Source organism: Erinaceus europaeus, chromosome 14, assembly GCF_950295315.1.
Source record: "Erinaceus europaeus chromosome 14, mEriEur2.1, whole genome shotgun sequence".
Lineage (NCBI taxonomy): Eukaryota > Metazoa > Chordata > Mammalia > Eulipotyphla > Erinaceidae > Erinaceus > Erinaceus europaeus.
Genome location: NC_080175.1, coordinates 6,978,496 through 7,122,674, shown reverse-complemented (window position 1 = coordinate 7,122,674; position 144,179 = coordinate 6,978,496).

Here is a 144,179-nt window from a genome sequence, read left to right as displayed (position 1 = left end):
CCCTTCTGTGTTTTCCCCTCCTCTCTCCATTTCTCTCTGTCCTATCTAACAACAATGACATCAATAACAACAATAATAACTACAACAATAGTAAAAAGACAACAAGGGCAACAAAAGGGAAAATAAATAAATAAAATAAAATAAATTAAATAAAAAAGGCTAAACACACACACACATATATGTATGTATACACCTGCATAATGACTCAGAGGTGAGTCCTGTTGGCATGAGGGCTGTAGGTTTAATCCCCTGCCCCACATGAAGGTGAAGAGACTTAAAACCTCCATGGAAGCTCACTTTAGAGCATTGCTCTGGATTCTCACAGCCTATCATGCACCCCATAGGAAAATAAAACACAGTTGGGCCAGGACAGGGAAGCACTAGTCAACAGTAGAGGCCATACATGTCTCAGTTGCATGAAGATCTGTGTTCAGTCCCTGGTGCCTCATTAAAAAAAAAAAGTTACACATTCATAATTTACCAGCTTACAACATCTATCTGAAACCCCACAGCTTCCGCGGGAAGACTCCAGGGCCAAGGAATCCATTCTTTCTCTGTATCATTCAGTGTTAATATTCTCAACCACAAGCAAGCCATGACACCAAGGGAACTCCAGGAGACGGAACTGTGTGAGGAGTGAGACACCAAGCCCCAGGAGGAGGCTTCTAGAATCATCCATCACTCCAGCTCTCCCAGTCCTAGAGAGGAGTGCTAGCATGACAGCCTGATAATGTCACATTCATCTCCCATGTTCTACTGTCACCTCATTAGACATCAAAAAGAGACTGTCTTAGGACACTGGAAAATCTTTTTAGTAAAAAGAAAATCATTTCCCCCCCTTTTAGGGAGCAACTGAAAGTGTCTCCTAATTGCAGGGCAGGCCACACAGCCCGGGGGGGGTCAGGACCAGTGCCCTGGTTGTGTAAACTGTCCTCCAGCCTGAGCACATTCTTTCCCTGAGAGAAATGGTCATGAAAGTCTTAATTGAAGGGTCAGCCTTCTTGGAACTGGCAGGAGATAAGTCTCTTGGCCTGTGGAGGCCCACAGACTTTCATCTGCCAGACCTCCTGTCACAGAGAGAAAGGCAGCAAGGGGGATCCTGGAGTTCCATAATCTCTGAGAGATAAGCAGACACTGTTTAACAGAGGTTGGGGGTGGGAGGAATCCCTTGCTGGCCTGGGGCTTCTTCTACAGGGAGGCCAGACCCAAGAGTGGGTTCCCTGCCTCAGAGCCACATTCCCTATAGGGAAGTGAATGATCTTAGGGATGCTTGCACCCAACATGAGTCAGGAGGATTGCTCTCACCTTCTAGGGCTTCTCTGGAAAATGTCCAGTGGGGTGGGTGACTTTGCCTAAAGAAGCCAGGACTAGCCACAGCTAGCCAGATGCCACAGGAGAGGAAGTGAAAGAAGGAGGGAGAGAGGAAGGGCTAGATGAGAGAAGGCATGGGATCTCCATGTGACAATGTCACATAGACAAGAAAACAAGGCATAAACATTGAAAGGTCAAGCTTGGGTTTTGTTTGTCTTGTGGGCTTTTGTGTGTGTTTGTTTTGTTCTGTTTTGCTTTGGGTCCCAAAACATCCAAACATTTCCAAGGAGTTTAAAAAATATATTAAAAATATGAGTCAAAGCTCAGGTTCCACTCCACAGCAAAAGACAGATTTCATCAAAACACGTGGTGAGAGAGCCAAGCCAGTGAAGGTCTCTTCTAGGCCAGACAGATAAACAAACATCCAAGATGCTGATGGATGGCCTACCATTGACTGACAGGAGAATGGCCCAAAGACTTGATTTCCTGAAATGGCATCCTCACAGGTGTGAAACTCTGGGACCACTGGATGGGAGGGTGTGGTGGGGGTGTCTGGAGCACCCTCATATGGAGAAAGGACCTGTTTCCTCTTAGGACCATTTGCGTAACACCACTGGAATCACAATGTTTCCTTAGGTGTCATTTTATGAGGTACCAACCCAAGGGGAGAGATGTTTAGGTTGCTTTGCCTATGGAAGAGCCAAGATGCAGAACTCGTATCTGGGGTGGGGGAAGCCCCTGCTCCAATGCAAGAGGTGCCAGGGATTGAACCTTAGCCCCCACGTACTCAGGTCTATGTGTTTTAACCGTGAGACCACCTCTCAGGCTATATGCAAAGTCTCTGATGATGAATTATGCCCAGGACCTTTGGCATATGTGCTATCACCAAGTCTTCTTCCTTATCCAACATTCTTCCTTTAAAAAAATAAATAAATAAAATTAGGGTGGATTAATGTTTTACAGTAAATACAGATCTTGGTCCACATGTAAAATTTCTCAGTTTTCAGCAAAACACTCTCACTCCCCAGCCTAGAGCCTCCTCCGGGAAATGAGAAGTCCCCCCCCACCCCAGGTCCTTTACTTTGGTGCAATATACCAAACTCAGTCCAAGTTCTGCTTTGAGTTTCCATTTCTGTTCTTATTACTCAACTTCTGTCCATGAGTGGGATCATCCCATATTCATCCTTCTGTTTCTGACTAATCTCATCTCACATGATTTCTTCAATCTCCATCCAAGATGAGGTGAAGGAGGTAAATTCACCATTCTTCATAGCTGAGTAGTATGCCAATGTGTATATACACCACAACTTTCTCAGTCATTCATTCATCTGTTGATGGTTACCTGGGTCATTTCCGGGTTTTGGCTATAGCAAATTGTGCTGTTATGAATATAAATGTACTCAGATCTTTTTGGATGAGTGTGTTTTGTTCCTTAGAATATATTCCCAGGAAAGGGATTCCTGGATTATAAGGCAAGTGCATTTCTAGCCTTCTGAGAGTTCTCTAGACTGCTATCCACAGGGATTCTTGGTCCAACATTCTTATCCTATATACCTAGAGAGGGAAGAGGAGTAGGAGTAGGAATAAGAGGAAAAGGGTTAAACTGACGATCCTTCCTAGCCGACTGAATCCACATGGATCCCAGTCACTTTCAAAGCCAGCAACAAGCAGCTCCTGAAAGCTTTCAACCGGACCTGTTGACTGGCTACGGAAGAAGGGCAAACGCTAGAAGAAGAAGAAGAGGAAAAGGAGGAGGGGGGGGGAGGAAGAAGAGAGAGAACTGATGTACTATTTATGGAGCTTTCCCTGGTGATGTCCATTGGTGCCTCCATGTGGTACTGGGACTCAAACCCAGGGTCTCACTCATGGTAAAGTGTGTGCTGTACTGGGTGAGATCCTCAGGAAAAGCTTAGTCCATCCTGGGAGCCATCATAGCTCCAGCCCAGCCAGAATTCACTCCTTAGCTGTCCCCGGCATCCCAGCAAGAGGAGCTGGCAGACAATCCTCTGTCACAGGTAACAATGAGACAGAAATGATGCTGTTCCCTAACCCCAGAGGCTGAAACAGCAAGCCCACACCACCACCTGACCTTGCTTTTAAGCTCCCCAAAGTGTTATAAAAGAGAACAAGCCTTTTCCCACCCCACTTCGAGATTCTCCAAACTGAGGTTCAGAAAGAGTCAATGATTTGGCCTGTCAAGGTTGCAGAGTTCAGAGGGTGCAGACACCAGATTTGCAGTTGGGTCTTTTGAACTGAAATCAGAAAACACACTATGGGGTGGTTTGTGAGGGGAGCATCACCAAAGGCAGCCAGAGACCCAAGTTAATTCCCAGCTTAAAATGCCCTAGTTGTGCCTCACTCTTTAAAGGGAGGTTGGGTCAGCCTACTCTGCCACTCAGAGAAGACTAGTTCCCAAATGAGAGTAAACTAGAACGTTCCCAGCTGTGACCATGAACTGTGAGTTCAGTCTGACAGGGACTCAGAGATTACACAGACTTCTGTGCTGAATACGAATGTACCGGATCCCAGAGTCAGATTGATGTGGTAAACAGTTAATCGTATGTATATTTTTCTTCAAGTTTGAGAGCTACTCTATGCCCTTATTTGGCTTTCTAATTCTATTCTCAACTCTAACAACATCTTACCAGATATTTCTAGTCCACCTCCATGCTGTCAATCTCAAGAAAGATTACCAAAGTCACAGGCCCTTGGGAACCTATCTAAAATAGACTTCCTAGCTCCTTAACACCCTAAAATCCCTATCCTTATCTGCTCTATTCCTACTCTCTGTTTCCTGTTTATTAAACTTTTTGTTCTGATTTCTATCTTACTGCCTTTCAGATGTCAAGTTTCAGATGCTACTATAGTCTATCCTGACTTCCCTGGGTAGATGACCTCACCAATGTGTCCTGGAAACTCGCCTCTCCAGAGATTCATTCCCACTAGGGAAAGACAGAAACAGGCTGGGGGTATGGATTGAACTGCCAATGCCCATGTTCAGTAGAGAAACAATTACAGAAGCCAGAACTCATACCTTCTGTACCCCCAAAAGAACTTTGGTCCATACTCTCAGAGGGATATAAACTAGGAAACTTTCCAATAGAGGAGATGGGATATAGAACTCTGGTGGTGGGAACTGTATGGAATTATACCCCTATTAGGTTACAATTTTGTAAATAAATATTAAATGACTAATAATAATAATAAAGTCCTAGTCATCAGGAATTTAGAATAGGCAGAGACCTCAGCACTCTGTGCCCACCAGACAAGGATGGTCCAGGGCCCTGTCTCCCCACCTGCCTGTGGAGTACTGGCCCCACATTGCACACAACAGCAGAGGCAGCTCCACCTTACCAACCAGAGCTGCTTGTCAGGTTAGGAGCAGAGAGACGGGTCATACCACTGTTCCTGGATCTGCCACTCACTTTAGGCCACAAGTCACACGGGCATGCTTAACTTCAAAGTGGATGGAGACATGTATTGAGAATAATGGATGCAGTTGGTAAGCAAAGAGGAGGATGGGGCCACACGGCTGTCAGTAATGTATGGCACAGGACACATAGGATGCAACCTTGCAAGGACTTTGGAGAACTGAAGAGACCTAAGGGAAGATCTGGAAGAAATAGCTCTCTTGGCCTCTTGACATGCTGCCTTGTTAGTGGTCTCAGTCTCCTGCTCTCCTGGCTTGCCCCTGCACCCCCTACATCTGTGTGTCTTGGAAGATGATGGCGGGAGAATGGACTTTGGGCAGAAAGTAACTCGCACTGTGAGTCAGTTGCTTCAGTTTTTAAGTCTTTCCTTCCTTTACCTAGTCCATTACTGTGGTTTTTAAGAATCTAATAAATCTGCTGATTTTAAATCCCCTAAAAACTTCATCCAAAAAAAAGAGCTATTTTATTTTATTTTTACTATGGATGTGCAAGCTACTGTGCTCTAGGGGAAAATAAGAGGGCGGGGGGAAGGACTCAGTGGCCATTCTAAAGGGAACTTTCTTTTTTTTAAAAAAATATTTATTTATCCCCTTTTGTTGCCCTTGTTTTATTGTTGTAGTTACTGTCACTGTTGATATTGATGTCGACATTGTTGGATAGGACAGAGAGAAATGGAGAGAGGAGGGGAAGACAGAGAGGGGGAGAGAAAGATAGACACCTGCAGACCTGCTTCACCGACTGTGAAGCAACTCCCCTGCAGGTGGGGAGCCGGGGGCTCGAACTGGGATCCTCATGCCAGTCCTTGCACTTTGCACCACGTGCGCTTAACCCGCTGAGCTACCTACTGCCCAGCTCCCTAGGGGGAATTTTCAATCTCTCCTTGAAGCCAGTGTTTTCAAAACTGATGATCTGTCCACATGGGAGCTGGCGTGGAGGCAGAGCACAGGACTTCCCTGTGTGAGAGTCCATGTCGGATCCTCAGCACCATTATGCTGGAATGATGGTGCTCTGACTACTCTTTCTCTTACAAGTCAATCAACAGGTAATTTTGCCAAAAGAAAAAAAATAGAGAAAGAAAAAGAAAAGGATATATATATATTTCTGGTCTTCAGATCACAGATTGCTTCCATGATTTGTATGTTTCTTGAAACCTTAGTCAAAAATGTTGTTTGGTGCTCTTCTGGAAGAATGAAGTCACCTTAATCAAGACATTATTGTAGATGTCAAAGAGAGAGTTAAAAGGTTGGTTGGAAGAGTCTCTTCTCTCTTTTGGAAACACCAAGTTCCTAAACCAGTACACTTGGGAATTTCTTTCTCTCCACCACCCCTCCAGTTCTAATCACACCCCCACCCACCATTCCCACCCAGACTGAGGAGAGAAGTGAAAACAAACAGAAATGTCAAGGGCAGAATCCACAAGTGGCCCTGGAGAGGTTCTTAGAAACGCAGCACAGAGAAGCTCTGGAAAATAAAAAAAAAGTTTCAGTTCTCAGAAGACACAGAATTTCTAAATAAATCCCCAAACCTCATAACCAGGGGCTGAAGGAAGGGGGCCTCTTCCATCCTGAATTCTTGAGCACACTCTACCGGAACACAATTCTAAAGTACTCCACATTCCTACCAGTGACCAAAGCTGCTCATTTCTAAGCCGTTTATCTCCCAACTATGCATCGCTGCCCCTCATTACTATCAACACTCAGATATCTCCCCAACAGAAAATAAAATGAAATTAATTACCCACCAGAAACGTTTTGCAATGTTTACATGGGTGTCTTTGTATACGTGCAAGAAGTGAGTGTGTGGGAGCCTGTTTATAAGTTAGCAAAGTGTTAGTAAACTCTGGTTTGACACTGAGAAGGTTCATCTGAGAGTCCTTGCTGAAACTGTTGCCTAAGTAATAAACAGGATCTCTGGGCTGGCCTTCTGTCCGGCACGCCTCACTAGATCTTTAGAACTATATATTGCAACAGGCGGCGGGGGTGAGGGGCGCACAAGATGTTCAAGGGATAAAAGGAGCTGTATTACTTACTACAGGGGTGGACATCTTGGGCTGAGGGCTTGGCAGGGGTCGGGGTGAGCAGGCCTCATATAGACAAGCTCTGAGCCTTGGTCACTCTTTCCCAAAGTGGAGATAAGGATGCTGTTTCACCTGGAGACTTCCATCAGGATTCCATCAGGTGAGATGAGATAGGCATCCAGGACTGGCCTGTCTGAGAGAAATCTCTCAACAGACTGGTCAGTGATTACTCACTGGAAGCTTGAGGGCCATAGAGATAGCTCAGCAGGTAGGACACATGCCTGACCATGATCACAGGCCAGGTTCAAGCTCTAACATGATATGGGGATACTGTGGTATGACCTGGGGAGATCTCTCTTTCTGTCTCTGTGTCTTTATCTGAATGAAGAAGTATCCTGGAATGGTGAGTCTGAGCATGTGTGAAACCCTGGCTCAAAAAGAAGGGAAAAGAAACTTGTGACTGATCAATGACCATGAGGTCCCAGGAGTGTCCTTCTTCAAGCAAGCCTTATGTGTGTGTGTGTGTGTGTGTGTGTGTGTGTGTGTTGGGGTGGGGGGCTTGAAGTTCTGAGCTCAGAAGGGAAGACTGGAATGCAGGCACTTCCCCCAGATAGAAGAGGGGCTCTGAATCTGCCAGGAAACACCCCCCCATAGCTGATTTGGACACTGAGAATCACTGAGAGCGCCGGTGGCACATCCCCCCTAACCCAGAGGACTGGTGATAATTACTTGTCCCCCAAATGACACTTTTTCCAGAGCTGAGACATAGAAGACTGATACATGTAGCACTGGACAGAGACTGAGGCCTGTGGGTTAGAACCCTCTCTCCTCACCTCCCCACCATGTAACTGCCTTTCAGACACAAGGTGCCCCCTTGGCTCGTGCAATGTAATTTCCTTCCCCATCCACGCATCAGCCCAGCTTGCCCCTTGATCTACCTGGCATCTCAATAATTAAGCAGAAGACTTTTCCATGTGGGTGTTCTGGTGCTGCAGTGTCTCTCCCCATCTCTGTATCTGTCTCTCAGCCTGAATGACAAAGTGGGCCTAGGAGCTATGAAATCATACATATGTGAGTCACTGACTACACACACACACACACACACACACACACACACACGTACGTTAGAAATTTAATTTGTGTCAGGCAGTGACACATCCAGCTGAGAACATATGTCACCATGTGCAAGGAACCCAGTTCGAGCCCCCTGTCCCTGCCTGCAGGGGAGTCGCTTCACAGTCGGTGAAGCAGGTCTGCAGGCATCTATCCTTCTCTCCCCCTCTCTGTCTTCCCCTCCTCTCTCCATTTCTCTCTGTCCTATCCAACAACAACAGCTATGGCAACAGTAACAATAACAACTACAACAAGGGCAACAGCATGGGAAAAATGGCTTCCAGAAGCAGTGGATTCATAGTGCAGGCACTGAGCCCCAGCGATAATCTGGAGGGAAAAACAAGTGACTTCCATGAATTATGGATTCATTGTGCAGGTGCTAAGTCTAAGCAATAATGCTGACATGACTGTCATCTTGGGCATCATCATCAAATAGGCAGATTGGCCCCAGCAGAGCTCAGCCCCCGCCCCCATGAAATAAATCATATATATATTAATTGGTAGTAAAGGAGATGGCCCTCCCTGCAGTATGTAGTCTCATCCAATCCATAGAAAGCCTGAATAAGAAGTCAAAGAAGTCCCCTCTCACGACTCAGGGGAACTCCTTCTATCCGCCTCTCTTTCGAGCTGGGCTGCTGATCTTGACACTGGACTTTCCATTCTCAGAATGGAGCAGTGACTTCTTATAGCTGCCAGCATGCTGGTTCTAAAACCAAGGCTCACACCATCGCTTCTCTGGAGTCTCAGACATTCAGACTAGAAGTAGAACTAGAGGGTTTCCAGCTTGCCGACGACAAGTGGTGTTGGGAGTTCTTAGCCTCTGTAATCACACCAACCAGTTTTTCTATACCATTAAGAAGGGTCAGGCGTCCATTCCTGGATCAGCCACTGGAGCTGATTATGTTGATTAGCTGACTGAGTTAGGGGAAACTCCCCTCCTTGCTGTGGCCAGCTGGGAGTTTGTTGAATTTCTCACCATGTGAACTGAAGATGAGAAAGAAATCACCCCAGGGGCCAGGCAGTGGTGTACCTGGTTAAGCCCATATATTACCAAGCTCAGGGACCTGGGTTCAAGCCCTTGTTCCCCACCTGCAGAAGGTATGTTTCGTGAGTGGTGAAGCACATCTACAGATGTCTTTATCTCTCTCTATCTCCCCATCCTCTCTCAATTTATTTCAATCCTATCTAATGAAAATTAGAAAGACAGGAAAGAAAAAAAAAGGGAAAAAATGGCCACTGGAAGTAGTGGATTCTTAGTGCCAGCACTGAGCCCCCACCATAACCCTGGCATCAGTGAAAGAAAAGAAAGACAGAAAGAAAGAAAGAAAGGAGAAAAAAGAAAGAAAGAGAAAGAAGAAAGAAAGAGAGAAAGAAAGAAAGGAAAGAAAGAAAGAAAGAAAGAAAGAAAGAAAGAAAGAAAGAAAGGAAGAAAGGATCCCTAAAGGAGGGTCAGAATGTGTTGTTATCTAGACAGGAAGAGAGGGTGACAGACAAAAATCAGATGCCTGTAACTGTTGTATGCTTTACATTGGGTTGTTCTAGCTCTCCCCCGCCAAGAAAACTGGATCAATCCTGCTAGTTTCGCGGGCCCGCTTGGCCCCGCCCCTAGGAACCCCGAGAGGGTTCCAGAGTTCCAGAGTTGGAGAGTTGGAGAGTTTCAGAGTTAGAGAGTGCTTGGCACCGCGGGGGAAAGAGGCAGCAGAGTTCTATTTGGTGATTAGTTTGTCTTAGTTTATAAATCGTTGTTCCTGAATAAAGAAATACAGCTTTCCTGCCCAGCCGTATGTCTCTGGTCGTCTCTGTTACCCACCCGTGAAGCTAGCCCGGCTAGCTCAGTTGGTAGAGCATCCGAATTTTAACAACAAATGGCGCCCACGTGGACCTGACCTGCGCATCTCTCAGATAAGTGAAGACAATTTGGCTACCTATGTACTATGGCCTTCTCTTCTGCTTGTGAAGAGATCTCCAAAGGCCTCTGCTCTTTCTTCATGAGACTGTTTTGCTGTTTATGGAACATTTATCTATTGACCACCCTGGTTTCCACGCTCTTGGGCACACTCAAAACAGCCAGAGGAGTTGGGAAGAGCCAGCGGGCAAGAGGCAAAGCGCGGAGCTGCTGTTTCCACCTGGTTAAACAGCCAGCCAGCCGGCTGCACCCATTCAACCTCGCACACCGCAGATGCAGCCCCGCAGCGCTACAGCCTGCAGGAGGCCGACACCAGCACGCAGGAGCCTGACGCCAGCACACAGGATCCCGATGCCACCACACAGGAGCCCAATGCCAGCACGCAGGCCAGCCCACAAGAGCCTGCTCTCCACCGCGTGGCGTAAGGCACTGGACATGTGATCCCTCCACACTGCTTGGCCACTGCAAACAGGGCAGCAGACATGGCAGGGCCATGGGGCAGGGCCGCAGTGGCCTATCATGGCCGCCACCCCTGGGCACCTTGGCCCACGCCTTCTACAAGGCTGGCCTTTCCGCCCTCATGCTATGAATTCTGGAACGATCCTGGACCTCCCGGACCCCCAGGCTCCCTGCCGAAACTGGGCACACGAGATCTCCAGGTGCCAGTCCGGTCTGAAGGCAGACAAGCTGGAGTACGCAGAGATTTGTACAGAGATCGCAACCTGCAATTCCTAGAAGTGAAGCTGCCCAAGAGACCAGCACTGGACAATGCACCCCCCCCAACAACTAAGACAGTACATATCTAAATTCGTGTTTAAAATGACATGTCTTCGTAACAAATTCTCTCTCTCCTTGTGTATTAATGACCATGTTTATGTGTATGTTTAAAGTTTGGTAAACAGTAACTTTAAGGCTAAATTCTTACTAGTCAAAGTTAAATGAAAAAGGTTTTCAACGTAATTCTCATAAAGATAAAATTAACTTACATTTAAAGTCTGAGGTAAAAATTAGTTAACAATCTATATATTTTAACTAAGTTGGTCTAAAGACCTGCACACACCTAGGGTGTGCCTCCATCTTGAATGGGTATAACAAAAGGCTAAATAGACTTGTTGATATATAAAACTCTCCATTACCTTCTCTATTAGAAATGGTAGATCGCACAGTGGCTATGCTAATTATTCTCATGCCTGAGGTTTCCTTTCCTGCACACACCTAGGTTACATCTCCATCTTAAATGGGTGTAACAAAAGTTAAAAAGACGTTGATATGTAAAAGTCTCAAATTCCTTCTCTATTAGAAACGTTAGATTGCGCTATGGTTATGCTAATAAATTTTGTTTCATAGTAAGTAAATTGCAGCCAGCTGCCTTTGGGACTCTAGGCCGTTCCCCACCCCCATGCAAATGCCTGTCGAGGAAAGTACGCCACCCAGAGGCAAGAAATGTTTTTTTTTAAGCTGATAAAGTTTTGCCCACAGAGGCAAAACATGGCCCCCTCAGGCCTTCCCTTGGCAGCACACTGGTTCCTGTTACTTGCTTACATGTTTCTCCATGTTTGTGCCAGTTTCTTTTTTTAAAAAATGCCTGTACGATATAGGTTTCTGTTCACCCCATACCCTTGATACTGTAGTCATTTAGTTAAAAAGAAAAGGGGGAATTGTTGTATGCTTTACATTGGGTTGTTCTAGCTCTCCCCTGTCAAGAAAATTGGATCAGTCCTACTAGTTTCGTGGGCCCGCTTGGCCCTGCCCCTAGGAACCCCAAGAGGGTTCCAGAGTTCCAGAGTTGGAGAGTTGGAGAGTTGGAGAGTTGCAGAGTTAGAAAGTGCTTGGCGCCACGGGGGAAAGAGGCAGCAGAATTCTATTTGGTGATTAGTTTGTCTTAGTTTATAAATCGTTGTTCCTGAATAAAGAAATACAGCTTCCCTGCCCAGCCGTATGTCTCTGGTCATCTCTGTTACCCGCCCGTGAAGCTAGCCCAGCCAGCTGGAGCCTCCAAATTTTAACAACATGTAACAAGGTGGTTAATTGGCCTTGTTGGAAAACCTGGATGCAAATGACTGCAATGCCACTTGGCAAATAGTCTTCAACAACACACTCTTCTAAGGTTCTATTTCCTCCACTCTGTGGAGAGAGAAATATTTAGGCTACTCACTCTGTAAGCACCCCCTACATGTAAACACCTGGTAAAGTGCCTATCCCACAGTGAACAGGCAATCATCATCAGCTAGTCTTGGGAGATGGAGACTCTGGAGTTAAATCACAATGGCCTAGCTTTTTCAGTTCAAGCATTCATTCCAGCTAGCAGTTCGCAACCCTTCTACATCCCCCCAAGATAGATGGAGAATATTAAAAAGCGTAGGGATAGAAGTGGTTTGTGCTGGCAAGAGGCATGGTTCCCCTGAAGCTGTGCATCAGAACCTTCAAAGGAAACAGCATCGAAAATGTCCTCCTGCTGGTTCTGATCTCCCACCCACCTGGAGAAACGATTACCCAGGCTTATTAAAGCAGGTGGAAGCAATAGTATCTTTAAATCACGGCTCCCACTGAAGATCATTTACAAAACAAAAAAAAGATAAAAGAAGAAAGAAGGAAAGAAAGAAAGAAAGAAAGAAAGAAAGAAAGAAAGAAAGAAAGGAAACTATCAGTCCCTGTATCAATATGTCTTCTCTCCCTTGCCCCTCCAAAAAGCAAACCGAAGATAATTCCTGGTTACGTTTCAGACTCTCATCATAGTCCCTCTCCATTATAGTCATGGCAGTGAAGCCTGGGCCTGCTATTTTAAGTCCATAATTATTTTTTAATAGTACTATCATTTCTTTTCATTAAGGCTGTGTCAGTGAGCTACAGGGTAGCCAAAACTGAGTAAAGATGCATGTAGTCAAAAGTTGACTGATAATAGAAATATTCCTTTTCTTGTTGATCTGTGTTGTCAGAGTGAAAGGGCTAAGAGAAACCAGGAAACACAACACATGACAACTATTAATTTAGTGGCAGGCGTGATTTGCATAGCAATGCAGGAAGTGCATGGCCAGGGTAGCATTTGCTCTATGATTAGAACCCTGAGAAGTATGCCTGACTTGACTGCACCCTCCACAGCTCACGCTTCTCTGAGGACTCAACCATCGTTCAAGTCAGGAATTGTTCCATAAGCTCAAATCGACAACTTTCAAGCAAAAGATTTCCCTTTTTTAAAAACAGATGTTTTTCTCTCTGTAAATATACACCAGAAAGAATACAGAGAAGCCACACTCAATTATGTCACAGTCACTTTGATTTTGTTTCATATGTTTTGAAGCAGTTTCTCTCCCTCTCCCTCTCCCTCTCCCTCTCCCTCTCCCTCTCCCTCTCCCTCTCCCTCTCCCTCTCCCTCTCCCTCTCCCTCTCCCTCTCCCTCTCCCTCTCCCTCTCTCTCTGTCTTATTTGTTTATATTTCATGAAGGTAGTGAACTCAGCCCACCTCAGCCATCAAGAACCCTCATTTTGGGAATTACACTGCTTTAATCTTTCATCAGATCCTATCCACATCCATTAAATTTCTGGAAAATCTGGCAAGAGAAACACTGCTGATAACTGAGAAGTCAGAAAGGGTGCTTGGTGGGGGAGAAAAGAGAAACAGAACAGTCAAAGAAAGAGGTCACACATTTTGGAAATATAATTATAAGATTCAGTCTAACTTTCTGATTGACTGCATACTTTGTCTACTTTTGCTCTACTAACTGTCTTAGCTAATGGCTCTTGTAACTAATACAACTACTTCTACCAATTTTAGCTGATGGATCCCCTCTATCAGTTCCTCAACCAGTCTTATTCACTTAGTACCTCTCAGAATGTCTATTAATATTATTTTTCATCTCTCTTGTCACCACTTCCTAAAAATTCCATCTCACTTTTTAAACAGTTACAGAAGACAGCAGAAGTCATAGATACCGGTGATACTGGAATGAAGGAAGCAGAAAGGTTCCCTGCTCTTATGGAGTCCCCTGGTTGGTGGGTTGTGGAGTGGTATGACCCATATTCAATTATCTATCAGCAAAAAAGGATGGGGGGGTGAAGCTGACTGAGTCTGGGGGAGAAGCAGTAGGAATACCCATTGAAATAGTGCTGTCAGGTAGCTTGAGGGGTTCTTGAGTTGCCTTGTGAACAAGGCCACACATCATCACAGAGCCTGGCAAATAGTCCCAATTTATTTATAGATCTTGAAGAAAGCACACACTGAAATATGAGGCGCAGACTGGATTTTGAGGAATGAGAAAAAGCCTGACTTCAAAGCACCATGTGCAGCAGGAAATGCATTTAATTAAAGGTATAGTGAGAGGAAGAGCAGGAAGTGGGTCTGCACTGAGGTACAGGGCTCCCAGGTTTGTCAAGTTTCTTAGTCCCATTGTTCATGATTAGTCAGTCATATTCACACAGGCTGACACAGCTCTAGCAGTTCACAATGGTCAGTCATTTAAGCCATGGATCTTAGGTTAGTAGTTTGCATCAGTTAGGTAGGTATCTGCCATCTTGTGTCCTTGCTGAGTCATTGTTTGGGGCTTCTGTCACCTGGTCGACACCACCTTGGTTTCCGTCTCCATGGTTACCTGTCTTCTTACTGTAGCAGTAACACAGATTATGTGCCTTCACTGATCAAGGACCTGAATGGTTGTGATCTAGATGAAAATCACTTATCTGGTCTTTCTCTGTGATGTCTCTTTCTTTCCCTTCTTACCTTCCACTTGCAAATTTCACAGTACACACATCTTTCAAATGTCATATGTATTCTTTCTATCACAGTCTTCAGATGCAAGTCAAACAAATTGTTTAGTGCTTGATGAAAAGCAGAGTTCAAGGAATCAGTAGCAGCACTGGAGAGAGTATAGTGTTAGACACATTGATAGATGAATGTCCTTGAACCTGAGTCTGCAGTAAGTTCTATCCCTTAGATAACTTCAAGGGTAGTTTTGAACTCAGGAGACTTGTGTCTCTGTTCCTAAACCTTTTTTCTCCCCTAAGGATATTGTTCCTCTTAGGAGAAGGACCCTGAAGGCACTGTTTGATTCTTTTGGAACTGAACACAGGTCCTCTTCCCAGTGCCATAGAAAGATAAGCACTATGACGACTGCTTTTGGATAAAGAAAAAAATATGTATTGCTATTCAAAATTACAATCAGAGAGCAGAATATTTTACTAAAATTAACCTTGCTACCCTCCAGGGGAATCAGTCTTTATAGAAACAGAACTAAGGAGGGCTGGAAAATCAGGAGATAGGAAAAACAAGGGAGGTGCCCAAGACATTCAGATCTTCCTGAATCTGAGATCCCATGTCTTGGGTTGACTCTTATAACAAAGCGTATGAGTGGCCTTAACTATTCTTTATCATATTGAAGGGACAAGATAAGCAGGAAATGGGGGAGGGCAGAGGGGCACTTGAGTCTCTAGTATTTGCACCACTCCCCTCTTTTTTTTTCTTCCAAAATTGGTATTAGCATAATAATTATTCCTTTGCAAACAAGATCCTGTAAACAGAGCATCCAGAGTTATTATTGACTTCTGGTCACTTCTGTCCTCACCTTAAGGCTGTATCAGATTAACCTGTCCTTTGGGCAAACTGGTTTTGCCTTCTTCCTGTAAGACTTCAGAGCACCCAGCAGTAGGCATGGTCTAGTAATCTCACAATAGCTTGAAATCCAGATCAACAGTTACAACAAACCTGGACACTCCAGAGAATCAATGAGCTGAGGCTCACCCTGCTCTCTGGAGTTGGAGCCTGAATAGCTTGTTTAACCAGAGAAGGGCAAGAGAGTTGTTGGGCATTCAGCCATGGCCCAAGCTCCAAACTCCCTCCTCCTCCCCTCCACCCTGCCTCCAATTTACAATGAGCTTCTTTCAATAAGAGGAATTCCCACCATCTCAATTTGCTGGAATACTTTCTCCACTTGATGCAAATCCAGGGCATTTTTCCCCCAAGGACCCCTGGTCATGTCAGAGGTGGCTGAGTGTTGGTGAAAAGAGATCTGGGTTGAGTGGTAAGATACTCATTTTATTACATGTTTTCCATTCAGCTAGCCAGGGTCTTATCTGTTTGAAAATTGCATTTTGCTCCAAGATTGGCAAAGAGAGAGCAGAAAGTGTGAGCTGAATGCAAATTTCACTAAAAGCTTGAGATTCTGCCCCAGTTCCCCCAAGACTAGTGTGTATGTGTGCGTGCGTGTGTGTGTGTGTGTGTGTGTGTGTGTGTGTTTGGAGTAAATATCATGCCATGTAGCCATTACCATATCAAAGAGTCATGTGAGTTCATGACCTTTACCCAGGTGGTCCTGCAGAAGCAGTGGGGGAGCCAGTCAAGTGGGAGAAGGAGAACTAGAGAACATATCTTGAAGATGCAGTCAACTCAAAGAATCTTCTTATCAGCACTCATTTTAGCACTCTGTACAAAAAAAGAAAGAAAGAAAGAAATTGGAAACTGCTAGGAACAGCCCTGCTACTTATAGAAATAAAACTCAAAATGGATCTCTCCTTACACTGTAAAAAATATGTTTTTTAAATAAGATTCCAGAGACTAAACTCAGTCTTGAACAGAGACCAAGACTTAAACACGAGCTCAGCAAAACTGCCTAGAAATCAATCAATTCTCTCTGCTTTATTTCAATAAATATGCCAACAATAACAAAATGCTAGGTGTGGTCTTCACAAAACCACGTTCCTTATATTGAATTCCCTGGAGCATTCTTGAGTTGAGTCAAATTACAAAATAAAGCAGTTTGTAGATTAATGGGATTCCGTTCTTCAGAAACTTTCAGCTCGAGACAAATGTATCCCATATGTGTGATAGTCAGGCAACGTTTCCACTGGGCATCTGTCTTCCTTGTATACCATTTTTCAGTGAATGACAACTTCAAGGGAGAGTTTTATAAGCCCCCCCCCACCTCCAATTACTTCTTCCCCTAGACTGTATGTTCTAAGGGGAGGGAGATGAGTGGGAAATATTCCATCATTATGTATAAACCAGTTTAGTCCAACAAAGTGCGAAATCCATTCATTGACTTTCATGCCTTCAAGACAGAGTGGACCATTTCCCAGGCTTTTGGGCTTTGTTGTTGTTGTTGTTATCCTATGACCCAGTTGTGGTGGAGGTGAGAGAGAGGGTGACACTTTGGAGAAGCTTAAAGAAAAGAAGGGGTGTGAAAAGGAGGGAGGCAAGAGTGCCAGAACCTAGGAAAGAGAGCACCTCACTGCCACACCAGCAACCCCAAGTGGCAGGGGGTTCAGCCAAGAGGAGGCTGGAACACCTTGCAAGGCATAAACAAGCACTGGGGACTCCCCCTGGAGGGACTGGAGGTTCCCCTGGAGAGTGATAACCACACACTGACCAAGTGAAATCTGGGTCTTCATGGAAAGAGCTGCTGGAAATACATCAGCCATAAGGAAAGGAATTATGGGCTATGTATGTAATTAGTATATGGTTGACATCATGACCTATACTCTCTAAGGTACAAAATAAAAATGTCCAATTCATCTAGGTCAGAAGGGAGTAGCCCAGAGATGAGAGGTGTCCTTACCAGTGCAGTCCTGATGGGGGGTCAGTGCCTGCTTTCTCATACATGGCATCACCCCCTTTCCAGGCAGTGTGCAAGTCACATGACAAAACCCCAGCCCCACCGCCAAGTGTCACAGTCCTCAGGTAGGAACCATAAGAAAGGGGCAGGGCGGTGGCGCACCTGGTTGAGTTCACATGTGCAAGGCTCTGGATTTGAGTCCCCTCGCTCCCTCTTCAGAGAGGAAGTTTCCTGAGCAGTGAAGCAGGTCTGCAGGTTTATCCCTCTGTCTCTCCCTCTCTATCTTCTCCTTCCCCTCTCAATATCTCTCTGTCCTATCTAATAAAAAAACAAGGTGGGGGAGAAAAAAATGCCCTCTGGGAGCTGGCACCAAGTCCAGCAATAATGCTGGTGAGAGAGAGAGAGAGAGAGAGAGAGAGAGAGAGAGAGAGAGAGAGAAAGAGAGAGAGAGGAAGGAAGAAATGAAGGAAGGAAGGAGTAAGGAAGGAAGGAAGAAAGAAAGAAAGAAAGAAAGAAAGAAAGAAAGAAAGAAAGGACAAAGGAGAAAGAAAGGAAGGATAGAAGAAAGGAAGGAAGGGAAGGAGGGAAGGAAGGAAGGAAGAAAGAAAGAAAAAGAAAGAAAGAAAGGAAAGAGAAAGGAAAAAAGGATAGAAGAAAGGAAGGGAAGGAGGGAAGGTTCAAGGTACCCTTAATACATTGCAAAGTTTTTGTTGTTGTTGTTTGTTTTGTTTGTTTGTTTTACCAGAAAACTGCTCAGCTCTGGCTTACGTTGGTGCTGGGGTACTGAACATCGGACACTTGGTGCCTCAGACATCAAAGTCTTTTTGCATAGCCACTATGCTATCTCCCTAGCCAGGACACTCCTTCAAGCCCAGAATCCACCCAGAGAAACCTGTCCATCTTGGAAGGAGTGAGATTCATGCTTGGGCAACTTGCTATTGATTAGCTTTGAAATGCTTGGCCTCTCCCATTTGTCATTCACGTAAAGCTAAGGACAAACAATGTGGAAGTCTGAAAGTTTCCCAGCATGGAGTGAGACTCCCTGTTCTATGCCTCCCTCTATCTTAACTTACTCCACCCCCAACTGCATCTTTCCCTTGAAATCTGGTGAAAATGCTAATGGTTTTAGCTAGTCCGCCACTTGAGAATGTCAAGAAAATATCCCAGAAACATGGATTAGACACTTCAGAAGAAAAGAAACATCTCTGGAGACCCCAAACCTGCTCTTAATCCTGAAAGTATCCCATGAAACACTACCCCATCCATCAAAATGAGACAAGAGCCCTGTGAAAGTCTTCAGATGAGGCCTTCTGCTTTCTTCTCAGCTTGTAGAGGTGAGACGTGGGAACGGCAGACAGATAACCTCTGCATCTCTCAGGAGGGCATGATCCAGACCAAGGGGGAGGCGACACATGCTCAGATAGAAACTAACCAGCCTGCACATTGGTCTTCAGAGTTCCCAGATAACCCAATAAGTGATGAGAAACAGAGACCATTAAGTGTCCCCAAAGAGAACTGTCTTGCTCTGCCCTGCAGAATCATTCTTGTCCACACTGTCTTGCAGAGGAGAGCTGCCTGTGTTTTCTGATTTTGTCTGGTTTACCGAAAACAAAAGCTAGATGGCATTCTCTCCTCTCTCTCTCTCTCTCCATATATATATATTTGTCTAAAGATTGAAAGCTTTGAATCATACACACAGAATGAGCCATACTAGAGATGTTTTTATTTTTTTTAATTCAGGGACTTATTAAAACAGAATGAACTCAACTAAGTAGATGTCTTTGTAGCCCTTATAATTTAACACTGCATCCTTTACTTAGAATATTAAATGTTGGGAGTCAGACAGTAGCGCAGAGGGTTAAGCGCATGTGGCGTAAAGCACAAGGACTGGTTAGGATCCCGGTTCAAGCCCCCGGCTCCCCACCTGTAGGGGAGTCACTTCACAGGTGGTGAAGCAGGTCTGCAGGTGTCTCTCTGTCTCTCTTCCTCTCTATCTCCTCCTTCTCTCTCAATTTCTCTCTGTCTCTATCCAATGACAAAAAAAGAATATTAAATGTTTAGGTCATATTTTTTGTGTCACATAGCATTTCTTTCTTTTGGGGGATGGTGAGGGGACACCAGGGATTGGGTTTTGGGTTATAGACATGAGAGGTAGGTACATGCTCTCCCATTGAGCTACATCCCCAGTCCAAGATCAAATGCTTCATACTGAATGTTTGATCTTCGTGCCCTGAGGAAATGTACTCCTAATTATTTTATTATTATTATTTTTCCAACAGAGTTATCATTGGGGCGCAATATGGACACTAAGAATATTCCACTACTGGAGACCTTTCCCCTGCTCCTTTTTTTTCCCTTTCTATTTCATTATTTAATAGAACACAAAGAAACTGAAAGAGGAGGGGGAGACAGAGGGAGTAAGAAAAATAGACACCTGCAGACCTGCTTCACCGCTCATGAAGTACCCCCCCCCTTGCAGGTGGGGAGCAAGAGTTTGAACCTTGGTTCTTGCGCATGGTACAATATTTTCTTAATTTGGTCCACTTAACTATTTTTTATAAAGTTCGAATAGCTATTTTGTTTTAAATTAAGCTGGAGTGTTTCCTCTTTGTAGCCAATAATGGGAGTCAGGACACAGAAGCAGGTTTTGACTGGCTGACTTATGTGGAATCTCTTAACACCTGCCCTAAAGGTTCAATACAACCCTGGAAATCACAGGAGAAGTAGACAAGTGAATCCACTTGAAGTCTTCAGTTTTGAAAAAGAACTCCTGAATTAACCAACCAATCAACCAACCAATGAATACACCACTGTGTCATCGAGAATGAGTCATTGTCCCATGTCCTTACAGAGCCTTATGATTTCTCTTGACAGTTGACCTTTGGGAAGTGACTTCTTCCTGCATCATCAACCTATGTGACTCATCTGAGCCAACTCTATGCCTGCATCTGGAGGTCACTGACTTGGGCCTGCCCGTGAGAAATTCATACTCTCCTGGCATGGTGACAGGGACAGGAAACATTAGCATCAGAGCCTGCTAGAGCCATAGGCACTTGTTGAGAAATACCCCAGCCCTGATAGTCCTTGTGCACTCAAACCAAGACCACAGTGAAGCTTGGGTGGCCATCTTTCTGCCATGTGACGAAACTCTGGTAATAGGGGAGTTTATGCTCCACGGAAGGTGTGACTTTGGGAGAGTGGCCTTGGGTTCTGGGGACATCCCTGGAGCTCCTCCTGGGTCATGTAGTTTGTGAAGTGGCCTATCCCAGGGCTACTGAGTTCTGCACATCATTGAGTTCTTCCTATGATTATGCTGATCTGAGGCAGGCTTGTGCCATTTGTAAAAATGAGTCCTAGTTGACACAACTGTACAAAGAAGGCAGAACTGATGCTACTAAAACTTAGGTTGACCCAACCCTGACAAGGGTTTATCTGCATCAATAAGCAGAGTTTAGTGTCCGTCCATAATGTGACAGACACAACTCAACCTTCAATATGATGCTTATGGATAAACAAATTATCTAAAATGCTAAAACAGAAAACAACACCAAATATCCTCATAACCCTTTGTCTCACACAGTGAGACAGGCATGAGAACCCTGGTCTAAGGAAGCAGAATAGAATGGAATCGGTTCACTGTGGGACTAGTGGTTCAAAATCAAATCTCGGTAGGGTTTCAATTTCAGTGATGGAGGACTAGCTTGTATTGAACTAATCTTGGACACAATATAACACTAAGAAAAACACTTACGGATGCTAGAGAACAGCCTAAATCAGTCAGAACTGAAAGAAATTTTACCCTTGAAGGACAGGAGAAGCCTTGAAAAAACCCTTGTTTATGAGACATTTTCCTTGGCACACCCCGGCCCATAGTGTGCTGGGTGACTTAACGTCAAGTAGAAAACCACAAACAAATTGGCTTGACATGATAGGGGGTGGAATTTAGGGCTGCTAAGAAATCTGAACATTGAGAGAGAAAATCACAGAGGGACTGAATGGAGAACCCCCAAATACACACCCACTTCTTCCAGGCCTTAGCTGATCCCTTAATTGTACATGCAGAGGAGAACTCCACTGAGGCAGAAAGAAAGAAACATTTTCTAGAAGTCTAGAACAACAAGCAGAGATTTCATCTGCTGGCCAGACCAGAGATCTGAGACTCATAGAAGAAGCCTGTCTGGAAACATGAAGACCAAAGAAAACAGACACACTTCAGAGAGCCCCCTGACCACAAAAATCCAACTGGCAAGTGTTCAAATCAAAGTAGAGACTTGACCCTAGTCTCACCTGCTCTATTCTTACCTTTTGGTTCCTGATTATAAAGCAGACAATTTGTTTTGCTTTATAACTTAATGCTTTTCAGCCACCAAATTGCAGATATTACCATAACGCCAACGTAACTTCCCTGGGCAGACGACCTCACCAGTGTTTCCTGGAGCCCCACTTTCCCAGAACCCTGCCCCACTAGGGAAAGAGAGAAACAGGCTGAGAGTATGGATCCACTTGCCAACTTCCATGTTCAGTGGAGAAACAATTACAGAAGCCAGACTTTCTATCTTCTGCACCCCATAAATATCTTTGATCCATACTCACAGAGGGATAAAGAATAGGGAACCTTCCAATGAAGGGGATGGGACATGGAAATCTGGTGGTGGGAACTGTGTGGAATTTTATCCCTTTTATCCTACAATCTTACCAATCATTATTAAATCACTTAAAAAAAATAGTGATTGAGACATGAAAAAACAGACTCCGAGATGAGAACACTGACTTCCTTGTCCATGGTAAACCAACCCTGAAAACTATGGGAACTATAAGAAGTGTGAGAATTATAAACCTGAATGCCACAAAGTAGAGAGATTGCTCAGTGGCAGAGCAAGGACTGCGTGCTTAAAGTTCACCTGCATGCTTAAAGTTCCAAGTTCAGGCTGGTGGCAGCATATGCCAGAGTAATGCTCTGTTTCTCTCTCTTATAAACAAACAAACAAACAAACAATCTGGGATGAACAAACATTGCAGAAGCTGTCCCTTATAGACTCTTAAAAACAACACATCTCCTAGAAAGTAGTTCTTTAAAAAAAATATTTATTTATTTATTTTCCCTTTTGTTGCCCTTGTTGTTTAACATTGTTGGGGTTATTAATGTCATTGATGTTGGGTAGGACAGAGAGAAATGGAGAGAGGAGGGAAAGACAGAGAGGGGGAGAGAAAAATAGACACCTGCAGACCTGCTTCACAGCCTGGGAAGCAACTCCCCCTGCAGGTGGAGAGCCGGGGGCTTGAACCCGGTTCCCTACGCCGGTCCTTGTGCTTTGTGCCACGTGGCTAGAAAATAGTTCTACTGGCATAAAGAGAATGGCTACTGAGAAGAGATGAACAGACACACACACACACACACACACACACACACACACACACACACTTAAACTTTGAACACTGAAAGTCCAGAACTAGGGTGAAACACTCATGCACCCAAGAGGAACTTCATGACTCTCTAGATGACATCAGCCAAATTATAATATGAGAAAAGCAAATGAGATTGTCTCCAAAGATGTTTTCAGCTCTGTGTTCCTAACATCTATGAGAAAGCAAGACTGTCTTTTAAAGTCCTGAGGTCAGGGGGCCAGGCGGTGGCGCACCTGGTTAAGCGTAGACATCACAGTGCGCAAGGACCCAGGTTCAGCCCCTGGTCCCCACCTGCAGGGGGAAAGCTTCACAAGTAGTGAAGCAGGGCTACAGGTGTCTCTTTGTCTCTTTCTCTCTCACTATCTCCCCCCTCCTCTCTCAATTTCTCTCTGTCCCTAACCAATAAATAAATAAATAATAAAAGCTAAAAAAAAAAAGTCCTGAGGACTAAGCTATGGTGTTAAATGTTTGGGGGGGGGGCACAGAGCTTTGTTGGTAGTTGCAGTATGGAACTGTCCCTCTGTAATCTTATAGTCTTATAAGTCACTATCAAATTACTATTAAATATAGAAAAGGTGAATAAAAGTCTTCAAGACTAATGTAACATTTTTCTTTGGTCTGATTAGTAAACTCATGGAGCTGACCAGGGGAACAGCAAACTTGGTCAAATGGGAACTAAACTGACACCTCCCCTTCAGATATCTATGAAAAAATATAACTGCAGTGAGAGGGTAATAACAAATGGCTAAGCACAAATGAACCCATATCCACAAGACCCTTTGGAGATCTGTTTGCCCACAGGAGATAACAGCCCTGCCATTGGTTGTGACAGAAATCAGGTGTGTCATTTGGTGAGAGCTGGTGGATTAAACTGTGCTGTGTTCGATTTTGTAGTCACTGAAGAGAACAAGGTAGATGAATATATGTGGTTAGAAAAGGGTCTCCTGAAACAAATCAGAGAAAACCTTGTGTGTGTGTGTGTGTGTGTGTGTGTGTGTGTGTTTGTAGAGGGATTTAATTTAAAAAATAATGGGTGCACCTGGTTAAGAGCACATATCACCATGCACAAGGACCGAGGTTCGAGCCACTTGCTCCCCACCAGCAGGGAGAATGCCTCATGAGTAGTGAAGTAGGTCTGCAAGTGTCTTTCATCGTCTCTCCCTCTCTATCAACCATTCCCTCTCAATTTCTCTTTGTCATGTCAAATAAAATAGAAAGAAAAAAAAAGGAAAAAAGCAGGGGTGGTGGATTTGTAGTGCAGGCACCAAGCCTTAGAGATAACCCTCATGGAAAAAAAAAATTCAACAGTGAACTTTGATTGGTTGTTGTTACACACACATACACACACACACACACACACACACACACACACGACTGTATTTTTTTATTTAAAAAAAAAAAGCTCAAAAATGTTTTGTGCTGAAAGAAAACTCACAATGTTTAGCACAATCTTTGCCATGCTGTGAGCCCACGTCTGAGACCTGGTTTCACATGGGAAGTGCTATAACACAGGGGAAACTGGTGCTGTGGTCTCTCTCTCTCTTTCTCTCCCTCTGTATGTCCAGCATAGAGGCAACTGCAGAAGCCAGAACTCCCACCTCTTACTCCCCATAAAGAATTGTGATCAAATTCTTTTACTCCCCAGAGGATTAAAATATAGGGAAGTTGCCAGTGGAGGGGATGGGACACAGAACTCTGGTGGTGAAAACTGTATGGAATTACATCTATATTATCTTACTTTTTTTTTTTGTAAATCAATATTAAATCACTAGTAAAAATTTAAAAGAAAAAAAAAAACTTAGCCAAGGAGTGGTGAAATTGTGCATGCACTGAGTTCTGGTGTCATCACAAATAGTTTTTCTGTACCATAAGCCATGATAAAAACATAAAACCCTAACAGAGAAACTATGTCAACTGTGCCAAGTGATATAAATATGACCTATGTACTTGACAGGTGCTCTCAACAACACAGATGTTGTATTACACCTCAATATCTCTCTCTCCCTCTCTCTCTCTCTCTCTCTCTCTCTCTCTCGTTGTTCACAGAATGTGTCAACCTTGCTGATCAGAGCAGCAAACTCATGAACTTCCTGCTGTGAGCCCTCTCCCAGTTTAGAGTTGCAACTTTTCTCTCCTAAACCAAACACCCACTGTCTGAAGCCTCCATCAGTCATCCCATATACAGTATCTGAGACGTGAAAGGCCACATCCAGTTCCCCGCCCATTTATCACCCAGATTCTTTCCCACACCCCCAAGAACACAACCAGCTTCCTTCCCTGCCCGTGGTCCTGAGGGCCTGGGCACAGAGAGGCCCCACCATCAGCCACACTGCACACAAGTGTGCTGGCCCTTGTCAGCCAGATCTCCCCGCCTCTGAGGAATACACAAAATAGTCAGCCATCTTTGATTGACCTAGGTTGCATGCTTTCAAGCTGAGAGAGAGTGAGAGAGAGAGAGAGAGAGAGAGAGAGTAAAAATTAGCCAAGCATTTTGAAAGCGTGTAGGAAAAGGCACTCTCTGGCATACTTGTTTTTCCAGCATTCAATGAACAAAAAGGCTTACTGTTCCGACCACTGAGAGAACAGCCAACTTTTCAGCAGTGCAGTCACACTTTTGGCCGGCACGGGGAGTTTTTCCAACTGGGTTTTTATATGCGCACTTATGGGTGGTCTCATCTACCTACCACAGGCTTCCCGGGGCCAGCAGCTCTGTTTGTAAATTGCAGAGAAATAACAGAGTTTGTACACTCATTGGGAGCTAGATGGGCCAGACTTTTTGTGAAAGGAGTGAGGGTGAGGGTGAAGGTGGGGAGCGGGGGAATACAAAGGTGCATTTAGATCACCTCCATCCCTGAGACCTAACTCTTTTCAAAAAGAGACGTCGAAAGAAGTCTCTGCAAACAGCTTTCTTGCTCTTTCTGGAGCGAGTCTAGCTGACTGGCAACTGCTCTGACAGAGTCTGATTTATTTCCACTGGGCAGATTAAAATACACAATGTTTTCATGTGGATGACGGGACTTCATAAATGTGTCCTGCCCGGCTGTGTGAGGTCTTTGATGCTCAGAGGGGCGCCCGGTGTGAGCGGAGCGGGGAGCAGTTAGCTGCCTGGGTGTACCAAGGGTTTCTGTAAGCCATTCCTGCCTGCCTGTTGAACTTGGCCTTCCTCACCAACAAGGGGGAGAGGGAGACAGCTCTGAAGTGAGGGTTGTCTTGCAGGGGAAAGTCTTCCCACCTAGAAACTCCCAGCCCAAAGCAGCCTCCTTTGGAAAGGTGAAAGCAGTCATGTGACCTCTTTCTCTTGTTCAGTCACTGGGGCAGATTTTAGCAGCTGGCTGGGTGGAGGACGCCAACTATCCCTTTTCTCCAATCTCAGTTCTTTAGAATCTTACTCAAAGAGGACTCCCAAGTACTGGGGACATAGCAGAGTTGTTGTGTACCAGAACTCTTGTGCCTAAGATTTAGAGGCTCCAAGTTCAATCCCCATCACCACCTTAAGTCAGAGCTGAGCAGTGCTCTTTTTCTGGGATCCTCCTCCCTCTTTTATTTTATTTTTTTTTTAATTTAAAAAAGGATTAATTAACAAAACCATAAGGTAGGAGGGGTACAACTCCACACAATTCCCACCACCCATTCTCCATCTCCCACCCCCTCCCCTGATAGCTTTCCCATTCTCTATCCCTCTGGGAGCATGGACCCAGGGTCATTGTGGGATGCAGAAGGTGGAAGGTCTGGCTTCTGTAATTGCTTCCCCACTGAACATGGGCGTTGACTGGTCGGTCCATACTCCCAGTCTGCCTCTCTCTTTCCCTAGTAGGGTGGGGTTCTGGGGAAGCTGAGCTCCAGGACACATTGGTGGGGTCTTCAATCCAGGGAAGCCTGGCCGGCATCCTGGTGGCTCCTCCCTCTTTTTATACACCACTTATTAAAGTAAATGGGAGGGGAAAAAAATCTCTGGGCCAGCAAAATAGCTCACTTGGACAGTGTGCTGCTTTGTCATGTGTCATGTTCCAAACATGAGGACAATATATAAATATCACTAACCGTTGACCCCATCCATCTAAACCAGAGCCCAAGTATATTCATATTTAGCACAGGAGCCTGTGTAACCTTGGAGTCTTTGGCATTCTGAGCTCACAGTCCATGGTCACAGCTGGGAACATTCTAGAATGCACTCATTTCAGGACCAGTCTTCCTTGAGTGGCACAATAAGCTGACCCAGGTTCCTGTCAGAGAGTGGGGCAGTCCCGATCTTCGCTGCTCTATAGGAAGGACAAGGTCCTGGAGAGGCCCACAGGAGGGCTTACGATGATGTTTCTGATGGAAGTGACCAGTGAAGGCAAAATTTACTAAGGTCATGGGCCCCTTAGAACATGCCTAAAATAGACTTCTTAGCTTCCTCCCACCTGAGATCCCTAATTTCATCTGCTCTAGTCCTACCTCTGGATTTCTGTTTATGAAACAATTTTTCGTACTTTTTATCTCACCACCTTTCAACCACCAAGTTACAGGAGCTACTATGATACCATCCTGAATGCGCTAGCCAGATGATCTCACCAATGTGTCCTGGAACCTCACCTCTCCAGAGCTCTACCCCACCAGGGAAAAATAGAAAAGGCTGTGGGTGTGGATCGGTCTGTCAATGTCTATATCCAGCAGAGAAGCAATTGCAGAAGCCAGACCTTTCACCTTCTGCACACCCAAAAGAACTTTGGCCCATACTCCCAGAGGGATAAAGAAAAAGGAAGTTTCCAATGGTGGAGGTGGGACACAGAACTCTGGTGGTGGGAACTGTATGGAAGTCTACCCCTGTGATCTTACAATCTTGTTAATCATGATTAAATCGCTAATAATTTTTTTTTTAATAAATAGGGGAAACCTTTTTGTCAAGTACAAGAGCGATGGTTCCATGACATGTGACTTATAAATATAGACACAGAAATGCAATGTCTACTTGTCCTGTTTTGATGAACATTTAATAACAAGAAAATGCTCACTCTACAGCAACAAAAGAAAAATCAAATGTAGTGCATATGTATAAAGCATATTTTCAAATGTATATCAATTTTACATGCAGAGTAATAGGGAGAATGAATACTTAAGGTTTAACAATGAATATTGCATTAGTGGAGGAAATAAGGATATTTTATTATATATATACATAAATATATCTAATGATCTGTAATGCTTGTTTTGCTTTTTTATTTAGAAAAAATAAATAAGAAAAAATATATTTCAGATTAAAAGAAGAGTATTTAATCATGAGTGGTAAGAAATTTCTCTGCAGATTTAGCAAATCATTTAGGAACATTCCACAGATCCATTTAAAATTTGCCCTTAAGGTAAGCTTTTCCCAATTGCATATTTTTTAAAAAAAGTGAGACTGTTATTTTGGGTTCTCAAGAACTGTCAGATAAGATTTCACTTGCCACAATTCAATATATTTAAATATGGAGTAAATAATATGATGGGGGCAAGCAGCATACTACAAATCAGGTTTACTTGGGGGAGGGGAGCTGTAAAGAATTGTCAGGTAACTAAGTCTGTAAAATGTCCTTGGAGATGTTTTGCTACAAGAACCAAATTTAGAGTCATTCCCCATACAATGACATAAATGGCAACAGAAGCCAGAGACAGTAGGGGAGAGTAGAAATATGTGTCTGTGATGGCAACTGGAGACCTTCTACCTTATTTTGTCTTCTGTTTCCTGTGATTCACCACAGCCTCTTCGGATGGTAAATGAATTAATATGGAGGAACTATTTCAATAGAAGCCAAACCCCACCAAGGCCCTGTAGCAGGCTGAGCAATGAACTCACACCCCAGTCGACTGCCTTAAGGGGTCACGATTTAAGCTAGGATGGTGAAGGTGTACAACACACCTCACATCCAGCTCTCCTGGGATCTTAGCAGATGGCAATAGCCAACCAGAACACGCCTTGCTAAGACCCTTCTTCAGAACACTCCAAGCCTGAGGAGGAAAAGAGATAGAGGAGCAGAGAACATATTCCAAAACATTATTGCAGAAAACTTTTCTCACCTAGGCAACTGTCTCAAAAAAGATAGGGATAGAGGAAGCTTCACGGAAGCCCAAACTACTCAGTTCCAAAGAGGCAACACCAAGAAACTTAATCATCACACTGCCTAATAGCGAGGACAAGGAAGAAATATTACAAGCTGCAAGGGAAAGGAAAAGGCTACATGCCAAAGCACAATCATCAAACTCGTACCAGACTTTTTTTTTTTAATTGAAGTCATGTTAGTTTGCAAGACTGTGTATATTTTTAGGGTACAATGTTGACCTGATCAAAATGTGTGTCACCACACCATAGTCAGGGCCAGGACTGAAATGTCAACAGTCAACATCCTACATTAAAGGCCACTGTACCCCATCCTAAGCCTTTCTCCTTCTTCTTCTTCTTCTTCTTCTTCTTCTTCTTCTTCTTCTTCTTCTTCTTCTTCTTCTTCTTCTTCTTCTTCTTTTTTCCTTTTTAAATCTTTTTTGTTATCTTTATTTACTGGATAGAGACAGGCAGAAATCAAGAGGGATAGGAGAGAGAAAGAGGGAGAGAGACAGCGACACCTGTAGCCCTGCTTCACCACTTGTGAAGCTTTCCCCTTGCAGGTGGGGACCGGGCGCTTGAACCTGGGTCCTTGCATACTCTAATGTGAGTGCTTAACTAGGTGCACCAACACCCAGACCCTCATGACTTTATTTTTATTTATTTTCTTTTTTTGCCTCCAGGGTTATCACTGGGGCTCACTGCCTATACCACGAATCCACTCACTGCTCCTGGAGGCTAATTTTTTCCCCTTTTGTTTCCTTTGTTGTTTATCAGTGTTGTTGCGGTTTGTCGGACTAGCGACATGAGAGAGAGATGACCCAGGAACCAAGCTTATGGCGGCGAGGCTGTTCAAATCTTTATTCATCCTAGTGCCCCAGAGTCAGGTGGTAGCACACCTGGTTAAGCCACGTGGCGCAAACCGCAATGCCCAGCATCAGTCCCCCAGTCCTCCTGTGTGCTCCTCAAGCTGGGAAACTGGAAGAGGCAAATCGGAATCGGAAATGGCTTGACAATACCATACACGGGAAGGGGTGGAGAAAAGTAAAAGGGGGCTGGGAAAGGTAGGGACTTCCTTAGCAAATGTTGCTAGGGGTCTAACTGGTAGGATTAATAATACCCTGCGGAGAATTAGGGAGGAGAACTTTCAGGCCAAACAATGATTATGTAGATAATAAGGGAGCAGGCCATAGTATCAGGAATGCAGGGTGCTTTGTGAGGCAGGGAGTCTGATAAGATGAGGCAAACCTTGGGGGGTCATGTCCCTCCTCGCTTAACATCTCAGTAGAGAGAGAGAGAGAAACTCTCAAGCCCTGTCAAGCCCTGTCAAGCTCAACCACATTCTCACAATTTCCCTACAGTGGTTGCTATTTTTGTCATTGCTGTCATTGTTGTTGGATAGTACAAAGAGAAATTGAGAGGAGAAGAGAAGACACAGGGGGAGAGAAAGATAGACACCTGCAGACCTGCTTCACCACTTGTAAAGTGGTCCCCTGCATGTGGGGAGCCAGGGACTTGAACTGGGATCTTTAAGCTGGTCCTTGGACTTTGTGCGCTTAACCCACTGTGCTACCACCCAACCCCCATGCTTACATGACTTAGAAATGATCTGTAGACAGAAATCCCTCTGGAAACTTGCCTCCATTGATAGCACCTGCCAGTTCTACCAACGGGTTGTAAAATCCTTGCATGAGATATGCTTAAAGGAATAGCTGCTTTCACATCTACAGTCTACTGAGTCACATAATTTGTTAGGACCCAGAAAACCAGTCCCAGCACCCACTCTTCCAGACATCTTACTTCACTTCTACTAAGGCCTCTTTGTGTCTCAGATCTACCACTTGGTAGCTTTTTATTCATGAAAGGAAGGTACTATACACAGTCCATATGCCCCGGGAGAGGAGCCTCAGTCTCTCTGCAGCCTCCCTCCCTTCCCCAGGGTCACGCCTTCCCCAGTCTTTGTAGTTCCTCTACTGTTAAGAACATGGCAGTCTCTCAAGAGTTAGCTGGACAACTCATTCAGTAATGACAGAGGTTGTTACAGGGAACTTTTGTTTTTTTCTTTAGAATCTACTCAAATCTGTGGTTGTCCTGGGGATCTTGGCCTGGTGCAGAGTGCCCTAACCTAGCACAGAGATGCTGTGACACTCTGGACATGTGGTGACCACATGCATTTGGGTTGTGGCTGTGAATTGCCTTTGGTCACACTGGAGAGACCACACTGGATGTGCCCTGTAGCTGGAATTGGAGACGAGTCCATTCAATATCTACAAGCTGGAGAGGAGAAAATGATTAGTGACTAGAGACACACAAATACACAGAGACCCTCTGGACACAGCTCCCAGGACACAGAACACTCAGCTACTAAATTGGGATTGTGATTGGCAGCTATCTGCAAAGGGACAAGGGCCTTTAGCTCTCTGAATTTATCATACTGCTTGGGAAGGAGAGACCCACATGGCCCAAGCCTGAGGATCTCTCCCGGGAGCAGATGATTCCCAGGGTGCTCCCAGGGGCCTCTTCCTGTGGTCCCTTGCAGACCTCCATTTAGAGTGGACCTCTTCAGTTATTTTTGACCAGAGCATGCTCATCTTTGGCTAATGGCGGTGGTGCTGGGGATTGAACACAGGACCTCAGAGCCTCAGGCATGAGAAGCTCTTTGTATAATCATGCTGTCTCTATAGCCCCCTCTCCATTTTAAGTCAGTTGGTTTGTGACTGGTGGAACAAGGGAGCATTACCTCCTGTTCCTGGGTTCTTTCACAATTCCATTGCTTTGTAATTAATTAATTAATTAATTTTATTATTTATTGGAGCCAGAGGACTGCACATGCACAATTTTACCACCACCTGCCTCACTGTGCACATGCCTCAGGTTTCAGTTCCTGGCACCAGATGGGAGGGCTCTACTGCCTGGGGAAGCTCTGGGGCTATGGTGTACGGTGTTCCTCCTCTCCTTATCTCTCCGTCTGAGTGAAATTGGTCCAGAATATTTGGATTCAAGGTCCTAAATCCACACATACTCAAAAAAAATCAATGTCCTTCTCCATTACTATTTCAGACATTTGAAAATTCCTCAGTCCCTTTCATATGCTCTCCAAGTGCCTTACTTTTACTTGTGTGTTGTGCGCACGCGCGCGCGCGCGCGCGCGCGCGCGCACACACACACACACACACACACACACACACACACACACACACCTTGGTTTTCATTTTCCTAGAACAGTTTCTCAGCCCCAGTTCTCTGGGCATTTATCTGGGCCATTCTCTGTTAGGGATTGCCCTGTGCAATGTAAAATGCTCTACAGTGTTCCTGTCCTCTGCCACACTAGATGCTGTTCCCTCCCCTTAACTGTAGCAGCCCTGATGTCTCCAGACATTGCCCAATTTCTCTAAAGAACAAAGCTGCCCTTGGCTGCAGACCACTGTGCTCTTAGACCTAAGAGGGTCACACAGAACAGCACTTGTAGGTCTCTGTGCAGCCAAGAAATGTGAGAGTTTGAGTAAGAAAGTTCTCTTTTATGCTGTATTGCCTGGATGAAACAAATTCAGATCTTTCAGTAGTTGAAAAGTCACCCAAGAGTTCATGTGAACAAGGAGTACTGCCTAGGGGAGTCAGCCCATGCTTCTGTGAGGTTGAAGGATTTTCATGGAGAGGAAAGAGGAGTTCTGTGACCCTGTAGCCACTACTTCCTGTCTGATGAGTAAGCTTGGATCAGATAGGAAGTAGAGGGGGCTGGCCACAGAGCAGCCTGGGGAAAGGGGAAGATGGCATCAGCGACCCCCTCATCTCTCCACTGTCATCCACTTCTCCACCTCTACCGGCCTCCTCCATCACATCAGGCTAGGATCGGCACTTCTCACCAAATTAACACATTCATTAATATTTTTTCATTTATTTTACAATGTTAATTGATTGATTAAAAAAAATTTTTTTATCCATATATGTTGGATAGAGAAAAAAGAAAAGAGAGGAAAGGGTGGAGATAAAAAGGGAGGGAGACAGAGATGCCTACAGCACTGCTTCACCGCTTGTGAAGCTACCCCCACACCCCACATGGGGGGATAGGGAGATTTGAACCTGGTTCCTTGCGCATGGTAATGTGTGTGCTCAACCAGGTATGCCACCATCCTGTCCCTCATTTATTTATTTTCATGAGAATAAAAGAGAGACCAGAACAGTTCTCTGCTCTGGTTATGGAAGTCCCAGGGGGTAGAACCTGAGGCTTCAAGCATGCAGATCCTGTGCTCTATCTTTGAGCGATCTACCAGACACTGAAATTAAATATTTTTAATTAGAAATAATGGGAATTAAAGAAGAGGCCCTGGCTGCTGGAGAAGGTGGGAGGGCAGCCAGATGTCTCTTCTCTGGAACCCCAGGGGCCTCTTAAACCTCCTCTGTGTCTAAACACCCTGCACTGGGGCCTGGGGTCTGTGGTCATTTCTCACTCTCTGGACTGGAACCTGCATGAAAATTAATCTGCATCTCATTCAAACTTTTCCCAAGCCTAACATGCTCAGACTGCCTCCATCTTGCAGAAGTGGTGATGCAGGTCTAAAGGGTTAAATGTTTTGTTCAAGGTCTTCCTAGCCCAGACCTAGCTGGAGCCAGTCTGGGGCCAGCTGGCTCAGATAAAGCCCCCTAATCCCTGAACACCCCCAGGCATTTGATGGTGGGTGAGCCAGTGGATAAAAGGGCTGCTTACTGTGCCCCCCAGGAATCTGACAGATCGAGAATGTTCACTGGACTGTGGTGACTGCTCCGTGACCTTCTTCTCTCATCAGAGGGATATCTGGGGACTGAAATTCCATCTCCTCTCCCCTTGTTGTACCAAGGTTTCCCTCCAGCAACTGAGAAAGTGTTGGGACCTCGGTGCTTCTTCCTTTTAGGAAGAGGGGCACTGCCTTGGGCTCATGTCCAGGTTGGGCCCACTTTCTGGGCACATTTTTGACTGTGACTTGGTCAAGGACAAAGCAGAGGCTTCAGAGTGAGGACCCTGCTGATGCCAGAGCCCATTAATTCCAGCCGTCACTTGCTGACGGAGAGATTGAGCAGCACTTGAGCTGGAAATTGCTCAGATCACAGTGCTCATTCTCCTGACTCTAAGGTGCTGATGGGAGCCAGACCTGTGGAAAAGACATCTTGAGGGTCAGGCAGTGGCAGGCCTGGTTGAGCATGCATAGTACAAAACACAAGGACCTTGGTTCAAGTTCCTGCTGCCAACCTACAGGGGAGATGTTTCACAAGTGGTGAAGCAGGTCTGTAGGTATTTATCATTCTCTTTCCCTCTCTATCTCCCTTCTCAGTTTCTCACTGTTCTATCCAATCCAAAAGAAGAAAAAAAAAAAAGGAAAAAAATGGCTGCCAGGAGCAGTGGGTTTATAATGTCAGTGTTGAAGCCCAGCCATAACCCTGGATGCAAAGAGAGAGAGAAGAGACATCTCGAGGGGCTTCCTGGGAGACGGCTCAGCTGGTGGAGCACACACTTTTTACCATGCCCAAGGGCCCTGGTACCACATGTATATAATTATGGAAAATTCTATGAGTAACGGGGAAAAGCTGTGGTCTCTCTCTTTCCTTCTTTCCTGCCCCTTCTCCCTCCCAAAATTAAAAATGAAAAAAATACAGTCTGCCAGGATCAGTTGCATATATGAAGGTGCAAGGCTTTATCAGGCAGAAGAGAGAGAGAGAGAAAGAGAGAGAGAGAGAGAGAGAGGAGTTCCAACAACTTCATACAACAGGGATGAAGTGAAGAGGTGGTTCTTCCTGCCCAAACATGAGGACAGGCAGGTAAGGGGTTAGACCCTAGAGGAAGGCTGGAGAACTGAGCCCAGACCAAAACAGTGTCCCCTCTCCCCAACATGCCCCCCATCCCTGCCCCAGCAGCCAAGAGTCTCTGTTTACAGAACAAGTGCTGAGCCCATCTAACCATACAGTTGTGGCTCACATCCTACCAGACATGGACCAGAATCAAGAATCTGGGTGCAGTGTATTTATCTGGGAAGTGGCCCAAGGAAGCACTGAGGGCATGGAGATAGAGGTAGGTGAGGGGAACATACTGGTGGGGTGAAAAGGTCCCAGCCTAGGGCACATGAGAGGGCAGTTACCACTGGGGCAATTGGGTATGTGTCCTACTGGCAAGAACACACTCAAGCTGTGGGTCTCTCTAGCCCTGAGCTCAGTGACATCTCCTGGTACCCCCACTAATGCCTCAATGGGAGTATTGACACCAGGGAGATTGGCAAAAGTAAGATGGTCTCCACCATAGTGTTCCCTCACCTTTGCTCAAGGAGGTGCACATCCAGGTGAGAGTTGCAGGAGAACAGAGGAGCTTCGCCGGTAGCATGAACTGGAGGCTGGTCCATCTGCACTAGGGAAGGCCATGTCATCCCTTTGGACAGAGCTTGAGGGTCTGGGCGAGATGAATGTGGACAGGAAGGAAGGAAGGAGACAGCCCTCCTGGCCAGTCACATCAGTCTGCTCACTGCTGTCAATCAGTGCGGGAACTGATGTCACAGCCAGATTGCACTCACATACCCCGAGTCCCACATGCACCTGTTAACCTCCTCCTGAGGCAGGAGACACATTCCTGTGGGTTTGGCACATTCAGCCTGCATTTTTTGCTCTTTTGATGAAAACCACTATAAAGAATAGAGGTCAGCCACCACTGTGTCCCAGGATACTCCCTCTCCAGAGCCCTACCACACTAGGGGGAGATAGAAACATGCTGGGGGTATGGCTAGACCTGTTAACACAATTACAGAAGCCAGAACTCCCACCTTTTTTCTGCACCCCAAGAAGAATTTTGGTCTATACTCCCTGGGGAGAATGTTAGGGGAAAATGACCAAAGGGCTCTGAACCCCAATTCCACTAGTATCTGAAGGATCTGTCACCAGGTATCTTGTTTTTATACCATCACCAAAGGAAGGCAAATTTGGAAAACACCAGAAGAAGCCAGGCACTGTTTCTCTTGTCTGAAAGAGAAGAGGAAAAAAGGAAGGACACTCGGAAGTAAAAATACTTCCGAGCATAGGTGTGACGTAGAAAGCAAGTGGAATCAGGACCATAGGAAAAAAAAGGCAAATATTTATAGATATGTATAGATAGTGACGGATAAAAGTCAAGCCATATCTGTGGCCTCAAGTAGAAGTGCAGTTTCCAATGAAGAGGATGAGGACACAGAACTCTGGTGGTGGTGGGCGTTATACCCGTTCTATCATAAGTTTGCAAATCAATACTAAGTCACCAATAAAAAAGTTAAAAAAAAAAAGAAGAAAAAGTCAGTATGATAATTGGGGTAGAATTGACTATTGGTCTGAAAGGGAAGCGTCCTATGATTATGGGGATGTGAACTTTATCTCGGTGATGGTTACAAGAAGGCATACCATATGTCAAATATATTGAGCAGCTGTCCACAGCCATACCACCCTGAACATGCCTGATCTCATCTGATCAAATATATGAAGCAGTATGCTTAAGAACTGTGAGCTTTATTAGCAAATGGTTACTCCATCTTACTAAAATGCTGTTAGCATGACAAAAAAATAGGGGCCAGTATATTTTACAGAAGTTTTTTGGGGGGAGGAGGGGCAGCAAACTGTTTTTTTGAATGACTATGACAGAGAAGAGATAAACGAGAGAACAGTGATCCCAGATATCCTCTTTCTGGTAAAGTTTCCTAGTTGAACAGTACATGAGTGATCCCAAAGCTCTAGGTGAACCCTCACATTCCCTGTGGCCAATCAAGCAAAGTTTCATGCTCTCTGCTAATGTCCTCATCATAGTTGGGCACCCCTCCAATTTTAAATTCTGTATAAAGAACATCATTGGGCAGAGAGATTTGCCCTGAATTAGTAGGTGGAATTAATACCCAACAGGGATTATTGGTCACCAGTTTGTTTTTTGATAGATAGCACAGAGAGAAACTGAGAGGGAAGGAGGAGAGAGAGAAGGAGAGAAAACGAGAAGCACAGAGAGAAATTGAGTGGGAGGAGGAGAGAGAGAAGGAGAGAAAAATGAGAACCACTTTCAGCACTGCTTTACTGCTCACGAAGCTTCTGCTCTGCAGACGGGGACTGGAGTACCTGAACCCAGGTCCCTGCATATGATAACATTACACTCAGCCAAGTGTGCCACCATCCAGTCACCAGTTTAGAGGCAAGTCAAACTAATAACCTAAACTGGGGAGAGGAAAAAAAAGTCTTCATTTAAGAACTCAAGGCATTCTCTCACCTTCAGAACTCCAGAGAGAGAAATCTTGGAAGATCTCTTCAGATCTTCAGAAAGCATTTGCGGTGGGTTGGGTGGGGTGGTAGGCATTGTAAGCTAACAAGCTTCATCCTTCAGGAACCTGCACCTCCAAATTCAGTGACTGAGGCTACTTCATATCCTCCTCACCCCTACCCCTAAGGTAAAATTCAGCACACAGGAATACAGCACCTAGCACATAGGACTTCCCCAAGACAGAGCTATCCCTGCCATTCCTCCAAGTACTGCCTCCAAGAACGCACACTTGTTAATAGTCTCTCCCTCACTCAGACTGACAGGGACTCAGAGGTCACAAAGGCTCGTGTGCTAAGTATAGATATACATTGGCCTTGGGTCAGACTGATGGGGTAAACAGTACTTATATACTTTCTTCAAGTCTGGGAGCTACTCTCTGCTCTAATCCAACTTTTCAGCCCTATTTTCAACTTTGCACCATCTTTCAGACAACATCTTTTTATATTATTTATTTTTCCCTTTTGTTGCCCTTGTTTTTTATTATTGTTGTAGTTACTGTTGTTGTTGATGTCATCATTGTTGGATAGGACAGAGAGAAATGGAGAGAGGAGGGGAAGACAGAGAGGAGGAAGAAAGATAGACACCTGCAGACTTGCTTTACCACCTGTGAAATACTCCTCTGCAGGTGGGGAACCAGGGGGCTCAAACCGGGATCCTTAGGCTGGTCCTTGCACTTCGCACCACATGTGCTTAATGCAGTGCACTACAGCCAGACCCCCTCAGACAACATGTTTAACCCACTTCCATGTTTCTCAGGCAAAGCTCACTAAAATCATAAGCCCTTAGGAACACACCTAAAACAGACTTCCTAGTTTCTTACCACCCTAAACTCCCTACTCTCACCTGTGCTAGTCCTACATTGTGGTTCCTGTCTATTAAACATTTTGTCCTGCCTCATATACTTATTGTCTTTCAGACACCAAGTTGAAGAAGCTACTGTGATTCCATCCTAACCTCCCTGGGCGGATGGCCTCACCAATGTGTCCTGGAACCTTCCCTCCCCAGAGCCCACCCCACTAGGGAAAGAGAGAGACAGACTGGGGGTGTGGATCTACCTGCCAACATATATGCCAAGCAGGAATCAATTACAAAAGCCAGAACTCCCACATTCTGCTCCCCAAAAAGAATTTTGGTCCATATTTCCAGAGGTGGAGACATGTTAGGGGAAGATGACCAGAGGACTCTGAACACCAACTGCATCAGGATCCTGAGAGAGAAGAGGGAAAAAGGAAGGACATTCAGAAGTAGTAATGGGTGTAAAAAGTGACTTAAAAAGGAAGAGAAGATAGGACCACAAAAAAATGAACAAAAAGATAGGTAGATAGATAGATAGATAGATAGATAGATAGATAGATAGATAGATAGAGGGGGTTGGGCGGTAGCACAGTGGGTTAAGTGCACATGGCTCAAAGCACAAGGACCAGCACAAGGATCCCAGTTCAAGCCCCCTGCTCCCCACCTTTAGGAGGTCACTTCACAAGCGGTGAAGCAGGTCTGCAGATGCCTGTTTTTCTCTCCCCCTCTGTATTCTCTCCTCTCTCTATTTCTCTCTGTCTTATTGAACAACAACAACAGAAATGACAACAATAATAATGACAACAACAAAGGTGTCAACAAGGGCAACAAACTGGGAATAATGACCTCCAGGAACAGTGGATTTATAGTGCAGGCACTGAGCCCCAGCAATAACCCTGGAGGCAGAAAAAATAGATAGATAGATAGATAGATAGATAGATAGATAGATAGATAGATAGATGAGAGAGAGAGATGCAGACATACAGATAACAGTACCCATAACTGTGATCTTGGGAGAACCACTGCAGTTTCCAATGGAGGGAACAGACACAGAATTCTGGTGTTAGGAATGGTGTGGAATTGTACCACTGTTTTGTACTTTTATAAATCGTTCATAAAAAAACAAATAATAATTTAAAAAAAGAAGACTCTTGCTCATTGTGCCCTACTTTGGCCACCTGGAGAAGCTCATAGCACGTGACTGTGACAAGGGGACAATTTTGGATGTGGCTCTGATGTTCATCTGGAGAACTCTGACCAGCCTCTCCCCTCACCCCCCCACCCAGCCCAGCCCCCACTCCCTCCTCACTGCTGGGGTACTCAGAGCCAAGGAAGGAGATATGCTGTCTGTCTCTGGAGTGCTGAGAGCTCCTTGGAAGCAAAGCCTTGTGTCCAGATAAGGAAAGTCACTGAGCAAATTTGTCAGTGGGCTGGGTCCCGGGGGCTGGGTGTGTGGACAGGAAAGGTGAAATGAATTTGGGCAAAGAAGGGTTCCCTGAGAGAAGTGACAACATTTTACTTGGAACTCTCTGGTCCCAAAGAAATGGCCAGTTACATTCAGTGACGCAATCCCTCTGGAAATACATTCTTCTCCTTCTGGGTCCTGAGGCAGGAACATAATGAACAAAGTATCTTTGCTCAACCCTCCCTAAGTGATCCTTGTATTGAACCACAATTCGACAATAAATAAATAAACCAAAAACACAATTTCTTCTTTGTAAACAAAACGTCAGGGATTCAAGAATCTTCCAGGATCCAAGAGAACATAGGGACCTACTTTCTAACTATTTCCAAACAAAGGACATTGTTTCGCCATAGAACCACTATGTTTTCTAAAATCCTCCTGGTAGTCCTCAGCCTGTGAGAGGTGTGCTCCTCTGGTGTGAGGAGAGAGGCAGCACAGAGCAAGGTGCTGTTGGAAGTGACACTGGAGAGGGCATTCAGGATTATTCAGTCTGTCTGCTCAGTCCAGCATCCCAGGGAGCATGAACGGAAGCTCTAAGGCTGAACTGGGAAGGGATGGAGGAGGATGGGACCAGTCTGGAGAGGCAGGGAATCTAGCTCCCAGGGTACCAGCTTTGGAGGTGCTGCCTGGCATACAGATGCTCTGGGGTCCAGATCAGAAGTGCCAGCCCCTCCTGCGTCAGGAATATCAAGTACACTCTCTCTGGAAGAAGGGCAAAGCCACTGTGTAAGGTTGTGCCCAAAACAATGCCTCAGCATATAGGCATTGGGAAGCTTGGGGATGGGGTGGGGAAACTGAGGCAGCTTCTCTTTTCCCTCTGCCCACCAGACTTCTTACTGCACAGAGCTGCCCCCTCATCCACCACCCACCCATCACCTGTCTACCCTGTGAGCACTGACTCCCAGAGACGGTGTATGTTCTTCTGAGAGGAGCTTGTCAAGGAGAACCTCTAGACCTAACCGCCAGTCATGGGCTGAGAGCTGTTCTTGGAACATTCAAGTCTCGAAATGCCCTCAGGCTGAGAGGTTCACTGGCTTACTGTAGCAGACTGTTGGCATGTGTTGGGACTGGGCACACTGAGGGCAGGCCAGGACCTGATTGGTATCGGCCTATAACTCTGGACTTCCTGTGAGGTGGACTGTGCTGGTGTATCATCTGTGCATGCTCCAGCATAGTTTTATTTCATTACATTATTATTATTATTATTATTATTTTGGTGTTGGTGGTGTTGGTGTGTGGAACTAGGGAATGAATTGACAGCCTCATGCATGCATGTCACTGCTGGGTGACCTATCAGACTAGTTTTACTCTACAGAGACATGCAGAAAGAAAGACCACCACACAACTGCACCATGAAGCTACCTGGAGCCCCTCACAGTGCTATAATATGGTGCCAGGGCTCACACCTAGAGCCTCATGTGTGGTAATTCACAAGCTCTAATCCCATGAGTCATCTTCCACTCCCTCTGGGCTTTGATTTGAATATTGTGAGAGCCTCTTCTAAGATGTGATACATACTTCCCTGCCCTCTACAGAAACTTCCAGACAGAGTGCAGGCCTTTCTGCATGGCTCCATTACTCACCTACCTGCCCACCCTCCCCTAGGGAATGGGGCCCAGAGATGCAGCTAGCTTAATCCTTCCTTGTCTGCTCTAATCGGCAGCCTCCTGAGGCTACCTGAAATTTTCATCTCTCTCTCTCTCTCTCTCTCCCTCTCTCTCTCTCTCCACTTCCCTCTCTTCCTCTCCCTCTCTCTCCCTCTCCCTCCCTCTCCCTCTCCCCCTTCCCCTCTCTCCCTGTCCCCTCTCTCCCTGTCCCTCTAAAAATCATTTACCACTGAAATTAAAGGGAAAAGGTACCTAGGAAAAAAGAACATTAACTATTGAAGTATAGCTCTTATATCTATCTATCTATCTATCTATCTATCTATCTATCTATCTATCTATCTATCATCTCCTTCCAGACCAATCCTGACCTCAGGGCAAGACGATTTGCAGGACATCCTTATATAATTGTGGGCTTCAACACACAGCCTACCTCAATATAATGTCCTTCCCACCTTGTCCCCATCACAGTCCCTGGTGTCCCTTCCAGAGCACCTGCCCCATCTGCTCTGGTCCACAAGGGGCCCTGGGGGGGTGGGGGGAGAGGCTTCCTCTCAGCACTGCAGGGAAGACGTGCATTTCCTTCCCAGCTCCCTCAGGGTTAGTTATTTGACATATTATTATTTCTTGCCACCAGGAAGAACCAAGTCCCAGGAGGACAGCATCTGCTCCTTTTTGCTGTGCCCTGTTGGATCTTGGTACCTGGCCCCTTCTGCAGACACTCAGTGTCTGGTGGTGGGTGAAATCTGGAAGTTTCTGTCTGACTCACCCACAGCTGCTCAGGGGTCACCACTGTCCAGTAAACCCCAGCTTCCAGCTGCTGCCTGGCCCTGAACCTCCATATGGGACCTGTTCCTGTTTCCAGTCTCGTCCCCTGGCCTTGCTTCCACATTTCAGAAATTTAACCCCACCCCACTACTGTCAATTCTGGGATGAATTCCAATCCCAGAAATAGACCCAAATCCAGAGCGAATATAGGATGGATTCCAACACTCTTGTTGAACACCTAAGCTGTGCCAGGTCTTCTTTTGAAAGGTGCTTGAAACCGAGCAGCCAGAGAAACGAAATTCAAGACTCACACAATACGGCAGAAAAAGGTCCCGGTTCTGTTGTTGCCTCTATGAGAGGGGGAATTAAAAAAAAAAAAAGCTGGAGTCCCCAGTGACCATCCTTCTAAGTTTTCTAAGTGGAAAACTCATCACTAGTCTTGGGTAAAGGAGAGGCAGCAGCAGCTGGGGAAGGAATATAGGGTGGAAACAAGGAGTGTAGACAGGACTTTACTTCTTATTTTAAGGCACTGGGGTCCTCCTCACACCTGTGAGAACCACCCACGTCAGCAAAACAGGCAATGGCAAGTGTAGCAAGTGTAGGCGAGGGTGTGGAGGAAAAGGGACTCAGCTCCACTGTTGGTGGGCATGCCACTGGGTGCCATTCCTGTGGCAAACAGTGTGGAGAGGCCTTGAACCACTGCAAATGGAAACACCTTATGATCCAGCAATGCTGGTCGTAAGCATAGATCCGAAGGGCCAGAAAACACGAATTTGAAGGAACATATGCATACCTGTGCATGTGTTTCTCAGTAGCTGCATTTCGTAGTTACTTTATTCACAAATTTTCACAGTTGCAAGGACTTGGGTTCAAACCCCTCGTCTCCACCTGAAGGGACAAAGCTTCATGAGTGGTGAAGTAGAATGAAGGTGTTTCTCTGTCTCCTCCCCTCTTCATTTCCCTCTCCCCTCTCAATTTCTCTCTGTCTCTATCCAAGAATAAATAAATAATAAATTAAAATAATAACTTAAAAATTTTGTTTTTTTAAAAAAAGGAACCAACCTTTTTGTCAGCAAAAACTTTGTGAAAATTGTTCCATAATATGGAAGCAACATAAATGTCTGTAGATGGAAGACAGGATAAAGAAATTATGGGATGGGGGCAGGTGGTGGCGCACGTGGTTAAGTGCACATTCATTATGCACAAGGACCTGGGTTCAAGCCCCCATGCTCCACCTGCAGTGGGAGGAAGCTTCACCAGCAGTGAAGCAGGTCTGCAGATGCTCATCTTTCTTTTTTTTTTTTTTTAATTTCTTTATTGGGGAATTAATGTTTTACATTCAGCAGTAAATACAATAGTTTGTACATGCATAACATTCCCCAGTTTTCCATGTAACAATACAACCCCCACTAGGTCCTCTGAAGGACCCGTATTCTCTCCCACCCACCCAGCCCAGAGTCTTTTACTTTGGTGCAATACGCCAATTCCAGTTCAGGTTCTACTTGTGTTTGCTCTTCTGCTCTTGTTTTTCAACTTCTGCCTGAGAGTGAGATCACCCCATATTCATCCTTCTGTTTCTGACTTATTTCACTTAACATGAATTTTTCAAGGTCCATCCACGATTGGCTGAAAACGGTGAAGTCACCATTTTTCATAGCTGAGTAGTATTCCACTGTGTATATAGACCACAACTTGCTCAGCCACTCATCTGTTGTTGGACACCTGGGTTGCTTCCAGGTTTTGGCTATTACAAATTGTGCTGCCAAGAACATATGTGTACACAGATCTTTTTGGATGGGTGTGCTGGGTTCCTTAGGATATATCCCCAGGAGAGGAATTGCAGGATTATAGGGTAGGTCCATTTCTAGCCTTCTGAGAGTTCTCCAGACTGTTCTCCACAGAGGTTGGACCAACTGACATTCCCACCAGCAGTGCAGGAGAGTTCCTTTGACCCCACAAATCTCCAGGAATTGCTGCTGTTGCCTTTTCTGATGTGTGACATTCTCACAGGAGTAAAGTGGTATATCATTGTTGTCTTTATTTGCATTTCTCTGACAATCAGAGACTTGGAGCATTTTTTCATGTGTTTCTTTGCCTTTTGGATCTCTTCTGTGGTGAATATTCTGTCCATGTCCTCCCCCCATTTTTGGACGGGGTTATTTGTTTTCTTGTTGATGAGATTGGCAAGCTCTTTATATATTCTGGTTATAAGTCTCTTGTCTGATAAATGTAAATATCCAATATTTTCTCCCATTCTGTGAGGGGTCTCTTGGATTAGGTAGTGGTTTCTTTTGCTGTACAGAAGCTTTTTAATTTGATGTAGTCCCATAGGTTTATGCTTGCCTTAGTCTTCTTTGTAACTGGATTCATTTCATTGAAGATATCATTAAAATTTATGCAGAAAAGAGTTCTGCCAATATTTTCCTCTAAGTATCTGATAGTTTCTGGTCTAACATCCAAGTCTGTGATCCACTTGGAATTTACTTTTGTATTTGGTGAAATAGAGTGTTTCAGTTTCATTCTTCTGCATGTTTCAACCTAATTTTTCCAACACCATTTGTTAAGAGACTCTGCTTTCCCTATTTAATAGTCTGAAGCGCCCATATTTCTTTATCCCTCACTATCTCCCCTCTCCCTCTCTGTTTCTCTCTGTCCTATCAAATAAAATAGAAAGAAAAAATGGCTGCAGGGAATGGCGGACTCTTAGTGCTAGCACTGAACCCCAGTGACAACTCTGGAGGCACTTAAAAAAAGGGGGGAGGAATTATGGGATGTACATGTGTATATTTAATGGAATACTACTATGCAATTAAAAATATAACATCTTGCCCTTCAAAAGAAAATGAATGGAACTGGTGGTGATTATGCTCAGCGGAATAAGAAGTGAAAGACAACTACTAAATGATTTTATTTGTATGCGGAAATAAATTATCAAACTATACAAGCTTGGGGGGAAAAAAGGAACCAGGGACCAGGTTGTGGTGAACTGGTTAAGCACAAGCATTATAGTGCACAAGGACCTGGGTTCAAAGCCCTGGTCCCCACCTGCAGGGGGAAAGCGTCATGAGTGGTGAAGCAGAGCTGAAGGTGTCTCTCTGACTCTTTCCCTCTCTCTTTCCCTCTCCCCTCTCAATTTCTCTCTGTCTCTATCCAATAATAAATAAATAGTAAATTAAAAAAAACTTAAAATTTTTGTTTAAAAAAATGTAACCAACTTATTTGTCAGACTTTGTAAAAATTGTGGTAGTTGGGGTTTGGGTATGGTGAGGTGAAAGAACTCTGGTGGTGGGTATAGGTGCAAAACTCTACCCTATAATCTTATAGTCTTGCAAACCAGTACTAAATCGCTAATTTTGGGTTGTTTTTTTTAGGTTAAGGTAATGAGTGTACAGAGCCTGGGAGATGTCTCACTGGGTAGAAACTATGAGTTTCTGGGGTCCCACACATCCCCTGGCAGCAAAATGGACAGCACCAAAGATGCTTTAGGGATGGTGGAGGAGTGTTATGGTGTCTCTCTGTCTCCCTCTTTCTCTAAAAGTAGGAAAGAGAAGCTGGCTGGAGAGACAACCTAGTGGCACGATGTATGTATAAGCCCCTGTGTTACAGCCTGGCATCACATGAGAAAAGAAGAAAAATAGTAATAATTTCAGCAAGACAGAGACAACCAGGCTCAGAGGTTGCAAGGGTTTAAGAAATCCCAAGGTCTATTAACCTTCCAGGTTATCAGCCCTCAGGTGAGGTTCTACCTGGTTGACCTCATAGAAAGAGGGAGAAAGGCAACCAGCGGTGGGCGTATGAACCAGGGACAGAGTCGTCCAACTAGAAGGAAGGAGGCAGTCCCTCTGGAACCCTTTATAGAGACTCTGAGGCCAAAATGCTCAGTGGGGAAAATTGCAAAACAGTAGCAGAATGATTTTCAGGTTGCGAAATGCAGTCCTGAAATGAATTTGCTCAGCACCAGCCAGGTCCCCAAATCTAGCCGTTTGCCAGCTGGGACAGGATGCACCTGCAGGAAGCCAGCAGGTAGGGGACCTTCAACCCCATTCCCTTGACTCTGTCCATCCACCATCCTCCTGTGGAACCACACCAGAGCGGTAGTTCCCATTTGCAAACTGCCTCAAAGCCTTCACACACATCAGCAGCTGACGTGGAGTTTTACTGATGCAGACAGAAATGCCAAACCCTTTTGGCTGGACTTTGCTGGAAGTCAGAGAGAAGACAAAGAACCCTATTAAAAAAAAAAATTCCAAGCTCAGCAGAATGCCCTGCCTGCCTCCCTGAGGTGACACCAACTCTCTTCCTATGAAATTAAAAAGAACAGGGAACATTAAAAGATGTGTGTGTGTGTGTGTGTGTGTGTGTGTGTGTGTGTGTGTGTGTGTGTGTGTGTGCCAAAGACCCCCATTTAGCAATCTCAGGCAGTAACAAAATAAATTTAGCATCTTCAAAGGTGATTTGAATTCCTTGAAAAATGAGAGTTGAGCATTGCTGGTTTTGTTTATTAGCTAGTCTTGAGCCTTGAGCTTCCTAATATGGGTTCAGAGCCCACCCCCCACCCCCCAGTTCAGTTCTAAAAGGGACCTCCATGGGGGGGTCTCAGTAATGTGGGGAAGTAATGAGTGGATTGAGGCTATGATTTTCGGTAGCTCAGAAAGCACTACAAAGGTGCTAGTGCTCCCAATTAGATCTCTACACAAACCAGTGCATCCTTAAACAACCCCACCCCCCCAGTCCCCAGTCCCCTCCCCAAGGCAGAGGAGGGGGAGGGGAGGTGGAGGCAGGGCAAACAATTTCATTGTCAACCAGGGTGTTCTCTGGAAAGCCTCACAACATGCTGGGAGCATTAAAGGGGAGATAGCTTGCATGTGCAATTACTCAACACATCTTTAAAACTGTAAACACTTGTTCACATGTGGAGGAGTTTAGAGCTTGGAAACCCTACCTGGCAGGCGGGCTGCCTCTGTTTCTCTCAAGTTGAGACACAGCTCTCAATACCCATCAGGAGCCAGACCCATGTCAGTGAGAAATCATTAGAGAATTAAGGGGGGTGGGGTGGGCAGACAGGAGTTCCTGGGGCTATTTTGGTCCTGAGCTCTCCCTTCCTGGGAGTGATGGGCTCCCAGAAACCTCACCTCCCTCTCTACTCTCCCCACCCCACCCCTCTGCCTCTGGGAGTGTGGGCACAAAGAAATGCCATCTGGCTCCCTCCCGGCTAGTTGTTTTCTCCAACTCTGATGGGCAAGAGGTGCCCAAAATGCCACCAGTGCTGGTTCCAGATAGTCTGGGCAGAGGAAGACTGCCCAGGCAGGGCCTTGAGATTTGAAATAGCAGATAGTGTGGCTTCAAGGAGAATGCCATGTACACTAAAAGCATCTCTCCCATCGTGTCCAACCGAACAGTGAATGGAGCCTATGGACCCCAATTTATAAAGCTAAGGGAGAGAGCTCACCCAGGAAAGGAGATACTTGAGCTTGCAAGGGGATCTGAGTTCAAGCTCCCGGCAAGCATGGGAGCACCAGGGAAAGCGCTATGAATGGTGCAGTGGTGCTGTGGAATCTCTTCTCTTATCATCTCTTCCCTCTGTGTCATTGTCAGAAATTAAAAAGGAAGAAACTGCCGGGAGCAGGGGGAATCACAGGGCACAAAGCCCAGGCTCACACACACAAAAAGGAGGGAAGATCAAGTGGAAATAAAACAATATTTCTCACTCCCTCTGTCTTAGGGTTCAGCACAGCCCTGGATGTAAGAACCACATGCCAGGTATAGCAAAGGCCCTTTTGAATCACCCAGCTCAGCTGGCGGACTAAGGAATAGGCATAGAATTTGCTTCTCCTCTTTGGGTGTCCATGTGGTATGTTTCCAGAAAAGAAGAGAACATTTTGCTTTTGTGATTGTGAGGTCATCTTCTGACTTCTCAGACAGACAGACAGACACACACACACACACACACACACACACACACACACACACACGTTGGAGTGAAGTAAACTGTAGTGGAAAGATGGCCAAAAAAAATGTCTTGGAGAAACCAGAATTTCACTTCAAGTGGAAATTTTACCATCATCCCAAATCTGCCAAATTTTATATTTGAGGGTGGGTAGAACCGTTTCCAATAAGAAACAGTGTCCACAAGTTGTTTTAAGAGATGTCATATACAGTAAAAATGAAATAATCATCCCACCCAAACAAGTGATTTCTCTCCTGGGGGTTGTGTTCCAGGCTCTAGTGATTTCCCCACTAATGGGAGGACAGGAGAGACTAGCAGTTAGGTAATGAGCACCTCCAGTTAAGTCATTACCACTAGTTGATGAGAGCTGCCCAGGTGCTGGGCACAATTAGAGGTACTCAAAACATCTCTCACATCGGCCAGTAATTCCAGCCTACGAAGCTTTCCAAGTAGACTTTGCCCCAGCCTGAGAGGGGCCCCCCACACAGAAGTCCTGCACCTCAACCAGCTGAGCTATGCCAGAGCCCTCTGCCTTGCCTGGAGGGCTTCCCACTTGAAAGGCAAGACATGAGTTATAAAATTACACCCTAAGTTAATGGTGAACATCACTGCCCACGCACAAATAGAACCTCTCTGGATTCTGAAGATACTTTGTCCAGTCTTGAGTCCTAGCTTTGAGCAAGTTACTAAGATTCATTATTTTTTTTAATGTGGCAGTCAGGAATGGATGGGGACAGTGCATATGTATGATGTTATTGAGTGGCCTCACTTCATTTTTAAAAATCCTATGCTGTGGTGGGGCACACTTGCCTGTATGCTTCTCTCAATTCATACCAAATAACGTTGCATCCATCCTCTGATCCCAACCCAATCAACGGAACGAGTGCCACCCAAGCATGCTTCACTTCAGACTGTGTCTAGAGACTTCAGGTGTAGAATGACAACCCTTCAGCTTCATCACTTGGGTGAGAATTTTCCTTTCATAGTATTTCTCTAATTCCATTCCAGGCTGTTCACTTCCTAACAAAGTCCCAAAGCCTAGATATAGACCAGGTCCCCTGAGATATGTTCACAGGCTATCCATAAACTAGGGCAAAATATATACCTAAAAGCAAAAGTACACAATAGTCTGCAGTGAGGACACACCCCCCCAACACTTCATCTGCACAATTTCAGCCTTTAGGTCCATAACTGGTCAACAATTTGTTTGGCTTTGTATGTTAGCTCTCTTTTCAGCCACCAGGTTCCAGATGCTAGCATGATGCCGACCAAACTTCCCTGGACAGACAACCCCACCAATGTGTCCCGGAGCTCCACTTCCCCAGAGACCCACCCTACTAGGGAAACAGAGAGGCAGGCTGGGAGTATGGATCGACCAGTCAATGCCCATGTTCAGTGGGGAAACAATCACAGAGGCCAGACTTTCCACCTTCTGCATCCCATAATGACTTTGGGTCCATACTCCCAGAGGGATAAAGAATAGGAAAGCAATCAGGGGAGGGGATGGGATACGGAGATCTGGTGGTGGGAATTGTGTGGAGTTGTACCCCTCTCATCCTACAGTTTTGTTAATGTCTCCTTTTATAAAAAAATAAATAATTCTATGTTATTAGAGATCACAGATGGGAAAAAAGGAGAAACACTGGGAACTACTACTCAGCATGTTACAATGCACAAGGACTAAGGTTTGAGCCCCCGGCCTCCACCTGCAGGGAGAAAGCTTTGCAAGTGGTGAAGCAGGATTGCAGGTGTCTCCCTCTCTATCTCCCCCTTTCCCTCCTGATTTCTGGATATTGATATCAATCAATAAATAAGGACAATAAAAGTAAAAAGAGAAACATTGAAGCACCCATCCATAGGGCCCTCACTCCCAGTGCTGCCCAGGACACTCCTATGTCTTGAACCCAATGCCCCACACATAGAAAGTTGAGTACTTTTCGTGCTGACCCACCTCCCAGACATTAACCTGAGCTGTTTGGTTTCCATTTTCTCATCTGCAGAGTGAGTAAGGTAAATAAAATCTGCCTGAGCCTTAAAGGATTAGATACATACAACATGTGGAACAGAATGGTCCAGGAAAAGCCTTTTGTAATTGTTATTCTTCTGATGTATTGCTTGTTAAACTTGCCTATTCTTTATAAATCCTTAGGGTGACATATTTTTTAATTAATTAACTAATTAATTAATTAATTTGTAAAATGGAAATCCTGACAAGACCATAGGATAAAAGGAATATATTTCCCACCACCAGAACTCTGTATGTCATCCCCTCCCCTGATAGCTTTCCTATTCTTTATCCCTCTGGGAGTATGGACCCAGGGTCATTATGGGATGCAGAAGGTGAAAGGTCTGGCTTCTGTAATTGCTTCCCTGCTGAACATGGGCATTGACAGTTCAATCCATACTCCCAGCCTGTCTCTCTCTTTCCCTAGTGGTGCAGGGCTCTGAGAAAGCAGAGCTCCAGGACACATTGGTGGAATCATCTGTCCAGGGAAGTCCAGCTGGCATCATGGTAGCATCTGGAACCTGGTAGCCGAAAAAAAGTTAACATATAAAGCCAAACAAATTGTTGACTAATCATGAACCTAAAGGCTGGAATAGTGAAGATGAAGATTTGGGGGTCTCAGTTTTGGAAATAGCTAGTATGTCTATTTTAGGTATATTCCAAAGAGCCCATGACTTTATCAGTTTTTACCTGAGCCTGATGTCTGATATGCAGGTAGACCCAGGTTATTGTCTGGGGAGATGATGTCATGGCTGGAAAAAGGGCTAGAAATCTGAATCAGGAAAGAGAGTAGCTCCCAAATATGGGAAAAGGGTATATATATATATTGTTGACTATAAACCCCATCAATTTGATCTGGGACCCATATTCAGCTTAGGAGTCTGTGTGACCTTTGCATCCCTGTAGGTCTGAAATCTCATTCTGTGGTCATCAGAAGGTGACATGATTTTAGACTTGCTATGTTCATTATTTTCATATGTATTTTACCCTGCTTTATTTTTATATCATGGATCCATCATGGATGCCATGTGGTGGAGTGAATAGAATGATAGGTGGTGGTGGTGGTGATGATGGTGATAGTTTGTGCCTAATTCATGTCTGCCATGTGCCAGACGTTGGTCTCCCCACTCTGTGTCAGAGGCGCTGTCTCTGGATCAAGCCCTGTCTGCTCCCTGCTTTGTAAATAACGTTGTAAATAACGTTGGAACCCAGTTGTGCTCATGTGCTTAGATCTCACCGTAGCTTCTTAAGGGAAAGCACATTAATGGCAGAAGCAGGTGCCCCGAGTGGTCTGTCCCCTGACTTGACTGCGTGAGTTCAGAGCGATGACAAGGAATCAGCAGAGACGCTCCTTGGAGAGGGTTGGTAAAACCCATTTACCAAATGATGTGGTAATTACCCAGAGATCTGTCAACTTTCAACTGCATTCAGAAAGCAGAGGTTATTACTACCACATGTTGTGGATCTGAAGTGTTTCACTGGAAAAGAGTTCCCGAGTTCAAAGTCTCTGAGATAAAGGGACCATCTCAGCTCACCTTAGATGGCTGCCTGAGAGAAACCCCCAGCAGGTCCAGGTCTGGGTTCTGTGAGAGGGTCCAGAGGTTTTACCAGAAGATGGAGGAATCTTCCTCCCTTATCTGTGTGGGGTACTGAACCAGGGTTACCTCCCAGAGCCACAGAAAACCAGGCAGTGTCACACCAGCTTCTGCAGAGAGGACGATCCCCTCATGTACTGCGTGCTAGTCACACCTACAGTGAAGAGATAGGGGAACATTTACCTCAGAGGTAGAGTGCAGGGCCTGTGTGCCTGAGGACCCAGGTTTGACCCCTGGCACAACATATGCCAGAACTGAATAGTGCTCTGCTTTCCCTCTCTCTTTCTCCTTCTCTTACTCACTCACTCACTCACTCACTCACTCACTCAATAAATAAATCCATTTACAAATTGATATGTTCTCCAATATCCTTCCATCTTCTCCCAGAAACAATTCTGTCTCCACTCATCTGGCCAGTTCCAGGGATGGAGAGTACAGGACAGAAAGCACAAGGGGGGCAGGAGATCTCTACCCCAGAACTTTATTGGGTGAGCAGTGAAGTCATACCCAGATGTGAAGAGAAGAGCCTGAGGCAACAGGGCCCAGCTGACTGGACATTAGCTACGTGCTCAGTTGCTGGGTTCTCACAGCAGGATGAGGAGGGTGGGTTATTCTCTGCGTTGAAGGCAGGCGAGCTGGCATCGCCTGGTCCCAGTGTCCCCATCCATCGATCAAGTTACCTTTAACTTTGCGATTTCGAAGCTGCTGCACCGGCCACATGAAAAGGACACCTCTCACAGCTGGCTGCACCCCACTGAACAAAAAGGGCCTTTCATGCCGGTGGACAGGGCCAGGTTTCATATCGAGGCTACTCGGGTGGAAAGGGAGAGCTGGCTTGAGGTCAAGGAGGAACAGAGCCTGATTGAGGAGGGGGGCTGTGACCCAGGGAGCCCCTCAGTACACACGGGAGGGTGTCCTGTTCTCAGATGAGGCTGGAAGCAGGAGACTGTGGGTACCCCAGGCAGGTAGTCACAGAGACCACTGAGCATTGTAGGGGAGGGCTGGGGTCACCAGAGCACCAGGGCTGGGGGGGGGGGTCTCTGCGGGGGTCCAGTGGTGCAGGTGGAATGATAGCATAAAGTCCTTGCAGCAGTCTGAGCTCCAAGCACAGAAGGCAAGCTGCCTGTTAACCTCCACACAGCCTGCCAGGGCCTTGGAATCACCGTCCCCAAATCCACCCCCCCCCCATGCATTGCTGCCTATGCCAGGTGGGGCAAGGGACTGTGCTCAGAACAGTTTATCAGGTCAAACAGAAGCCCCACAGGTGGCTTTGGGGCCCCTGGCTCGAGCCTTGCGGGCACCACATGGGACTGCAGCTGAGGAAACGTTCCTGTGGTGTCTGGTCTCTAGATCCGTTGGTCTGTCTCTCTGCCTCCCCTTGCCCCCTGTAAGAAATAAAGGCTGGGGAGTCGGGTGGTAGCACAGCGGATTAAGCGTATGTGGCGCCAAGCGCAAGGACCGGCATAAAGATCCCGATTTGAGCCCCCGGCTCCCCATCTGCAGGGGAGTCGCTTCACAGGCGGTGAAGCAGGTGTCTATCTTTCTCTCTCTCTTTCTGTCTCCCCTCCTCTCTCCATTTCTCTCTGTCCTATCCAACAGTAACGACATCAATTACAACATTAATAACTACAACAACAATAAAAAGACAAGGGCAACAAAAGAGAAAATAAAGAAGTAAAATTTTTAAAAAAAGAAATAAAGGCTGAAACGGTGAGCAGTGAGAAACTCCTCAGTGATGGTTTCCTGCTCTTGTGAGGCCCTGAGTTCATTTCTTGGGGCCACATTAAGCGTGTGGGTGCAGAAAGAGACCACGGCACCAAGACATCCTTCAGTCTGGAGGAGCAGGTGTGAGTCGGAGTTGTGCACGAGTACACTATCCAAGTGTGCTACTTGTATGGCCTTAAATAAATATATATATATAAATTTTTTTCTAGCAGATTAAATTTCCAGTGCCTTCTGGGTTATGTATTAATCAGCTGCTTAAAAGTCAAAATTGCATAAATACATATTTTATATCATTATATAAATGCATACATTAATATAAAGTATATGTGTCCAGATACCAGACATAAAATTAAGATGCTTTTCCATTTTCTTTTTTTAATATTTTATTTCTGTATTTATTTTTAATGAGAGAGAAAGCTAAGAGAGTGAGACTAGAGCACTGCTCGGTTCTGGTTTATAGCGGTGCTGGGGATTGAACCTGGGACCTCAGAGGCTCAGGCATGAAAGCCTTTTGCATCAAGCCCCACTTTCTATTTTATTTTTTTTAATATTTATTTATTTGTTTATTTTCCCTTTTGTTGTCCTTGTTGTTTTATCATTGTTGCGGTTATTATTATTGTTGTTATTGATGTCGTTGTTGGATGGATAGGACAGAGAGAAATCAAGAGAAGAGGGGAAGACAGAGAGGGGGAGAGAAGGATAGACACCTGCAGACCTGCTTCACCGCTTGTGAGGTGACTCCCCTGCAGGTGGGGAACCGGGAGATTGAACCAAGATCCTTATGCTGGTCCTTGTGATTTGTGCCATGTGGGCTTAACCCTCTGTGCTACCGCTCGATCCCCTCTATTTTCTTAATAAGATTAATAGATACTATATAATATTATGTTTTATGTGTAGACAGCTATTGTAAAACCTGAATATATGAACTTGAATCTATAATAGGAAGGCTGATGGTATATATCTTGCTTGTTTTTAAAATCTTACCTAATAAACAGGTTACTTCCAGGAAATAATTTTCTCAGACTTTTCATGAGGGAGTTTTTCCATGACCAGACCTGGTTTCTGAGCCAGGAAGCAGTTTTCTCCAGAGTAGTCTCTTCAATCTTGTCCTAGGTCATTTGAGATCAACCCCTCCTTGTATCCAAACTCATCCGCACAGTCTGCAAATCCCCAACACGTAGTCCCTCCTGATAGCCTTCCTCACCATTCTCCCTCTGGTTCACTCCGCCCTGGGAATAATGGCCTCCAGGTGGGCTCCTCTCTCAGCTGGAGCACTCTTCCCTCTGACAGGTGCACTACTCCCTCCCTCCTGTTATTCTGGTCTCTCCTCCCATGTCGCTCAACAATGAGAGGAATGTATACCCCCTTCTTCCATACTGAGTGCTGGGCTCTGAAACAAACGTCATAATTCAGAAGCAATTTCTGAATTAAAATCAACTGCACTAGCAACAGACACCCCCACTAGCTAACATGATGGGTGGGTCGCACATGCTACAAATGTTTTCTCTTTTATGCAAAATTTGGCTTGGGAGGGTTGTGGCCAGGTGGTGGCGCACCTGGTTAAATGCTCACATCACATTGCAAAAGGACTCAGGTTCAAACCCCTGGTCATCATCTGTAGGGGAAAAGTTTCATGAGTGGTGAAGCAGGGCTGCAGGTGTCTCTCTGTCTCTCTCCCTTTCTGTACCCCCCCTTCAATTTCTCTCTGTCTCTATCCAGGAATGCCAGGCAATGCAGGTTCTCACTGTCCTTATGAGATGTGAGGATATGATGCCAGCAAATATGATCCCAGCAAGTCCATAACAGCCTTGTCTGAGTCACATTAAAATGTGTCCCCCGCCTCTGCCCACTGGCTCAGAGGCCTCTGCACTTTTTTTATTCCACCTGTGACTTGGGACTAATGACGCTAACTCACAAGGCTGGTAGAATGGCACACAGACTGTAATGGATCGAGAAATGTTTGTTGGTAAATTCATATTAGTTGAGAAAAATGTGAAGATCTGAATGTTTGTGTTACCTTTCTGTAGGTGTATGTTTCATTTTGTCGTGTTCTGTTTTATTCTACTTTGCTGACACTATGTTTTTCCCTCCACCAGCTAAAAGATTTTCCAATCACTGAAAGCTCAGATGGTAGTTGGCATTTTTAAACAAAACAACATTTTATTCTTTATTTTAATTAATTTGTATTAATTATTGGATGGGATAGAAATAGAGGGGAAGGGAGACGGAGAGGAAAAAAAAGAGAGAGACCTGCTGCACTGCTTCACTACTCGACAGGTGGAGAATGAGGATTTGAACCCGGTCCTTGCACGCTGTAACATATGTGCTCTACCAGGTGTGCCGCTGCCTGGCCCCCGGTAAAACATTTTAAGCTAACATATGTGTTTTTTTACTCTTGCATACTTATAGACTCTGTATATACTAGAAGCACAACTTCCTAAAGATGTGTCTGTTTTATGAGGATGTGTCTGTTTTATGAGCGAGAGAGCACAGCCCAGTTCTACCCAAGGTGGTGCCTGGAGTCTACCTCAGGCCTCATCCATGAAGGGCATGGGCTCTACCCACTGAGCAACCTACCCAGTCACAAAATAGGAAACAAACACACAAACAAAAAATGGTGAGACTCCCTTATTATCACATCTTCTTTACTGAGGCTGTCTAGAGCCAAACCCACAGGAACTCCTAGGGCTGCCTGTAATTATCAGTCTACTAAAATATCAGGTCAATTAACCTTGGAAATGGTCAATAAAAGGTTATGTCAACAGGACAGCAATGATAATGGCACTAGTAAGTGTGGGTATCAGTATAATCGTCTCTTCCTCTCTCTTCTCATGCATGAAACTTTTTTTTCTTCTTTTCCATCAGCAAATGGTATCACTCTCAGTGTGAAATCAGAAAAATGTGAGGAAGAATTGGAGACTTTTTAAAATTAACAGCGGCTCCTATTACCAGAAGACAAATTAGACAAACTATTAAGGAAGAAAATCTCTCTAGAACCCTAAAAGGTTCAAAGTAGATCATTAGGAATTGACAAATTGCTTATAAAAATGTGCGCAGGGTTTAATTATACCAGAGAACAGAGTAGATAAAACTTGGGCGTGAGGGTTCCTTGATTAATTAAGAAAAAAGATAACTAAACATCGACAGAGAATAGTACATGGGGAGACCACGATGACAGACAAAATCAAGTCTAGCAGCCCACCTCTGGTGTGAGTGGTGTCACATGAGCAAAGGCAATGACACTGGGTGACCAGGGAGGCAGCTCAGCGGGTAGAGTGCATTCCTGCGTCTATGAGAACTCAAAGTGGATCCGTGGCAACACCCTGGGTAGTGGGGGGGGGGGCATCACCAGGAACAGATATAAATGGAACTTTCTGCTTGGTTGTGGGAGAATGTCCAGAAGAGATAGTTCAGGTTTGTTCTGGCAACAACCTTGTACAACCCATGACCTAATCCTTGTGCGGGGTCAGCAAAGGTCTGTAACCCCTCAGACACTGCTAGGTGTCAACGGAGCCAAATCTCCGGGTGCCGCTGAGTCAGGCCGCAGCCTTTCTGATACTGATGTGAATGAACAGCTGCATTATTTTGCTAACCACTGCAGCCATCCTTCTGCTGAGATCCCTTTAAGAATGCCACTTTGGAGAGACCTTCAAGGTTAGATCGAGGAGACCTCTGGCTTTATCTTTCTTCCCTGATCAGAGACACCACCCCCGTGCAGACTTTCCCCAACTTCATTGGTTCCCCTTGTCAAATGGTTCTACTTTTTGTAGATACAAGCTGTCTTTCTTTTTATTTATTTATTTACTTTGCCTCCAGTGTTATGGCTGGGGCTCCTGGTAGCCATTTTTTTTCCATTTTGTTGTTATTGTTATTGTGATTATTGCTGGCATTGTTATTGCTGGCATTGTTGTTGGATAGGACAGAGAGAAGTCAAGAGAGGAAAGGAAAACAGAGAGGGGAAAAGAAAGACACCTGCAGACCTGCTTCACTGCTTGTGAAGTGACCCCCTGCAGGTGGGGAGCCGGGGGCTCAAACCAGGATCCTTGCACAGCTTCTTGAGCTTGGCACCATGTGCGCTTAACCCGGTGCACTACCACCTGACCCCTGATCCAAACTGTCTTAAAATTCCTTGAACTTATCTTGAAACAAACTAATAAAAATACAAGAAACCTGGTGTTTGGGCCTGCACTGCACCCAGTCCTTTATCAGGTTGTGGGCTGGTGTTAGTCAACCGGGTTTATGACCCAACTCGATTGAATCTTGAGTCATTATTCATTGTTGTTATATCAGAGACTTGGAGTCACCTCACAGCTGGTGAAACAGTGATTTGTGCTCGCTCTCGTCCTCTTTTTTATCTGTTTGTTTCTCTTCCTCATGAAAGGAAGGAAAGAAACAAAGAAAGAAGGGAAAGGATGAAAGTAGAAGAAAGAGGAGGGGAGAGAGGAAGGGCAGAAGGAGGTAATGGGTGGCATGGTCCAATAGCGTCGCTTTCTCACCCAGAATGAGATCTCCCCATCAGGGGAATTTTGCTCTATTATAATCATCTTCTTGGGTGTCATGGTATGGCCATGAGGCTACGAGGGCAGGAGCCACATTTTTATGGAGGACCACTTCCTATCTCAGGATACCAGAAAGATCTCTGACATCTGTAAAGATTTAATGAGAATCTATTGCTGAGCTAAATTAGAAATGAGGAGGTTATCTTTTTGTTTGTTTGTTTTTGTTTTTTTTATTCTATGAAGGAAATACCCCTTGGATATTTATAGCAAGATTCATGGATCGTACAAAATCATCAACTTAAAAAAGTAGCACTGGGGCTGGGCAGTGGTGCACCTGCTTGAACGCACATAGTACTAAGCACAGGACCTGCACAAGGATCCAGGTTCAAGTCCCTGGCTACTCACCTGCAGGGCAGAAGCTTCACAAGCAGCAAAGCAGGTCTGCAGGCGTCTAATTTTCTCTCTCCCTCTCTCTATCTCCTCTCCTCTCTCAATGTCCTTCTATCCTAGCCAATTAAAATAAAACGTCCACCAGGGGCAGCGCATTTGTAGTGCAGGCACTGAGCCACAGCGATAACACTAGAGGTAATAAATAAATAAATAAATAAATAAATAAATAACACTTAATGTTGTTATAAAAAAAATAGGCTTGTGGAATTTTGAGCCCCACTGGGGGTTCCCTTGGCAAAACCAGCTCAAATTGGCGTATCGCACCAAAGTGAAAGACTCCGGGGTGGGTGGGTGGGGAGAATACAGGTCCAAGAAGGACTGAGAGGACCTAGTGGGGGTTGTATTGTTATATGGGAAACTGCGGAATGTTATGCATGTACAAATTGTACTTACTGTTGAATGTAAAACATTAATTCCCCAATAAAAAAAAGAATAACAAATAAAAAATGATTTAATCTCCATATAAGGCCTGCAAACCATTCCCTAGCTAGACATTCCCTAGCTCTGAGCTAAGTGAGTCGGAGGGAAACCTTGAGTATCACTGAGAGTGTCCCCTACTGCATGGGGACAGAATGTGTCAAGTGCAGTTTGGGTATCGAGCCTCAGAATCCAAGGCAGAGACTCGCACAAACTCTCCTATATTGCGATGCCTGGAGTCAGTCTAATGAAACAAGAGCCCAGACGGTTGGGCTCTCTGATATGGCCCCAGGAGAGGGAGAAGGGTGAAGAGAAGACCTGAAATTGATCGATGACGTGGAGCCTAACTTCTTTAGCAGTTGGTCTTCTAAATCTTGTCTGGAAATAACGGCAGCTTGGATTCACATTCTTACCATTTTATTCCTGGTCTCGCTCTCTTGTAAAGAATAGTTAAGGCTAAGGAATAGACTTTGTTCTGGAAGAGGGTCATCTGAGGAGTTCTGATCCAAATTCAGCTTCTGACTTCTCCAGCTCCCCCTTTCCACCACCACTTCCACCTGTATAGGAAGCTGACACCCTTTGGAGTTGAGGAGGTTGACTTGAATTAATAGACTAGCGGGTCCCAATGGCTATAAAACACTTTCTATCTCTAGCAGCGGGCTCTGGTTTAGCACAACAGGACTGACTCTTAGGCTTTCCTTTACTGTCTGCTTGTTTGATTTCTGGCTTGTTTGTGTTGAGGTTTTGCAGTGTTTTGTTTTGTTTTTTTTCCTCTGCAAACCCCACTCAATCAAGCAGAAGTAGAGAAGAATTTTCATTTTTCATGCTTTTTTTTTTTTTTTCAGAGCATTGCTCAGCTTTGGCTTATGGTAGTTTTGGGGATTGAACCTGTGACATCAGAGCCTCAGGCATTAAAGCCATTTTGCATAACCATTATGCTATCTCCCCAGGCCCATTTTTTCAGTAGAAGAACTTCTAGAGGCTTCGAGATAAAGAAAGTGGTGGTTTGTAATTCACTGACTAGGGTTTTCAAAGACCTGAGGATCCAGGACTCAAGTTCTCACACTGACAGAATGCCTTCTCTGTATCTCAGTATCGCAAGAGACTACCTTGGGGAGATTGGTAGAATGGCATCTCTGCCCCTGACCTTGGACATCCAATATCAATTGCTTCAGAGACAGTCTTTATAACATGCTTGGTCTATACAATAGCTTTCTGCCTTCCAGCCCAGCCTCAGGATCCTCCTGGCTGAAAAAACAATGCCTGGTACTGGGATTAGCTAGCTTCAAACAAAATTCCAGAGATCAAGCTGCAGAACTGATTCCCTGAGACTGAGAAGCACAACTAGAGCCACAAGGTTGTGTGATTCTGCAAGTGTGTGTTTCCTTCTGACTTACACCCTGGGTAACAGCAGTGAGACAGGGAAGCCTGAGGACACAGAAAGCTTTTACTCTCAGGGCCTTCTTCACTGCAATTGTCTAGGTATGGTTTTAATCAAGCATCAAGCCATAATTGCTGTGGGAAAATTAGCACGTGCCCCTGCCCCCAACTCTTACAAACTCTAATTACCGCCCCCCCATCTCAGAGGGTACCACGTGGTGTGGAAAGAAATCTGCAAAACTGAAAATTTGCTCCCCTAATGAGGCTTCTCTGGAGCTCTGTCACTATGATTTCATTAAGGAAGCCCTTTGTTCAAATATAATGCCGCAGATTCAGAGACTGGCCTGTCTGGGAATTGTCTGAATCGCTGTCTCCCAGCACCACGTCGGGCAAGCTTTAGCCTCTCGTGAACACTGTGGAGGACTGTGCACTCAGTACTCACTCAGGCAGTCCTCAAAGCTGAACTCAGCCTCTGAGCAAATTCCATCTCAGATCTATAAGCTACCTTTCGGGACTGCACCTTCTAAGTGTCAACTTCCTCCGCTTGCCAGGCTTTCAGGAAGCTGCAAGAGGATGCCCTGGAGGGACTTTGCTCACAGATAGTACCTTGCAAGTGGGATATCTTTCTTTCATTCTTTCTTGTGTGGTGGCATTTCTTTTTCTTCCTTCTTTCCTTTCTTCCTTCCTTCCTTCCTTTCTTTCTTCCTTCCTTCATCCCCCCTTCCTTCATCCCCCCTTCCTTCATCCCTCCCTTTTCTCCCTTTCTTTCTTTCTTTCTTTCTTTCTTTCTTTCTTTCTTTCTTTCTTTCTTTCTTTCTTTCTTACCAGTGCACTGCTCAGCTCTGGCTTATGGTTGTGCAGGGGACTGAACCTGTGATCTCAAAGCCTCAAGTATAAGAGTCTGTTTGCATAGCCATTATGTTATCTCCTCTGCCCCCCCCCCCATACCTTTGTTCTTCAATTGTCACAGGGTTGTCACTGAGGCTTACTGCCTGCACACACACACACACACACACACACACACACACACACCCCTCATTCCTGCTGATTTTTTTTCTTTCTTTTTTAATATTTTATTTATGCTTGGATGGAGATGAAGAGACATTGAAAGGGAAGAGGAAAAAAGAAAAGGGGAGAGGAGAAAGAGAGAGAGACACCTGCATCACTGTTTTCCCGCTTGTGAATCTTTCCCCTTGCAGCTAGGGACCGAAGGCTTGAACCCAGTTCCTTGTGGGCTGTAATCTCATGTGCCATTGCCTGGCCTCCCTTTCTCTTTTCTTCCTTTTACTCATTTTGGCAGAAACAGAGAGAAAGTGAGAGGGAAATGAGAGATGGGGAGAGAGACACTTGTGCATTACTTCACATCTAGTAAAACTTACCCTCCTGAATCTGGGGAGCAGGGACTTGAACCCGGGTCATTATGCATTGTAACGTGTGTGCTCTTCTTGGGGTACCACTGCCCATCCCTGAAAAAAGATGTCTTAAGGTCATGAGGTACCTCAGTGGGAGAGCATCAGGCTTGCATGCTTGAGGTTCCAGGTTCAAACCTCAGCACCACACATTTCCGAACTGAGCTCTGCTCTCCCCTGTCCTGTCATAAAACCAGGTTCATTAAATCTTATCGGAAAGAAAACGAAAAAGTTCCAGAGGTGAAGATCATGTTGTGTCGGGCAGCCCCCCTGCTCCATTCTCCATTGCTGACACTATGGCCTATTTACAGAATCATTGTTTTGCCTGATCTATCTTCTTTCTACCTCAAGACCCGCCCTGCCTGCAGGGTACACTATTCCCGCCAGCTAAAACCATAGCAAAGGTAGCTAAGGTAGTTCCCAGCATGCCTTTTTCTTTTCTCCACCCCTTTACCTAGCCACCTCCATTCTGACTGCCACTTCCGGTTTTACCCCATAAAACCCACTTCTGCTTCTGGTTCCTCTCTCCTTTCTTTCTTTCCCACCTCCCGACCTGGAGAAGGGCTGTTGTGCAGAGCCGGAGACGGCCATTGCAGTTTAGCGCCACGTGGCTTAACCTGCCATGCTCACACCCAACTCTGGAGCCCCCGCATGAATAAAGAATTGTATTACCATGCCACCACGAGTTCCTGGATCCTCTCTCCTGCCTGCAACGCTAGCCTGGCAATATTGTATGAAGGGTTCTGAGGAGCCAGGAAGAAAGTTTAGGACAAAGAATGAGGGAGGAAGCCAGACAAGTGGGGTGTCTAGGAGTTCACAACATCCTAAAGTGAAGCTGCAGTGCGACCCTCCCCAGGGAGGCTGCCAGGCTATGGGAAGGGGGACCAGGCAATGTACCCGGTATTGTAGCTCTGCACAGGCCAGTAATGTGTCCAGTGGCCTTTGGGCCCCAAAGATACACCACAGAGACCCAATGAAAGTGTGACAGTGTCCTCTCCCTGACCAGGTCTGCACAGAAGTGAAAAGAAGAAGCCTGGGGAGTGGAAGGGTCATTTTGGAGCAGTGACATGATTGGCTGCAGCCAAGTCATAACGAGAAGTCACATAGCTTCCTAGGAGGCCTAGCAGTTGCTTTCCATCACTCGGCAGTGAGAAGACCTGACAGAAACTCAGTCCCCTGCCTCCCAGGGAGAGGATGGAAAGGCAGCTCTGTGGAGAACTGACCGGCCTGACAGAAAAGTAGACAGTTGCTCGAGGTGTGGGTTCCTGAGTGGGGAAGAAGGATCCCATTAGTTCACTCACACACACCAAACACAGAAGACCACACAGATAACACACCACACACTCCATCATGCATCTCATATCATGTCACAAACCACAAAAAAGACTACCTATGTACTATACTGCACCCCCACACACTACAGGTCTTATCACACACACAACACCACACACCTCACAACACAAACACATGCACACACACACATACTCCACCACGTATTTCATGTCACATACACACACACACACACATACACACACACACACACACATTTTACCACACATCTTATATACACACCACAACACAAACCCACACTTCATCCCACACACCACATCACATGAACGCACACCACACACACAGCCCCAAATCACTTCCTCACACCCACACACAGAGGCACCACTTTTAGACACAAACAAGCAAGGAGGAGCTCCATCAATTTCAAGAAAAGTCTGTAAACTTGAGTTCAAATTCAAACAAAATAAAATGTGTGGGAAGTCAAAGCAAAGTGAAAAAATAAAACACTGTAATCACCATCCTCAGCAAGTTGAGAGAAAAGAATCAGAAGATATTTTGAAAAGATCAAAGAGAGACGACTGAAGCGGACCTAAAGACAGGAGGCAGAGATCAGAAACAAAAGATTGGAAACCGTTTTTGAAACAGAAATCTGGGAAAGGAGGAGAGACTGAAGAAGTGGGAAATTCAGAGACAAGAAAGCCCACGCACAGCTCCAGGAGGTGCAGCCTTCCGGAAGACCAGAGTTCCAGGAGACAAGGCAAGTTGAGAGGGGAGAGGGAAAGCTTCACATCTCAAAGCCCAAGCATGAGACTTCTCAAGCTGCTACACACAAATGCAATTTTCAAAGTCCAGAGTCATGTAATATCTGAGCTAGAATTTCATTTCCAACTTGACTGTGGGTTCAGTTGGAAGGTATAGAACAGACAATGAGGATGGGGACTAGCCCCAATGCACCTGGAAGAGTGCACATGCTACAACAGTCAGGGACCCAGGTTTAAGCCCTTAGTCCCCACCTGTAAGAGGCAGAAGCTTCATGAGTGGTGAAATAGTGCTTCACCTTTCTCTCTCTCTCTCTCCCTTTCCTCTTAACTTCTCTGTTTCTACATTAAACAAATAAAATAGAACATATATACTTTTTATTTCTTTATTGGAGGATTATTATTTTACAGCTGACAGTAAAAACAATCGTTTGTACATACGTAACATTTCCCAGTTTTCCACATAACAATACAACACCCACTAGGTCCTCTGCCATCATGATAGAACTTTTTGTCCTTCTTTTTCTTTTTTTTTTTAAAGACATTGATGATGAACACTTAAGAGAAGCATGTTAGACTAAAGCATTTTTCTATTCTTCCCAGATAACAAAACATATGTAAGGACCATTCATTTTTATCCAAATGCCCTTTGTCAAATAATCCAGAAACTGTATTCAGTCATAGTAACCTGTAGTGCTAGCCCCACCTCACCCCCACACAATGCCAAAGTGACCTAATTGGGCAGAGAGCAGGCCATTCTTTTTAGTTTGTTTTCTTCTGCCACCAGGGCCACTGGACCACTGGGGCTTGGTGCCAGCCCTATGAATCCACTGCTCCATTAGCCGTTTCTTCTTCTCATTCTCCTCCTCCTTCTTGCTATTTTTTTTTTTTGAATAGGTCAGAGAAAATTGAGGGGGTCATAGAGAGGGAGAGAGAAAGAGAGACACCTACAATCTTGCTTCATTGCTCATGAAGCATCCCTCCAGCAGGTGGGGAGTGGGGGGTTCAAACCCAGGTCTTTGTTCATGGTAACCTGTGCACTTGACCCCATGTGCCACCACTTAGCCCCAACAATGCATTGTTCTTTATAAATTATCTCTGATGTGGCAAAAAGAACATAGAGTTACCAGGGATAGGAAACTGAATGGAGCTGTGAGGGTCCCTCTTAATAGATTTTGTTTTAGGTAAAAGTAGAAGACATTTCATTCTAGAGTTATCTTTTGTTTTTCAGGAAAAAAGAGGATGTGATTAAAAACAGATAGAATGGGCAGCAAATAACAAAGCCAGAAAACAGACAGATCTGGGTGGAGTGAGAGAATGGAAAGCCATTAAAAAAAAAGAAGAAGAAGGATGATTCCACACATACAAAAAGTATAAAACTGAGATCTGCCTACAAGTCTGATGCCACTGACAGATATATTCTTCTGGTTTAACATTTAAGGACAGGTTAATGGTTCCTCTAGGGCAGGGGTAGATAGCATAATGGTTATGCAAACAAACTGTCATGACTGAGGCTTCAAAGTCCCAGGTTCAGTCCCCTGCACCACTGTAAACTAGAGCTGATCAGTGCTCTGGTAAGAAAAATAAAATCTTAAAAAAAAAAGTTTCCTCTAGACAACATAAATAGACAAATAGCATGATTATTAGTTCTAAGGGAAAAGAAGTTGCTGGACGAGATGAGAAATATGATTGTAGTATACTTCATGGCTCAGCTTGAGACAGTATTATGACACTGTATTACGCAGTGCCTATTGTAACTGAGGGGGAAAGCTAGAGCTCTCAGGAACAGAAGTGGAGACATCGGCAGGACAGTTAAGTATTCACTTTTCACAGTAGTCAGTCAGTAGACAATCTCTAGCAGTATGAAGAAGAAGCCAAGAAGTGGGAGTATGTCTCGCTGCCTCTCACTCCTGTAACAGATTGCCCTACACCCAGCATCAATCAATCCAACCATGTTCTCTTGGAGCTGTGTAGGCAGATGTCTAATGTGGGTCATCGTATCAGGCTGAGAGAGAGGACTCTTGTCGGGACTGTGTCTCTTTCTGGAGTTTCTAGGGGAGATCTCATGTCCTTGCTTTTTGAACAAGAAGTTGCTTTGGTTTATTATCTTTCTTCACTACTGCTTAATGCCGGGGCCTTGTGCATGACAATTCCATCACTCCTGGACTTATTTTTCCATTCATTTCATTTCAGAGAACAGAAAGAGAGAGAGAGAGAGAGACTGCAGCATCAAAGTTTTCTCCAGTGTCATGACACTCCCGTGTGATGCCAGAGAACCAGCCTGGATGAGGTTTACACCTGTCTGGTGAGTTACCATCTGAACCCCCTACCGTTGTTTTTATAGCCTGCAGTGTATCAAGTCTGACTTTTCTTTTTCAACACATTTATTTATTTTCTTATTCATTATTGGACAGAGATAAAAGAAATCGAGAGAGGAGGAGATAGAGGAGAAAGAGAGACATCTGCAGACCTGCTTCACTCCTCATGAAGCTCCCCTAACTCCACCCCACTGAAGGTGGGGACCAGGGGCTTGAACTTGGGTCCTTGCATATTTTAACATGTGTACTCAACCAGGTGTACCACTATCTGGCCCTCCAAATATATTTAATTTAAGTAATTTATTGATAAAATAGAAATAAGTTGGAGTGGAGTAGAGGACAGATTTTTCAACTCATAAAAGAGTCCTACTTTTTCCCTGTTTCAAGGAAGAGAGAGAGAGAGAGAAAAAAAAAGACCTTGTTAATGTATAACTTTAATTAAAATGACAATTAAATTACAAAACAAACTTGCCCTAGCCAGGGAGGAATTTTACCTCATGGGGAGATATGATCAGATCTGCCTTTTAGCAAGTTCTTTCTTGTAGCAACCTGGAAGATGACTCAAGGGTGAAGGTGAGAACTGAACTCCATCTGGGGAGGCCCTGGAGAAACAGTTCAGAAAGATTAAAAAGAACTGCCTTCCCTTAGGTTGCCATGGAATGATCAAAACCCTGCAGTGGAAACATAGAAGGAGAAAGAGAGAAATGGGAGGGGAGGGGCATGATTTATCCCAGCATCCAGAATCCTGTCCTTCAGAAGTGGTCCCTGGGCTCAGCTCTGCAGCCTGTCTTTCTGCCTTGCTCCTGTTGATCAGAGCCCATAACCCTCATCCTGGGCATCTATAACTGAGCAGCTGCAGTGCCCTTGTCTGGGCAGTAACCCACAGCTTGTAACTACAAAGCCATCCCTTTGAGGTCCCCTGAAGTCTCCACAACTGCTGCCATCCCAACAGAGCATGTTTTGTTCTCTGGCTATTACCTTCTAAGTATTCCCTTCATTTAAAATCAATGCAGACTTCAGAGTTAATGGCCCATTGAAACAAACACCGATTTCTTTACCTGGCCTTTCGCATGATTGTAGCATGAAGAGAATAGACTGTGACCCCGTCAGCCAAGAAAAAAAAAATTTCAAAGCGAACATTCTTCCAGTTCATTTCCCAGTGTGAATGCTGTGCGGGCATGTACGTGCACACCTGCACATATCTGTTGAAACAGTACTTGGGGACAAGACCTGTGTCTTTATGAGATGTCACATTATAGCTAACACAGGCGAGTGTTTGACAGGCCACAGCATGGACAAGACAATCCTGAAGAAGATGGCAACGTTGTTTTATAATTAAGGAAACTAGACTTGGAGATGGCAGAGCCTGTGAAGGACAGCTAGCTTCAAAATGAACAAGGGGCTTGGACTTGGTCCTAGAAAAAAAGAACGCGTTTGGCAAAGGACAGCCCCTCAACATTAAGTTGGAGGACTCAAAGAGCAGGACCAACAGCTTGAAAGCTGTCAGGAGCTGCTTGTTGCTGGCTTTGAAAGTGACTGGGATCCATGTGGATTCGGTCTGCTAGGAAGGATCGTCAGTATCCCCAATGAATGGGTACTCACGGGATGCACCACGAGAAGGTCGATCCAATGGTCCTTTTCACCTGGGAATGATTCAGAGACAGTACTAAGGAACAGTGCAGCTTACAGGTCATAGACAAAATGGCTGCCAGAAAACATGGCGCCATGAGTAGTTATCGTGAACACCACTGTCACCAGCATGACATCCAGGAAAGAACCACAGACTCCACTACAATGGGTTACTCCCAGAGGAGAGCTCTGCTCTCCAGAAATTACTACTGATCTACTCACTCCTTGGAACCTTCCCTGGCGAAAAACAAAACAAGACAACAACAACAATAACAAAACCTTGTATCAAAGGCTTAAAAAAATATGTAAAAGGGAGATTTTTTTTTTTCTCAAGACTTATTTTCTATGAAGGAACATAAGAAAGACAGATCAGAGTACCACCAGCTCTGGCTTATCTAAAGTAGTGCCAAGGACTGAACCTGGAACCTCTGGGGCCTCAGGCAAGCAAGTCTGGTGGGCTACCACTAGGATTTCACCATGGTCCCTGAGTTTTTAATAGTGCATTTTGGAGCCCAATAGGTGGCCCAGCAGCAGAACACAGGACTTGTAATCCTTGTAGGTACCAGAGTGATGCCCTAGCGCATACTCACTCTCCCATAATAATGATGAATTAATCCAAATAAATAAAAACATTCCAGTACATTTTAGAAGGGTGCCCATCCATATATCTCAATGACTCAACACATTGGCCCAACTCACCAATATCCCAGGAGATCAGAAGTCCCTAAAAGTGACCTCATGCAGGATGGACCCAGACTCCCTAGCTATGCTCAGTAGCCTTATGGAAAATAAGTTTACTGAGTTAACCTTCATTATTTGAAAACATCAGTAATGAATTGGACTGTGTAGGTGATATGATTTACTTGAAGTTCTGCAGCAGGGGTGTCCCAGGAGTAGAAGCTGGGTTGCTTTATCTGTAAGGTCCAGAGAGTAAACACTTGAGGACATCTGTGCAGTCCAACCTCTGTCACCATCCCTTACCTTAGTCACTGCATGGAGAGCAGACACAGACACCTCCAGGAAATGTGAATGTGACCTCGTCCCAAAACGTCTTCATGTGGACCTTAAAATTGGACTCTTGTAGAGTTTTCACGTGTCATGAGATATTCTGCTTCCTTTGTTTTGTCTCCCCAGTCATCCAAAAAAAATGTAAACACTATTAATCACACATAAGCCACACAAACACAAATACTTTTCTGCTTTCTGTCCTAGATGATTTTAGTCTCATCAAATGCAGAGCCCTTCCATCTTTTTTCCTCCCTCAAAGGTTTCCCTCTTCAAACCTGAAGAGGGTGTTTAGGAAATAGTATCATTCACTCCTTCCGTTTCTTTGGTCAAATTATCAGGGCAGGAGCAGTTTTAGTGTTGCCAAGGACAAAAGAGTGTTGTTTTAGCTAATTTGCTATTTTCAAATCTTCTATTCTTTTAAAATTCATACCAATCAGACTTGCCCACCTCTCCAACAAAATATTCTTGTTAAGGTCACTGCTATATCAAAAAATGCACTGGTTCTGTACTTAATTCTCCTCTTATTTGACACATAAAGACATTCGAATTATTTAGGCACTCTTTTTCCATGAATTTATTTTTCTGTGATCCTGGAGGAGTAGAAATGTAGAAAAGGGTGAAAGCACCAATGTGTAAATATACTAATAGGAACAGTTTGTGACAGGTGAGACTGTGGTCTGGTGCTTCTGCCTATGGGCAGATACTCTGCCTTTTCATTTTACCCTCTTTTCACATTTCTGGTGTCTTTCTAGCAGGCTTTCCTGCCTAGAGATTTTATTTCTCTCAGTATTTTTCAAATATATATCCTATTTATTTATTTAACAGGAGAAATACAAAGAGAAAGACACAGAAAGAGAGAGAAAAGACTACTGCTCAGCTCTGTCATATGGTGGTGCTGGATATTAAGTCTGGGACCTCAGAGTCTCAGACATGAAAGTCTGTTGCAGAACCATGATGCTGTATTCCCAGCCCTGTCTCCATGAAATCAACCATCACAGTGTCAGAGTGACCCTGAGCATAGTCTACTGTACCAGCAACCAGGCTGTCAGGACCCCATCTCATTTCATAGATCCAGATATCGCGTATTACGAGTGTCTCCATAATATTCACTGGGAATCATCTTGCCAACTTCAGGCTCTGTTTTTCCAGCCATCTTCTTAGCATTTCCATTTGGATGTCTGCTATGGAACTCACTTACAAAACAGAACCCTTGGTCACTGCACACAACCAGTTTCACATCTGACCTTTTCATGTTGGGTGGTGGCAACTTTGTAAGTCCATTTGTTCAGGATAAAAGTCTTGATGTCTCTCCTTTGTATTCCATAGCTGACCTCTTACTAACCCTTGTTGAAGTAACCCTCTAAAACATACCAAGAAGCTGGCCATATCTCGCTGCCTTCACTCCTAGTGGTCAGAACCAATCTTAACTTCTGATTACTGTCTTGTTTACTATGACAACTCCTAAGTTGTCCTTCTACTTTTGTTATATCTTTATCCCCAAGTTATTTTCTTTATTTTTTATAAGTGATTTAATAATTATTAACAAGATTGTAAGGTAACAGTGGTACAATTCCATACAGTTCCCATCACCAGAGTTCTATGTCCCATCCACTCCGTTGCAAGCTTCCCTATTCTTTATCCCTCTAGGTGTATGGACCAAAATTCTTTGGGGGTGCAGAAGGTGGAAGGTCTGGCTTCCGTAACAGCTTCTCCAGTGGACTTGGACATTGTTAGATCAATTCATATCCCAGGCCTGTTTGTATCTTTTACTAGTGGTGAAGGGCTCTAGGGAGGTGAGACTTAGGGACAGACACGTTGGTGAGGCTGTCTGCCCAGGGAAATCAGGATGGTGTCATAGTAGCATCTGCAACTTGGTAAGGCATAAAGCAGGACAAATTGTTTAACAAACTGGAACCCATAGGTAGGAATAGAGCAGACGAAATTAGGAGTCTTTGTGTGGGAAGAAGCTAGGTAATCTATTTTAGGTATATTCCAAGGGGCCCATAGTTTTAGTAATTTTTGCTTGAGTCTGATAGCTAACAGGAAGGTGGACTAAAAATATTGTCTGGGAAGATGTTTTCAAAACTGAGAATAGGGCTAGAAAGCTGGGTTAGGGCAGAGAGTAGCTCCTAAACATGAGGAAAATATATAAATACCCTTAGCTGTTTACTCTGCTAATATAACCTAAGGTCTATATATATATTCATATTTAGCACAGAAGCCTGTCCGACCTCTGAGTCCCTGTCAGTCTGAGCTCACATTCCATGGTCACAGAGAACCAGTCTTCAGTCAGAGTTACCTGTCAGTTTCAACCAGAATAATCCTTGTACCAGTAATGAGAATGTTTGTGAATCTGCTGGGAGATAAGCAAAAATATGGGCAAATTTCCCTGCCCAACTAATAGACAATATAAACTAGAATATTCTCTTCAATGTGCTCTCTTCGCAACACAAAGAATGGTTGTTTGTTCCATGACTGGAACACAATATGGTGCCCTCTCCTAACCTTCATTCTTTCTTTCATCTTTATATATGAACAAATAAAAGAAATTTTGTAAAGAGGTCTGTTTGACCAGCACATACACACCATTACACGTATAATGAACACCGGGTAAATACTTGTTGGACAATGAAGTGGAGAGAAGGGCATTGCTTTGCAGCCTAATAAGCCATTTTGTTTCTGTAACACTGTGAACAGAACAGACAAATGATTAGAAAAGGAGATGATTGACTTTATTGAGTTACACTCAGTACACAACACGTCTGCTGAAGTCAATTCTGACCTTCCTAATGAAAGAGGGATCTGGGATTCTTGGAACAGGCACAGAGATCAAACCAATGATATATTGGAAAGCAGCTGACAGCAGCACAGAACAATTAAAGAGACACTTACTAGCTAACACATGTACAGAAGCCGAGAGTTGGGGGGATCATCTGAAATCATGACCTCGATTCACAGAAGAGGAAACAGACTTTGAGAACTGAGGTGACTGGGGAGATGCCAAGGATTCCTTCTGAGATTTATCCTGGGGCACTATTTTTCAAACTGTAACTGAGTACCTCTTTGTTGGGAAGTTAACAAGCAGGGTTGGGCCCACCCCCATCTTTTTTTCTTTTTTTGCTAACCTAGAGCCCCATGCAGACTATTACTAGTCAATAGCTTTCACCTATTTATTGTCTGGCCTCTGTATCTATCACCTACCAGTTGTCACATCTAATATCTATCTACCTACCTAACTACCATATGGGAAAAACCTAAGAACTGGTTTTTTTTATGACAACATTCACCAAGGTAGAAAAAGAAGTGAGCTCCTTTATCTGGGTAAGGACATCTGTGGAAAAAGTCACACTTAATGTGATTCATAGTGAATCATGTGATTCATAGTAATTCATAGTGAACAAAATTTATTTCCCCTGAAAATTTATTTTCCCCTGAGTTAGGAACAAGACAATATTTTGTAATTTTTAATTCATGTATTTCTTTCATTTATATAATTTTGTACTTTATTTCTAAGATTTTGCCTCTTATATTCAAATTATTCTAGAGATTCTAGCCAGACATATTAGGCAATAAAAGAATCAAGTCTTCCAGCTTTTAAAAAGCAGTTGTGCTTTCTCAGGGAGACCCTTGGCTTTGAGGCCAAGGCTTTGCGTTGTTTACATGTGTTTTGCATTTCCATGGAAGGAAAATCCTTGAATTCAGTTTGGGACCTGAGTGTGTCCAAAGGCTCCTGTGTTTCCAGGGGGTATATGCTAATAGTTAATAAAATGGTCCTGAAGATGGGTGGGTTTCTGAGGGAGTTCTGCAGCATCCATGTTACCTAATAAGAGACGACCCGAACTGCCCCTGCGGCTACAGACAGACTATGACCCACATAGTCAACGACTGCCACCTCTCCAGATTCAAAGGAGGTCTCGAAACTTTACATCAGGTTCAACCTGACGCTGTTGACTGGCTACGGAAGAAGGGCAAACGCTAGAAGAAGAAGAAGGAGGAGGAGGAGGAGGAGAAGGAGGAGGAGGAGGAGGAGGAGGAGGAGGAGGAGGAGGAGAAGGAGAAGGAGAAGGAGAAGGAGAAGGAGAAGGAGAAGGAGAAGGAGAAGGAGAAGGAGAAGGAGAAGGAGAAGGAGAAGAAGAAGAAGAAGCAGCTCTCCTGTCACTTTCCTTATCTGCAGGAAGAAGTGAGGGCAGTGCTCAGTGAGTTACAAGAAAGAATATCAGCTCACAGTTTAGCAATCTACCTAAAACACTGAAAGTACTGGCCATCAGAATGCTGTTATAATGCTAGGTTTGCTTTTTTTTTTTTTAAATATATTTTATTTGTTTTATTTTAGAGAGAGAGAGAGCTGATAGAGATAGAGGCCAGAGACCAAAGCCCTGCTCAGCTCTGGCTTTATGGTGGTACAGAGGCTTGTAACCGAAACGTTGGATCTTCAGGCATGATAATTTTTTTTGAATAACCATCATGCTGTCTCCCTTACCCACTATTGTTTTTGTAGTTACATATAACACCCACAGGTAACTAGTGTCTGATTAGCACGTGAAGATAATATACAAAAAAAGGAGGAGGTGGAGGAGGATGACCAGGAAGAGGAGGAGACAAAGAAATTTGCTGTGAGTTATCATTACAAAAGCCTCTGCCCAGAGGGCAAAAAAAACTGCTCTGCAGTCGTAAATACGCACTAAAGGATGGTCATCCTGTCTCATAAGCAGGCCTCACCTTGAATTAGAGAACAGACAAAGAGAGTCCGTTAGCAGACCATGGCACAAGGCTGCCACACAGAGAATGAATGGGAATAACTCAGAGCAGCACCAGAGAAGCCCACAGAACATGTCTTCAGGACTTCTTTTTCCCTAAGGGGGAAAAAAATATCATCTGATACTACCCCTTTGGTTTCCAGAGTGCTAACCAAGTGTATTACTCCCCCAAATTTGAGAATATCAAAGTCACCCCAGGGATCTCCTCCTCCTTTGAAAAATTAGTGATTTAAGATTGATTTACAAAATTATAGGCTAACAGTTATAACTGCACGCTGCTCCCACTGCCAGAATTCCATATCCCCATTCTGTCCATTGGAAACTGCACTAGTTCTTCAAGGTGAAAAATATGGGTTTGCTACTATATATATATATATATATATATATATATATATATATATATATAATTTTTACATTAGTACACAGCAGTTATTTTTTTGAAATTTATTTTTATTTATTCCCTTTTGTTGCCTTTGTTTTATTGTTGTAGTTACTATTGTTGTTATTGATGCTGTTGTTGTTAGACAGGACAGAGAGAAATGGAGAGAGGAGGGGAAGACAGAGAGGGGGACAGAAAGACAGACACCTGCAGACCTGCTTCACCGCCTAGGAAGTGACTCCCCTGCAGGTGGGGAGCCAGGGGCTCGAACCGGGATCCTTATGCTGGTCCTTGCACTTTGCGTCTCATGCGCTTAATCCACTGTGCTACCGCCCAACTCCCAGGATTGCTACTTCTAAGTATCCTCCCTTTTTTTTCTCTTTTCTTTGAGTCCTGGTAGAATTGGGGTTCAGAGTCCTCTGGTCATCTTCCCCTAACATTTATCCCTCTCTAGGAGTATAGGCCAAGATTCTTTTGGGGGGTGAAGAAGATGGAAACTCTGGCTTCTGTAAATGCTTCTCCACTGGACATGGGCATTGGCAGCTTGATCCATACCCTCAACCTGTTTTCTGTTTTTATCTAGTGGACTAGAGCCCTGGGGAGGTTCTGGGACACATTGGTGAGGCCATCCGCCCAGGGAGTTCTGGATGGAATCATAGTAGCATCTGCAACTTATGTCTGAAAGGCAGTAAGATATAAAGCATGAGCAAATGTTCAATAAACTGGTTTCTAGGGGCCCATGACTTTTGTAATTTTTGCTTGAGCCCAATCGCTAACATGTAAGTGCACTAAAATATTGTCTGGGAAGATGGTGTCAGAGATGTTAATAGAGCTAGAAACCTGGTCTAGAGCAGAGCGTAGCTCCCAAACTTGAAAAAAATATAAAAATACAAAACTGTTTGCCACATTGATCTGACCCAGGGCTAGAAACATTCTAGGCTGCACTCATTTCAGGACCAGTCTTCCTCCAGTGACAGAGTAGAAGAACCCAGGCTCCCTTATTCATCAGACGTGCTTTGGTTTTGTTCCTTTGTGCCAAAGAAGAGCCCCAGATGGATGTCAGCCTGAGCATTTGAAGAGGCAGCTCTTCCTTCACTGTGTCTACACAGTCTCACACCCTGAGACTGTTCAGAGTCCACACTGATGGTGACAATGGGCAGTGCTGTGTGTCTTATCAGCCGCCCTCTCCCAGCGTGTGTGTGGCGCCTGCCATCAGTTGTCCCATGGGATTGGAATGATAAACACAGGGCTCGAATAGCCCAACCTTGACCCTGCCTGTGCCTGCGCCTTCTCTCACGGGACAGGGCACAGGTGTGTTGTCTATGTGGGTGGAACTGTCTGCTAGTTGACATTTGTTTATATTTTCACAACTTGTGGAGGTAATGGGGAGGAGGTGCCATTTTCAGTGTACCCCACAGAGCTCCTCCATGGCTAGGAAGCATGTTATCGTTGTTGTTGTTACTTTTGGAAGCGCATAACTATGCTACTGGAGAGAGTGTGAAATGAGACACTGATCAACACATATAGTTATCCCCTGCTAACTCTTTCTTTAAAATATTTTTATTCGCTTTAGTTGCCCTTGTTTTTTATTGTTGTAGCTATTGTTGTTGTTGAGGATGTCGTCGTTGTTGGATAGGACAGAGAGGAATGGAGAGAGGAGGGGAAGACAGAGAGGGGGAGAGAAAGACAGACACCTGAGACCTGCTTCACCGCTTGTGAAGTGACTCCCCTGCAGGTGGGGAGCCGGGGGCTCGAACCAGGATCCTTATGCCAGTCCTTGTGCTTTGTGCCACCTGCATTTAACCCATTGCGCTACCGCCCAACTCTTAGCCCCTGCTAATTCTGCAGGGTGTGTATGAGGGTCTTGGATTGTAATTTGCTGTTTTTATTTATTTGTTTATGTATTGCTTCCAGGGTTATTGCTGGGACTTGGTGCCAGCACTACAAATCCACTGCTCCTAGCAGCCATTTTTTTTCCATTTTATTTGATAGGACAGAGAGAAATTGAGAGAGGATGGGGAGGTAGGAAGGGACAGAGAAAGAGAGACAACTGCGGATCTGCTTCACTGCTCATGAAATTCCCCTGCAGGTGGGGATCCAGGGACTTGAACCCAGATCCTTGCATGGATCTTTTGCTTTGTACTATGTGCACTTTACCGGGTCCTCCACCACCAGACCCTCTGTTTGCTACTTTTATACATGAGGCAACAAAGGTATCAAAAGCCCTCCACGAGTATACCTTACTCTGTTTTCTTAGTAACCTTTTGAATGGGTTTCCCTTGGAGAATGAAGGAACAGGAAAGGGAAGACCCACAACATAACTTCTCACTAACCTCAGTGCATCCTGGGTACCGTAAACTCAACCTGACTAAAGATATGCTATAAGATATGTTATTTTTCTATTTTTTTTCTGACATAGCCTTCTCTGTTATCAATAAGTAAGAGAGATCTGCTGAATTCTTCCTCTGGTATTTTCATGAAACTCACAGGCATCCTGCCTCAACATATTCTAACACAGTGACAAGAGTCCAACGAGGAGAATGCAGATGCAAAAAAATCTCAAGATCCCATGCCCAGATTTGAGCCCTGGTTCAGGTGTATAATAATGTGGACATTCAGGATGTCTTAGAGTGCCAAACAGCTCACTATAAAACGAAGGTAGTCTTATTTTAAATCCTCCTGATAGAATATTTGTGAGGGTTGAGGGAGAACTTTTAGTACTGGCTTCTATACTCTTGTCTCAAAAATTTCAATCCCTAAGTTTGCAATCATACTATTTTGATTAGAGTCATCATCCAAGATAGTTCAAGATAAGAACTCCCATTTACTTGCTACACCTCCTGAATTCTGCAATTCAATTTTCTGGACCAGTAGTGACAAGCCCCACTACTCAGAGACTATATAACCCAGCAGTCCCAGTGGGGAACCCTTTACTGCAAGAAAGGCAGCTGAAAAAGGTTCATGGCTCCAGTGTCTTCTGATGACATCAATGAACAATCAGGTCATTGTGCTGTGATATGGACCTCAGTCTAGGATGTGACCCTCTGCTTTGCTGCTCCAGGAGTTCTAGTCAAGCATGTTGGCTTAATTGCCTGATGGGAAGTAATGAACTCTTGCTAACAAAAGTCCAGAAAACTAGTATATAACCAGAATGCAGAGGTATGGATTTGTAAGGAGATTGGTTCACTGTTAGCAGCCTGGAATGGTCATGTTGGCAGGTAAATGCATGTCTTCCTCACAAGAAGTAAAACCACATTCTTATCTGAGGACTATAGAGGCAGAACAAAGGAATGCAGGTCTTCTTAGGGTATCTTTTTTGCGTTAAGCCTTCTGAGATATAGTCCCCTATTTTTGAGTAGTTACAGAACAGAGTTATTTGAACATATTGGCTCAGTCTCCTGGAAAATATTGGAGCTATAGAAGGTATATCATTTATGTGCTCTGAAACTTGAGTTCTATCTCTGATCCTTGCTCATCATTGCTCCAAGTATTTTCGCATAATTTCCATTCAGCCCTCCCAGCAATGGTCAGAGGAAAGGTGTGTTGTCATCACATGTCACATAAATTAAGGCTTAGGAGGAGATACTAGCCTAAGGACATGCTAAAGAATGGCAAATCCAGGATTCAGACCCAGGAAGTCTGATCTATATTCTCAGCTGGGTCCTTATGCCCACACTCCCCCCCCCCCCGCCCTTTACTGGGTGAAATTACTGCAGCCAGACTCTGCCCACAGTGACCCCTGAATTCCTGTCAGTAATTTGGGTGTTCAGTTTTTGAAACTCCCCAGGCACCTGTCAGCCAGCATTTTTATGAAGTGACTGATTAAAAGGATGCCTTCGTTGTCGCCTGATCTCATCTCAGATATACTGATTTCATTAAGCATACTGTTTAATTAAATGTTCTCTCCTCAAGTGTCTTTCTACAAAGAAGATCACAGCAACGGGGAGTTAAAGTTTGAATGGAGCTTCAAACACATGTGATCTGGTTCTATTCACTGATGGACACAGAAAATAAAAATTTGGAAAGGTTAAAGACCTAGTTCAAGTTTTTTTTTTTCTTTTTCTACTTTTGAAGTTGGAGATATCATGCATGCATGATTTCACCGCTTCTGTGTTATTCTTTCATTCATATAGAGAAAAAGTGGGGCAGGGTGATGGAACATCTAGTTAAGTACTCATATTGCAGTGCTCAAGGACTGGAGTCTGATGCCCCAGCCCCCACCTGTAGGGGGAAAGCTTTGCAAGTGGTGAAGCAGGGCTGTAGGTGTCTATCTGTCTTTCTGCCTCTATCTCTCTCCCTCTCCTCTCCATTTCTGGCCATCTCTATCCCATAAAGATTTAAAAAATTAAAGGGGGGAGGAAAGACAGTGACAGAAAGACAGTGAAAGGGAGAAATATCACAGTAGCTTCCCCCAGCGCCCCCTATGTTGTGCTCTGCTGTGATATGGACCTCAGTCTAGGATGTGACCCTCTGCCTTGCTGCTCCAGGAGTTCTAGTCAAGCAGGTTGTTTTAATTGCCAGATGGGAAATAATGTACTCTATGTTGTGCTCGAACTTACCTGAACCATGCACACAGCAAAGCGTGCACTTATTCTGTGAGCTGTCACTTCAGTTCCCAAGTTTTTATTTTTTAATATTATTTTATTAGTTTATTTGTTGGGTAGAGACAGAGAGAAATCAAGAGGGGAAGGATAGATAAGAGTGTGAAAGAGGCAGCCACCTGCAGCACTGTTTCATCACTCATGAAGCTTTCCCTCCAGCAGGTGGGGACTAAGGGCTTGGACCTAGGTTCATGCACATTGTAACAGGTGTGCTTCAGCAAAGCGTACCACCATCCAAACAGAAAGACACTCAGTGGCATAGGAAAAGATATTACACAGCACTTAAACAAGGGACTAATAACCAAAATATATAAAGATCTCAATAAACTAAACAAGCAACCCCATTAGAAAATGGGGCCAAGGTATGGACAGAAATATCACCAAGGAAGAGATTCAGAAGGTAAACAAATATATGAGAAAGTGCTCAAAGTCACGACTCATCAGAGAAATTCAAATCAATACAACCATGAATACCTGTGCGAATTTCATATATCAGAAGGGGCAGAAATGACAATGTCGGAGAGAATGTGAAGAAAAAGGTACACTTCTGCCCTGCTGGTGGGAGTACAAAATGGTCCAACCATTGTGGAAAGCAATTTGGAGATTTACTGGGAGACTAGGAATGGACCTACCCTACAACCCAGCAATTCCTCTCTTGGGGATTTACCCAAAGGAAACAGAAACACCTATCAGAAAATATATATATGCTCATAGAAGCACAGTTATAATTGCCAGTAACCCAGATATCCAAGATCAGATGAGTGGCTAAAAAAAAAGGGGGGGGGCTATACATATGTCACCCAGCTGTTAAAATGATAACGTTGTCTCCTTTCCATTCTCTTGGATGAAACTTGAGGACATCTTGCTGAGTGAGATAAGCCAAAAAGAGAAGGACACATATCAAATGATCTCATTTATTAGCGGGACTTAATGAAGGAGGGAAAGGGAAGGAGAGCACAAAGTGAAACATGGACTGGACATGGTGTACTGCACCAAAGCAAAGGTGTCTGGGGAGGGAGAGGAAGGGAGCAGAGGAAGAAAACTTTGGGGGCCTGGTACATAATGAAATTGTATGCATACATCAGTGACTGCTCTAGAAAGGAAGGAAGGAAGGAAGGAAGGAACAAACGAAGAGTGTGCTTAATCATGTGATTCAATGCCTGCCCCCTTCTCAAGTTTTCGTTCTTAATGTGATAATCATCAAATCCCTATTGAGTAGCTTCTCAGCACCGGGAATAAAATACGAGTCACTGTCAGAGTCAAAACTAACTTCTAGTTCTTATTCTAGCAAACCACTATTTCATGATGAAACAGTTTCCTTCTCTCCTCAAAAACAAAACAAAACAAAAAACTGGGTTGTTTCATTTTGCAGCCACCATGTAACCCTCCCAGATAATACAATGCAAATTGTGCTTTGGGTCTAATTGCTTGCCACCTCTTCCTTGTCATCAAGTCGTGATTTGTATCCCTTGAGACATCTCGGATCATAACTGATGCGTCTTGCCCAGTGCTTTCTGCCACATGGATTTCCCAAATGTCATATCCTGGTGGGCTGTGCTGACACCATATTGCAGAGATGCCTAGGAAGGTCCCGGTGTTATGAGTAATTTCAGGCTATATATCCAAGGCCACTCAGCAGTGCTACAAAAAAATGGCTGCCAAGTGGGTGAAGACATACATTTACAATTGAATGAACTGACATGACATCACAATGATGACTTGTGGCCTTCCAGTTAAAAGCCCTCTAGGTCACAAAGCTGGTGTGACTACCAATCTGGAGTCAAGAGATGGCTCTACAATGCTTCCTGCATGACGAGGCCTGTGGCAAAGGTGGGCCAGATCTCCCTTAGCTAATTCTTAGCTAGGCATCTATGCCCCATGGCCTTTGCCTACCAGTTCTATGCCCCAGTTTAGAGTAAAATGATATGGAGAGTGGTGGCAAAATAAGCAGAAAAAGGCAGCAATTTTCATTTGCCATGAAAAAAAATATCATCTCTGTTACTGGATTTTCATACATTCCCCACAGAGTAGAATTTTGCCTTATTAACAAGTTCTTGTTTAAAGATCAGAAGAGAAAGCACAACTAGAACCTGAACTGGAGTTGGCATATTATACAAAGTAAAAGACTGGGGTGGGTGGGTGGGGAGAATACAGGTCCAAAAAGGATGACAGAGGACCTAGTGGGGGTTGTATTATACGGAAAACTAGAAAATATTATGCATGTACAAACTATTGTATTTACTGTCGAATGTAAACCATTAATTCCCCAATAAAGAAATTAAAAAAAAACAAACAAGTTGTTGTTTAACCATTTCACTTATAAGGTCTCAGCTGGGGCCCAGAAGATAGCTCAATGTGTAAAGTATACATATACCCTTTCATTAATAAGTTTTGAGTTTTGACCCTGGCAATACATAGAAGCCCCAAGAAATTCTAAAGATTGTCAAGAATTGTTTTGGCATTTTGCCTCTTTTTTTTTTTTTACTCTTTTTCTTTCTCTAATTTCTTTCATCTTTCCCTCATTCATTCTTTCATCTTCTCTTTCCTTCCTTCTCTCATTCTCTTTTTCTACAAAAAAAAAAAAATCACAGAATGAAAATTTTGGCTAGGTAGTCTGTGTGTGAGACATCAGGCTTATTCTCCAGCACCACACTGAAAATACAGATTTGCCTAAAGATACCAGCAACTTTGAAGTAACATTTAATGTCAGAGGAAAAAACAGAAACCTTATCTTGCTCTTTCTCTCCTAGAGTTCAGCCCAGGTTAAAGTCCAAGTTCACCAGGAATGAGTCAAGTGCACCTAGAAACCATCTCTGTGTTCCAAAGCAATGCTCTTCTCTGAGAATACAAACATTAAATGACCTCACAGAGGTGAGGAGACTAGATAAGGTACTAGTTATAGCTGGGGAGTTTGGAGGCAGCCCTCTGGGATTTGATACCCAGGCCTACGATTGATAAGCTGCGGGAAGGTGAACATATCTACATGAGCGCCTCTAAAAAGCTCACTTACCTCATCTAAAACATGGGATGAATTGTAGCACTGGCCAAACAGTTACTGTTACCAGGGAGCTGAGTCTCTCTTTCTCTGCCAACAAGGTTATTGCTGGGTGGGGCTCAGTACCAGTATTACAAATCCTCTGCTCCTTGTGGCCATCCCCTCCACTCTTTTTTTTTTTTTCCTTCTTCTCTTCTTTCTATTTTGTTGGATAGGTCAGAGAGAAATTAAGAGGGGGAGTGGAGATAGAGTACGAAAGAGAAAGATAGACACTTGCAGACCTGCCTCATCACTCACAAAGCACCCCCACCCTCCAAAAAAATTGGGGAATGAGGGCTCAAACCTGGGTCCTTACACATAGCAACAGGTATGATTACCAAGGTGCACCACCATCCAGCCCTGGGATCTGAGATTCTTTAAAGGGTGAAGTACCTGGCTTGTTGTCAAAGCTCCATAGATCCTAGTCGTGATTACGATTAACCTCTAATTCACATGTTTCTTTTTCTTTTTCCTTTCTTTTATTTTTCTTTCTTTCTTTCTTTCTTTTTTTTTTTGTTGTTTTTGGTCCACAGCCAAGATTTTACTGCTCCAGGCCAACTTTTTTTTTTTTTTCCATAAAGAGAGAGGGAGAGACAGCACAGAAACCTGCCTGCAGTGCAGTAGCCAAATCCTATGGTCCACTGAGGCTGGGAACTCAGTGGAACAGAGGTCAAAGCAGGCTCTCTCCCCGGTGAGCTGACCTGCTGGCCTGAAATTGTTCCTTAAACATCAAACCAAACACCACTGGAAGTGAAAGGTGTGGTGATCCCAGGGCAGAGAGGCTAAGTTCTTCTTTCTTCCCCCAGTTTCCCTTTATTGCCTTTCCTGTTATGGACCAGAAGTTCCTAGGACATCCCATACCTCCTCATCTCCCCTTCTCTTCTTCTAGGAGTGTTTTTCAGAAGGTTTATTGGATGAAGACCCCAATTCTCATCTTCTATATTCTTACCTGATTATTAAATAATTTATTCTGCTTTATGTATTAATGGTTTTCAGCCACCAAGCTGCAGATGCTACTATGACGCCAACCTGACTTCCCTGGGCAGACGGCCTCACCAATGTGCCCTGGACCCCCACCTCTCCAGAGCCCTGCCCCACTAGAAAGATAGAAACAGGCTGGGGATATGGATCAACCTGTAAACACCCATGTCAACTGGAGAAGCAATTCTAGAAGCCAGACCTTCCACCTTCTGTACCCCATAAAGATCTTTGGTCTATATTCCCAGAGGGATAAAGAATAGGGAACAACCCAACGGAGAGGATGAGATATGGAAATCTGGTGGTGGGAATTGTATGGAATTGTACACCTCAATCTTGTCAATCATTATTAAATCACTAATCAAAAAAAAAAGGAGAAAAAAAAGGGTTGATTGCTTTGCAGAGCATAACTTTGCAAAACAACCCAGGGACTTGAGGCAGTGATCTCAGCTCAACCAACCTGGGAGGCTTTGCTACAAGGAAAATGGAAGTTCATGGGCAAGTTCTGATTTGAACACGTCTCTGAGACTTACTGAGCTCCTGCCACATGTCAGATTGGAATCAGGACTGGAAACCAACAGTCTCAGCAAGAAAGACCACCCTGAAACAAGTAAGTAAAGATCCAAGATAAAGGTATGACTCCATGTGTCCCAAGCCTTTGTTTTCATCAAACAGCTAACATTTTAGTGTCCAGTGAATTTTCCTCTTTTCAGATTCTCAGAAATTAAAGCTTAGGAGACAAGTCAGCATTGAAGCTCAGGACTTAACATGCCTGTGGCCTCAGAGAACCCAGGTTCGATCCCCAGCTCATATGCTAGAGCTGAGCAGTCTTACTCTCTTTCTTTATTTTTTTCTTGTTTTACTGGAAAGCTAAAAGTTTAAAATACAACTTTGGGCACATGGATGCATTTTCTTATTTCCCCATGATAGGTGTCTATTGCTTACAATAAAAGTAAAGAAGTCTTTTTTTTTTAATTATCAGAAAATAAGCACTCTATTTAAATACTGTATTTTTAAACCTTTAGCTTTCCAGTAAGGAAGAGTAAAGGTACTACAGCATAACTCCACCATTTATGGAACTCCCCTTCTTCTGTCTACAGTATTCTCATGTGAGTTTAAAGTTTAAACCCAGGGCCTCCCACACTCCAACTATGCATTCCACAAATTGAATTATCTCTGAGCCTCTCAGATATTTTTTTCTTTTTTGAGTTGTATCAAATGTGGTTAAAGCTGGTAGTCCCAGGTCTGCCCACATGCCAGCATCACTCCTAGTCCCTCATGTTCATGTTCTCCTTGGAATTTCACTAGTCCTTTCTTCATTCCATCCTGCATATGCTCACCAAATGGTCTTTCCCATGGTCTTCCAGGAGTTCATCTGTCAGAATTCTCACCACCCCCAGCAACTTTCCTGAGCAATTCACCTGCACACTCACTTCTCAGTGATCTGTAGGTAATACCATCAGTCCATACACTGAGGATTAGCAGGTTTACTTTCTTTCTCATGAAAAAAAAAAGCCAATGTTAGCTCTAACATTTCTTTTCCAGCGGAACTGGCATGTGAGCCAGTGCACAACATACTGTGGCCACTCTGCTTATGAACCAGACACTCCTACCCCAAACATGCACAACACTGATGCAAACCAATGGAGAGAGTAAGGAAGGATGTCATGCCACTGTCACAGAAGGCCTCATACCACATATTTGAACCTAGAATGTCCTGTGAACCAAACTGGAGCCAAAGATACTACAGTACAAGCACACTGAGATCTCCTTCTTAGTAGGAAGCCCCTTCAGACTCCCTCTTTGTAAAGTGAAATATTTTCTAATTAAGTTAGTTACATGTGGAACTGAGTGGTGGTGGCACACTCAGTAAAACTGACACATTGTCATGCTGCAGGTCCCAGGTTCAAGCCCTCAGCTTCCACCTGCAAAGAGAAAGCTTCATAAACTGTGGAGCAGAGCTGCAGGTGTCTCCTTATTTCTGCTTTTTCTCTCCTGCCTACCTCTATCTTCTTTTGTCCCTCAATCTCCGTAAAAATTCGTTCACTGCAATTTCATCAAGTTTTTACTCTTTAACACTATCTTTGTACAATAATCTATCACCTGCTGTTGAAAGTGAAGTCAACAGCCAAGAAACTCAGAAAACAAATTCTATTTTCTGATCGTTCCTAACAAAATTATTACACTAGCACTGTAGAGGTAGAATTGAAATAAATTATCTTCATAAATACTCTTTTTAAAATGTTTTTTATTATCTTTATTTTTTGGATAGAGACAGCCAGAAATCAAGAGGGAAGGGGCTAGCAGAGAGGTAGAGAGAGAGACATCTGCAGCATTGCTTCACTACTCACAAAGCTTTCCCCCTGCAGGTGGGGACTGGAGGCTCGAACTTGGGTCCTTGAGCATTGAAACATGTGCACTCAACTAGGTGTGCCACAACCCAGCCTCTGCATAAATACTCTTCACCGACAACAGAAGTAACTGGTCTGTAATGTGGCAGACACAGGCAAACCTGTAGGCCAGGAACATGAACAAAAAAGTCAAAGGATGAATAAAGCCAGGCAGAAAGATTTTTCCCCTCCCTCCTTAAAACACTGAATGCAATTTCCCACATCCTGGAATTTTTTTTGCTTATGTTGTTTGTCTCATTACAACTGTCTTTCTAGGGTCTCAGAAAGTTGACTCTTCCCAGAAACCAATTATTAAAATTAAAGATATCAACGAATTTCATCAAAAATCCATTTAAAGTGATCCCTTAACTAAAATGCTACATCTATGAAACTTTAATAATAAACTGTCCACCATCAATCACATCATGGTACAGGCATCTGTGGGTGTCATCCAGGGGAAGTCCACCATCACGTCTCCCAGAGTCATATCTCCCTGAGCCAGTGCTCTTGGTACGGCCACTGCCATCGGAGCCCAGGACTGATTCATCCCCCTCCTGTCTTCTTATAACAGATTGTCTAGTCAACATCCAAGACTTCATGTTTTCTTGATTAGCTTAAGCATTTTACTAAGTATTTTTTGAAGGCATTCAAAGCAGATCCATCCAATATGATTGTTCGGTAGTCTCTAAAATCTTTTCTAGTCTACAGGTTCATATCCTTGATAACTTTTTTTTGTTGTAGAAGAAACTGGACCATTTATTCTGTGGAGTTCTCTTGTGCTGAGTTTTCTGATTGCTTCTTCCAGAGGTTGACAAGTTTTTCTTACTCTTGTACTTTTTTTTGCCATTTCATCTAAGTCTTAATCAGACTCAATTTGGATTATTTTGACAAAACCTCTCAGTGGATTGTAGTACTTCTTCATCTGTTGGGTTGCTGCTTTTATTCTATGAAATTTACAGTCATTGGTTGTCATAACCCAGATCCTTTCACTGAGTGGGATTTTCAACATGACCTGGCTGCCCTCGCCTAGGTCTCCAGGTAGGGGCATCAGAAACAGAGACTTGTTCCCACTCACTTCTTTCTTCCTGCTATTCCTCTTCATCAGCTCTCTTACTCCTACAAAAAGACTTTTCCTCTCTCTCATCAACACCTTAATTTCCTGGCACGGTTCAGGCACAGACAGCAGGACAAATGCTTGCTTCTTCCCTTTATATTGACTCATTCTCAAAATATTGAGTTGCTTCCAAGGATTTTCTAGAGGCAGCTAAGGATTTTTCTGGTATTCCTTTGAATGTATAGATTCAAATACATTAACTGTCTCTTAATTCATTTTAGTTGTTACCATTTCTGAGGTTAAAGAATAGCTTTAAAGGTTAAAAGCTATTAAAGCTTTTAATAGGTTTAAAGAATAGCTTGATAGCTTTCTTGCTTTGAGTTTTGACAAGGTGCCCTAGGCTCACTTTGTCTGTTTCCCCCCATGCATAGAATCAGATGTCTTGCCAAGAAGGCTTGGCAAGTGAGCCTTTCAGTACACATTCTGTGTAATGATGCTACGTGCACTCTTTAGACTTGGTCACTGGTTTTAGTTCTTGTGAATGGACACAGCTTGAAAAAAAAAGTCTGTCCATTCATCCATCATCTTATATGTTACCCATTGATTCATAGCCTCAATTCAAAGTCAACACTATAAGATTTTATTTAAATTTCTAAAGTTTATAGATTATAATTTTCTGCCTACCTATTTAGGAAACTGAAAAGTTTAAATTCAGTGTGTGTGTGTGTGTGTGTGTGTGTGTGTGTGTGTGTGTGTTTGAATAGATTATAAATTATGCCTGAATAAAACAAGTTTGAGATGAAGGACCATTTTATCAACTACCTGATACTTTTCATTTAAACTTCCATCATGGGAAGTCAAAGTACCATCGTCAAGTAGGCGGCTCAGCAGGTAGACAGCTCTCTTTGAATGAGTGGATTTCATCTCTAGCACAGGGCCTGACAGAAAAGTCTATTCTCTCTCTCTCTCTCTCCCACATACCATACAATAAATAAATAAATAAAGCATAAAAAATAGAAAGTCTATAAAAGTAGCCTAGTTTAATAAACCTGGAGTTGTCATCACCAGCTACACGCTGATCAATTTGTGTCCAATGTTGTCTTATCTATACCCCACAAATATTTTTTCTCATCTATACCCCCACCCCCAAATCTCCCTTCTCACACCCCAGCACATTTTGGGGCAAGTCTCAGGTATCAGACTGAGCCTATCTGGTCAAAGCTATACTCTGCCAAAATTCCATGTCTTGTCTTTGCTTTTTCCACCAAGGCGATTGTTGTGGTTGGGTGTCTGCATGATTCCACTGCTCCAAATAACAATTTTTTGAAGTAGCAGATGAGGCAGAGATGGAGACAGACACAGAGAGAAGGAGAACAAATGCATCACCACACCACCACCAGTGAACTTCCCCCCACCTGGTGGACCAAGGCTCAAACCAGGGTCCTTGGGGCTGATGATCTGTGCACTTTTCCAGGTTCCCAGAATTCCATTTCCTACTGACACCAACACAATTATCCATTTACTTTATTCCAGATCATAATTATAAGTCTCAGAATAAGAATATAAATACTAGCACCAATAAAAATGATTGCTGAAGACCACTTAAGATTACTTTTACACTATTCTTTTTGCTCTTTGAATATATACTCAACCAGAAACTTACAGTTAAGGTACTGTATTTAAAATTCATCTAGAGGAGGTGTTCTTTTTGGCTATGTCACTAATATAGGGCCTGGTTTATTTATTTTGTTTTATTGTTCAACTTTTTGTGATTGCTTCATTTTTAACTTTATTTTTAGAGCTCGGAACACAGAGGTAGAGGAGAAAGGGTGAGCAAGACCACAGTGCTGACGTTTACTCCACTGCAGCCAGAGGTGGGCTTGACCTTGGGTCACCCATGCGGCAAAGTAGTACATTATTCATGTGAGCTATTCCACAGGCCCAGAGACTGCTTTCTTATCCATCTATATTAATGTAGCTCCTGGACTTCATGCATGCATGATATCATTCCTCCCAGTTCAAATCTTTTATTTTATGTTTTTATTTGAGAGATAAAAGAGATACCACAGCACTGCTCCACCACTCATGGGGCTCCTCTGGTACAGGGGAGCTCGAACCCAGGGCCTCAGGCATGAGTCAGCACACGCTCTCCAGGTGAGTCATCTCCTGGCTTTTTCAGATTTAGTTTTATAATTTAGGTTTATAATAATGTAATATGTCTTCATGACATCGAGGTCAAATCTGCAAAGCAAAATACATTTAACACGGTGAATTTCTCTGTGCGTCTCATACACTCTAGCCTCTAGCTCCTCTTCTCTCAAAAGCATTCACTTAAGAAGGACTGTATGGATTTTTCTTTCATTGTAGTCTCAATACATGAAAAAAAAATCCTAAGTGGTCAACTTGACAAGTGACAGCTTAGTGACTGTCATGTTCTCTGCCTTCCTTTGCTCACTTAGCCCTTTAGAAACCCCTCCAAAGTGATACCGTGGCATCGTTCTTATTCCTTCTGTCACTGTGCCATACTCAATTATGGAGATGCCTCACAGTTTGTTCAACTACTTCTCTACTGATGGACATTTGGGTGGCTTCCAGCAGTTTGCCCTGATAAAATGATGCTGCAGTGAGTGGCCCTGTGCATATGTCTTTTCATATTCTTGCCAGGGTATTTTGGAAATTCCTAGAAGTGAAATTTTGGGGTCATAGGGTAAATGCATGTGTAGTTTTGCTAGCTAGTGCCAAAACTTCCTCTACAGGGATTGTGTCATTTCTCATTCTTCCAGTATCATAGGGGAATGGCTGTTTCCCAATAACTTCTCCAACAGAGCATAATTTTCACCTTTTGGATCCAGATCCTGACAGATGGGAAATGTCATCTTGATAGTATTTGCTTTAGATGTGTCTTATTATATACATTTTGCAATGGGGGGCTTCTTTTCATGCTGTTCAGTAAGATTTTATTTCTTATTGCCTGCCGATATTCTAGCCATTATTTTCTATAAAGGATTGCCTTTTCTTAATAGAAATTTATATACATTTTACTCTCCTAACCACTTGTCATTGATAGCAGTTCAAATATAACCCCCAGTTTGTCATTTTTGATTTGTCATTTTTGACTCATGATGTGTGTTTGAGTCTTACTTGTACTTACTTGGCTTCTGCACTGTTTTGCATTTTTGAAGATCATACCGGTCCTTGGAAAGTCAGGAAAAAGTACCGTTTCTTTTTTTTTTCTTTTTTATATTTATTTATTTTCCCTTTTGTTGCCCTTGTTTATTATTGTTATTGTTGTTGGATAGGACAGAGAGAAATGGAGAGAGGAGGGGAAGACAGAGGGGAGGAGAGAAAGATAGACACCTGCAGACCTGCTTCACCGCTTGTGAAGCGACTTCCCTGCAGGTGGGGAGCCGGGGGCTTGAACTGGGATCCTTACTCCAGTCCTTGCGCTTTGTGCCATGTGCGCTTAACCCACTGCGCTACCGCCCGACTCCCTCATTTCTTTCTTCAATAAATACTTCAAATGTTGGAAAATAGGGGGAAAAACACGACACAAAGAAGCATATTTTCCAGGCTGCTGCTTTGCTTCGGACAAGGCACCATTAAGCAGCCCATCCAAGGTTCATGTAGCCAGACCTGGTGCTGCTGGGCATATCTGCCTGCTGGCTTTGAGCAGCTGATCTGTATCAAAGGGACTTCCTACATCTGGGTCTTCATAAAAGACTAAGAGAAATGAGCAGGCTTAGGAGGTCAGCCTGTCCAGATGTGTACCCAGTGAATAGATGGGTTGACAGATTCTCTCTTTTACCATCCTCCCAGTGAAATAGAAAGATTCAGAGAATGGCAGATGTGACAAAGTCCCATGGGTGGTCTCTGGACGTTTAAAATTCATTTCCCTAGTGAACATACAGTCAACAAAATGCAGTGAGCAGAAGCCTAAATTTGAACGCAGGCTTTGAATCCAGAGTTAAGAGACAGATCACCCTGTAAGGTACTCACTTTCCATGTCTGAGACTCTGGGCATGAACCTTAGCACCATACGAGAGCACCACAACTCAAGGGAACTTGATGGGTGATGAAGTAGTGCTGTGATATATGTAATATTTCTATCTTCCCTTCCCCAAATAAAAATGAGAGAATAAGCTTGGGATGGTAGAGTCATGTGTGTGCAAGACTATAGTGCAGCTAAAAGAAAAATCTGAATCTCATCTCAGTTTATTAGCAGCATAGACACAGTCACATGTCTGAGATTCCGTCTACATACCAATGTTCACTGAAAGGAGTGATAGGAGGCACCTTGGTTCAGTCTAATCAGTGAGATGGCTTTCAGACCTCTGTTGAAAGACTTTCAGAACTCTGTCTTTAGCATAAGACAACAGAATCATGACCCTTCTCTCACCCACTTTAATCATTATCTATTAGTGCCACTGTGAAAGACACTGGTCACAACTGATAGTATTTTTAATTGAAAACACCTATGTGGAGCTGAACATGTGCCCAAGAAGCTCACTTAGCACTCAGAATGAAATGCGGAATGCTCACATCCAGCTATTCAGGGAAAGGACCAACAAACTTTTTTCTTTCTTTTCATATCCAACTATTTTACTGATTCTTTATAATTGATGAAATGCTAGCTCACAACATCGAGACTCTAGGAGTATCATTTCACACCGGCATATGTGCATACTATTCAGCACGCCCACTATTAAAGTTCCAGTCTTCTGTATGACAGCAGAAACCCCTCCACCTGTCTCTCTCCTTCCCCTTGGATAACCACAATCACCTTCACAGTCTGAGTCATCTTGATTTTTTTTTTATCTTGCAAGTTTGTTTGTTTTAGTTTTATGCACATATCAGTGAAATCATCCCATAGCTGTCTTTCATGTGTTGACTTACTTCACTTAACACCATTATCTCCAGTTCCATCCATTTTGTCCCAAAAGATGAGACGTTATTTTTGATGACTTGGTAGTATTCCACTGAGTCTCTATGCCACAGTGTCTTTATGTAGCTTTCTGGTGGTAGGCATCTAAGTTCATTCTACATTGTAGTCATTGTGAGTGGTGCTGTTATTAACATAGGGATACAGATACACATGCGTCTATGAGTTGTCCAGTACGCACACAGGGAAGCCCAGTAGGTGACACTTGCTGTGAGAAAAGTGGTCTGCAAAGTTCACTCTGGAAGAAGGAGAGTATGCCTAGTGTCTACCATATCACAGTGTGCTCAGGATCTCAGCTATTCATACTTGTGTTGCCAAAAGGTTATGGTTCTGTGCTGTAAGTTGACTTCTCATCCAGAGAGCAGATTTTTCTCTTGTTGGGGAGGGGAGCAAATGGCATGAAAGCCTGTCGGAAGAGTTGAGTTGGAACAAGACCCAAAAATGTGCCTTGTAGCTTGCAGATGCCTCCGTTGTCAATCCTTGATAAAAGCAGAGCTTGCTTTGTGAAAACAATCCCGACCTAGGCCTGCACGTCCTCTCTTTGGAATGTATCCATTGCACTAAATTGGATTTTTCAAAAACCCTCAAAAAATGGCCCTGGAATCATGCACAGCCACTGCTGACCCTACTTGGAGAAGAATTAAGGGCTGAACATGCTGTGCTGAGTGCCTTGGTTCTACTTATCCAAAGGGCATTAGGGTACACTTTGGAAATCTTGGAGACTGTGCCCAGCCATTTCTTCTGGGGCAAGTTAAAGAATTTTGGACACCCAGGCATGAGTCTTAACAACTTGGAAAAAAAACAACCAAAAACTAATGCCTCATCTGGTGTCCTGGTGGCCTGTAATGTGCTCAGTGCTTCCCAAAAGGGCTTTTCTATTAAACTTGATGCTTTATTTTGCTTTTTTAGTTGAGGTGGCATTGCTTTTTTTAATTTAATATTTTAATTTCTGATTAATAGTAGGTTACCAGACTGTGAGAGTACAGTGTATAATTCCACCAAAGTTCTGTACTCCCACCTCCCAAAGATAACCACCAGAATTCTCACAAATCTTAGAGTTTGCATGCCTTTTTTTGTTTGTTTGTTTTGTTTTGTTTTTCAAGTTCATGTATATCGCTTCTCTGGATTCCACACCAATAAATCCATTTGGTAGTTGTCTTTCTTTTCATCTACTTGCTTATTTCACTAAGCTTAAGAGGAGACATTGTTTTTACAGAACTATCTATTATTTTAGAGTTCTGAATCCATGCCTCTTCCCAATCTGCCTAACTACAGGACACCCACCACCAACAGAGTGCCAATTCTTCCTCTGTACACAGACCACTGGGTCACTTCCCAGCTCCTCTTTTGGTAGCCTAGTTCTATAGTCGTGGTCTAAGACTTACGTTCAACTGTTCCAGTTCCTTTGCTGTGTCTCTTTCTATCCTACCTGCGAGTGAAAGCTACTGGTCTTTGACCTCCTTCTGGATGATTTCCCATCTAGCTCCACCCATGTTGTAGTAAAAAGTGAGATTCTATGATTTCTCATGGCTGAGTAATATTCCATAGAGTATATAGACCACAGCTTCCTCCTTCACACATCCATCTGCCTTTGTCATTTGGGTCATTTCCTGTTGTATGCTTTACATTGTATGCTTTACATAGTTCTCCCCCACCGAGAGAATTAGATCAGTCCAGTTAAATTTCGCGGGCCCGCTTGGCCCCGCCCCGGAGGAACCCCGCCAGAGTTCCTGAGTTCCTGAGTTCGAGAGGAAGAGAGAGAGGGCCAGAGGGTTCCTGAGTTAGAGAGTTTCAGGGTTACAGAGTAAGAGAGAGTGCCATAGTGGAAGAGTTTCAGAGTTAGAGAGTTTCTGAGTTGCAGAGAGAGAGTGCTTGCGCCGCCGTAAAGAGACAGCCGAGTTCTGTTTGGTGATTAGTTTGTCTTAGTTTATGAATCGTTGTTCCTGAATAAAGAAATACAGCTTCCCTGCCCAGCCGTTGTCTCCACGTCTCTGTTACCCGCCCATGAAGCTAGCCCGCCCGGCCAGAGGCTCGGAATTTTAACAACAATTTCCAAGTCTTGGAGATTGTAAAGATATGTGCACTCAGTTCCACATAGGTGTAAAAAGATCATTTTAGAGAGACCTCAAGGAGTGGAATTGTTGGATTGTAGGGCAACCTCATTTTCAACTTTGCTGAGACAATTTTATACAGTTTTCCAAAGAGACTGAGCTGAGTTACTTTCCCACCTACAATGTATAAGTGCTCTCCACTCTCCACCGTCTCATCAACACTTGCTATTCGTGGCTTTTTTGATGTAGGCCATTCCAGCAGGAATGGGGTAGCATTCAAGTATTGTTTTGAACTGCATATTTTCCTGAGAATAAAAGATGAGGAGCTTTTGTTCATGTGTCTGTTGCCCATCGGTAAGCTTTCCTTCAGTTCTTCTTTCCATTCTTTTGATGGTGTCATTGTTACTGTAGCTGTTGTTGATATTTGTGAGTTATTTGTGTATCTTAAACAATATGTTATAACCCACGCATCTATCTCTTTGCATCTCCAAGACTGCACAAGAGGCCTTTCCAAGGTACTGCCCAAGGTGGACTTGGCATTAACATTGTTCAAGCAGTGATGGGAAATATCCTAGAAACACTAGAGGTGGTTCTTTTCCCTGATGGTTACTTTCTGGTTTCATCCTGATCCAAAGATGAGGAAAAACTAGATGTTTGATAGAGAGTGCTTTGAGTGTAGAACTTTATCGAAACTTCAGCTGAAGAGCTCAGGTGTAAGAATAGTTAAAGGTTTTCCTCACTCTACCCTTTCTTTCCTGAGTCCTTGGGTTTACAGCAAGCCCTCTTTTCATAGAAATTTCAGCCCCAGACTGGACTCAGGGCTGAGAGTTGACCTTTCTAAGTGATAAAAAAGCAGATTGTCCAAAGTGTGGCTGTTCTGTCCCTGGGATGGATGAGTGCCCCACATACAATAGCCCTGTGAAATGTTCTCCTTTGCTCCATTACCTTTCTATCCATGATCTTTCTCCCTCTCTCTCTCTCTCTCTCTCTCTCTCCCTCTCCCCTCTTCTCCTCTTCTTCCTCCTTCTTCTGATTCTTTTTACTCATCTCCTATCTTGTGCTTCCAAAATCCATAGCTCATAACCTATTTCAACCTGATTCCTTAACCTATAAACCTCCTATAAACACAATACATAAGACTGAAAATTGAACTGCTCTGTGTTTCTCAAATCAGGTCTACTGATGTTTTTGTTTTCTACTTTCATTATGTTGGTTTCTTCTGTTTTCCTCTTCCAGTTCAGGAGGGGTTTGACTGCATTCTGATACGTATAAGGCAATAATCAAATTAAGTTTCCAATACTTCAGGGACAGAGGCCCCATACTGACTGCGACAGATGTTGGGAGGATGCCACTTAGTTGAATCTTAAAAACAAACCTGACCATTATCATATATTATTATGAAAAATGCAGCAATATTACTCAATGTCCAAAAGATATGTTCTAACTCTTGTTCTTTTGACTTTGCCATATAAATATGAAGGCCATAAGCAAGGACAAAAGATCACACACCCCAGGAAACAGGTCTCACATACACAAACAACAGAGATGATGGATAAGGTCAGGGCTTATTCAACCTTGGTGTTGAACATGTTGTCAAAGGGCACAGCCAGAAAAATAGTTCTAGAAAGTTTAGTTGGTACTCCCTGACCAAGCCAAGGGGAAGAACTAATCACCTCTGGCGATACCAGATAGAGCATAGATTTTTAAGAACTATGTCTCAAAAACATTAGAGCATAGAGGACCCATTATAGAAATCTGGTACCTATCAGTGAGAATAACTTTAAAAACCAAAGAAAACTTTAAAGTCAATGAGAAGGAAAGTGCAGAAGAGTGGTCTCCTGGTGGCAGTGCATCTGTGTAGAACACGTAGAGGATGAGGGGCATTCAACTCACTCACTCACTCACTCACTCACTCACTCACTCACTCACTCACTCACATCGCTTTCTGCAGTCCTGAGGAGTCCGCTACTGGCCTCCACAAATAACAGATATTTTATTCTGTGTTTCTCCAAAGCTCCACAAGTCCCATTCATGGTTTTATTTCACCTTGCTTTGTAAAAATGTTTGCATCTCATTTCACAGATAAGGAAACTGGCATTCACACTGTGTACAAGTCTCCTGAGATCTTGAGCAATAAAACAAAGCAGAACCTCCACCCCAGTGGTGGTGACTTTCCATGATGACCTCTCCATTCCAGGCCTAACTGACTCTTGTGGCCTGCTGTTCTGTCTAAAATGATGCTGGCCATATGGAAAAACTTCCCTGATGAAAGTCAAACAGTTACACACATTGTCCGTGATGACATCCAACACGGGCATGCTGGGAAGTGTCCTACAGACACTTCAGATGTTCCCTCTTCACTCAGCTGTTCAGAGACAAAAGTGTGACCAGGCCCATCTGCACACAAAGTGAGTTCCTGCAGCTAGAATACAAAGACAGTCCTTTGACTCTCTTCTGTCCATGTTTGTGTTTTCCTGATGACTTCAGTGATATGTAGAGCATACTCATCCACTAGTCATGGCAGTCGGGGAGGCTGAACTGAAGATGATCGTGGTCTTGGTGGATGTGTTCCTTCAGAGCCTTGTCTTTGGTGGAGATTGTACATCTGGTATGCAGTTTGAAATCTTGGAACACCATCTCATTTCATGTCTTTATGTGAACAGGTCTGCCTTAAGCCAAGGACTATTTTGTTCAATTTAAAAGGGGAAAAATAATCTCAAATAGGGCAAAAAAACAAGGGTGGTACATGTGATTTGAATTACAGTCAGATAATCACCAACGCTGACCAGCCCAAGCTGGAAGTAGAGCCTAAATTCCTCCTCAGAGACCTTTCCCAGTTTAACTTTTAACAAGGGCTACAATTGAGTGTGGCCTTTAAGTGAAAAACAAAGAAGTTCAACCTATTTAAATCCTTACTGACTTTTCCAGCCTCCTGTGAAATTAGTCCTTTTGGAAGAAGAGCATTTATGAGTCTCATTGGAAGTGGTAAAAATAACTCTCCTACCCTTCAGCAAATGTTCTAGAGAAAGTTATTTAATAAATTTTCCATGTGACATCACCACACACTGTTCTTTGTCCTTCTAGTTGAAGAATTAAAATCAAAACGTAAAACTTACTGTTTCCCATTGAATTCCAAGGTGGATCGGAAATTGATTTCACTTGGGTCCTTCTAGTACATAAGAGAGTATGAAATAAGAATACACTTTTTGATTCAAAACCCCTGTGCTTTCTCTAGCTATGATTTATTTTTAGTAAGTCCATTTACCTTTGAATGAATAGAAGAAATGAAAGGTCTGCCGCCAATAGGTAGCATTAAGTCTAGACGTAATTCTGTGACACTGTGTTTGTGTTCACTGGGGACACTGTTTAGGGTCATAAGTCCCTGTCCTGAGTGCACCTGGCAGATTTAGGCAACAACAGCTGGAAATCTTAGTGCCCAGACTATATCCTGACCAATGGAACCCGATGCTCTAGAGATTCCTCTGTGTTAGATTCTATGCTCCGGAGTCAACATTTGTGTCTTGTGTTTCATTTTCCCTGCTTATTTATTTAAACAAATCACTGAACTATTTAAGGTCAGATTTCCCATCACAAATGGGCAGGTAGGCAAACAAGCAGATATGTACATATAAAAACTGAAGGTGAATACCAAAGGACTGAATTTCTTAGCCAAGAACTGTGGTTCTCTGATAGGAAGAAGAGGTATAAGGAAAATAGCATCCCATATTCATCCTTCTCTTTCTGGCTTATCTCACTTAGCATGATTCCATCAAGTTCCACCTAAGATGAGGTGAAAACATTGAATTCATCATTCTTTTTTTTAATTTTTATTTATAAAATGGAAATATTGACAAGACTATAGGATAAGAAGGGTACATGTCCATACAATTCCCACCACCAGAACTCCATAGCCCATCCTCTCCCTTGATAGTTTTTCTAGTCTTTATTCCTATGGGAGCATGGATCCAGCATCATTAGGGGCTGCAGAAGGTGGAAGATCTGGCTTCTGTAATTGCTTCTCCACTAAACATGGGCATTGACAGGTCAATTTATACTCCCATCTGTCTCTCTCTTTCCCTAGTGGGGCAGGGGTCTGGGGAAGCGGGGCTCCAGGACAAATTGGTGGGGTTGTCTGCCCAGGGAAGTCAGGTTGGCATCATGTGAAGGCCAGGGAAAATAAAACTGATGAGGCATATTTTTAATTTTTTTAAAAATATTTGTTTATTCCCTTTTGTTGTCCTTGTTTTATTGTTGTAGTTATTATTAATGTTGTTGTTGTTTGATAGGACAGAGAGAAATGGAGAGAGGAGGGGAAGACAGAGAGGGGGAAAGATAGACACCTGCAGACCTACTTCACTGCCTGTGAAGTGACTCCCCTGCAGGTGGGGAGCCGGGGGGGATCCATACGCTAGTCCTTAAGCTTTGCACCACTTGCGCTTAACCCACTGTGCTACTGCCCGACTCCCGAGACATCTTTTAAAGCAACAAACGAATGCTCCTGTTTATGTTGAAAAAGTTAAACGTGAAGTATCTGAGCCTTTTCATGATCTCTGGGAGAACTAAAACCCAGACTCATGAGAAGCCAACCAACCAAAGTGAGGAGATATCTGGAGAGCCAAATCAGTAGTTTTAGTTATGAAACACCAGCAAGGCCCTCAACAAGATCATTTGACCAGGACAAGGAGTTCTTGTTTTTTAAGATTTTATTTATTAATTAATGAGAAAGATAGAAGAGAGAGAAAGAACCAGACATCACTCTGGTACATATGCTGCCGGGGATCTAACTCAGGACCTCATGCTTGAGAGTCTAGTGCCTTAGCCACTGCACCACCTCCTGGACCACCAGGACAAGGAGTTCTAATCCATAACCCCAGGGTCTTTGGTTCTGTTGGCAGACTTTGGAACATAACTCATCATACTGAATGAAATAAAGTTAACAACTTTGAAATACAGCTGTAACACTTACATGACTGCCTGTTACCCTGGATTAACATATGTCCCATAATCCTCTGATATTACCAAACTCAGCTGTGCTGCAAAACCTATCCAAGTTCACTTAATAGAAAGAGTTCTTTGGTCATGTTACATCCCAGGTCATTGCTCAGAAACATTTATTGGAACTTCACACTCCGAAGTTGATAAACAAGTGTGCTCCAGCTGCTAGGTCTCACTTGGTAGAGTTTAAACAATCCTCTGGGCTGGCGACTTCTGCAGTCTGGAAAGACGTCCTATCCAATTCACATTTTCAAATGTTACTTTGGGGCCTCCATCTGTTTCATATCACTTGTTTAAAAGGCTTCATTTTCCTCCAGGGTTACTTAATGATCATATTAGAATGAGCAAAAGTCAAGAACTGCATCAGACTTTCTCAAAAGCAGGCCTTGAGACTGCACATTTCGCTAAGGGGGGAAGGGGAAAAGAAAGACATATGAAACACTGGGCAAACATGTCAACCCAGCAATGGAGGAGTGAGGATTAGCAAAGCCTAATTTATAAGGTGTAAGAAGGTTCTCACATGAAAAGGGGTGGTGAAGGGGGGGTGTCTGTGAGCCTGTGTCTTACCTCTAATGTGACTGGGTCATGCAATGAACATTGTGTGATTTTTCAAACTCTTCTGACATGACAAATAATGGTATATTAGGTATGATATATTGGATTTTGCTGAAATTTGGGAGAATATTCCCAGATTGATGTGTAGAGTACTTGGTTAGTGACAGAGCTGTTTCACCACTCTGGACTTCTAGCTTACACAATCCTCATCTCTTTTCACTCCATGAGTTTGGAAATCTTGCCTCCACTCCCTCCATTTCAAGCTGGCCCCTCTGTCTTGTCAGCCTATTTGACCAGCAAGAAAATTCAAGCAAACCATCCATAGTTGGCCAATTCTGTGGAAACCAAGGGGATGGCTGGCATTGTTTGCATCAGTCTCTCTGGTCTCCTGGAACTTGTCTTGTCTGTTAGTTATCGGCATCTGCTTGGCACACCAGAAGTCTGGCAACAAAACTGCAATCATAAAAATGGGGGGGGGTTGGGCGGTAGCGCAGTGGGTTAAGTGCGCGTGGCACAAAGTGCAAGGACTGGTAGAAGGATCCCAGTTCCAATGCCCGGCTCCCCACCTGCAGGGGAGTCACTTCACAGGCAGTAAAGCAGGTCTGCAAGTGTTTCTCTTTCTCTCCCCCTCTCTATCTTCCCCTCCTCTCTCCAATTCTCTCTGTCCTATCCAACAGTGAACTACATCAACAACAACAATAATAACCACAACAAGGCTACAACAACAAGGGCAGCAAAAGGGGGGAAAATAGCCTCCAGGAGCAGTGGATCCATGGTGCAGGCACTGAGCCCCAGCAATAATCCTGGAGGCAAAAATTAATTAATTAACCAATTAAATAAATAAATAAATCAGGGGCCAGGCGGCAGGACACCAGGTTAAGTGCACATGGCACAAAGAGCACGAACTGGCATAAGGATCACAGTTTGAGCCTCCAGCTCCCCACTAGTGGGGGGGGCACCTTATGGGCAGTTAAGCAGGTCTATAGGTGTCTATCTTTCTCTCCCTCTCTCTGTTCTCCCCTCCTTTTTCAATTTTTTTTTTGTCTTATCCAACAGCAACAGCGTCAATGGCAACAATAACAACAACAACAAGGGCAACAAAATGGGAAAGATGGCCTCCAGGAGCAGTGGATTTGTAATGTCACACCAAGCCCCAGGAATAACCCTGGAGGGAAAAAACAAAAAGAAAAACAACAAAAAGAGAGGGGAGTAAAACAATTCAGCTTCTATTTGTGGCTTTTTAAATTTTTATTATTATTGGATAGAGACAGAGAGAAACCAGTCATAAAGCTTTCCCCTTGCAGATGGGAGGTGGGGTCCAGGAGCTTGAACCTGGGTCCTTGCACATTTTTTTATTATTATCTTTATTTATTTATTGGATAGAAACAGCCAGAAATAGAGAGGGAAAGGGAATAGAGAGGAAGATAGACATAGAAACACCTGAGCACAGCTTCACCGCTTGTGAAGTTTTCCCCTTCAGGTGGGGACCAGGGACTCACTCGAGCCTGGCTCCTTGTGCCTTGTAATGTGCACTCAACCAGGTATGCCACCACCTGGCCTCAGTCCTTGCACATTTTAATGTGAGTGCTTAACCAGGTATGCCATCACCTGGCCGCAGTCCTTGCACATTTTAATGTGAGTGCTTAACCAGGTATGCCATCACCTGGTCCTACCTTTTTTTTTTTTTTTTTAGAAAGGAGGAATGAATTGTGTGATGTGTGTGGATGTTTGAGGTAGTCTTGCGCTTTTTCGATCTCCCCCAAGAAGCCTCCACCTTCCTGGCAGCAAAGGAGTCCAAAGGTACTGTGAGCAGATCGGCAAGGAAAAGGGCCACCTGGCAAGGAACCAGCTTCTTTGACCCACACAAATAATGAGCTGGCAGAGCTTGCTCGCTCTCTAAAAATAGCTCAGGAGAAGTATAGTCTGTGGTCAGCCTCTAAATGTCATGGAATGCAGGCAGAATTCCTGGAGCCTGCATTTTAAACATGGCAGCTTGCAGAAGGATTTGAGCCCCTCCAAGTAAGGGTGGGATTTTTCATTTGAGTGATTGACAGGAAACAGGTAATGACTGAGGAGAAATTGCTTGCCTGAGGAAGAGGTTCAGGGAGTAGTGACTGAAAGAATGAATTCCTCTTTTCAACAGAGGGTCTTCTTCAGAACCTGTTAATGAACCCCATGGGGGGGGGGGGACTGGCCTCACAGATATCTTTACTGAAAATGTCATTATCCAGACCGAAGATGACCTCACGGACTCAATTTTACTCTTCATGATTTCTGGCCTGCAACCCCAGAGTCCAATGTGTCAGCAGAGAGAGCAGTGGGATGCCCCCAGTCAGGCTGATTTTGGTAACATCGATGCTGAAGACAATTGTCAAGAAGAAACGTGGCAACAAGTGAGGTCTTGCAGGGGTTCTGGACTTTAGTTGGTCAAACACCTTGGGAGGTGGGAGGGTGGGGTGGGGGCAGTGGTGATGATGTGTGTGAGTGTGTGTGTGAGTGTGTGTGTGTGTGTGTGTGTGTGTGTGTGTGTGTGTGTGTGTGTGTGTGTTAGCATCATTATCTTGCCAAAGTACAAGTGAAACAAACTAGCAAGGGCTGGTTACTGTTTTTTTTGTTTTTTGTTTTTTGCCTCCCGGGTTATTGCTGGGGCTCAGTGCCAACACTATGAACCCACTGCTCCTGGAGGCTATTTTTCCCTTTTATTGTCCTTGTTGTTTTATCATTGTTGTGGTTATTATTGTTATTGATGTCACTGTTGTTGGATAGGACAGAGAAAAATGGAGAGAGGAGGGAAAGACAGAGGGGGAGGGGAGAAAGATAAAGGCCTGCAGCTGCAGACCCGCGTCACCGCCCTGTGAAGCGACCTCCCCTGTGGGTGGGGAGCCCGAGGCTTGAGTGGTTATCGTTTCTTTAAAAAAAAATTTTTTTTATATTTATGTATTTATTTTCCTTTTTATTGCCTTTGTTGTTTAACATTGTTGTGGTTATTATTGTTGTTATTAATGTCGTCGTTGTAGAGAGGAGGGGGAAGACAGAGAGGGGGAGAGAAAGACACCCACAGACCTGCTTCACCACCTGTGAAGTGACTCCCCTACAGGTGGAGAGCCGGGGACTCGAACCCAGATCCTTCCGTTGGTCCTTGCGCTTTGTGCCACATGCACTTAACCTGCTGCGCTAGAGCCCAACTCCCTGGTTATGGTTTCTTAAGGGGGCACTCTTCCTTCCCCTTTGCTGGAAGCTTGACATCCCTCTGAGCAGAACATAATCAGCAGGCCCTGCTCACCTGCCTGGAGACAGAACTGCGTGACCCACCTGCCATTTCCAAACACAGTCTGACATAGCCCAGGCTCCTCAAACACAGTAACTGTTTAAGAATGGGTGGGTCTGGTTGACCACCGGGTTAAGTGCACATAGCTGGAAGCGCGAGCATTGGGTTCGAGCCTCCGGCTCTCCACCTTCAAGGAGGCAGGGGCTGGTCGCTTCACAAGCAGGTGAAGCAGGTCTGCAGGTGTCTCTCCCTCTCTATCTTCCCCTCCTCTCTCCATTTCTCTCTGTCCTATCCAATAATAATAAAGAATGGGTGGTTCTGGGAGAGCTGGGTGGTGACTCATTTGGTCAAACACGCATGTTACCAAGCAGGGGAGGAACTTTCATGAACAGCAAAGCAGCGCTACGACTGTCTCTCCTCTCCTCTCTTTTCCCTTTTCTTTCTCCCAGTTTCTCTGTCTCTCACCCTCTATCCAAAAGAAAGAAGAAGAAAGAAATATAACTGCTGGAAATGGTGGTTCTGTACAGACACTGAATCCCAGTGATAACCCCAGTGGCATTAAAAATATAAAGGGGAGCTGGGTGTTGGCACAGCTGGTAAAGCACACAGATTACCATGCAGAAGGACCCAAGTTCAAGCTCCCAGGTGCTACCTGTAGGAGGAGGCTTCAAGAGTGGTGAGGCCACGGTACAGGAGTCTTTCTTTCTTTTTCTTTTCTTTTCTTTTTTTTTTTTTTTGCCTCCAGGGTTATTGCTGGGGCTCAGTGCCTGCACCATGAATCCACAGCTCCCGGAGGCCATTTTTCCCCCTTTTATTGCCCTTGTTGCTGTAGCCTTGTTGTGGTTATTATTGTTGTTGATGATGTCGTCGTTGTTGGATAAGACAGAGAGAAATGAAGAGAGGAGGGGAAGACAGAGAGGGGGAGAGAAAGAGAGACACCTGCAGACCTGCTTCACTGCCTGTGAAGTGACTCCCCTGCAGGTGGGGAACTGGGGGCTCGAACCGGGATCCTTATGCCGGTCATTTCGCTTTGCACCATGTGTGCTTAACCCACTGTACTACCGCCCGACCCCCAGTACATGAGTCTTTCTATCTCCTTCTCATCTCTAAATTGTTCTCTGCCCTGTCAATTACAAGATAAATAGAGGGAGGGAGAAAGAGAGGGAGGGTGGTGGCTGGGTATGACAGAAAGTATAAGAATGGTAGTAAACTTATTCGACTTTATTTCTTAGATAGAGACCGCTAGAAATCGAGAAGCTAGGGAGGAGACTGAGTGGAAGTGGGAGAGACAGAAAGAGAGAGAGACAGGAAGAGAGAGAGAGAGAGACCTGAAGACCTGCTTCACCACTCACAAAGCTTTCTCCCCCATGGGTGGGAACTGGGGCTTGAACCCAGGTCCTTGCACATTGCAACACATGTGCTCAACCAGGTGCACCCAACTGTGTATATTTTTTAAGTGACTGTATATTACTGAGAAGAGAAAACAGGTGATTCAAAAATATTAGAAAAAAGAAATCAACTCCCCACTGAGCTGTCCTACTGAAATTGTTAAACAGGCCTCAGCCTAAATGGGAGCCCAATACTTAACGTCAGGAGAGTTTGTCTCAGTCAGATCCAGGCAGGGACAGTGACAGGATTTCACATCATTGTTCTAAGCCATTATTGATTTTGGTTGTTTTTTTTTTAATTTTAGATATTTCATTTTTAGTTTATAGACCTGATAGATTTATTGTCTGATAAATATGATAGTTTCCAAACTGACTTTACGGTGGACCCAATGATGTTTAATTAACCTTGATAATAAAGTTCTAAAATGCCCTACCTCGTAAAGTGCTACACTATTTAATGCCTGGTCAGCACTTTTAACTTTCCCTCAAAGAAACAGTACTGGAAAGACCCACTGTGTTATTTCTCTTACATAAAAATAGCTCACCGTCAATCATCTGTAGGCAAAGAGTCAATTAAGATGGGAGATGAAATCACCTCCCCTGAATTCTAATTTTTGACTCAATCAAAATTGGATCGTTCACTAAAAATGATACATGTACATTTCCTTTTTACTCAGCTGAGACATGGTTTTCATTTGTTCCATTCTGAAGCTGCAAGCCCCTTGTGCCAAATGATGTGCTTCTCAGATTTCCTTAGGAAATGACAATAATTTCACAACATCTTCAGGAAGAAGGAAGCATTCAGGAGCACCCGGAGACATTCTCCCAACAAAGCTACAGAGATTTGGTGGAAATGCCAGACCTGAAAGGGGCCTGTGCTACCCAGACTCCCTCAGGATTAACTTCAGGCTGACCAGAGGCTTGTGGGAGCTAAGAGAATGAGCCTGTGCTCTCTGGGACAAGTTTTGACCTTATTTTGGGGAAGGCTGTTGGTAGGTGACTTCTTAGTAAACTGAGGAGAGGGTTGAGTCATTCCAAGTCCAGTCCACCCATGGAACATGGGTTCCAAGTCCAGCATGGAGAGGTGCCCAGGAACCAGGCTGGGCCATGTTCTGTGGCAGTGCCATTCCTGCTGTTCTCATTGTTTTCCCAGAGCACTGTTCAGCCCTGGCTTATGGTGGTGCAAGGGATTGGACTTGGACTTGAGAGCCTCAGGCAGGAGAGTCTGTGTTTGTATAACCAGTACACTATATTCTCCACCCCCATCTTCTGGTTTCGCCTGGGATTCGGCTTCTAGAGGGGGCTGTGCCTGGCACACGACTTCCCCCGTGGCAGCCAAAGCTGCAGATGATGGTTGGTATCTCAGCAGGGGGCTCACTTTCTGCCGCTTTCAAGATGGCAGCCAGAGAAGACAAAGGAGCTGGCAGCCTCTCTGAAGACAACAGTCCATGCGGGTCAGAGCTTCACACCCCACATCCAAGGCAACTTGCGCATTCTGCTTCCAGCATCACTTTTTTAAAAAAGAATTATTTTATTTTAAACAGATGAGAAGTGCTTGTATGCACTGTGCAAAGTATGGCGGGGAAAAAGGTCAGTTTCCCCGCCCCCTGGCTCCCCACCTGCAGGGAAGTCGCTTCACAGTTGGTGAAGCAGGTCTGCAGGTGTCTATCTTTCTCTCCTCCTCTCTGTCTTCCCCCTCCTCTCTCCATTTCTCTCTGTCCTATCCAACAACGTCAACATCAATATCAACAACAATAATAACTATAACAAGAAAACATCAAGGACAACAAAATGGAATAAATAAATACACATTAAAACAAAAAAGGAGAAAGAAGGATTCAGAGGACCTAGTGGGGGTCGTATTGTTAAATGGGAATCAGGGGAATGTGATGCATGGACAAACTATTGTATTTCCTGTTAAATGTAAAACATTAATTCCCCAATAAAGAAATAAAAAAGGGAGAGCATGTCAATTTCCTTGGTAACAGAATTTGAACAAGAAGGTGTATTTCACCCCTATTTTTATAGCAGCTATTCACAATAGCCAAAACATGAAGTTGGTCAAAATGTCCATCAGTAAATGAGTGAATGGAGAACTTGTGGGATATGTAATTAGTTGAATACTACTCTGTCATTAAAAGGATGATGTCCTATTTTTAGTGACAGAATGAATGGAACTGGAGGTGATTCTGCTAACCAAAGTAAGTAGATAGGTAAAAGACAACTGCCAGGTGGTTTTACTCATGGGTGAAGTATACAGAACTAAAATATAGGAACTTGTAATAATAATAATAATAATAATATAACCAAACTGACTCTCGGACTTCATAGAAACCTTAATGGCTATCAGAGGGAATGGGGGGCATGTGGGAGGATGAGGGAGGGGCCCTTTTGGCATGATGCCACTGGAACGTGTGTTCTAAGTGTGGTGGGTCATATGCTCTTACATGCAGGTGTGAATCTACACTCATAAATCATGCAGTGTCGTCAGTCAATGTTAAATGGATTTTACAAGGAAAGAGGAAGCTGGGTGGTGGTGCATCCAGCTGAGCCTGTGTATTACCATGTGTGAGAATCCCAGTTCAAGCTCCTGATCCTCACACTTCCTGGGCAGTAAAGCAAGTTTTCAGGTGTCTCTCTTTCTCTTTTCCTCTCTATGCTCCCTCCCTTCTCGATTTCTCTCTGTCCTGGCCAATACATATAGAAAGGGTGAAAAAAAATGGACGCCAGGAGAGGTGGATTTGTAGTGCTGCCACTGAGACCCAGTGATAACCCTGGTGGCAAGAAAGAAAGGAAACAAAGAGAGAAAAGCAGAGGAGGCAGATATGTGCTTGAACCGGACCTACAACTTCAGTTAACCCACAACATTGTAGCTGCTAATATAACTGTCTTCTTCAATAACTTTGACCACACTAAAGAAAGAACAGCTATTCCTGCATCTGGCAAAACTCTTGGTACGTGATACGATTCAATAAATGGGTATCAAAAAGTAGTGCTTTCTGCTTGGATGAAAAGGCTATGCACAACCTCCTAAATTCCCTTTCCAACTCCCAGCTTCAGTCATGAAGTTAGAGAGAAAGCAAAAGAGAGATCTTGCTCTTATTACATCCGATTGTGCAGACAAAGTGACAGCAATCAGCACAGGGAGACTTGAACTCACTCATAGCATTCACTCACCTGGGCAGCTCTTTGATTCACTGGCATGGCCAAGCTAGCACTGTATTTTTAATCCACTATATTTTCATTTTTTATTCTTTTATTTATTTATTTTCCCTTTTGTTGCCCTTGTTGTTTTCATTGTTGTTGTAGTTATTATTGTTGTCATTGTTGTTAGATAAGACAGAGAGAAATGGAGAGAGGAGGGGAAGACAGAGGGGGAGAGAAAGATAGACACCTGCAGACACCTGCAGACTTGCTTCACCACCTGTGAAGCAACCCACCTACAGGTGGGGAGCTGGGGGCTGGAACCGGGATCTTTATGCCAGTCCTTGCACTTAACCCGCTGAGCTACCACCCAACTCCCAATCCACTGTATTTTCATGGTAGCTTTTGGGACGTGCAGCAGGTATTAAGGTTTTTGTTTGTTTGTTTTTGATATAACATTGATTCACAACAGTATGAGATTTTAGGAGTCTAGTTTCACGTGTGTGTGTGTGTGTGTGCGTGTGCGTGTGTGTGTGTGTGTATTTGAAAGAGAGAGAGAGAGAGAGAGACTCATTACACCCAACTTGAAAGTTCCAGTTCCTTGTCACCAAATCCCCTCCACCACTTCCAGTCCTGGTCTCTCCAATAACCGTTATAATTTGCACAGAATTCAAGAGTCAGTTTGGTCACTATTACTGCTCTGCAAGTTTCTTGCTTCAGTTATTTATATTCCAACTTATATTAAAAACAGGGCATTGACTATGTGTATATGTGTACACACATATACAAATACTCAATGGAATACAACTGCAATAAAAATGATATTGTTGTTAAAATTTTCGAGGCTCTGGCCGGCCGGGTCTAGCTTCATGGGCGGGTAACAGAGACGCGGAGACAACGGCTGGGCAGGGAAGCTGTATTTCTTTATTCAGGAACAACGATTCATAAACTAAGACAAACTAATCACCAAACAGAACTCTGCTGTCTCTTTGCGGCGGCACAAGCACTCCCTCTTACTCTTGAACTCAGGAACCCAGGAACTCTGTCTCTCTGGCACTCTCTCTTACTCTGTAACCCTGAAACTCTCGAACTCTGGCACTCAGGAACTCTGTCACTCTGGAACTCAGGAACTCTCTCTTACTCTCGAACTCGGGAACTCTCCAACTCTTCCACTGTGGAACTCTCTTACTCTCTCACTCTCAAACTCTCGAACTCCGGAACTCAGCAACTCTCGTACTGGGGAACCCTCTGAAACTCTGGCACTCTCGAACTCAGGAACTCAGGAACTCTCGCACTCTCGAACTCAGGAACTCAGGAACTCTGTCACTCGGGAACTCAGGAACTCTCGGACTCAGGAACCCTCTCTTGGGATTTCTTTTGGGGCGGGGCCAAGCAGGCCCACCAAATTAATAGGACTCACCCAATTCTCTTGGTGGGGGAGGGCTAGAACAAACCAATGTAAAGCATACGACATGATATCCTTTTGGACAGAATAGATGGGACTAGAGGTGATTGTGCTTAGTGAAATAAGAGGTGAAAGGCAACTATTGGATGGTTTTGTGATAAATGGCATACAGATAACTAAAGCCCAAGAACTCACAAAAACACAAAAGTCATCAAATGGTCTCTTAGACTTTTGTGAGAACTCTGGATAACAGAGGGGAAGCACACAATGGTGGTGATAGGTGTGGTGCAAAACTATAGTGCTATAATTTTATCATCTACATGCCATTACTGAATAACTAGCAACAATTATATTTTAAAATATCTATGCAGGTCTGGGTCTAGCGGGGCCAATTCTCAAGCTCTGGGCACCTCATCTGCCAGTTCCTGGACTCCTAGCTTAATTCCTTTGATCACACTAAGGCCATTCTTGTCTGGGTACATCACTGCCTTCCTTGGGATCTACCTTTCCTTCCTTTTTATAAAATATTTTATTGAATTTATTCTTTGAATGAGAGAAAGAGAGAGAGAGAGAGGAGGAGATTGATACAGGGAGAGAGAAACCAGTACACTATTCAGCTCTGGCTATGGTAGGTCAGGAGCTTGAACCTGGGACCTTGGAGCCTTAGGCACGAGATGTGTTTGCATAACCATATGCTCTTCACTGTTGGTGCCCCCCCTCTCGATTGAAATTCTACATTTTTTAAATAAATATTTTTAATATTTATTTATTTCCTTTTGTTGCCCTTGTTTTGTTTTGTTTTTGTAGTTATTAGTGTTGTCATCATTGTTGGATAGGACAGAAAGAAATGGAGAGGGGAGAGGAAGACAGAGAGGGGGAGAGAAAGATAGACACCTGCAGACCTGCTTCACCAGTTGTGATGTGACTCCCCTGCAGGTGGGGAGCCAAGAGCTTGAACCGGTATCCTTACTGGCCCTTGTGCTTTGCGCCACCTGCGCTTAACCTGCTGCGCTACCGCCCGACTCCCAAATTCTACATTTATCTTTAAATGTTTTTAGTTATCTTTATTTAGTGGATAGAGACACCCAGAAATCGAGAGGGTAGGAAGAGATAGAGAGGGAGAAAAAAAGAGAGACACCTGCAGCCCTGCTTCACCACTTGCAAAGCTTTCCCCCTGCAGGTGGGGACTGGGGGCTTGAACCCCTGTCCTTGTGCACTGTAACATGTGCACTCAACCTGATGCATCACCACCGGCCCCTTTGGTGCTCTCTCCAAAGCCAGTGGAATAGCAGAGTCAGTCAGACAGGATTTGGCCCTGGCGTAGTCTGTCTGCCCTGATGGCTGATGCTGTCTGCAGGGAAGAAAAGGCCCAACAGGACGCCGAGACTCAGCTCAGAAACTGCTCCTGCCCTGAGTTGGAAACAGAAGAATTATGACCATGGATAGGCTAGGGAGAAGAGCAGGTCCTATCTCGTCTCCCGTGGACAAGCAGAAAGGAGGTAACAAACTCATTCCCATTACTCCCCAGTCCCAGAAAAGCATGTGGAAGCCAGCTCCTAGGGAGAGCACAGGCTTGAACTTGCTGATGGAGGCGCCAGCAGCCATAATCTGGTTGCCCGAGGCTCCAAGCTTTAATAAAAATGGCAATAAAATAAACTTTGAGTCCAAATGCATTGGCCCGGCTTCAAGCATTGTCCCCAAGCTCGCCTACCACATCCCCTAGATCAATACATCAGAGAGATCCAGCTGGATTCATTTAAATATATCAACAGTGGCTTCCTGGAACCGGTTCCCTGGGTCAAAAGCGATTTTCAAGAAGTTTGGGACAGGTTGTCACTGCAATGCCCGTTTTACAGGCCCCAATTACCAGCTACTAGAATCCATGGGAAAAGCCTTCCCCTTTAAGTAAACTTTCTTTCTTTCTCTAAGACCTCAGGGAAAAATAACCTTTCAAATAATTTATTTTCCCTCCTCTCCTAAATTCTTTCTACATTGACATTTTTTTTATTTTTATTGCCCAAAACCATTTGCTGTGTGGGAAGCACTATGAACGGCCTTATCAAAATGCTATCTGCCAGGACTAAGCCAGGCAGGTTGCTGCAGGCTTAAAAAAAAGAAGAAGAAAGAGACTATTTTCAATTTAACTTCAAGACTCAGCCAGGACTATGTTGCAAAAGATAAGGGCTGAGGGACAATGGTAGTAACCACACTTGAAGGGGTGGGGGTAGAGATAAAGGCAGTCTCAGAGCCCAGATTCTGCAGTGAAACACTAGAAGCCACTTGACACACACACAGAGTTCCCAGCACCATCTACAGAATCTACAACTCCTCTTCTGTTCCAATTGCTCCTCATCTGGTATGTCTCAAGTGGGTTTTTTTTTTTTTTGCCTCCAGGGTTATCACTGGGTCTCCATGCCAGCACTAGGAATCCACTGCTCCTGGAGGCCATTTTTCCCATTTTGTTGTCCTTGTTGCCCTTGTTGTGGTTGTTATAGCTGTTGTTTTTTTGATATGACAGAGAGAAATCGAGAGAGAAGGGGAAGACAGGAGGAGAGAAAGACAGACGCCTGCAGCAGACCTGCTTCACCGCCTGTGAAGTGACTCCTCTGCAGGTGGGGAGCTGGGGGGTCGAACCGGGATCCTTACTCCAGTCCTTGCACTTCCTGCCATGCACGCTTAACCCTCTGCACTACTGCCCAGTGTTGGTATACTTCTGGATTCTGCTTGTGAAGCCTTCTGATTTTATCATCACACTGGGTTGGCTTGTGTTGCTTGCTATGTGTTCTGTTTGCACGTCCACTGTTGGCTGGGCACCCCCTGCCTCCACGATATTGGTTTGGTCCCCCCCCCCCCACCGCCGCCTCTGGGACATTTGGTTTAGTCATCGCTGGTTCGCACTTCTTTCTTTTTCCTGGCCCCATCATACGTATTTCCTTTGTTCTTGACTCTTCCGCCAGAGGAGAGAAATGGAGGACAGAATTGGGTTGTGATTAGATTAGATTAGTTTTTTGGACTGCATCCCCGTTCGTGAATAAAGATTGAACTGCGTTCTCAGCTCAGCCCACGAAGCCAGCCAGGCAAAAATGACAGCCCAGCCGCCTAAAGTGGTTTGTTTCTACCTCAGATACATCCTTGGCTGAGCATCTCCCTTCTCTCTGGTCTAGATATGTCTTCCATCCTTCCAGGCTCCTTCGATGCTTGTAAATTAAGAGACCTCCAGGTGCCGAGAGGTGGTGCACCTGGTTGAGTGCACATGTTACAAGGCACTAGGATACAGGTTCCACCCGCCAGTCCCCACCTGCAGGGAGAAAGCTCTGTGTGTGGCAAAGCAGTGCTGCAAGTGTCTCTCTGTCTCTCTCCCTCTCTATCACCACTCTTCCTCTCCATTTCTGACTATCTCTATCCAATATAAAGACTAAACAAAATTAAGAGACCTTTTTGGAGTACCAACCCTGGCACCAAACAGTCTGTGTCTTGGATGAAGTGCTTTCAGCTATGAGGGTCCTGTGTAAAGTTGGGCCGTCATCCCTGGCCTGGCAGAAGATTCTGAAGCCAGCACTGAGAAGGGCTGACACAAGGCTCTGTGGACTCTATCAATGGCACACAAAGACAGTCAGCATTTGGTCCAATCACTTAACATATCAACCACAAGTTCCAGGGAGATAGTCAGTGGTAGGGCACCAGACTTGATACCTGAGCCCCTAGGCATCCCAGGCTCAAGCTTAAGCATCACTGCATGCCAGTGTTCTGCTCATGCTTAGATAAAAATAAATCTTGGGGGCCAGACTGTGGTGCACCAGGTTAAGCACACATAGTACTAAGCACAAGGGCCTACGCAAGGATATAAGTTCAAGCCCCTGGCTCCCCATCTGCAGGGGGGTTGCTTCACAAGTGGCAAAGCAGGTCAGCAGGTGTCTGTCTTTCTCTCCCCCTCTCTGTCTTCTTCCTCTCCTCTCTCCATTTCTCTCTGTCCTATCCAGCAATGATGACATCAACAACAACAACAATAATAACTACAAAAAAAGGGCAACAAAAGGGAATAAATAAATAAATATTTAAAAAAGAAAAACAAAATGAGGCCGAGCGGTAGTGCTCTTGGTAGAATGTACACATTACGGTACTTGAAGACCTGTGTTTAAGTCCCCGATCCCCTCCATCAAGAGGGAAGCTCCATAAGCAGTGGAACAGAGCTGCAGGTGTCTCTCTTTCTCTCTCCCTCCCAGTCTCTATCTCTCCCTCATTTTTTTGTCTCGACAGAAAAGGAAAAACAATGACCACCTGCAATGGCGGAGTCACCATGCTGGCACTAAGCTGCAGTGGGAAAATGCTTGCCTGGTTGCAAAAAATAAATAAAAGTAAAAAAAAAAGTATTAAAAGAAAAGAGATATTTTTTTAAAAAGCTTACCTAATTCACAGCCTCTGGTGTTCTATTCTTTCAGGAGAAAGAGATCTGAGACTTAGTTTCTGTTAGGAGATTTCACAGATAAGGTGAAGAGTCTTCGGATCACAGAATTTTGGCAAATGAACTGTTTGCAAAGTCAGAAAAGAGAGGTCACTGAATCATCATTTATTTGTGGTGATAAAATTCATGAGGATGCTGGGACGCTCCCATTGAGTCCAGACCCTTACCAAGTAACAACATGGAAGAACAAGGCGGGAGGAGGTGGAGTACCCAGCAGAGCACACATGCACGCACCACCATGCTGAAAGCCCCGAGTTCAAGCCCCTGGTCTCCACCTGCAGAGGGACGCTTCAGGAGCAGTGGAACAGTGTTGTAGGTGTCTCTCCCTCTCTCTGTGTCTGCCCCACTCTCCTAGTTTCTCTCTATCTATTTCACTCTCTTTCAAAAGAAAAATGAAAAACAACAACAAAAGTGACAGCTAGTGGTAGAGCCATGCAGGTGTTGAATTCCAGTGATGACTCCAGTGACAACAAAGGAAAAATATATATATATATTTTAAAAAGGAACGGAGGGGGGGAGATGATATATCCAGTCCAGTGAACAGCTGAAGAACAGAAAAGAAAAGTATCTTGAATGAAGACATGCAGACACTGTGGAAGCCAGAGACCCTGATAGCCAAGGTTTAAGAGGGCTTCTTAGGGGAGTAGAAATAGCCACTTATATTTTTTGTGGCCAAAATCACCTCAGTGACCTGATGCTGTGACAGTCACCCAAGACAGAGAGCTCTTGGGAGCACAAAGTAGTTTTGTCAGGGGAAAAAAAAATGGATTCTGGCTCAGAGGGCTCCATGCTTGATATGTTCTGTGCTTTGACTGAGAAGCCAGAACCCTGTCATGCAAAGATCTCAATTCTCCTCATTCCAACAACAGAAAAACCTGCTTTCAGAGTTTGGGTTTGTTTTTTTTTTTTTTAAATCTAGTTCTCTTGGCCTTGATTTTAAATGACTTTACTGTTTGTTTGTTTGTTTATTTATTTATCAGAGCTGGAACTTCAGACATCTGTGATTTCATTTCTCATTGTTCCTGGACTTCCTCCCCCGACCCCCTGGCCCACTAAGAGGCGGTAAGCAGATAGATGTTCCCTCTGACATTAGTCAGTGCTCGGACTTGAACCTGGGCCTCATGCATCATGATTCATCTCCCCCACCACCACCACCACCAGGAGAGCTACTTCATCTGTCCTAAGTGGCCTTTTTACCTCTTCAGTTTGATGGCATGTCCATCCAGACCCTGAGGCCTCTGGGCCCCGCCTGGAGCAGAGGACACCCACCCACCACCACAGAACACTCCACGCTGGCACCCTGCCGGCATCGCGAAGTGCTCAGTTCTGATCAGATTTAGAAAATGCATCGTTGGGAGCCGGGTGGTGCTGCACCTGGTTCAGTGCACGAAGTACAGCACGGAACCACCCAGGTTCAAGCCCTGGTCCCCACCTGCGAGGATAAACGAGCAGGGAAGCAGTGCTGCAGGGAAGCAGTGCTGCAGGCATCTCTTTCTCTCCCTCCTTCTCCCTATTTCCACCTTCCTTCTGAATTTCACTCCATTTTTATTCCAAATAAATTAATGAATACTTTCTAATGTTATTTATTTATGAGAAAGATAGGAAGAGAGAGAGAGAGAAAGAACCAGCCATCATTCTGGTACTTGTGCTGTTGGGGATCGAACTCAGGACCTCATGCTTGAAAGTCTAATGTTTTATCCACTACGCCACCTCCCGGACCATATAAAAGATTTAAAAAAAAAATGAAGATAGAATTGTCCACTTAGGGGCTGGGCAGTGGTGTACCCTGTAAAGTGCATATAGTATTATGCGTGAGGACCCATGTGAGGACCTGGGTTCGAGCTCCCGCTCCCCACCTGCAGCAGAGATGCTTCCCAATCTGTGAAGCAGGTCTGCAGGTGTCTGTCTTCCTCTCTCCATCTCTCATCTCTCCACTCAATTTCTCTCTTTCCTGTCCAATAAAACGGGGGGAGGGGGATGCCAGCATTGAGTCCTAGCTATAACCCTAGAGACAACAACAACAAGAAAAAAAAGTCCACTCATCACAAAGAGAAAGCCCAAAAGCAGTTACATCATGAGGACAAGACACAAGCAAAATCAGAGGTTGGAGTTTTCACAGTGGGACCCATATCTGGTGAACTTGGGGAGGCTCCAAGGTGTCTGGTTCTGTGACTTTTCCTCCCTGCAATGAAACCCAGCCATGAGCCACAGTGTGATGAGAATCAAGCCTCAGCCACTTCACAGATGCCCGCCAGGAGGAGGAGTTGGCGGGGAAGGCAGGGTCCCAGGTCCAGTGCAGGAGTAAACCAGTAAACCACAACCTGATTATGTCTGACCAGAGAGCTGTGACCTTCAACACAGAAGCTTCTGTGGATGGAGGCAGACTCATAGGGTCAACCATCTGAGGGTCCTGAAACTCACTGCTCAGAAGGGGCTGGGCTCTCAAGCCTGCCACCCTGTTCTTTAGTCTTCATCAGCCTTTGTCCACATGTGAAGCTGGAACAAGAATGCTGGAGGGAGAGAGGCGCTGAAACAAGGACTGAGTGGTGGCTCCCCTGGCTTCTTCTTCTAGCGTTTGCCCTTCTTCCGTAGCCAGTCAACAGCGTCAGGTTGAGCCTGATGTAAAGTTTCGAGACCTCCTTTGAATCTGGAGAGGTGGCAGTCATTGACTATGTGGGTCATAGTCTGTCTGGAGCCGCAGGGGCAGTTCGGGTCGTCTCTGGCTCCCCAGTGATGGAACATAGCGGCGCACCGGCCATGGCCTGTTCGATAGCGATTGAGGAGGGCCCAGTCACAACGTGCTAGTTCAAAGCCGGGTTGACGCTTGCAGGGGTCTGCGATGAGGTGTTTGTTCTTTACCTCAGCTGACTGCCAACTCTGTTTCCAAGAGACTGGAACAGAGAAGTTCAGTGTAGGCGTAGGGGACCAGATTGGGTGACGAGACATCAAGCGTTGGACAGGGTGGGTGAAGATATCTGCGTATACTGGCAGGTCCGGTCGAGTGTAGACGTGGGAAATGAACTTAGATGATGCCGCATCCCGATGAATATCTGGCGGGGCAATGTTGCTAAGAACTGGCAGCCATGGAACCGGGGTGGAACGGATGGTTCCAGAAATTATCCTCATGGAGGAATTTAATTTGGAATCGACCAAGTGGACATGGGGGCTACGGAACCATACTGGGGCACAGTATTCTGCAGTGGAATAGCATAATGCCAGAGATGATGATCGTAGTGTGGAAGCGCTCACGCCCCATGAGGAGCTGGCCAGTCTTGCAATGATGTTATTCCTTGCGCCCACCTTTGCTGCAGTTTTTATGAGATGTTTGTGAAATGACAGGGTGCGATCGAGAGTAACGCCAAGATAGACTGGCTGGGTTTCATGCCGGATTCTCGTATCGCCAAGCTGCACATTAAGCTCACGCGAGGCCGAGGCATGGTGTAGATGGAAAACAGATGATACCATTTTTGCAGTGCTAGGGATTAGTCGCCATTTTTGACAGTAATCAGATATCAGAGACGTGTCTTTCGTGAGTGTTTCCTCGAGGATGTCAAACTTGGATGCCTGAGTTGCACAGCAGATGTCATCGGCGTAGATGAACTTCCTTGAAGAAGTTTCTGGGAGGTCATTGATGTAAATATTAAATAGCGTAGGAGCCAGAACAGAGCCCTGGGGGAGGCCGCTTGAGACAAGTCTCCATCTGCTAGACTTGTCACCCAGATGCACCCGGAATCTTCTGTTTTGGAGAAGAAACGATAAAGTGTTGGCCACCCATGGAGGCAGGCATCTTGAGATCTTGACTAGGAGACCACGGTGCCAGACCATGTCATAGGCTGCTGTGAGATCAACAAAGACAGCACCCGTCTTTAAATTCTTCTGGAATCCATTTTCAATGTAAGTTGAGAGGGCCAGGGCTTGTTTGTAGGTAGATCTTCCTGGGCGGAAACCAGCTTGGGCGGGTGATAGGAATTTCTCTGTAAGATGAGAAATACGTGACAGAAGCAGCCTCTCAAGGAGTTTGTAACACACGGAGAGGAGAGAAATCCTTCCTAGCCAACTGAATCCACATGGATCCCAGTCACTTTCAAAGCCAGCAACAAGCAGCTCCTGACAACTTTCAAGCTGTTGCTCCTGTTCTTCGAGTCCTCCAACTTAATGTTGAGGGGCTGTCCTTTGCCAAACGCGTTCTTATTGGTCAACTGGCGATACAGCATCAGGCAGATGTTATCTGCCTACAAGAAACACATATAGCAGTCAATGAAGCTGCTCGATTCACCATCAGTGGATTCGATTTAATATGCTATAATCTCCATCCTAAACACGGCCAAGCCATCTACGCCAAATCGTGTCTTGCGGATGTTTACCACACGGCCTCTTCAATCTTCTACGACTCCATTACTATTGGAACTATTCAGCTCGTCAACGTATATAAGCCTCCCAGTGCCTCATGGGATAATGAGGTCCTGCCTAGCCCGAATCACCCAGCCGTTTACGTTGGTGACTTTACTAGCCATCACCAAGACTGGGGATATTCCTCCACTCATGCTGACGGCTCTGTCTTAGCCGACTGGGCTTCAGCGAATGACCTCTCCCTATTATACGATCCCAAACAGCCAGGCTCTTTTCACAGTGCTAGATGGAATAAAGACTCGTCACCCGACCTGTGCTGGATTAGCACAGTCAATGGCCAAGCCTTTCCCACTACGAGACAAGTTCTCAAGATCTTCCCACACAGTCATCACCGCCCAGCTGTCATCCACATTGGTCTCCAGCTCCCACTGATTCTGTGCTCGGAGAAACTAAGATGGAACTTTCGGAAAGCAAACTGGCGTCTGTTCAGTGATCTTACCAACAAATCTATTCCTGCAATTCCAATTAACTCTATCCCCTCTGAAGATTCCTATAGGCGCTTCCGCCAAGCCATCTTCAAAGCAGCTTCCCAAGCCATTCCTCGTGGGAGACGTGCTAACTATACGCCTTGTCTTGATGCTAAATGCGAGCAACTACTAAAGCAGTATGATGAGTCGGGCGACCAGATGTGGCTGACCATCTCATTGCCTCCCTGGATGCAGCACGCCAACCCCGCTGGCAACAACTCACGGAAAGTCTGAACTTCACCCACTCAAGCAGGAAGGCCTGGAAGCTTCTTCACAGACTGGGTGCCGGTAGCCAAGCCCCTCCCGTCTCCCATCCTCCCGTATCTCCAAACTCAGTGGCCAGTCACCTAACTCAAGTTGGACATGCTAAGATCGACCCAGTCTGGAAAAGAGAAATTTCCCATGAGTGGTCATCCCACTTCCGGTTATCTTGTCCATCTCCAAAACTCTCTCCCTTTACACTGTCTGAACTGGAAGACGCTTTGAAGAGGGTTAAACCGGGAACAGCTGCTGGCTATGATAACATCACCCCAGAACTCATTCTTAACCTGGGCCCCGTGGCAAAGAAGTGGCTCGCTTCATTCCTGTCCCACATCTTAGAATCTGAGTCTATGCCCAAAGTTTGGCGTCATGCAAAGATTATAGCGGTTTTGAAACCAAAGAAAGACCCAACACTGGCTGCCAGCTATAGCTCCCCTGGCTGAACGCACAAGTCACAATGGGCAAGGACCTGGGTTCAAGCCCCTTATCTCCATATGCAGGGGGGAAGCTTTGTAAGTGGTGAAGCAGTGCTGCAGGTATCTCTCTGTCTCTCTCCCTTTCTATCTCCCCTTCTGCTCTCAATTTCTCTCTGTTTTTATCCATTAATAAAGAGGAGAGAGAGAGTTGGAGACAGAATGGCTGGGCCCCTGTGTTTATGTGAGAAACAACTAAGCCCCAGGGCGCAGTGTGAACCAGCCACCCTAGCATCCCATGCCACTCACTTCCTCTGTGGGGGTCATGGCCATGGGGTGGGGGGAGGGGCACTTCCTGGGTGACTTTGTAGCACACTGTCAAGGTGACTTTGTCAGCACACTGTTGGTTGCCTCAAGCAAGTTGTCCTTTGCTGTTGCCAGGTCTTCACAACTCCAGACTTCTTTAAACAGGAAGAGAGATACAGACAAAAAGACGAGAGAGAAAAGCATCATAGGACCGATGGTCCCTCCAGTGTGGTGGGGACTGGGCTCCAGCCTGAGTCCAGCATTCTCCAATGAGCTAGTTTACTGACCCACAATGGTCTTTCCCTTTCATTGGCTCCTCTCCCCTTCCCCCATCTCCTCCCTTTCTTTTTTTATTAGTGAATTAATATTGATTTACAAAATTATGAAATAACAGGGATATAATTCTACACAGTTCCCACCACCAGAGTTCTGTGTCCCCCTTCCCTCCATTGGAAACTGCAATAGTTCTCCCAAGGTCACAGATATGCGTTGACTATTATTTCGATAATTATATTTATATGCCCATATTCCCCTATGGTCCTGCTTTCTCTTCCTTCCTAAGTCACACCTACACCTATTGCTAATTGTGAATGTCCTTCCTTCTTTTCTCTTTTATCTCTGAGTCCTGATGGAGTTGAATTTCAGAGTCCCCTAGTCATCTTCCACTAACATTTTTCCCTGTCTATGGGTAAGAACCAGAACTCTTTTGGGGATGCAGAAGGTGGGTGTTCTGGTTTCTGTAATTGCTTCTCCACTGGACATGGGCATTGACAGGTGAATCCTTACTCTCATTCTCTAGATCTCTTTACAAAGGAAGACTTAAGAACAGAGGACGCAGACAACTAGAGCCACGTGACACGCTTTAATTAAAACATAAGCCACTGCCTCTTGGAGGTTCTGCTTCACTCCACCAGCTGCCACCACTGAGTTTGCCTGAAATACATATAAATTAAAGCTCCCACTGAAGACAACAAGCCCTTAAAAGAACAAAGGAAGCGTGTCGGCCAACTGTTTCTTCATCTTGGAAGCAGAATCCCTTTGGAACAATTCTGCAGTGGCAACAAGTGATGGGAAGTAGGGGAAGATGGAGCATTCACTCTGTTTCCAGGAGTCTGTAGGCTAAGAGAAGAGGCACGGCGCCTCTGCCTGAGTCTAGCTACTGATCTAGCTTCCCAACAAGAAAGTGACACATTTAGTCATTCACTTGTTTGCTGAAGAGGCTACCAAAAAAAAAAAAAACTCCCTGTGAAAGTGAACCCAGATATATGAGGCCCTGGATGTGTCTATCCATACACAGGGGTCAGGTAGGTGATGGGATCCCTTCTCAGAATACCAAAGGTTGGTTCCTCCTTGGGAAGAAGCAAGGAGCACAGCTGAAAAGACATTACAAGGGACAGGAAACTCCCCAAAGACTCAGCAGGAAGCCTGAGTGAATTAAAGCAGAGTGGGAGACTCAGAGGGACCATGAAGCTAGAGAGGGAAGTGAGGTCCAGGAAGTCTTGGAGGGAAGGCTCCTCTTAAGAACAAGATGGAACCAGTGAAGCTGCTGATCCAAAGAAGGATGAGCAGAAACCATGATAGTTGAGTTGAGTTGAGTTTGGTTTATTTAATGTGAGTTTTGATTCCAACACCGAGCAGCCTCCCTGGGTTAAATTTCTATTGTTTATTATACAGTTAGGGAGAGAAAAAGACAGAGGGTAGAGATCACAACATCATTCCACCATCCATAGAGTTCTCCTGGTGCTTCAATGTGGAGCTGGGGCTTGAACCTAGGGCCTCAGAGTGAAAGTCTGAGAAAGGCCACTCTGTAAAGTCATGGTAGAAGAAGTAATGGGGGCATGAAAATCTATTCAGAGGCCTTTAGGATAATCCAACCAGGAAAGGAGACCTGACACTGGAAGGGTTTCACTGGGAGACTGAGAGGGCAAAGTTGGTCAGAGGGAGAAGTGCCATGGGTAGTTATAATGGCTGATTACCAAGGTAGAGTTCAAAGAAGACAGATGTCAGGAATAATTCTAGGTGTATGGCTTGGGCTTCAGGGTAGCTGTTAGTTCACTGAGGAACGGATTACTGTGGAGATTGATATTTGAATGAGGAAGTCAGTTCTGCTTAGCTTGGCAAGGACTTTAAATCCCATTAAGTTTGAAGTAGCTGGAAAACATACAGATAGAAATATGGAGATGTGATTCTTTAAAGAGATCTGAGATGGAGGAGACAGAGAGAGTTTTGACTTAGATATCACGAAACACTCCCAAATGAACAAGAAATGGGAGGAGACATGATAATACAGGGATAAAATGCATTAGATGAGAAGGAAAGAAGGTCAAGGGTGAAATACTGCCATTCCAGGAAGAAAAAACAGACAGAAGGGAAAACGAGAGAGTGCTAAGAATGGAGAACAAAGGGACCAGAGGATCAGGCTGAATTAAGAAAGAAAATCAGAAATGCAAGACCCAGATGGTCAGTGGTGTGACTAAAGGTGGAAGGAGTGAGTTTCATTCAACAGGTGTCAAGGGTGGTGACCTGACAACACCATAGAGTCACCAGCACTCCTGCCCTAAGTCAACAAACTGTAAATAAAAACCAAACACTTAAAAAAGCCAGGCTATACTTTGAATTAAAAATTGTATTTTTAGGGTAGGGATAGATAACATAATGGTTATACAAAGAGACTTTTGTGCCTAGGGCTCCGAAGTCCCAGGTTCAATTCCCTACACCACATTAAAGCCAGAGCTGTGCAGTGCTCTGATGTTTCTCTGTGTCTTTCTCTCTCTGCATCTCTCTAAAACATAAAATACTTAAAAAATAATAAATTGTATTTTATGTGCAATGTAAGTACAAGCTTAATATACTGATAAATTCTACTATATCTTCCAACAAGAGAATTTCTTGAAAGCTCTTCCATATACATAAACAATAGACTTTCTCCTGACCTCGATTTTGGTGGAAACTGAAACTGAGGTCATGGTGTCAGTCACCTCAGTAAGACACAAAAATTTCATGGCTGGAAAAAGGACCAGAAAGCTGGGTCAGGGAAGATTCACAGACACAAATACCATGCCATGATGGGAGTGTGTGTGTGTGTGTGTGTGTGTGTGTGTTTGCTTGAAGCTATGACTTAAGCTGAAAAGGCAGTTATGGAGGGGAAAAAAGAATGAAATAAATGTGGAATATAATTTCAGCTTGGTCAGAGCTTAGCTGACAACCTGTTATTCCTATCTACCTGGGTCTTAAACTTCTGTTCTCTAACATTGGTCTCCTTGCCCAAGATATGACGACTACGAATTAGTCTCTAGAATAACTGCTTTCCTGTTACCTTTGATAATGCTACTCTGGTCAATGAGGTTGAGTGGGCTGATCCGACATTTGGGTTCAACCTGAAGGCCAGGCTTAACTTATCAGTTTGCTTAAAGGGTGTTTCCATGGTGTAATGACTTGCTTAATACAAAGTTAAACGCTGATGAGTTAAAAAAAAATACTGTTTCAGAATTCCAACTTTCCTGAATCTGATAAAACTCTAATTAAGGCAGTAATTTGAACAGATAGAAGGCTGGTTTTTTTCCCTAAGTGATTCTGGCGTTCACCACTAGGGAATGATGCAAATGTGATGAGTGGCTAATAATTAAAGGATTTAATTAAGCATCGTCTGGGAACGTGTCTAGTAGCTCAGTGTGTGTGTTGGCAGCTCCTCGCAATCTGGGTGGTTTCAGGGGGTAGGGAAGCATTGTTGAAGGCAAAGGAACTGGTTATTTGGGGGAAGGTTTTTTTATTCCAAGGGTAAAAAGAAGCACATGTGAACTACTGATAATACACATTTGGGGCAAGAATCTCAATGAGCATAGTGAAGAGAGAAATTTTTAATTGCTTAGCATTCAGTTGTCTGCCTTGAACCCAACATCTAGCACCTGTGCCGGCCCATGGGAAGAGAAGACTGTCTCTTATTTAGCTCTTTTCTCAGCCTGGATGCAGTGGGACCACTCCGCGAACACTCGGGGTTGAAGCAGCACAGGAAAAAACACCAAAAAGCATCTACAATTTTTTTAAATTATCACATCATGTTAAGCCAAATAAAAATACGTAAGGGGAAAACATCAACACATACTGTACATGGGGAAAATGTCTAATATGCTGTACATGGGGAAAATGTCTAATATGCTCATGGTATTTCTGGCAGATGAGATCATGTGTGCTTTCTTTCTTGTTTCTTGATTTTTCTACACTTTGAAACCATATATATATACATGTATGTATGTATACATACATATGGAATGCTTTTGAGCTTTGATAACAGCTCAATGTTTTATACAGTCTATATAAAATGCATGCATATATTCTTTTATGATATATATTATAGTAATTTTCTATATGTACATTTCACACAGTCATATATTGTACTAATGTCTAATTGAAATGACAGTTTATATACTTATGCTAAAACCTATAAAACAGAGTTGTTATATATACCGGAAATTAAGAAAATGCTGCTGTTTTGAGACAGTAAATTACAGGGGGGTGAACTCTTAGAAGTAATCCATTCCTTTTAGCCCATCAACCAGCCCAGCATCCAACAGCTAATGGGCACCTACATTGACTATGCCAGGCAGTATAATAGGTGTGCTCACTTCATATACAGCACAGCATACTATAGTAAACAAAATACATGCTAAACAAAATAAGTAGAGAGGTAAGTAATTAAACTTTTGAAAATCTTTTCATTCATCTTAGCTTACCACCAGAACCGTCCCCATGTGGAAGTTGTTAGAATGCTGGATTTACCCATGAGGATTCTACTGAAGATCATAGTTACTGAGCACAGTCCTAAACAAGGCATCTAAGCTCAGAGCCGTGATTCTTAATGTCCCACTGATCAAATCTCCTGGTGTCCAGGACAGGTCAGTGACTCCTAGATCATTCCCACACCTGCACACTCTGTCTTTCTTTACCTCTCACCCACTGGCTCTTGTTCGGTCCTGAGAACCCACAGGATAAAGAGGACCTATCCCCCACTGAGTCACCACAGGTCTCTATCAAGTCTTCTGTGTTCCAGACTAAATATTCTTGTATCCTTTGACCGTGTGCCAGGGTTTCCTGTGACCCACTATCCCATAATTCTCCACAAGGCTGCTTCAATTTATCAAAAGCCTTAGAATTTGGCTACATCTCAGAGCCCCTCATGGTGGTTTGACCATGAAGCTGACCATACTACCCCCCACACGACTCTGTGTGGTCTGACCAGCAGGAAGGGTCAGCTCTTTTGAGCCAGACATCAGATTTCTATTATCATGGCTCAAAAGCATGTTAATTTTGGCATTTCTACATAATTATGTTTTCAACCACTGAATGTACATTCTTTAGGATACTACAATCTACACACATTAAATCCTCCTAACATTAACATTTAATAGACGCTAAGCTTGAGAAGCAAGTAACTACAGAAGTCTGTATCCCCCTCCCCCAGAGAAATCATTTATCGACCTGATAGTTAAGACTAAAACCTTAATTAAAGCAGCAGGATGTGTGGCCATTATATTTGCAGGTAAAATCACCAAGTCCATTAGAACCCTTCCATAACTGAAACACATTTCTTCTGAAATAACATGCAATAGATTAAGAACTTACATGTTTTAAGCACATAAAGGCCATTTAAATGTAGAGAATTCCCGATTCTCAGTGGATGTAATTTCCTGGAATCTTCTTATACTTTAATTACTCACACAAAAGTATGGAATACAGAATGTTTCATTCACTTAAGTTCCAAGGTTTACGGTAAGGCAGTTTTTATAGAAGCAATTTATATAAACTTATATAACTTCAGGGTCTGTCTAGAAGATGCTGGGACGGTTTAGAAAAGCATCAGAGATTCATAGTTTTGGGGGTTTTTTGTTTGTTTGTTTATGCAGAATTGAGATTACCAGAGGGGTGGGGAGTGGGAGGTAAAGAGTGGAGGGCATTCAGTAGAACATGAGGGAAAGATGTGGCAGGTGTGGTGTGACCACACGTCATCTGAGGAGAATTGAAATTGGATCACTAAAACAGACTCAATCTTGAAAACCAACATTTTCTCAACATGAGAGAGAAGAAGGAGTAGAGAGAGAGGAACAAAGAGAGAGAAAGAGAGAAAGAAAGTTGCATGTATTTTGTGTCTACAGCCAGTTGTGAACATTCCCTGTCCTTCTCCGGCCATGCAGCTACATTCTTCTCGACCTGAAAATTCCTCATTTGATTTCTGAGAACACCTTACATTTGGCTTCAGAGTCTCTCGGTGCCGAGCAACAGGAATGAGATTTCAGCCTGAAGCATGAATGTCAAGGAGCTTTAGACTCAGCTGACTCTAGCGACTCTTTCTCCATCCTTGAATGTTATTTTTTTCTCTGGTGCTTTTATACCAGGCAGCTTCTCTCTTCTTAAAGTGAAGGAAAATGCCACCAGAAACTCAAGGCTTCCGTGCGCACCTCAGTCCTCTAGTTCATAAAGGACTCTCTCTTTGCATACAATCTCCATTTGGTTTCTCCAGTTGGACTTTTACTGAACCTGTTTGTTTCACTTATCTAGCTCTGGCCAGTTATGAGGACTAGAGGGAAAGGAAAAGGAAGAATTGACTGATTAAGCCCAAGTCACATGCTCATGCTCAAAGCAGGTAGGCAAGGGTCAGAGAAACACCTCATGTGGATAGTGACCGTTGTGATGTCATGACTTATCTGGATAGTGCCCTTTGTGATGTCATGACTCAAGTTCAAGAACAACCCTACCACATAGGAGAATGCTCCAGTGCTGTGGTGTCTCTCTATCTGAAGAAGTCAGCCCACAGTAGTTAAGTCCTGCTGGTCTCTCTCTCTTTCCTCTTTCTCCCCTCTCTCTCTCTCCTCTCTCTCTCTCTCTCTCTGTCTACAGGTTCCCTCAGAACATCATTTCAACCTCATTGTTCTATGGAATTGTTTTTCAACAGCAAGTACATAGCTTTTACTTAGATTCTGCTTATGTATGGGAAGGCGTGGCTTGTTGAGAAGGCATCCGGAAAGATCGTGGAAAAGTATAAAAGACTCTCTTCTCCTGCCCCCTGCTTGTACCACCGGTACTCTGGGGAGGTTTCTGTATATGTAGAAATAATCGCGTCAGTAATAATACTGTGCTCCCAGATGAAGAAAACTAGGCTTAGTAACTTCAGAGCTATGCAAACATTCAGGCAGGCTCAAAACCAGGATATTAACCTATAGCTATCTCGTTACAAAGTCCAAGACCCTCTTATCGCTTCCTGTATGCTGCACACTATTTCACGGAGTTTACACTGGTGAGGCTATACTCCAATTAATTTGTTTAGCATTTTTTGCCACTGCACAAACATATTTTCAGGTTGGAGCTTCTTAATTATGAAGCCCAGAAGAACATAATTCCAACTCCTGCTAATTAAAAAGTTGGGTGGTTGATGGAGAGGCCTAACAGAAGAATCCTGCTTTTTGTGTTTTCTTGTTTACCTTGGCTTTCTTGGCACCTCTGCCTGGATAAGAGTTTTTAAAAAATGGCAATAGGGGGCCTGGCTCCCCACTGGCGGGTGGGACACTTCACAAGTGTTGAAGCAAGTCTGCAGGTGTCTATCTTCTCCTCCCTCTCAATTTCTCTGTCCTTTCCAATAAATGGAAAAAATGGCCAGCAGGAGCAGTGGGTTTGTAGTGCCAGCACCAAGCCCCAGCGATAATCCTGGAAGAAAAGGAGGGGGGAGTTAAGGAAAAAAGAAAATGGATATTCTCATCACAGTCATGACAATCACTGACCACCCTTGGCAGTTCAAGTTTTCCTACTCTTATCCCTCTTCCTTCCTCTTCCTTCTTCCTCTCCCTTCCTCCTCCTCCTTGAATACTTTGTCCCTTTTTCTCTTCCACAAAATGCAGACAGAATGCCGGTTGCAGGTTGTGCTTATCCATTCCTCCTGAAGGTTTTAGAAGGATTCACAGAGCATGTCAAGCATGGCCTTGAAGCAGAGCCAAAGCTAGTCTGTTCCTGGAAGGGGAGGTTCTAACCAGACAAACTGCCCAAGCAATGGGTCAAGAACTAGCTTGACACCACAGGCTTGGGTTAAGACTTTGTGCAGAATCCCAACTGGTGGAGGATCCTAAGGCCTTCCTATACCCCTCCCCTGCCTGTGCCCAGTTAAAGTCAGCCACTCCTGGAGTGGTGCTCTGGGGCTGAGCCTGGGCTCCCCACCATCTTCTCCATGACAGTGTCCAGAAGCAAGCCCGCACTGCTCAGCAAGCATCCTCAGACAGGGACAGTAGAGTCAAGAGTATGTCTGATCCTCTCACATTCCAGGCTTCCCTGGAGTCATGAGCAAATTGCATCCCGCTTGGGAGCTTGTCCAATCTCCTTTTGACATCCAGTTCTAAGGTAAAGCTACGTCTTCCAGAAGATTCATCGGGAGGAGACTGACCCCGCTGTCCTGCTGTCCCGTTGTCCCAGGGTCCGTAAATCTCCCATTCTGAGCACAGGGACTGAGCACTGAAAAGCCCCACAAGTCCCTGCTTGTATCTGATCCCTTCCTCTCTGGATGGGATACCTCACCATCCTGAAAAATCCATCGATGACTCTGCCTTGTCCTAGAATCATTCCCCTTAGGCTGCAGATTTTTTAAAACCCTGGGTTGGGCTCAGTGCCAGACTTCTGCACCTAAGGGCTTCTAGGTCTTTCCTTCATCTCTGTACCCAGAAACTTGGGAAATCTGCCTTTGGATGGACTGTGAGCCCCTTGGGAAAAAAGTGTTGGGGCCAGGCAGTGGCACACATTAAGAGCACACATTAAAGTGTGCAAGAACCCAGGTTCAAACCCCTGGTCCCCACCTTCAGAGGAAGAGCTTCATGAGTGGTGAATCAGGGCTGCATGTTTCTTTCTATCTCTCTCCCTCTCTGTCTCCCCCCCTCAACTTCTCTCTGTCTCTAACCAATAATAAATAAATATATTAAGAACAACAATCAAAAGAAAAAAAACTTTATATTGAAGCCATCTTTGTGTGACCAGTACCTCACACACGCCTAACCCTGGCTCCTGAGCCCTGCAGGTGGAAGCTTCTGGAATCAAGGCAACACAGCAATGTGATAAGTAATGAACGCCCTGGGGAAGATGCCCAGGGTGGAAACTGGCATCACAGAAGGAAGTCACTAGAATAGAGGGGGGCTTCGCAGTCCTAGATATAATAAGGGAGTAAGAAACACAGCAAAAGAGATGAACATCGCTAGAGAGAACGCAAAAATCAAAAATAAAATAAGCAGAGAATGGCTTTGGTGAACTTGGAGTGAGGCCAGGCGGCAGCACACCCAGTTAAGTGCACATAGCACTCTGCAGAAGGACCGGCTTCGGGTGTGAGTCCCTGCTCCCCACCTGCAATGGGGACACTGCATGAGCGGTGAAGCAGGTCTGTCTGCAGGTGTCTCTCTTTCTCTCCCCATCTCTATGTATCCTCCTCTCAATTTCTCTCTGTCCTATTGAATAAAAAGAAGGAAAAAATGGCTTTCAGGAGAAGTGGATTCATAGCACCTAGACCAAGGCCCAGCGGTAACCTAAAGGGAGAGAGAGAGAGAGAGAGAGAGAGGGAGAGAGAGAGAACGTGGAGTGACAGTGACAAACTTTCTTTTTTTTATATTTATTTTCCCCTTTGTTGCCCTTCTTGTTTTTCATTGTTATAGTTATTATTATGGTTGTTACTTTTTTAATTAATTAATTTATTTAAAAAAGGAGACATTAACAAAACCATAGGGTAGGAGAGGTACAATTCCACACAATTCCCACCACCCAATCTCCATATCCCACCCCCTCCCCTGATAGCTTTCCCATTCTCTATCCCTCTGGGAGTATGGACCCAAGGTCATTGTGGGTTGCAGAAGGTGGAAGGTCTGGCTTCTGTAATTGCTTCCCCGCTGAACATAGGCATTGACTGGTCGGTCCATGCTCCCAGCTTGCCTCTCTCTTTCCCTAGTAGGGTGGGTCTCTGGGGAAGCAGAGCTCCAGGACACATGGGTGGGGTTGTCTGTCCAAGGAAGGACAGACAAACTTTCACTGGTCTCCTCTGTTCAAACCCTTTGTGTACCCCTTCACCCCCACCCCAACAAGGCCGGTCACATGCCCCAGAGGACCCTGAGGGTGGCCGCACCTGTGTGACTTTCTAAACCATGGAGGGAATGGAAACATTTGTGGACTGGCTCATAAAATGCTATGTAGTGAACACCAAGAATAGAGCTCCACACAGACCTCTGTGGACATGGCCTTTACACAGCTCTCAAGTCAAGGCTTTGTTCAAGAATTGTATCCAATTTGGGAGTGGACTGTGGAAAGAACTTGAGATTCACACTGAAGATCCAGGTCCCAGGGTCAGGGAAACATTTCAATATTAGGGCGCAGGACTTGGATTCACAAAGGCTGAGAGTCCCCCTCAAATCCCTGACCCCATTTGAATGCCTTGCACCACCATATGTCACAACTGAGATGTTCTGGTATCTCTCTCTCTCTCTCACACACACAGACACACACACAGACACACACACACAGACACACACACACACAGACACACACACACACAGACACACACACAGACACACAGACACACACACACACACACACACTAAATAAAAGTATCTTTATAAAATTTGAGTTCCTGGGGCTGGGTGGTGTTACACCTGATTGAGCACACATGTTACAGTGCGCAAGGACCCAGGTTCAAGCTCCTAGTCCCCACCTGCAGGGGGAAAGCTTTGCAAGTAGTGAAGCAGTGTTGCAGATGTCTCTCTGTCTCTCACCCTCTCTATCTCCCCTTTCCCTCTCAATTTCTGTGGCTATCCAATAAATAAATAAATAAATAAATTAGAAAGAATTGCATTCCAGTAGTTCTGGAGGTGGTACAAAGAACAAAATTTAAAGCATGAAGTTAACAGTTTAGTGATTTGACCACATACATCAGAGCACCATCTATCTCCATCTCGGGTCAGAGAGATGAGTCACCAGGTAGGGCACAAGTCTTCTCATACACATGACCTAGGATCAGACGCTGGCACAACAGAAGAGGTGCTCTTGTGCTGTGGTGTCTCTCTGTCTCTTCTGTTTCTCTGGATGAAAATAAAGCCTGGGACAATGAAATCATGCTCCTGTGAGGCCCTGGCTTTTCACAGTAAATAGACATATAAAAGAAAATTCCAGTCTTCTCTGAGCTGACATTTATTTCTACTCTGATAAAAGTGTCCTAGAGCACAGCCTGGGACAGACACCTGGGAGAGGATTTTCCAAGCAGATAGCACATGGCATGTTGTCAAGTTCAGTGCTCTCATTCCAGGCCCAGAAGCAGTTTCCAGATCTGCCAAAGGCCAGAAGATGACAACAGACAATGACGGCACTGAGGGTGGACTTGGAAGTCAAGCCTTGTAGTGGACTGACCTGCATCCACTAAAAAGCTCTGCCCAAGTCCTGACCCTAGCACCGGTGGATGTGGCTTCACATATAGTTAAATAAGACATTATACCGGCGAAGGGTGGGCTCAGATCTAGTGATGGGTGTTCTTAGAAGAAGAAAGACAGTTGTGGATGGGGAGAGACTGTACTCAGAGGTAGAACACATGTCTGGTATGCATGAAGCCTTGGGTTTCATATACAAAGAAGACAAAATAAAACAAACAACATGATAAATGACAGAATACTTACCTGACTTCTCTCCTTTCTCTCTCCTGAAATGAAAGAGGAGGAGAAAGAGTAGAGTGGTAAGATGAGGAAAGAGAGAGGTACTGAGGAGGGGGGAGGGGAAGGATGAAGAGAAAGAGGAGGAAGAAAGGCAACAAAGGAGAATAGAAAAGAGACATTTGGACACAAAAGTACAATGGGAAACACTAAATAAATAGGGAGGCAGAGGTTGGACTTGGGCCACCATAAGCTAGAGAATACCAAATATTTCTAGCAAACAAAAACAAAAGATGAAGATTTGGAACAGATTCTCCCTCTGTTCAGAATCCCCAAGAAGGAAGCAACCTTGCTGACACCTTGCTTTTGGCCTGTTAGCTCTTGAACTGGGAGAGCTTGAGCGTCTGCTGTCAGCCAGTCCCTTTGTCACAGCAGTTTTGGGAAGCCACTTAAACCCCCGAGTCTGGGTCTTCCACTTTCATGAGGTCACAGACCCTGATCCTAGTGGTGGAAAGCCTCTCTCGTCTTCAGTTCTTTCTGCCACGGAAGAAACCATGACCACTTTGGACTCTGGTCCAAGTGAGAACATGGATCTGAAACAGGGGCCTGTCCCTGCTTCACAGAAGGAAGCTGCATCCATGCTGAGGACGCTGTACTGCTGTCAAGGGGTGAACATTCTGGAAGCCAACAGGCAGTGGTCTCTCTGCAAAGAACAAGAACGATACACATTTCCCTGGTTTCCCAACCCATAAGATAAATGGTCCCTGTGGACTTTCTAACTCAATGGATTTCCAGGGCTCCTATGGGGTCTCACGACCTACGGCACATACAACTGTTGAGACTGGCGAAAAGCTGAGCATGTTCCAGGAACATCAGCAGCTGGGCTGCCAAGACGCTTCTCAATGGAGCTTGCAATCCCTGAGGTGGAGACCACTGTCTCCCACCCCCTGACCTGATCATCACTGCCCCCCCCCCCCCGCCCAGGCAGCTCCAACACCCAGGGCAGAGACATGGTTAGGTCCCACTCAGGGTCTCCGGAACATTCAGAAGTCCACACCGTGCTGGGTCACGTTTCTGCTTGGCATCCAGCTTCATTTTTCATCGCGTGGCTGTTTCCGATGAGTCGACATGTGGAAGGGTGGGTCCGGGCTGTGTGGGGCTCTTTTGTGAAACTGTCAAAACAATGACCTCACTTGGAACCACTGCTGGCAGGCGGGGCTGGCAGGGAGCTTGCTGCTGACTTGCTTTCCCCAGCAATCAATTCAAGATGGCCACTCCGGGCTCACAGCGTGCACAGCGATAGGGGAGCAGATAGGCGATTGCTCCATCTGGGCCTCAAGTTGCCACATGTGGCCGCAGTCAGGCAGCCTCCAGCAAGGGCTTGGTGCCAGGCATGGCAAAGGGGAGGCAACATGGGCTCGTCCAGAAACTCAAATCCCTCCCTCCTCTGTAGGCCCACTGCCTAAGCATTAACTTGCAAAGCCAAGGGGCATGATTTTTTAAATTTTTATTTATAAAATAGAAACACTGACAAAACCGTAAGATAAGAGGAGTACAATTCCCACCACCAGAGCTCCGTATCCCACCCCCTCCCCTGACAGCTTTCCTGTTCTTTAACTCTTTGGGAGCATAGACCCAAGGGGTCTATGTTAAGGGGTGCAGAAGGTGGAAGGTCTGGTTTCTGTAATTGCTTCCCCGCTAAACATGGGTATTGGCAGGTGGATCCATACTCCCAGCCTGTCTCTCTCTCTTTCCCTAGTGGGCAGAGTTCTGGGAAGCAGGGCTCCAGGATACATGGTGGGGTCGTCTGCCCAGGGAAGTCTGGTTGGCATTATGGTAGCATCTGGAACCTGGTGGCTGAAAAAAGAGTTAACATATAAAGCCATACAAATTGTTGACTAATCATGAACTTAAAGGCTGGAATATTGCAGATGAAGATTTGGGGTTTCCGTTTTGGAAACAGCTAGTAGGCCTATTTTAGTGATTTTTGTTTTAATCAATTCAACTTGCATTCACATTATCAGATGTGAGAAGTCGAATTTCCCTTCTATGTCACCACTCCTACCACCAAAGTTTCAGTGTTCTTAAACAAAGAGACCCCTCCAACTACTTCCCCCATGACCTTTCCCCATTCCCTCCGGTAAGCATCATCGTTTTTCATAGTCAATGTGGAAGGAAAGCAAACTAGTAACCCATGGAGCGTGCACTGCTTTGTCACGTGTGGGATCCAGGTTCAAGCCCAGCCTGCACCACGCTGGAGGAAGACTCAGTGCTGTCATTTCTTTCCCTCTTTCTCTCTACCTCTTTATCTCTGACAACACAAAAGCTAGTCCTAGTGGGTGAAAGTCAAAAAGGGCCTAAGTGGGGAACTAAAAATGTTTTTTTGCATGCAGCCATCTCAGGCACTTGATTGAGAAATTGTTCCCTTGGGTCAACAACAATAATGTGATCTAGTAACACACCCTAGAAAGAAAAGAAAAGTCCATTTTTGTTATTATTCTTATTGTAGTTGTTGTTTTGCAGACTCAGGGCACATGTAGCTTCTCTAAGCTGGGCTCAGTCTATTTTCATTCAGCTGTACAGACAGTGAGGGAGAGACAGGAGAGAGGAAGAGAAATTGAGAGAGAGAGTGAGTCAGGGTAGACAGCAGAATGTCTATACAAAGAGATTCTCATGCTTGAAGCTCCAAAGTCCCAGGTTCAATCCCCTGCACTATCATAAGCCAGAGCTGAGCAGCGCTCTAGTGAAAAAAAAAAAAGAGAGAGAGAGAGAGGGAGAGATTGAGAGAGAAGAGGAAAGAGAGAGAGAGAGAAGGAGTCATCACAACACAAGAGGATCTTCTGGTACATGAGCACGTTCCATCCAGTGCTGGGGCTCAAACCTAGGCTGTGCACAGGACGAGGCATGTGCCCTATCCCTCTAGCCCTTAATACTATAATTAAAAAAAATTAAATATTTATTTATATTTTCCCTTTTTGTTGCCCTTGTTTTTTATTGTTGTCGTAGCTATTGTTGTGTTATTGATGTTATTGGATAGGACAGAGAGAAATGGAGAGAGGAGGGGAAGACAGAGATGGGGAGAGAAAGAGAGACACCTGCAGACCTGCTTCACCGCCTGTGAAGCGACTTCCCTGCAGATGGGGAGCCGGGGACTCAAACCAGGATCCTTAGGCTGGCCCTTGAGCTTTGCGCCACGTCACACTATAATTTTTGCAAGCGTGTTTTGGTGGTCTGTATTCCAAATATGAGCGAACTTGTCTTGCAGTTGCTTTTGGCTTCCTTGCTTATTTCATTTCCATCCTCACCTCCAGTTCCCTCCCTCTGGCCCTGAAAGGCCCAGAGTCAGCGTTTCCAGTGGCCAAGTAGTTTTCCATTGAGTAGACAGCCCCGGTTTCTTTATCAAGTCAATCGTTGATGGGCATTTAGGCTGATTCTGTATTTTGGCTACAGGGTCCTGATTTAATCAGAGAGAACGGTCGTCTTTGGAGCAGAAAGTATGAGGGCACTGTCAACATATTTGTACCCACAACAGGCAGTGACCTTGACCTGATACCAGAGATGAGCCTGGGCTTCTGTAACAATAGCAGAATCCGTGAGAAAGAATCACTCTGGGCATAACTCGGATCTAGTTTGTCATGATCCCATGAGAATGAGCCGGGCCAATCCACCCAGGCTCCAAGCCCGTAGATATTTTGGAATTGAGACTATGTGCTGAGCATAGCATCTTTGCAGGCCGGAGCAATTAAGAAGCAGGTGTATTTTTCAAAGTCTCCTGAAAAGAAGAAACCTCATTTTTTTTCTCTTTTATTGCTCATTTGCCCCTGATTTCTCCAGGAATGAAAGAAAGAAACCTAAGAGATCTGCAGAAGCATTTTGGACTCAATTTGTTGTTGCCAATTTGCTTCCTGAAGTGGCTAATTGGGCGAGGTCAGCAGAACATTCCGGCTTCTGCTAGGATGCCAGATTCTGGGCCCTCGCTCTACCCAGAGAAAAGGTGCCGTGTCTTTTCTCAAATTTTTCTATTGTGTGTGATGAGCTCACTGTGAACTGAGGGGGAGGGGGAGCCTCTTCCCTTCTGTGGAAACCAGCAGCAAGAGAGTTCTCACACATCTGAGCCCTTGCAAAATGTCCCCTGCACGGGTTAAGTCTGGTGTGAGCCCATAATTGTAGCTAAGTGAGGTGTAATTAACTGGAAACTTGGATGCAGCCCGTAAGGGTGATTCCCAAGAAGAGCACCGTGACGTTGTCAGCACAGAGCAAATTAAAAGTGGAGCAGCTCTAAACACAGGATGCTGCAAAAGAAAGGCTATAAACAGCTCGCAGAGACTGGAGTGAGACAGAGAAGGAGAAGCAAAGAAAGGTTGCCCACTGTCTGGAGACGCGCTGTCTAAATTGGACAGTGCAAGCTGACAGCAGGTGCCCAGGGCCCTTCGCTAAAGGGGGGGGGGGGTGTCACGTGGGGAGTTGGGAAAGCAGGTTTCCTACTGCATGGAACAGAGATGGACCTAGAGAGAAAACCTTACAAATAGCAATGGCAGTAATGTTGTTGAAGTTAGTCATAAATTCCTGGGAGTGGAGTGGGAAGATTAGTAAACAGTGCACTTATACAGGTGCTTCTTGCAAACATTACTCCTCCAAATAGGGGCCAAAGAACTAGAGAGTTTTCTAAAGAAGAGATATACATGGCTCACGGGCACGTGAAGAAATGCCCCCCTTCATCTCAGCAGCAGAGAAATGCAAATTCAAACTATACTGTGATGCCGTTTCACACCTGCAAGAATGGTTTCTGTCAGCAAACCAGGAGATGACAGTTGTTGAAGTTGTGGAGAAAAGGGAACTCTGCTATATTGCTGATGGGATTGCAAACTGTTGCAGCCCCCTTGGAAGACAAAATGGAGAATCCTTTAAAAAAAAAAAGTAAAAATGCAAGTATCTTATAACTCAGCAATGCCACTCTTGGGCAATTATCCAGTGGACATTCAAACACTAATTCAAAGGGGCATATACACCCTTATGTTCACAGCTGCATCATTCACAATAGCCAAAGAGTGGAAGCAGTCTAAATGCTCACCCACAGATGACTGGCTAAAGAAGTTATAAGATATATATTCTGTGGAATATTACTCTGCAGTCAAAAAGATGATATTGTGTCCTTTGGGACAAAATGGCTGGAACTGAAGGTGACTATACGAAATAAATGAAGAGATGAAAGACAACTACCAGATGGTTTCATTCATATGTGGAATCTATAAATCTGATTTACATGAAATAGCCAAAAAAAAAAAATCCAAACAAAACAGAAGCAAGCAAACTTCCTGTAAGACTTATGGAACTATGTTGGTTATCGCTGGCAGGTGCTAGAGTGCTAGAGCAGGCATATGGAACTTTGGTGGTGGGTGTGATGTGGGACTAAATTTGTATCTTATAATCTTAAAGCAAACTATTAATAGCAAATAAAATGATTTTAAAAATTAAATAAGTAGTTAATTCTTGACATCCTTCCACCCTTGGACATAATAGAGGGTCAGAGTGGCTAAGGAGGAAAAGACCAAAATAAAAAAATAAAAAAATTTTAAAAAGAGCAAAATGACTCTGTTGTTGAGGCGGTCTGGTGTCGGGCTGCACCGCGGAGAAGAGAGCGGATGTCCAGAGCAAAGGGGTACACAGATCTTTATTATAGGATGGGGGGGGAGGTTTGGTTCAGACCACGTGGAGCCAGCCAGCAATGGCCGACCACAGGGGGAGAGCAGGGAGCGAGACCTCAGAGAGGGAGAGCTGAGAGCCCAGAGAGAGAGAAGGGAGGGGTGAGGGGGCTTTTTATTGGGCGACAACCAGGGGTGACGTGTAGGGCCAGGATTGGTTGAAAGGGGGCACTCTAGGATTTAGCGGGGCATAGAAAAACCTGGGGGCGGAGCCAGGATTGGTTGAAAGGGGGCACTCTAGGATTTAGCGGAGCATAGAAAAACCTGGGGGCAGAGACTGCATCAGAATAAGTCCTCAGCAACATGACTCCCAGGAGCAGTGGATTCACAGTGCTAGCACCAAGCTCCAGGAATAACCCTGCTGGCAATAAAAACAAATCTATAAGAGGGGACCCCCATCTACACCGCAGTGTCAGGAAGCAGTTTCCTCCTGTAGCTGGGTGGGCGCGGGGGCCTGTTGTGGTAGGACACAGGACCTTTGTATGTGATGTCCTAAATTCAGTTCCCGTCATGGTATGTGCCAGGGTGATGATGTTCTGGTTCTCTGTCTCTGTCTCTTTCTCTCTCGTTTTCTCTCTTTCTTTTTGCCTCTCATGAATAAATAAATCTTTAAAAAAGAAATTATGTTAAGTGAGCTAAGTCAGAAAGATAAAGATAAGTATGGGATGATCCCACTCCTTTTTTTTTTTCTTTTGCCTCCAGGGTTATTGCTGGGGCTCAGTGCCTGAACTATGAATCCACTGCTCCTGGAGGCTATTTTTCGCATTTTGTTGCCCTTGTTGTTGTGCTTGTTGTAGTTGTTATTTTTGTCGTAGCTACTGTTGTTGTTGGATAGAAGTTGAGGATTTTGACGGAATTTGGAATCCGGCACCAAAGTAAAAACCCTGGGTTGAGAGTGAGGGTGGATGTTCAGCTTCATGGGGCGGGGGGCGGGGATGGGATGGGACACAGTCTTTTGGTGGTGGGAATTGTGTTTATGTACACTCCTGTAAATTTGTAGTCAAATAAATCACTAATTAATATGAGAGGGAAAAGTTAATTGAATGTCTCAAACTTTTTAAATCACAGACTGAGTCTTTTTAATACATAGGCTGAGTCCTTGATATGTTGACTCTCTTAAAAGCTTAGACCAAGGAGAATAGAAGCAACCGGTGGCACAGCTATATACAAATAATGTCAAAGAACATAAGTTATGGTGATGTTGTGTATGGTACAGCAAATCCCAACAAAGGAATATTTCAAAGTTAACCCAGTTGCCCAATAACATGATTATAGCAATAACTATCTATTGTCTTCTTAAACCCTAAGACAGCAGGAACCTCCCACTTCCTCTATAGAGCCTATACTTCCCCCAGTCCTGGCACCTCTAGCATGGGGCTCACTTTCTTGCATGCTTCTACCAATTTATACCAAATGATATTGCATCCACCGATCCCAACCTAATCAACACAACGAGTACCACCTCAGCATGCTTCACTTCAGACTGTGTCCAGAGACATCAGGCATGGAATGCCAACCCTTCACCCTCACTACTCAGGTGAGACCTTACTTTTCATAGTATTCTCTAATTCCATTCCAGGAGGTTCAGTTCCTAACACAGTCCCAAAACCTAGATATAGATATAGGTCCCGTAAGAAAGAGAGTATGTTCATATGTATCCATAAATTAGGGAAAAATATATACCTGAAAGCAAAAATACACAATAGTCTACAGTGAGTCAGTATAAATTTCATAATGAAATAGTGTCTACTGGGACTTAGATAACCTCCTTACCTACTTCCTATTACAGTTCTCTCACTCACTCCCAAGCTAAGCTTATCAAAGCAAGGACTGCAAAAGCTGAATAAGGGCAAGAGACTGGCATATTTTAATGATGACTCTTTAGTCACTATCAGGCCACCCCATCAGCTGGGGCCCTAATTGGGGAGTCGTGAGATTCCCAAACAGACTTGATGGGCCTAGACCTCAAATAAATCCCTCTCTCCATTCTTCCTAGTCATCTCTATCAGGAACAACACAATAGACCCCTTTGTAGGCCCCTATAGGACCTTGCCCTCAACTTGGATCAACAATGGTAGAGAATGTTCCATCCTCCGAAGGGAAACTGTACAATATACTCTATGCTCCACCTGAGGAAGATGGGTCCTGGAATTGAGGCAGGTTGGAACATTCCTACGTAGGACCACAGAATGTGAGCTCAGATCTACAGGGATGCAGAGGTCACATAGGCTCTTAAGCTGAATATGGGCCCCAGATCAGATCAAATAAATGGGGTTTATAATCAATATTTATACACCTTTCCCATATTTGGGAGCTACTCTCTTCCCTAATCCAGCTTTCTGATCCTTCTGCCAGCCATGACATCATCTCCCCAGACAATAATTAGGATCCATCTGCATATCAGATTTCAGGCTCAGGCAAAATAAACAAACAACAAAAAAAAACACTAGTATAGCCACAGGCCCTTTGAAATATAACTAAAATATGCTTATTAGCTATCTACAAAAAAGAGACACCCCCCGCCCAACTCTTCACCTGCACTATTCCAGCCTTTAGGCCCATGATTGGTCAACAATTTGTTTGGATTTGTATGCTAACTCTCTTTTCAACCACCAGGTTCCAGATGGTAGCGGGATGCCAACCAGACTTCCCTGGACAGACAACCCCACCAATGTCTCCTGGAGTTCTGCTTCCCTAGAGCCCTTCCCTGATAGGGAAAGAGAGAGAGAGACTGGGAGTATGGATCCACTTGCCAACACCCATGTACATCGGGGAAGCAATTACAAAAGCCAGACCTTCCACCTTCTGCATCCCACAAGGACCTTGGGTCCATACTCCCAGAGGGATAAAGAATAGGAAAGCTATCAGGGGAGGGGAGGGGATATAGAGTTCTGATGGTGGTTATTGTGTGAAGTTGTACCCCTCTTATCCTATGGTTTAGTCAGTGTTTCCTTTTTCTAAATAAAAAAATTAAAAAAAATATTAACCAATGTTATATAATAAAGATCATCATAAAATGAAAAAAAATCTTTAAAAAGGAGGGATGTTCATTCTTAAAGAGAGGGCACTGGGCTAATCCCACTAAAACAGCATCACTGAGAATCTCCTGCACATTGTTGTTATTATTATTATTATTATTGGATAGAGCAGAGAGAAATTGAGAGGGGAGGGGAAGATAAAGATAGAGAGAGTGAGAGATGCCCACAGCCCTGCTTCACCACTCACAAAGCTTTCCCCTTGCAAGTGGGGACCATGGGCTTGAACCCACGTCCTTGTGCACCGTAACATGTGTAATCAACCGGGTGCATCACCACCAATGCCCCCCCCCACACACACACACGCTTTTCCCTGTTTACAAAGTTCAGACTGCTACATGCATTGACAGACACAGTCAGCATTTTGTTAAGGATGCTTCAGTTAATAGCCAGCCAAGACTAACACCCAAAAGATACACTGGTCGCCGCCAGACATGGTCACACAGACAGATTTTAGAGTGTCTATGTTTGCACTGCATCAGAAGTCAGAGGTGGTTTTCTTTGAGCTGTTGCCATTACCTCAACATTGTCATGTAAATTTCCAAACATTATTTCACTATCCAAAAACCGCTAACCAGAAATCCACTCTAACTTTGTGCTACATGGGACTGGATAAATTATTTTAAAGGTGTGTTTTACTCATACTTTGTGTTAGATCCCTCTTATAGTCAAAGACAATAAAGTAATGATATTAATATATATATATACTATATATATGTGTGTATATATATATATTTATTTTTTTGCTTCCAGGGTTATTGCTGGGGCTCAGTGCCAACACTACGAATCCACTGCTCCTGGCAGCCATCTTTTTTCTTCTATTTTACTGGATAGAACAGAGAGAAACTGAGAGGGGAGGGGAAGATAGAGAGGAAAAGAGAAAGCTAGACACACCGGCAGACCTGCTGCACCATTTGTGAAGCTTGCCCCTGCAAGTGGGGAGTGGGGACTCAAACTCAGATTCTTGTGCTTAGCACTGTGTGCTTAACTGGGTGGGGCACTGCTGGGCCCCGAATTTATCTTTAACACACTGAGATTAGCAGAAAGGCAAAATGTCTGGTGTATTCATTTGTGTCTTCAGTACCTGTGGAGAATCTAAATCATGCCTTGTCTGGTGAGTGTTAATAGTCACTATTTAGATAAATGGATTTCTACCATAACACCCATAATGACTTTCATCATTCATTATTATACTCATCAAAACTCAGTCACTGTAATTTTGGGCAAAGCAATAAGAACGCAAGTCTCTCTCTCTTTCTACAGTATCTCAGGAAAGCTAGACCCAACATAAAGCAAAATGGAACTCTGGGAGTATGGGTTTTTTTTTTTTTTTTGGGGGGGGGAGGGTTAAATGTGGAAGCCTGGTCACACCCATCACTGGCTTAGTGGAGTTTCCCAAACCACTAAATAATGGGAAAAGCTTTCCGAGGGCTCAATTCAAATTCAAGGTCACGGTAGACTCACCCTCCCTTATCAGAGTCCAGTGGCAACATCATCTCACTGGCTCCAAGTGGTTCCAGTGAACATTTGGTCATTCTGTTGGGGGCCAGTGGAAACCCCTGATTCAAGGTAAGAAGCCACTGAATCCAGATGAAACAGGCCTACCCCATACACACTAGCACCCCCAAGTCAAACTGCGACCTTGCACTAGGATTTCGGGGCCCCTGAGATCCAAATTCTGCTGGGGGAACGTGGGGTGGGGTGGGTGTGGGCGACTGGATATTGTGGGCAAGTCTGCAGTGAATATTTGTGGGGTGGAGAAGGTCTCAGTTCAGATTCTAGCATTGGTACCTTCCAAGATTGTCATCACCTCAAACGCATGCCTGTCCCAACGTGCTGCTCCAGGGAGGCTGGAGTTCAGTACTCAATCACATCTGCTCTGGAGACAGAACTTAATTCTTCATCTCCCAGTAGCCACAAAGCTGGTTGCTTTCTAGACCTCTCTAGTTCTCAGATTTCTCGTGGACAAAATAAATGTAAGTGAGGAGTTGTGCAGCCTCCTGAGTTAGTGGAAGTCCCACGGACTTTTCATGGCTCTTGGTTCTGCTGGGACATTGATGGATTTGGTGCCCTTTGTGACTTAAATACACATTTTTATTTTATTTTATTTTATCTTATTTTATTTTTTGCCACCAGGGTTATTGTTGGGGCTTAGAACCTGAAAGACTCCACTGCTTTCAGCAACCACATTATTATTATTATTATTATTATTTTCTTCCCTTTTTCTTTCATTCCTCTTGATCAAAGGTGGGGAGTGTCCACCCTGCAGGACATATACCGAGCTCATAAATGCATTTGGTCTAACTCTGCCAGAGCAACTGTAGGCAGGACTCAAAAATTAGTGCGCCTGAAAGATGATGAATGACATAGTGGGGGTTGTATTGTTAAATGGGAATCTGGGGAATGTTATGCATGTACAAACTATTGTATTTACTGTTGAATGTAAAACGTTAATTCCCCAATAAAGAAATAAATTATTTAAAAAAATTAGTGCGCCTAGGAGTTTTGTCATAGCAGCATAACATGCTGATTTCTATGCTGATGATTTTGTATGGTTCATGAATGATGCTGTAAATATCCACATGGTCCTTGGCAGAATAAACATTCCCCAACTCCTCAGGGCCAGGCTGCGGTGCACCTGGTTAAGCACACACACTACAGAGGGCAAGGAACCGGTATCAAGCTCCTCCGGGTCCCCACCTGCAGGGAGAAAGCTTCACAAGTGGTGAAGCAGGGTTGCAGATGTGTCTCTGCCTCTCTCCCTCTCTATCTCCCTCTCCCCTCTCAATTTCTCTTTGTTTCTATCCAATAATAAACAGTTAAAGAAAGAACCCCCACTTCTCCAGATGGAGAAAGAGAGACCCAAAAGAAAGTAGAGAGACAGATGAAGGAGAGACACCACAACCCTGCTCCCCAGCTCATGAAACTTCTCCCCTGAAGGCACTCCCATATGGTGGCCTGGGGTTTGAACCTGGGTTCTCACACATAATAAGTTGTGATCTTTACCAGATGAATCACCTACTCACCTCTGCACATGCTATCTTGCTGCAGCTCTCACGTGTTTCTCTCACTGTAGAGGTCAAATCTAAACATTCTTTGTTTATTAAGCTCTCTATCAACTCCTCCTCCTTCCCCCATCTCAACCTGCACACACAGATACAAGCACTCAGACTCACACATGCGCACAGACACACGTGTTCAAGTCTGAGCCCCACAGCATCTGTAATTTTAGCTTACTTTATTCATTCCCCAAATGTTTAGAGCTCTAAATAGGGACTCTGCCCAGAGTGGGAACTCAATGAATCTCTCCTGTTGAATGAATAGGTATATGAAAAATGCCTGATAAATATTAGACCTTTAAAAATATCAGCCAGAGCCAGATTTAAAAGTACTCCCCATGTCTGAGCGCCGGCAGCCTATGAGAGACGTAATGACACAGAAGAAAGGGCCCATGCTGTGGTGTTTCTTTCTCTTTCTCTCTCTCTCTCTCTCTCTCTCTCTGCCTCTCTACTTGAATGAAAAGGCAGACCAGAGCAGTGAAAGCCTGCTTGTGTGAGATCCAAACTCTGCAAATAAATAAATATGAAAAAAAAAAAACTCAATCAGTCATACAATGCAATAAAAGAACTTGAAGAGGGAGTCAGGCGGTAGCACAGCAGGTTAAGCGCAGGTGGTTGAGATGCATTGGATCGACCTTCCCGTGGTGCACCCCGTGAGTCCCCATTCATTGGGGAAACTGACGATCCTTCCTAGCTGACTGAATCCACATGGATCCCAGTCACTTTCAAAGCCATTAACTGGCTACCGAAGAAGGGCAAATGCTAGAAGAAGAAGAAGCGCAGGTGGTGCAAAGTGCAAAGACCGGTGTAAGGATGCCGGTCGAGCCCCCGGCTCCCCACCTGCAGGGGAGTCGCTTCACATGTGGTGAAGCAGGTCTGCAGGTGTCTGTCTTTCTCTCCCCCTCTCTGTCTCTCCCCTCTCCATTTCTCTCTGTCCTATCCAACAACAAGGACATCAATAGCAGCAATAATAACTACAGCAATAAAACAATAAGGGGCAACAAAAGGGAATAAATAAATATTTTTTTAAAAAAAGAACTTGATGAGTTTACAGTCTTGTCACACACAAAGAGTCTGAAGAATCCTGGAGTTCACTGGGTCTCATGCTCTCCACCATAATCTCCCTGATAGTAGCTCTTTTCATCTCCCTGCAATGCAGGGCCCTGTCTCATGATCTGTGTGTGATTAAAAGAAAGCTCAGAGACTCTCCAGCCGGGCAGACATGATCCACACCCTGACACTGTGGAGTGACCTTGCTCCTGTCACTTATCTACGTTCTTCTGAAGAGATGAGGAAAACTCAGAAATACCTTCAGGTTGATATGAACTTGTAAGCTTCAGTGAAAGATAACTGCGGGATCCCTTGTTCAAGCCCTTGCTAACGATCTTTTTATTATTATTATTACTATTATTATTATATTTATGTTTCCCTTTTTGTTGCCCTTGTTTTCTATTGTTGTCATAGTTATTATTGTTGTTGATGTCGTTGTTAGCTAGGACAGAGAGAAATGGAGAAAGGAGGGGAAGACAGAGAGAGGGAAAGAAAGACACCTGCAGACCTGCTTCACTGCCTGTGAAGTGACTCCCCTGCAGGTGGGGAGCTGGGGGCTCGAAACAGGATCCTTATGCTGGTCCTTGTGCTTTGCACCAAGTGCGCTTAACCCGATGCGGCTACCACCGACTCCCCTTGCTAAGGATCTTAAGATGGTGACGGTGGAGCATAAGACCAAGTGTGGGGCCCTTCTAGTCATGGTGTCCTGGAGAACCACACAGGCCATGCCCATGAAACTAAGCCAGCCCTGCTGCCCAGCTGCCCAGCTGCCCAGCTGCCCAGCTGCCCAGCCTAGTGTCTGGCATACAGCAGAGCCTCAACAAATGAGCTCTCTTTTTATTCTCCTTCCTGTCTCATTAAAAAATCTGATCTAATGAAATAAGACAGATTGTAACTATTGGCTGAACAAAAGGATCATGAGCAATGGAATTTCTGGTACTGCAAACTCTTCAGGCTAATTATCCAGACTGTGAATTATTCAGACACGTTGTTTGCCTTTCTTCTTGTCCTTTGAGTTATGTTGCCTCTCATGGATAACTCAAAAATAAGTGGTCCCATCCACCATTTTCCTCTTGATGAATGACCGGGGGGGGGGGGGGGATGCAACTGCAGGCTCTCACACACTTGCATGAAAAAAAGAACAAAACAACTTGCTACTCACTCATTGAATGTGTTCATGGGTTGCATACAGTGGGCTGGTGAAATGGACAATAACTGAGATGAGGAAAGGGAGGACCAGGAAGTGAGGCTCTCATGGTCACAGGAGCCAGAAGTCCAACTTGATCCATTTCCATGCAAGAGGGGTGTGTTGCCTCACTTGACTATGAGGTGTGGGGATCCCAATCGTGTGGAGTTAGAAACAAGACCCATGGGAGTCGGGCGGTAGCGCAGTGGGTTAAGCGCAGGTGGCGCTAAGCACAGGGACCAGCAGAAGGATCCCGGTTCGAGCCCCCGGCTCCCCACCTGCAGGGGAGTCGCTTCACAGGCGGTGAAGCAGGTCTGCACGTGTCTGTCTTTCTCTCCCCCTCTCTGTCTTCCCCTCCTCTCTCCATTTCTCTCTGTCCTATCCAACAACAATGACATCAATAATAACTACAACAACAAAACAATAAGGACAACCAAATAAATAAATAAAACAAAAAAAAACCTAAAAAAAGAAACAAGACCCATGATTAGCAGGGCCTGGTTGTCTGTCCACAGGGAGGAAAGCACGGCACCTGATTGCGCAGCTTGAGACAAGGCTGGGAAGACAAGGACACAGTGGGAAGAAGGAAGCTAAACACCGAGTCGCAGCAGATACTCAGGACTGGTTTTAACAAGAACTATTGGAGGACAAAGACTCCATTCCCCAATCACAAATATTCCACGAAAGATACAAATTTAAAACTCTCCTCTAAGTTACTATACAAAATACGTAGGATTTCTAATTGTTATTTGAATGTTTTATTTGTTACATAAGAGAGTGAGATGATACATGATACAGAGAAATTGAGAGAGGAGGCCAAGCAGAGAGACACTATCGTACACAGGCTGCCAGGTATTGAGGCAGGGACATCAAATGCTCTCTCCCTGTTGAGCTCTTTCTCCAGCCCCCGCATGTGAGCGCTTTAATAAAACATTTTCTTCTCTGATATGCTAGACACAGAGACTTTGTCTCGATGATTTCAAGCATCTGGAACAAACACAGGCAAAACATGTAGGCGCTCATACATGCTTCTGAGCTATCCAGATGTCAGGCCTCACTTAGTCATTGCCATAGTGTGGAGGAGTTTCCTTCATCAGCAGAATGGGAATCACTTCC